A 144,179-nucleotide genomic window follows, 5' to 3' on the forward strand; every position below is an offset into this window, starting at 1 on the left:
ATCCCCGGTTCACAACAATCTTGCATCAACCAAAAACATTTTGCTTTATGTTTTGTTTGCAGTTTCAGTTTTTTTTTTGTGTGTCCCGGTTTTGGCTCATCGAATCCTATGGAGTTGGGTTCTACTTGAAGACTTGATCATCTTTCTTTCTTTCAGACCGCATCTCATTTGGATCACTTTCTGACATGATATCGCTACTGGTTTCCATGATAGTTTCTTGTTACTGGTTGTTCCTTTGTTACCGATTGCTTGAGACCTATTATGGTGATCTACCGGAACCCATTTCAAAGCTTGCGGAGCCTTGAGAATTGATCTCGATGTTTCTTGGCATGTGGTCGACCTTCTACATTTCATCCTTTGGATTTTCCAAAGGAATCTCTTGGTGGAGGCTGACCTTGTTCATTTTACACGTTACGTCTTGTTCTTCGGGTTTTGATCCCTTTTGGGTCAACTGGATCCTTTGGATTGATATATATATATATATAATCAATCAATTAGAATCAATTAGAATATCAGATAAATAGACTGTTCCTAGAAGATAGATCTTTTGATTCAAGGTCCCGGTTGTGACCTATTCTACCAGGCCTGTGTGCTGGTATGTTGTAACTCGGTTGTTACCGGTTGGATGCAATCAAATTTTATACAATAAAACTAACTATTTTGGATTGCCTCCATCATATCTGTATGTTTTTGTTGTGTTTTCTCTTGCTGACTGGTCTGGACTGATCTCCTTGAGGTCCCCCCTCACCGGTGACTGCTTCACATTTATCCCTTTCAGTAATCGTGGCCACTAAATTTTCTTTATCTTTGTTAATCTTCCCTAGTTTTTAGAGAAATTGGTGATGGCTATTGAGATTGATTAGTTTGGGTTTTAAGTTCAATATAATCGTGGTTTTATATGCAATCCTTTCAGATCGGGCCACAATTGAATTTTAATGATTATTGTGTTTTTTTGGTCATTTTTGGGCATCCAACTATAGCTAAAGAGGTCATTTTAAAAATATCACTTAGATATTTTAACTGTTAGTTTTGCTACATTGTATTCAGTCTTAATCATGGTTTCTTAGCTTTGGAAAGTTCTCTACAATTAAGTTTTTCAATTGGGCTAAGAAACATTTTTTTCTCTAAAATAATTTGAAATGGGTAGCATTTTAGTCCAAGAATTGTTGTAAAGTGGAATAGGGGCACTGCAGTTTGAAAATAATGGGAATGGATTGTATTAGATTAAAGAAAGAATATGCCCACAAAAACAACCGAGCTTCTTAAAGGCGGTTTTCATGTAATTCTGCCATATAAGCAATGAGGGAATTCATTGCAACGTAAGGCAGTAATTGCAGTTAAGTCTTTTGTAGTCACAATGCAATATAGTCCCTTGTACTCATGTACATTTAGGAATTAAGCGGGATGGTTTTCGTTCCAATGTAGTTGAAATGTCTGCAATTTCCTTTTTAACAGCTGCAATGGCTTTATTTTAGTATATCTTGAAGACGAGATCAGAAAATCATAAGAACTCTGCCAAAAGTATGAAGACAACTCAAAAATATATGCAAATATTCTGAAGCATGAAGCCAGCCATCTCAAATCCATCAAGAAAATCGCTAGCAAATTACAATGAAAGCAACAAATTTATGCTCAAAATTTTGGGGGAAAACAGCAAGAGGAAAAACCCAACAATCAAGAAAACAAGATTTTCTCACAACAACCGTACCTATTGGCTGAAAAAAATGACTTGAGTTAATTCAAAATGCCCCAAATGATTCAATTCCTTGATGATATATTTGATCACTCATTTGTCTCAAAGTGTCTGATTCGATTTCCCAGTTATTCTATGTTTCCACTTCTTCTTTCTTAAAGAATTTTTTGATTGTATATATTTTATCACCTTGTTTATTCTATAGTAATTGTTCGAGGTTCTCATTAATAACTTGGACTGTGTATATTGATTTTACAATGATCAATATGTTAATTATTTTAAAATACTATACAAACCTCTTCTGCCTATGAAATTTCATACTGCATGATCTTTCTGAAGATGAATTTTTGTCTGGTTAGATTAGTGTTTGTAATATAGATGGCTCTATCAAATCTTTACCGCCTATGAAAGATGCATTACAAATTTATAATATATTTTTTACAAATTGATATATTTTTATACCCTAACAATACCTGATGCATGACAAATTTGTAATACAACTTTTACACATTGATATATTTGTATACCTAACAATTGGCATCACAAACAGTTCTAGATACGATAGCCATAAGAGACTGTGTAGGTGGGATCTCAAACCTGGAATAGTCTGATATTGTCTTCTTTTTTGTCTTGGGCTCTGTGTGATTAATCCTTGATTTTATCTGCACTTTTCTTTCCTTACAATATAAGGTGGATCTTGGGCGGTGCGGCTAAATGTTGCGAATGGCAGATGTTAACTTGTAGCATTGTTGGATGGCATGTTAAAGACATGCGGAAGCCAACATGATTATCCACCTGCAGAGCTAGTTATTATTAGTTGGTGTGTGTCTTTGATAACCATAGCCCACTATTGCTGGATGAAAACGCATTTTTTTTGGCTCGCAAAATAGTTTGGCATGAACAATCGCTAGAAAAATCGACGATAATAGGAAATCAAGAATTCGCGGTGAGACTCTTTCCCGACGTGGGCTATCCCCAAGGAGAATATCCTATCGACTAATTAGGGCCATCTTTCCATTCATTATCAACTACATTCACAACTCTATTTGTACTAACCTTTTCATGTGCTACCTCGTGATTCAAAGTCATATTTTTTACTTTAATTTCATGAAATTATAGTTGATAATTAGGCACAACATTTACAGTAGCCCCTAGAAAGAATTTCTTCTTCCAACTCTCTAATAGTTTGACTCATCTTCTCAACCTTTTCCACTTTGTATCAATATAATTTATCCACTGTTTTTTTCTCTTCCTAACAAATTTATGTGTTTCACTAATTGGTTTCTATTTTCAAGATCATCAATTATGGAAGACCTTGTTAGAGAAATTTGATCAATATTCTTTGTATCAAGCAATATTATCTCTCTTGATGTTTGAAGTGTTAGATACAATGACAGTCCCAAAGACACTGAGAGGGGGGGTGAATCAGTGTCTAACCAGTTAATGGAATATTTGAACTTATTTACAAATTTGCAACCCAAATCAATGTACCGATAAACAAGAAATAATGAAGTAAAGAGAAATAACAGAGACATCATAAATGCACACCATAACATAGAATATTTTGGCAAGGAAACCCAGTGTGGGAAAAACCTTGGTGGGATTTGTGACACACAATATTTACTCACTAGCCAATATGAATAAATATTACTTACAACATGAGTCTTCACATGCAGGAAGGCCAACAGCCTAGAGCTCACTACTCAATAGAAGAATCCCACTGACTACATAATGGATAATTAAATCCAATACAATGTACTGCTCAAAATAGCATCTCTAATACTCAATTTAGTACTGGTTTAATCTCAGTCAGATAACTTAACCAAAAACCTTTCATTGTCTTTACATATACCAATAATAGTAATCTCCTATCCTTCTCTCTACAAAATGATCTATAAGATCTCATACATATATGAGTCTATACAATACATCATGTCGGCTTATAAATAAATAATTACATTTACAATACAGTTCATATAAACAAAACTTAGTCTCATGTCAGCCCGAGAGCAGGTATACTTCATTGTCGGTGTAATATGGATGTCAGTGAATGTGCCTGTCAGTGCCAATGCCTGCCGATGTATGATGTCTGCGATGTCGGTGCCTATGTAGAAACTTGTTACTAGTTGGTTGCCATCAATGCCAACATCAACCATATTGGAGTGTAGAATGCCAACAATCTCTCCCTTTGGCATTGATGGAAACACTCATGAGAAAAATCCAAAACTCTTATCCAAAAATGAAGTCCAAAATCTGATCCCAAAAAGAGTGTGCTCCCCTTGAGCATGTGATTTCCTTTGTACATTACTTTTCTCCATACTACTCTCCCTTTGACATCAATGGAAAAGGATGTAAAAAAGAATCAAAGAATACAAAAATGCTACCTCATAGCCTGTAACCGGTTTTCTACAAGTTGAAATATGTCTGCTAAAATTAGATTCAGACTCTGCATGAATTTGTTATTGTTAGAAAGAATGGTCTATGTTTGCTGGATCATGTCGGTCAGATAGTGCATCTGCTGCTACGGTTACCGTTCTCCTTGAATTGATGCCTTTGATAGATCAACCCGTTGAGTGATAAGACTGTCCAATCTTGGACCAAGTTTTATTTTCAGTTTCTAGGCCTTTAACCTTATTCTTGCTTTCTCTTTCTCAAGTTTCTCCAGCTTCTCCTCAAAAACTGTCATTTCTTGTTCAAAAACTGAGATAAGTCCCGAAGAACCTATCATATTATCGACAATATCATCTATTTCCTGTTGTGTCTTCTTAATTTCCCCATCAATATCTTTAGTTAGGTGGTGAGGCTTGCAAGCTTCTCTATACAACTCCTTATATTCCAAAATTGTTGAGTTAAGTATCGATAATAGTGAATCCATGTGCTCAGGACAGTCTTTGATGGTTTTCTCAAAGAATTCACCTTTCTCTTTATCTACTCTTTCCTTTAAAATATCCTCATTCACCTTATCTATAGTTAGAACATTCTCAACAATAAATTTGGACAATGTGTCCAATTTACCTAAAGAATCCTCAATGTGATCTATCTTACAGGTTGGTGCAATCATCTTCAAGATAGGTAATGTGTCATCAATAGCCTTAAATGCTAAGGCATTGCAATTTGTTATCCTCTTAATAGAATCCAATAGAACATCTATTACAATGGTGGGTCTGATTTATCTAGTAGATGTACTTGGTTTTGCAATAGATTTCCTTTCAACAGATACTTGCCCAATTACCTTCACTATTTCTTCCTTATTTCCATCAATTGCCTCCTCTTTATTCACATTTTTAACTGGTTTCTCTGTCTGTGCTATTACCTCTGCTTCTTTTGGTTTTTCAGTCTGTATAAGAACCTCTACAACTGTCGGTTTCTCTATCTTCGGTTTCTTAGTGTTAGTTACCTTATCCTCTGTCAGTTTCTTAGTCTCTGGTTGCTTAGCTTGTGTTGGTATCTCAGTGCTTTGAGAGTCAGTAGTGTGTGCTAGTGACTCAGAGATCTCACTAATCTTAACATCATCTGCCTTAACCTCTATAGTCTCTTTATCCACAACAATGTTAATACCTTGTGTATCTACATTCATGGTGAAAAGAATTTCAGAATCAAGGTTAGTGTCATCATGAGTTACTTCTTCAGTTGCCTTAACTGGTTGATTGTCTATATGTACTGGTGTCTCAGAATTTATTGGTGGAGGAATGTTATCTGTTACCTTTATAATAGGTATACTACCAATTTTTCTTTTACCTTTGTCCTTTTGGTATACCTTAGCAAAATATTTGTCCATTTTTTGTCTCTCCCTTTCCTCTTTCTTTTCTTTTTCAACAAAGAATATGTCCCATTTGTCCGCAGTTTCATCAACAATTTCTTTCACTCTCCCAACCATTAGGCTAACCTGATGATGTCCACTTACAAAAACTGATCAGTTTGCTTCATAAATTAGTTCATCAATTTCCTCTTTAGAATTCACAAGATGCACTGCCAATAATGCTTCAACTTTTAACTTTTTGTCTAATTCCATTACTGACATTCTTTTAGCTTCTAACCAATTCCTTCAGTGTAAGGGTATCCAGTGTCTTAGTTTGTTGTTTCTTCTTTGGTGTTAGCTTCTTCTTAGGCTCCCTTATAGCCTGCTGCTTTTTCCTTAAAGTTCTAGCCATTTTAGGTGAAGGAGAAGGTATCGGTGAAGGTTTTCTCTTCTTCCTCTCTACTCTTTTTAACTTGGCTGCTTTTCCACTGTCTGTATCTGAAGAAGTGACAACCGGTGAAACATGAGCTTCCGGTTTCAATCCTTCCAATTCACTAGCAGATATACCACTCAAGTTCATTACATTTTCCTTAACCTCCTTAGCCATCTTGGATGCATCTCTGATAAACTTCTCTCTTCTTTTTCTCTACTTTTGCATCAAAACAACACTCTCAATGGTCTCAGCATTACTGAAAATTTCTTTAGATGGTTCTTTAGGTGCATCAAGAAGTGTCTTAGCATATGCTTCAAGAATATTCAGGTCAACTTCATAACCCATTTTTGTTATCCAAATATTTCTAGGAGTAACAACTTCCATCCATGTTTCATCTCGTTTGATTACAAAGTATATTTTCTTATCATACTTATCTACTATGCTCTGTGGTAACCTTTCTCTAGCTTTAATCTTAGTTTGGAAGTTTTTGAAGTAGTCTGTTATAATGTTGTCACTATTAGAGTCCATACCGGTGATAGCTTCCATGATTTGCTTGCCTATCGGGATGTCATATCCAAAGTCCTTATGACCAATGTCGGGTATCTCTTTGGTGAAGTATAGCATCAAACACACATGTAAGTTGCCAAAATGAAATGTCCCCTTCTTGTCACCCTTAATCTTTTTCTGGTTATGAATTAGTTCATCCTTAAGCCATTCACAAATATCAATCCTAGCATTGTTTTTGACCATCTCATATGCACTATGAATACATAGGCTAGAAACAGAGTTTAATCTATTTGTATGAGTTACTCTATAGCCAAGTACCATGCTCACATATCTCACATTTGCATCAATAATGTCATTAACCCTAAGAGATCTGTTGTCGGATGTAGCTCCGGTTAAATCCATAACACCCTTGTTAGGTATCTTCTTAGTTTTGTTGGGCCTACTACCGATTGAGGGTAAACCAGTAACTACCTTGATTCTTCCTTAGAGATTTTAAAAATAGATTCAAGCCACATAAACTCTCCATGAACTCTGCTTAGTACAAGACAAACTACCTCCTTCGGAAATTCAGGTATGTTTAGTATTTCAAAAAATCCTAAGTCTCCTACAATCTTGTGCTCCAGTTTAACCAAACCTTGCTCATTAGTAATAACATTATTGTACATGTTTTTCAAATCATCAGTCCCTAAATTTTCTATGTTGCAGCGAATGTAGATTCTAGGGTCTTCGGTAAAAGTGACTCCCTTCGGAGTTTTCGAAAAAGCTCTGATAGAATCATCTTGCTTGGCAATTTCAGGGATGATCTTAAACATAGGCCTAAGACGCTTAATGTTTTCTACCACAATAGGGTTTTCAATAAACTCATGTGCAGAAGATGAAGATGCCATTTCGAAAGATAAATACCTCTTGCTTGAAATTCTTGAATGCCTGAAAAACACTTTGCTACTTTGCCTTAGAATGCCTTTGCTCAATTTCGTGCTCTTTGAATGCTTGGATGCTTGGTGGATTGAAATGAGGGTTTTTCGATGCTTTATAAACAAAAATTTCTTCAAAAACCATATTAAATGCTTGTCGGTTAAGTGAAATCTTAACACATCTGCCAATAAAGAAGAAATGTGTCTTCTTACCATCAACTGAGGGTAGAATGCATGATTTTCAACTTGTTGCCATAGCCCCTAAGGATTACTACTTAGTTAGATGAAGAATCTCCTATCGGTGGAGGGTTACTCTGTTCTACCGATGCAGAGATAGATTCATCAACTCTCTGATCTCTTTTCTTAATCCATTGTTTTGAAAATTCTTGCTTTATTTCATTTACCTTTTATTTTCCCTTCTCATTAGATCCTTTATTGTTTGTTGGTATAGTCTTGCTTCTACAAAATTTTGCAATATGCCCAATCTTGTTACATGCATAACAAGTTACAATCTTCCTTTGAATATCTTTTCCATATCCTTGACTGGTTTGTGTTCTGCATTGATTAGATAAATGTCCAAATCTACCACAAACATAGCATTTCACATTCATTTTGCAATTTTTTGAATTGTGACCAACTTTATTGCATTTGGAACAGTGACCGGTGGGTAAGTTTGTATTCTGATTATTTCTAAATCTGCACTGATTTTCTCTATGACCAAATTTGTTGCAATTGAAACATTTCCCATTAAATTTATAAGCATTAGGTTGTCTTACCGATTTACTGTGATCTTGATTATTTGCAATCCCAAAAATTTCTCCATGGTCAAATCCAAGTCCAATTGTATCTCCATCAAGTTTTTGTCTTTTCAGCATGTCATCAAGTCTTTCTGAACTTTTCTTGAATTTGTCTTTGTGTTCATTTGTAATGATCAACTCATTTTATAGAATGTCAATTTGTCTCCTAAGCTCCTCTTTATCATGTTGCATGTGAATCAGATATGTCTTTAGCATATCATTCTCATGACAAAGTCTCAGATTTTCATTTGCTCCATCATTAAGTCTCCTAGTCAAGTCTTCTTCATTCTTCTTTTTGTCTTCAATATGCTTACATATCCTCATGGTTAAATCTTGCATTTCATTCCTCATGTTAGTGTTCTCTTACCTCAACTTATCTGCAATATCACTAAGAGTTTCCTTTTCATCATCATGTTTCTGCATTTGCTCATGAAGTTCCTTCCTCTTGTTTTGTGCTATAGCCAAGTTCTCCTGAAGTCCTTTAATGAATTCCTGGGCAATCCTCAGATCATCTTCAAGTTTGATATTCTTCAATTTTTCTGCATCAAAATCTTCAAGAGCTCCTTCCAACTATTTTCTCAAACTCTCCATCAGTGTCGGTTTCAGAATCTTCCTCAAGATGTTAGGCTTTTGCAAATAGAGGACCAATCTCTGATACCAATTGTTAGATGCAATGATAGTCCCAAAGACGCTGAGAGGGGGGGTGAATCAGTGTCTAGCCGGTTAATGGAATATTTGAACTTATTTACAACTTTGCAACCCAAATAAATGTACCGATAAACAAGAAATAATGCAGTAAAGAGAAATAACAGAGACATCATAAATGCACACCATAACATAGAATATTTTAGCGAGGAAACTGGTGTGGGAAAAAACACAGTGGGATTTGTGACCCACAATATTTACTCACTGGACAATATGAATAAATATTACTTACAACATGGGCCTGCACATGTAGGAAGGCCAACAACCTAGAGCTCACTACTCAATAGAAGAGTCTCACTGACTACAAAATGTATAATTAAACCCAATACAGTGTACTGCTCAAAATAGCATCTCTAATGCCTGGTTTAGTACTAGTTTAAGCTTAGTCAAATACCTTAACCAAAAACCTTTTGTTATCTTTACATATACCAATAATAATAATCTCCTATCCTTCTCTCTACAAAATGATCTATAAGATCTCATACATATATGAGTCTATACAATACATCATGTCGGCTTACAAATAAATAATTACATTTACAATACAATTCATATAAACAAAACTTTGTCTTATGTTGGTCTAAGAGACGGTATACTTCATTGCCAGTGTAATCTGGATGCCAGTGAATGTGCCTGTCGGTGTCGGTGTCTGCCGGTGTATGATGTCTATGATGTCGGTGCCTATGTAGAAACCTATTACCGGTTGGTTGCCATCAATGACAACATCAACCATATTCTCATAGAGTGTAGAATGTCAACATGAAGTCATTCTAAAGCCCTATTGTCTTCTTGTAACTTTGGAATCTCTTTTTGATGAAGTTTGAGTTATTCCTTTAGACTCACAAATAGAAAATTGAATGAATATGCAACATGATGATTTTTTTTCAAAATGCCTAACATTTTTGTAGGGAGGATTTCTTTTTTATTTTTACATTTTGTTATCGTATGTCATTTTTAGTCAAGGTCAAATTGAAAATAAATTATTTGTAATGATTTTTGTTTGCAAAATGAGATTTAAAGGTCTTATTTCATACAACTACTAATGAGTTTTATACAAGTTCAATAAAAAAACTCATTTCAAAAAAAAAAACTTTTGTGTATTTGTTCAAACATTGTATTTCAAGGTTAAAAATTAACATGTTTGTTTATTCAAAATATTTGGTCTTAAGATTAAAATTAACTTCTGCCTTTGTTACCCTAAAGTGGATTTGTCTATTCTCTCCTCTCACACCGCAGGGTGATCTTTGGGACCAAAGTAGGCATTACATTATTTTTTCTCTTTTTGGTCAGTCTACTTGAGGATTTTATCACCTTTCGGTACAACTTAAATTATGTGTATTAATGAGGTGTGAAAAGGCGGAGAGAAAAATTTGTACTTCAAAGGAGAATCATCATGTTTGGTAGAATGTTGATACCCCTTTTCTAAGGAGTCAAGGTGAAGTGGAATTGGACTTGTCCATGAACACATACTTATATAAACGATATCTATAGAAAGCTTGATAATCCTTTAATAAAACTTTCATCCATGTTTGAACATAATGCAATAGTAATTAGCTAGTATTGGAAAGTTACTCATCTTTTTCAACTAGAATAAATTGTGTAGGTTGTGTATGTTCTCCCTTTGTGCCATAAAATCATCTTGATTGATCAAAACTGATTAACTTGCCCCAACATACACCCTATACATCATGCCTAGACAATGCATATTTGTGGGTTTACACTCACTCATGTGTCATTTAAATAATTTGGGATTATTGATGTATTTACTTTGCTTAGTGTTGTGATAAACCCATACTTGTCTTTAAACCTTAAACCAAAATAATTCCTTACAAGCCACATTTTATCAAGTTTTAAGTAAACCATTAAATCTCTACAAATTTTCACAGGACCTAAAGCATTTAGTTTAGTGTTTGGTAAGAATAAGGGAATAGTATTTTGTACATGTAAATGAATTTTTTGGAGACCCTCTACGATACACATAGGTTGCCCATTAAAGCTAGATCACCCAAGATCTAACTTATCTAAAATGTGTAAATAATCAAGAATAATATTCATTTATGCTATTCTTCTAGTGCTATTTTTATTTATCAGTGTGTCAAAACACCCTTCAACAAGACCTACATTATTTATAAAGTTTAAATAAATATAATATTAAATAAAACAATTTATATTATATTTTTTGTAAAGCTAAGGGCTACATAATTACAAAATGATATTTTAAATGACTTCATTTGATCCCCCAAAAGGTAAAACATTTTTTTGTTAACATTTTAAGAGGTGTAGAGAAGAATCCATCAAGAGTTTGATTTAAACCTAGTACAGTTCTATCCAAGATGGTTTGATCTAACCCCACTTAATAAAACCACTATAGATGGAAGCCCTCAAGGCTTTAATCATTAATTTTTCTGAGAAATATGGGCTTTCAAGCAAAAATCAAGATGTTTGATAATTGGGAGATACTATTGTGGGAGCAACCATTGACATGCAGTATTGTATGTCTTTATGTCATTCACATGCTAACTAAGAATGCTAAAAACATACAACAATGAAGGAAAAGTGAAACCACAAAATGTGGCAAGTGGTAAAAGTGATAGGCAATTATATATAGCCAATAAAATTATGCTAAATAATGTATGTTTATATTAATATTGTGCTATGATCAACAAAACCAATAGGATTAATAATAGTAGAAGGACCCTCTTGATGCAGGAGCATCCCCGGTTCTTGGAAATCTTGCATCAACCAAAAATATTTCCTTTCTGTTTTGCTTTTTGTTTTGCAGTTTTCAACATTTCATTCTGCAATTTCTAGAATTTGCTCACCGGATCTCGAGGAGTTGGATTTTTTCTTGAGGACTTGATCATCTACCGTATTCCCAAACCGTGGAGCATTTGGATCATTTTCTGGCAAGTTATCATACCGGTTTTCGAGACAATTTTGTGGTACCCATTGCCTAGACCTATTTGCATTTGTAATCAACCGGAATCTACCAGATCCCTTTCATAGCTTGCGAAGCCCTGAGCGTTGATTATGATGTTACTTGGCATGTAGCCGACCTTCCCTTTGATCTACACTTCATCATTTGGATTTTCCAGCAGAATTTCTTTGGCGGAGGCCAACCTTGTTGTTTTACATGTTAAGCCTTGTTCTTCAACATTTGATCCCTTTTGGGTCGACCAAATCCCCTTGGATCGTATAAATCATTTTAATTGAGCATTAGAATAGGAGGAAGTTAAGATATAGAATATAGAAGATATATCTTAAGATTTGAGGTCCCAGTTGTGACCTGTTATGTAATTAAGCATGTTTTAGCAGGCCAGTGAGCCAGTTTCTCTAACCCGGTTCTTATCAGTTGATTGTAAACAGTTTTCATGATATAATTCATTTGTTTTTGCATTGCCTCCATCATATCCTTGTGTTTCCGTTGTGTTTACTCTTGCTGACCGGTCCAAATTAATCTCTTTGAGGTCCATCCTAATTGGTGACAGCACCAAGTGGTATCAGAGTGAGCTTTCATTTCGGAGATTGCATTGTCCTGAGGAATTTTGTTGTAGGGTGGTAAACTGTGGATCTGACCTGCAGTTGCAGAGGACTAGTGTGAAGATGGCGTAAAGAGGAAATAGGAATGGTGGAGCGTGCGGGAATGTAGACCCTACTATGATGAAAATATTGTGAGAAATTGTAGCTCAGTTGGAAGTTGTTGAGACAACCCAAAGAAGAGGTCGACATATTAAAGAGGTCAACATATTAAAGATGTGAGTGAAGATGAAGGAGAAGCCCCGACAGAACATGTAAACCCACCGACGATTGATCCAGACGAAGAAAGGTTTTTGATGGTTTTGAGTAGGGCGAATACTAAACCTAATTATACTTCACCAGAATATGATGGAAAGTTGGATTCAGATGAATTGATGGGTTGGATCTCGGAGATGGAGAAATATTTTGATTTTGAGAACACTGCAGAGGAAAGAAAGGTGAAATATGCCTCTACTCAGTTGAAGGGTCATGCATCTCTTTGGTGGGAGTATTTGCAGGTTAATAGACAGAGAAGAGGTAAAGAGAAGATCAAGACATGTGATTAGATGGTTTCTAAGTTGAAATCAAAATTTATGCCAGTTGATTATCAAGTGAATCTGTTCCAGAAGTTGTAGAATTTGAGATAGAAGGAATTTAGTGTGAAGGAGTACATTGAAGCATTTTACAAGTTGAATATCCGATCCATACATATTGATGATAAATTTGAACAAGTTGCAAGATATTTGAATGGATTGTGGATGTCTATAAAATATGAACTTAGTCTGATAAAATTGCAGAGTGTTGAAGAAGCTTACTAGTATGCCCTGAAAGCAAAACAGAAACTGAACAAAAGATATAAACAGAGACAGAGAGGTAGAGGTGGAAGGTTTTCTGGAGGAAGATTTCAAGGAGGAAGAGGATATACCGGAGGTAGAGGGACCTGTATGGATCAGAACAAAGGCAAGGAAGTGAGCAAAGAAGGTAATTCATACTGGAAGGAGGATAGAAATTTCTACCAGAGGAGAGAACCGAAGGGATATCAAAATGAGAATTTTGGAAAAGGTGACAGAAGAAAAGACAAGAGAGTGTTTAAAGGAAATTGCTATAAATGTGGAGGAGAAGGACATCATGCCTTCGAGTGTAAGAAGACAGAGAATATTGGGAGAACAACAGTGGTGGAAGAAAGCCCCACCGAACCAGCTAATAAATCAAAAGATGGAGAACTGTTGATGATGAGGAGAGATTTGTGTCATACTGGAGGAGATGAAGAGCCCTTGTAGAGGAAGAATTTGTTCAAGACCAGATGCAAGATATCTAGTAGTGATGTAAAGTTATTATTGATAGTGGAAGTCTGGATAATCTTGTTTCAGAAGAGATGGTGAATAAGTTGAATTTAGAAAGATTGAAACACCCTAAACTTATCAGATAGCATGGATTCAGGATGATCATAAGTTGTTGGTAAGTGAGCAATGTTTGGTGAAATTAAAAATTGAGAATTATCATGATGAAGTCTTGTGTGATATTATGCCTATGGATATTTGTCACATTTTGTTGGGTAGACCTTGGCATTTTGATAGATAGGCAATACATGATGGGAGAAAGAATACATACACTATTGTGACCAATGGGATGAAGAAAACCTTATTGCCCTTGGAAGAGCCTTTGAAGAGTGAAGTCTATACGAATGCTAGAATCTATTTGGTGGATGGAAGGAAATTCCTGGATGGAATGAGACATGAGAATATGTGTTTTGCCTTAGTTCCTAAGAAGACAGAATCCAGAGCATGAAGAAGAACAACCGGAAGAGATAAAAGAGTTGTTGACGGAGTATGAAGACATCATTTCAGATAATGTGCATGATGGATTACCACCTATGAGAAGTATCAGTCATTCCATGGACCTAATTCTCAGAGCTAGTTTGCCTAAAAAAGTTGCACACCGGATGACACTGACAGAGAATGAAGAGTTGAATGGACAAGTGCAGGAGTTGTTGAAGAAAGGTTTGATCAAAGAAAGTTTGAGTCCTTGTGCAGTACCAGCAGTATTAGCACCTAACAAGAATGGAGAAAGGAGGATGTGTACCGATTCTAGAGCAATAAGCAAGATTACAGTGAAATACCGGTTTCCATTGCCTAGGATGGATGGCATAATGGACTGTTTGACTGGAGCCAAATACTTTACAAAGATAGACTTGAAGAGTGGATATCATCAAATCATGATCAGAGAAGGAGATGAGTAGAAGACAACATTCAAGATAAATGAAGGATTGTATGAATGGTTGGTGATGCCTTTTGGATTGACTAATACATCGAGTACTTTCATGAGGTTGATGAATGAGCTATTAAAGAAATTATTAGGTAAGTTTGTTATTGTATATTTGGATGACATTCTGATTTTCAGTAAGACAAAAGAGGAGCATTTGTTGCATTTAAGACAAGTTTTGCAGAGGTTGAGAGAAGAAAAGTTGCCGATAAATCTTAAGAAGTGTACTTTCATGAAGGAAGGATTAGTCTATTTGGGATTTGTGATGTCTGAGGATGGTTTGAAGATGGACCCTAAGAAAGTAAAAGCAATTGTTGAATGGCCTACACCGAAAAGCATTGGAGAGGTAAGATCATTTCATGGATTGGATAGTTTCTACTGGAAGTTTATCAGAAATTTCAGTTCAGTTTGTAACCCTATAACTGAGACAATGAGGGGAGATAGGAAGGAATTCAAGTGAACCAACGGAGAAAACAAAACTTTTGAATTACTGAAGCAGAAAGTGACTGAGCAACCTATGTTAGCTTTACCAGATTTCAACAAAGTATTTCAAGTGGATTGTGATGCAAGTGGAACAATAATAGGAGCAGTCTTGAGTCGGGAAGGTAGAGCAATAGCTTATTTTAGTGAGAAATTGAATGATGTCTGGAGGAGATATTCAGTGTATGATCAAGAATTTTATGCCACAGTTCAAGCTTTGAAGAAGTGGAGACATTAGTTGTTGCCTAAGGAGTTTGTGTTGTATACAGATCATCAAGCTTTGCAGTATTTGAACAGTCAGAGTAAGTTGAATCAGAGACATATGAGATGGGTAGAATTTTTGCAAAGTTACACCTTTGTGTTGAAGCATAGAAGTGGTAAATCTAACAAAGTTGCTAATGCATTGAGTAGAAGAAGGAATTTGCTGATAGAGATGAGAGTGACATTATTAGGCTTTGACAAGTTGAAGACCTTGTATGATGATGACCCGGTTTTTGCAGAAACTTGGAGAGCATGTAGAGAACTGGTTATTGTGTATAGAAGCAAGTGGTTGGATTAATTTAATCAGGATGGGATGTTATTCAGAGGAGTTCAGTTGTGCATACCTAAGAGTTCTATGAGGGAGAATCTGATAAAGGAGAAACATAGTGGCGGATTAGCCGGACACTTTGGTATTGATAAAACAGTAGTATTGGTGAGTGAGCATTACTTTTGGCCCCAGATTCATAAGGATGTTTGGAAATATGTGCAAATTTGTAGAGTTTTCCAAGTTGCAAAGGATATTAGTCAGAATGTGGGATTGTATAAACCTTTGATAGGACCAGAGAGACCTTGGGAATATATAAGCACGGATTTCATACTTGGATTGCCTAAACACAGAGGGAATGATTTCATATTTGTAGTAGCGGATAGATTCTCGAAGAAGGCTCATTTCATACCTTGTAAGAAGACATTAGATGCAGTGCATATAACTGACTTATTTTTCAAGGAAGTGGTGAGATTGCATGGATTACCTAAGAGCATAGTTTCAGACGGAGATACTAAGTTTGTTGGTTATTTTTTTAGAACACTTTGGAAGAAGATGAAGACAGATTTGAAGTTTAGTTCTACTTTTCACCCACGGACTAATGGACAAACAAAAGTAGTTAACCAAAGCCTAGGAAATTTATTAAGATTCTTAGTTGGAGACAAAACTAGAAGTTGGGATTTGATTCTTGCACAAGCAGAGTTTGCCTACAATAATTCAGTAAACAGGAGTACTAGAAGGACACCTTTTGAGATTGTTATAGGAGCACACCACAGAGGTATATCAGAATTAAGAGATATCAGCAATGAAGACTGGAGAAGTGCAAAAGTAGAAGAGTTTGCATATCGCATACAGGACTTACATATTCAAGTTAAGCAGCATTTGGAGGACATGAACATCAAGTATAAGGAGAAAGCAGATGAGAAGAGGAGGCAAAAGTAATTTAAAGTTGGCGAGGAAGTGATGGTCTTTTTGAGAAAATAAATATTCCCAGTTGGAACTTATAACAAGTTGCAAATGAGGAAGTTTGGACCTTGCAAGATTTTGGGAAAGTTCAGTTCCGGAAATGCATATGAAGTGGAGTTACCAGATAGTCTGAGTATTTCACCTATATTTAACATTGCAGATCTACATCAGTATCATGAACCAGAATTCAGTGAGGACATTATTGCATACTTGGAGAAATAGTTTCCCCGGAAAGAACCAGATCAAATTGGAGACGTTTTGGATAGTAGGATTGGGCGTAGTACCCATAGCAGTGTGTATAAGGAGTATCTAGTAAAGTGGAAAGGCAGTCCAGTTGAAGATTCATCTTGGATTTCTCAGGCAGAGGTAGACCGTCTTGGTTTTCCTCTGACCCCAGCAAAATGAGAGACTCTCTTTTACAACACCCCTAGATGTCTGATGTAGGAGCATACTCGGTTCTTGGCAATCTTTCATCAACCAAAAATATTTCCTTTCCGTTTTTGTTTTTGTTTTGCAGTTTCAGCATTTCATTCTGCATTTTCTGGAATTGGCTCATTGGATCTCGAGGAGTTGGTTTTTTTCTTGAGGACTTGATCATCTAGCTTATTCCCAAACCGCAGAGCATTTGGATTATTTTCCAGCAAGTTATCACTACTGGTTTTCGAGATAGTTTTCTGGTATCGGTTGCCTGGACCTATTTGCATTTGTAATCTATCTGAATCTACCGGATCCCTTCCGTAGCTTGCAAAGCCTTGAGCGTTAATTTTGATGTTCCTTGGCATGTGGCCGACCTTCCCTTTGATCTACACTTCATCCTTTGGATATTCCGGAGGAATTTCTTTGGCGAAGGCCGACCTTGTTGTTTTACACATTAGGCCTCGTTCTTCGCAATTTGATCCCTTTTGGGCCAACCAGATCCCCTTGGATCATATAAATAATTATAATTGAGCATTAGAATAGGAGGAAGTTAATATATAGAAAATAGAAGATAGATCTGAAGATTTGAGGTCCCGGTTGTGACTTGTTATGTAATTAAGCATGTTTTAGCAGGCCAGTGAGCCGGTTTCTGTAACCCAGTTGTTACCAGTTGATTGTAAACAATTTTCATGATATAATTCATTCATTTCTACATTGCCTCCATCATATCCTTGTGTTTCTGTTCTGTTTACTCTTGCTGGCCAGTCTAGATTGATCTCTTTGAGGTCCCTCATAACCGGTGACTGCACCACCTCCTCTTTCAAGTCAGTATGATTATCATTAACTTGCATCATCTATTTTTTTGTCTTTAAGATATTATATTTGATGTTTAAGTTTGATAAACATATAATGTCCATTTGTATAATGATACACTCATTAAAATTAGCCCCATGTGGTCTAATATTGAACACATCCATTGACTTGATAGGAGGTAAAGTAATAAGGTTGTGTTCCAATGGAAAAAATATTGGCTCCTATAATGTAGCAAATTCTCTAAATTCCTTTGGTTTGATTTATGCATGATGATCATTATTGGGCACATCTTCATTGAAGCCATTATCCAGATGTTTCAATGGCATTAACATGAAAATAAGGGGAACTACCAAAAATATATTAATATAAAAGATAATCCATGTTTAAATAGTGCTCACATTTGCATATAATAATACACAAATATAAAATTAAATTTTGATATACACTTGGATTTTAAAGAGTGAAAGAAAACCATTGGTAAATATGCTTTGAAGTTCTACATCAAAGGTATAACTCATGTTAGTATCTACCACTCGAAATCACAATATTTAATCTCCAATTGGCCCTTGTTCTTCTTGTTTGTATTTCATGAGGTTAGCAATAATTGTCTTAGGTTCAAAATTATAATGTTTCATTAAATCTCTAGTCAAATTCACGAAAGAAGCAATATAAGGATGTGGTAATGAATAGTGTCATGTGAATGCATGACCACTTAAGCTTGTAGGAAACATTTAGCAAGTAATTGATCCTTTTGAAAATAACGGAAGCACATGCTTTCAAAGTATTATAAATATAGTAATGGATCACCTCTAGTATTATATTTTGTAAAGCATGGTGTCGCAAGTCCACTTGGTGAAGGATAAACCAAAATGTCACATGTTGAAGGATTGTGCAATATTACATTGGTAGGATCTTATTTTTTTTAAAATTCCTCATAATCATCAATGAACATTTTTTGATGTCTAAAATTAATGGTAATGATATAGTTTTGAAAAGGTGAAACATCATTCCCAACATGTTCCATATCCATATGTGTATTTTTATCACATGTAATAGTGGGAAAGGTTGGAAAATATGCGTTGTCAACTAGTGACACATTATCTTCATGTTCTTCTTCATCCTTATATACATTCATTTACTATGTATTTGATTAGTAAAAGGAGTATAGGAATGCATTCTATAAACACTCAAAGATACATAATAATAAAGCACGAAAAAATCCAAAGGAAGGTCCCAATCAAAAAGTGGTATACTGTCAATAATGCATAACAAATCAATGGATCCACTAAGAAAGGATCTCTAGAAGGGGAAATGAAAATTATAATTTATCTAAAAGTAAATTAATTAATAAAATTACATGACAAACCATGGAAGAATAAGTATAATAAGTAACATAAATTAAACCATTATTTAGCTCTATCAATTAAAGTAGCACCAAATGCATGTATCAGAGTACTATAATCATGTATATGAGAATAATGTGAAGCTATTAGTGATCCATTTCATTGAACTTTACATATTCAATTATGCTAAATGATTAACATGTCTATTAAATGAACATGCATCATAAATCAAATCATCATGAGATAACGAGTCATCAACCACACCATGAGGATATAAATAACAATCACTATGCATATCATTGAATAAATTATAAATAGATTTAAATACCACAAAAAGGGAAGGATTACCATAAGCAAAATATAGGGTGACAAATAAATGTAAAGGTGAACATAAACAAGCTATATTGTGTGGAGGCACTTGTGAAAGAAGTACAATCATGATAAAGCCTATCACTAAGGTAATCATCATAGATAGGTAAATGCAAATAAAAAATGTCACTAGGCATGGGAGAAAGTGCATAATAATCATCATATCCAAGTGAAACTACATGTCTATACTCCAAATTGAAGGATGAATAAAAGATATAATTGAAACACATGGACGAAAGTTATCACAAGATGTATAAAATATATCTTGACTAGATGTAATGGCATCACATGAATCAATATCCTTAGATGTATCATAAGAGGTTAACGATAAAGTGACATTGTTATGAGCCAAAAAATGAGAAGGAAATGAGTGCAAATGTAAAACATTGTTATGCTCATGCACATCATTATCATTGGCCATAGAACAAGTAAAGAGTAATGTGAACTCATGAATACCTAAAAAAAGTCTATTTAAGAGAAAAGTATTAGCCAACTTATTATGCCCCACATACTCACCCCCTCCATTTCATGCCTAAAAGTGTTGGTCCCCATTTTTTTGCCTCACTTTCCTTTTGTTTTCTTTGTTTTGTCCCTTTGGGGTTTTGGTTTTTTGAAGCCCTAGAGTGTGCCTCTGTTTTCTTTTTGTGTGCACTCTAAAACTCTGAGATCTCAAAATTTTGAAGTGTGTTTGTGTTTCCTTTTTGGCATTCCAGGGTCCCAAGATCCCGAGACCTTGGGGTGTTCTTTTGTTTCCCTTCCGCACACTCCGAAAAATCAAGGTTCTCGGGGTCCCGTAGTGAGTTTGTTTCGTTTTCTTTCGTTTTTGGTTTTGTGCTTCGAAACCCTGGGTTCTCGAGATTCTGGAGTGTTTTCGTTTCCCTTTTGAGGATCTCGGAGTCCTAAGAATCCCGGAACTCTAAAGTCTTCTTTGTTCTGTTTTGCCTTTTTGTGGCTCCTAGGATCCCAGGTTCCCGAGATCTCAATCCCCCATTGTTTGTTTGCTGGCTTGGATCCTAGGACTTCGAAATTCCAGAATCCCAGATCCTTGGTGTGCTTTCCCTTTCCTTCCTTTGGAGATCTGGAGTTTTGAGGTCTTTGGACCCTGGAACTCTGAGATCTCGGAATCCCAAGGCATGCCTCAGTTCACACATTGGCTGGGAGGGTATAAATAGCCTTCTGAAGGTTTTTTTGTTCATTTTTGTGGTTTATCTTTGTAGAGAACTCCTTCTGATGATTTGGTGATTTCATGACACACTTTGTGTCTCCTTTCTCGTTTATCTGGCTTGGTCTCCCTCTCTCTTCTCTCGTGTTTTTGTGGTTTTCTTTTTTGGTGTGTTCTTGTTTTCTTTCATGCTCTTCTCTTTCTTAGTTTAGGGTTTTTCCTTTTTCAATAAGTTGATTTATCGAAAGTTAGGGCTTCTCTTTCTTTGGTTCCTCAGCCTTTTGAATCTAGGGTTCCCAAGATCTTGCACCTTTGGCTTGTTTGTTGCTCCACAACCCCAAGTTCCCAGGATCCTTGAGTCCCCTTTGCTTTACCTTTATCCTGCTCTGGAACCCTGGGTTCTTGAGATTTTTGAGGTGTGCCTCGCCCTATGTTTTGCTAACTTAAGGACCCTGGGTTCGTAGGCTCTCGAAGTGTTCTTGGATGGATTTTTCATCCAATTCGGAACCCCAAGTTCCCGAGATCCTAAAGTACCCTAAGAGATGCTTTTCCCAAGCCTCTGGAACCCCAAAATACTGGGATGTCCAAGTCTCACCCTGAAGTTTGTCATCTTATTCACTGCTTCGGGATCTCAGGACCCCGAGGCAGTGAGCTTTATTGATGACTCTCACCGGGAACTCCAGAACCTCGGGGTTCTGAGGTAGGTTCCTTGTGATGTTCTTCTAACATCGGGACCTCGGAACCCCGAGTTCCCAAAGCCTAGCTGCTATATATTGAAGGGTTTATTTTGAACTCGAAACCCCGAGACTTTGGGATTTCGGAGTTCACTACTATGAAAATAGAATTTCTAAAAGTATTAACTAGGTACTCTTTCATGCAGTGTGAAGAGGTCTTATGGAAACATTAACCACCCCAAGGAAAAAGACCAGAAGTGAGGTCAAGCTCAAGAAAAACCCAATCACAATGAAGTACTAGTACCAAGGCCAGACATTGATCTCTAAATTTGAAAATGATGTATAGTGGATCACCGACACTGAGATCGGGCATGTTGAACTAGAGGCCATCAGGAAGGAAGTCTTAGGACAAAATTTGAATGCTTCATACAAAAGAATACAGAGGTTTGGGCTCGGCGAAGCCACAATATTTCCTCAAGCAGTCCAATCACCTGAATTGATACTAGCAATAGCACAACACTACAACCCGGAACACTAGAAAATGCCTAGACACCAAAAGGAATGTAGTAGTGGATCTTTCACCCGAAATGCTCGCCATGACATTTGGTATTCCCAGGTATGATGAGGTGCTCCAAACAATTGAGGAAGAAGCTATACACATCTTAAACAAGAATGTGGTAGGTAGCAGGAACCACATAAATGAGGTATGCTTCAATAACCCGAGAAAGGCAGGTTCAAAGGCTACAAATTATATTCTAAGGGTCAACTTTAAAGATGTGCCAATGGATTTAATCATCATGTTGAAGCGAGCCTTCGAGAAGGAGGATGTCAAACATTATCACCTATGGATGTTCCATTTCATTGATACCATCCTTAAGGGGAAAAGATATTTTGATTAGGCAAATGTCATATCAGATAACATCCATCAACAAATGTGCAATGTAATTAAAAATAAGAAGTTAAAATCATGTCTTCTTATGTGATTTGGGTGGTGGCTAGAAGCGACATCTACCCAAGTTTGAACACCACGGACAGATTGGGAGAAGAAACCGAAGAATGAAGAGTATGGGAATATTATACTCAACTACCCATCCAACAAGCTAAGTATCACTTCAAAAGGATTGATGATGCCTTTATATACGCAGTTATATGTAGGTTAACAAGTGATGTAGGGTACTGACTCTCCCGTGAAGCCTTGTAGTTGATACAAGAATGGGAAATTCGGTTCATCTAGAACCAATGGTCCACTTACATCTGTTTGAACGGATTTACAAGAAACCCCCTCCTTCCTCGCTATTGCAACAACAAAATCAATATTCTTGAATATGCAAGGCAGGTTGTGGGACTTCAGTCTCTCATGGCCCTAAAGCATAAGACTGGGGTCACATTCCCGATTGCCCTTGAGCATTACAAATGTCACAATTTACAAACAACAAAGACAACTCTATCCATGAATTGTAGGACCTCTACCTCAAGGAGTTTGAATATGCTCGACCAAGGTATGACCCATTCGGTAAACTCAAGGGAATGATGCTAGTGTCGTACGAAGGGAACATGCCAACTATGGAGGATTTGTGGGCAGGGATACAGGATAGCTTTTAAGCCAAATTTAGAGGATTTTGCAGGTTGATAGCAACCCAAATGATAGAATTTGATCTTGAAGATAATATCCCCAAGGACTTCAGAGATGATGGGGAACTCCTGGATCCGACGTATAAGGAAATGATGGTCGATAAAAAGCCTCTCTCCCCAATAAGGTGGTCCAAGAAAGAAAAGGTAAAGATTGAAGATGTTACAAAACAAGTTGTTGAAAGAATAAGGCAATGGCTAAGCCTTAGGCTCAACATAAGCATCTCTAGGGATAAGAAGAAAGGCAAGGCCATAGGTAACCCACAATCGAAAAACACTAAGGATTATGTGCGGAGAACAAGATCAGAGTCAAGGAAGAATACTCCAATGGTTGAAGAAACCTCAGCCCCCGCCATCAACAAAGAAGAGTTGATGAAACAGTTGGATGCCAAGATGAAGGAGTCACAACTCCTCAAGGCAACAACTGAGCATGGTATAACAACCGGGCTACTCACCGTACCTCAAGCTTCCATTGCACCCATTGTGCCTGTCATTAGCATTGCTCCAGGAGAAGGTAAATCACACAGTCAACAGGCCGAAGAACCTACTCCTTCCACACAAGTCCCCTCTGTACCAATGTAGGAAAGAGTGATTATTCATAATATACAATCAGACTCGGAGGAGGATGATGAGCCTATCTCTACGGTAGCTTGAAGGTAAAGGCAAGATACAATGCAAAGACAAGATGCCTTCGATCTAGTTCAAGAAGAAATAGTAATAGAACATGATCCTGTTGCTTCCGAAAGTGAGCAACCCACTCAAACATCAACCAAAAAGTCCAAAGACCAACTGATGGAAACCACCCAAACGCAAGTGCTTGATGTGCATGTTGAAACCATGGAGGTGGAGGAGCAAGATGAATGGCTAGTACTTACCCCTCAAGACCAAGAGCAGGTCCTTAAACAATGGGAGGGACGTCAATAGAAGCAATTTGATGAAGGAAATAAAGAGGCCTTTGAACAAGAAGTAGGTGAGAAATTGGAAGAATTTGCTAAGCAACAACAAGAAGGTTCCGAACAAGTGCTTCAAGCAAACCTTGCCCAACAACTCTCTCATCCCCCACCACATCACACACATCAGTAGCATGAGCAACACCAAGTTGCAGATGTGAAACAACAAGAAGAAAAAGAACAACAACTAGAACCCCACATAATAATTGCTCAAGTGACTACACAAGGTGAACAACAGGATTCTAGTTTGCCTCAATGGTTAACTTTTAGTTTCCAAAAGAAGGAAAAGATTATCCTTCCAAGTATTACCTTGCAAGAAGCAGTTGTTGAGTCACCATGCAGAGCCAAGAAAGATAAGACTCTTCACCATCTTTTAGGGAGTGACTTTGGAGACGTCATAGCCAGCGTTGCCGCTTCTGCACCGGATATAGAAGCAAGAGGACAAGCTTCCCCAAGGTACCAAATCTCTCAGGTAAATCTTGGTAAACAGACCAAACGAGGGGAAATAGCTTCCCTAGATGCAGCCACTGCCTCCATAAAGACAAGGATAGAGAAGGAACACAAATCTAAGAAAGAGGCCAAGTCTCAACTACAACAGTACATACAGTGGCTTGTTGAGATGTCTAAGCCACTAGATTCAAGATCCAAAGAAACTCTACCTTCTACCTTGGCACTCTCACAAGAAGAAGTCAAGTCATTGTATGAAATGAGGAAAGTACCAACTACTGTCGAGACTTGGGCAAAAGATCAACTGAGTAAGGTCAAGATATTCCTCCAAGACACTATGGAGATCTACGAGGATGCCCATCTCATTGAAAGGGGTATGAATCTACTTATCACCCAATGGCAGGCTCAATCTACCAATGTTGCAAAACAAGTTAGAATGTTGAAGAAGATAAAAGACTTGGGTGGGGAGGTGATTAAGAGAGAGGATCCACTAGGGGGAGAAGACTTGGGTATTCTACAAGCCTCTATTGATGGTTTGGAATTCAAGTTAGACACTATAGATCAATGTAGAGCTAGAGCACTGGAAAGGCACCCGCCTCTTTTAAGTCTCTTTGATGAATATGAACAATATGTTGTAAGGGTCATGGGTAAGCATGGATTGGAAGTTCTTAGAACAAGTTCACTCAATTGAGAGGAAGTACTTAGATAGTGGGATACATATAAGTCGGAAAAATTCTCTCCTATCGTTGAATTCAATACCGATGTTATGGAAAGGTACATGTACCTTGTTCTCCAGTCTTACCAAGCAACTCAAACTGTGGATAACTTGGTCGATAGGATGGAGGAATTGAGAGAAAGTCTAAGGGTTGCCAAGTTTTGCATTGAGTACTTGACAGGCTCACCACAAGTTTCAGTTGAGTGTTACTTGGGAAATTGCCAGAGCTACGAGCAGAGTAGGCAATGAATAGGCAGATCACCCTTAATGCACCCCAGTACTGGCAAGCAAGAAGACAAAGTCATGATTCGTGGAGGTGGAACTCGCAGTTTAGATAGTGATCAACCCAAGCACATGATCAACATGCATCTCACCACCAAGCCAAAGCTACACTCCAGTTGGATGTAATTGCTACTATACTAAGTGGTCACTCATTACCTAGTGTCAGTTGAGTGGGATTCAAAAGCAGTGACTTGCATGTCAACTGAAACCTCCACCTTTTCATAGTTGAGTCTTAGGCATACTTCATTCCTAGAATATAGGGGACCAGATACTATAAATGTAATGAATCAAGCCATTTTGAAGGTCCAAAAATTGAAGATTGGAGACCATAGTTAGTATTTCATTTACAATATTTTTATTTCTAGCATTTTAATTTTCAAATTTTGTTGAACTCTCTTAGTATCAGTGCTCACTGGTACCTTTATTTTCATAATTAATCAATGCAAGTTGTTTCATGGATCGCCTATTTTATGATTTCTGTTGAATGAAGTTGGTATTTCTTTAATATGATATCTTCTCTCATTCTAGATAGCATAATTGTTTTGAATATTGTGGATTTCATCATTATGGTATGTGAAGTTGATGATCAGCTCTCTGTACATATGATCTGTTGGCATATGTGCAGAGCTTGATGACATGATGATATTGTATGTTGTCATTGATGTCAATATGCTGAATTATGAACCGGTATATTGAAGCAAGCAAACTGGCAAGAGAATCGATATGATATTGTGAACCGGTATATGTGAAAAAGTGAAGCGGTATGTTGGAATGAGAACCGGTATATGGGAATTTTTGTATCAGGGTTTCATTTGGCATGACTACCCGTTGGTATTTTTAGCTTCAAGGTTTCTGGTTGATGCATTCCAACCGATGACATCTTGTGATGAAGTTAGCATTGTAATGAAGATCATATCGTGTTGCCACGTCAGCCTTGTGCGCGTGAAGGATTTCCTTGAGGATCTTGCATGGAGATTGATCCTATCTACCTCGGGAATGTGCGAAGTCTCTGTAAACGGTGGAGAGCGCGTGATGGGTTATCAACTTCCTAAAGCGGCAAAGAATGAACGTTTGAGAATGTCTTGAGATCTGTTCAAGACTATTGTATTCAATGCAATATGATTAACGGTCAGGATTGAACCGACTGAATTGTTAAACCTAAATGTTTAGTGTTTAGGGTTTATGCTACCGACCTATCTGTTTCCTATAAGGTCGATGATGTTTTTCATTTTGAAGTTGTTGGCAAATGTTATGTGTGTATCTAAGTGAAGAGATACTTGATTCTTGCTAGATCGGAGAAGTGTGTTGATACCTGCAGAGTGTGATTGTAGAAGCAAAGGAGCTAAAGTGGATCTGCCTTGGCATTGAGTGTTGTTATCAGATCAGTGTATTACCTGTTGACTTCTAACCATTTCAGCAGTTGGAAAATCCCTTAACCAGGTAGCTTTAACAGACTTTTGTGTAAATCCTTTAACAGGGTGACTCAATTCAATGAGTTCTTCAAATCCTCTTGCGAGGTAACCTTTAACAGGGTTCTAACCTTTAATCGGGTATTTAGCCATCCCTTAACCGAGTGATCCCTAGCAGGATCAGTTCCTAGCAGAACCTATTGTAAAAAGTCTTTAACCGGACTAGGCTCCTAACAAAGCGGACTTCAAAAGAGTTCAAAGAACAGCTTGTAGGTATTCATCCCCACCGTGGTTTTTCCTAGTTGGGTTTCCACGTGAAAAATCAGTGTGTCATGTGTGATATTTTTCATGTGATGCTTTAATATTTTTTGTCAAGTGGTAAAGCATGTTGTACCAGCAGTCATTATATTTCTGATGATATATTACTTGTTTATGCATACGGGTGAAGTGGAAATGAGATATTAGATTGTGTGGAGATCTAAGTGTTATCTGTTTGTCTTTCACATTCTCGCTGTGTTTTACTGGTAGTGCCTTGATTTAAACCAGTGTTACTGTTTACCAGTTAAGTGCAGTCTTTGCAGTCAAACTGGTTCAGGGAAAAAAAATTTGTCTATACTGATTCACCCCCCCCCCCCCCCCCCCCCCCCCTCTTAGTACCGGTTTGGTACTAACTGTTCATCATTATTTATCATGATCGTAGATGTTGCATGCAGATGGAAGTTTCACCTACTGTTGTCTAGTCTGATATTGATAATGTCTAGTTATTTAAAGTATTTATTTCAAGTTTAACAATCTTGCATGGTTATATTTGTTTTCACCTTGCTCTCTATATCTTTTGCATTTTATTTTTAAGTGGATCCATGTGAGTGTCTTCTGCAACTAGCATACCACCTTGATTGAACAAGTCACATGAACCTTGAGTTATCTTTGCATAGTTGTGACCCAACAAACAAAACCTTGGGGAGTGTGGATTTCGTGATCCTTTCTCTTTTCAGGAGCGCCTCCACTTCGTGAAGCCTGCATGTTAGGTGAGTATAAAAGGCCCATCAACACAAATCTATAAAGGAGTAAAAGTTATATGCATGATGAAACAAAATTTATCAGAAAATACATAGAATCATAAAACCCATCCCCTTTCATAGGATAAAAAGACATGAGAGCATTGATGATGATATCATGTTACAAATCATAAAATCGTACCCAAACCTATAATATAGGCATAGATAAAGGCTAAGGGAAATGGATTATTAGAGTTTTCAATGTAAGATATATCAATAAATCAAAACCAAGAACAAGTTAACATGATTAGAGAGAAATCAAGTAATGTACCCAATTAAGATAAGCCAATGAAACACACGCATATTAATCCAAACCCTAATCAAATATGATATAAATGAAAAAATATCAAAAAAAAAAAGTGAAAACCCTAATGAAAGAAGGAATAAACCTTAGGAATCATAAGAAAGTTAGGTTCACTAAAAATGTAATGGAAATAACATTAACCTTTTTTCCTAAATTTAGGTTTATAAAATATAATAAGCAATACAATCCTATTAAACTAATTTAGATTTTCGAAACATCATGCAATGTAATTTAGAAATCTGAAGAAACAAAAATGAAAACATTTAGTTGATTTTTGGTAGTTAATTTTTAACTTTGTATTTTTAAGTCATATTTTTTAAATTGTAACTCATTCAAAATTTCTTAGATGTATTAGAAGAAAAATGATGAAAACAAGAAGTGTACCTACATGCAAAATTGAATATGTATCCACAAGAATCAACTAATAGAAATAATCTATTTGAACTTGCTTACCTCAATCTTTTAATATCTAAATCTAGCAAGGAATTAGAGGTAACACAATTGCCTTCATGGGATTTTTTGAATTTTGAGGGTAATGTTCTCCACATTTAGATCCCCAGTTGGATTGATTCAACAACTATGAACCAAGATTGAGGATACCAAACAAGCATTCAATAGAACTTGGATGATGTGATACTCTAATAATGTTGCTAGGAGTCTCTTATAAATGCTCCATGAAAATTCCTTTAGCTAACTCTCATATGCTCTTAGATGATTTTTAAATGACGGAAGGAATGCCTTTAATTATAACAACCAAATACACAAATTAACATAAACATACTAGGTAAATTTGCAATGGTTGCTAGGAGGGAGTGAACAAGGTTAAATTTGAATTTAAATTTTAAATGTTAAGATTTAGATTTGCAATTGTATAATTGACTTGGGTTTAGTCCATACCTACAAATCTAATCCAAGGTGATGAAAAAAAAGATCTAGAGATTACAATCAATCTCCAAGAACGAGTAACAGTGGAATCGAATATGAAAATCGTACTAAATTGAATTCATGTAAAAATATAGAACTTGTAAACGTATAATTGTATGTAGGTCACTCTTTTTAAAGTAAAGAAAAAAGATAGATATACAATTTTCACCATCACAGCATTACAATATTTAACAATTGATTTATAAACGAAGGAGTTAGAACCCACCCTCTCAACAACACATATATACTAATTTAAGCTCATGATTGTTGACGCAGATTATAAGGAGAATGGATTTCCTACTCGTACAAAATTAATTTAGGATAACTTCAGGGATCTTCAGTCTTCCTTGTGACTATATGTATTGACATATTTTTCAAGGGAATCAGCTTTATCTATTTCCTAAGGTAATTTTTTTTTATGATGATATACATTTACTGTAACAGTAACCGTGCTTTTGTTGACCAGCAATTCTATTCATTGGGGTTGAGGATCGAGATTAATGGTCTGATCTAGTAAAATAGATATCAATGGTCATGCCTTCTGATAATATGAAGTCATTGAAGGACTCATTTAAACGAGACAGCTTTGGCTTCTGCATCTCCTACCGCCAAACTCTCTTCAACCCCATCAAATTGTATTAAACACATTCCCCTGTTATTAATACAATTTAACTTGTTGGACTGCTCGCAAATAATTTTAGTAATAGATGGACTGTGAGCAAGCACTATCTCGAATCCATCGCTCATCCGCTTAGCTTGGGTGCAATTTGGAAACAACTGCCAAATCAAGCTTCCTGCTCCTGCCCCGCCTTTTTCAGCAGAACCTAATACACTGTTGTATACAATCTGCATGAAACTCTCTCTGTATTTCACATCTCTCTCAGGCACCCCAAATTCTGTAAACAAGACGGGCATTTTCAATATATTCTCCGAATCCTCTATGTGAGTCATTGCCCACTTCTTTGCAAATGATAGGTGACTTGGGCAGAAGCTTTCAGAGATCCTGTACAGGACAGTAAACTATGTTAAGCTATTCAAGTAGAAATTTTGTTAAGGTAATTATAAAGTTCACTTACCAAGCACTGGGATATATATGTATAGAGGCAAAGTCGATTCCAGCAGCTTGATGGTTGCGAATGTAATCTGTGCCTTCCTGATGTGCACAGTTATAGGGATTGAATTGGAGCTTGGCAGGACTACAAGGCCCATAAAATCCTTCTGTTCCTATCCCCACCAGATGATTGGGGTCAATGGACTTTACATATAGTGCCATTTCTTCAATCCACGCCTGATTTAGACATTGATATGAGGAATTTTTAGTTGAAGTAATTTCACGACCACAATTTTTAGTTTATTTGATTGATTCGAAAAGAAACACATTTTTAAAAAAGATTATAGGAAGAGAATTTTAGAAGAAAATTAATTATAAAAAATCAAACAAATAACCATACGCATTGCATTTAAAAAACAAATTGCCAAACAATAAGGTACGGTACTAAGTACACAATGATACAACCACATATTGGGGAGCGAATAGAACATTTCTTTGAAATATTTAGCTTGAACCAGAAGGGCACTAACGCTCACAAACCCCTCACTAGATTTTATGCTCATACCTTAACTTTTCACTTTGGGACAAATGTAAAATAAATATAGCAAAAAATATGTAAGCTCTGTAATAATAGCGTTACCAACATCAATGTTGTGGGTAGGTTGCTTCAATGTACAGCTGTATTTTAAGGGAGGTAATTAGGTTACTTGGATGCAGATGCATTTTCAAGAGAGTTTCACGTTGGTCATTGTTTTTATTCTAATTACTAAGTATACAGTTCTATTGGGGTTCCACCTCTAAAATTTTGCAAGGTAGGGTTCATGATACCATGAAAAACTGCTACTGGATTAATTGGAATTTCATCTTGAAGAATGGAAATATGGGGCTGAAACTCTCTTTCACTATTTTGAGTGTTTTTGGATCTAGGGGAGAGTGATGAAACCATTACAAGCTATGTTACTGAGTTTGCCAGTTTTGGTCCGCGCACCCAAACCGGGTTCGCCTGGATACGCCTTGGGTATGCACCAAGGTGTTTGGGTTCACCAAATACGAACCCAAGCATATCCGAAGGTGCTGAGTGCCAAAACATAGCAAAAACAGACATTTTTGACCTTTTTCTGCATCCAAAAACCCTAAAATATCCCTAAAAGCACCCCTTCCATTGTTGGGTTTTCCTCATGCATTGATCAATGATGAAGTAGCATACTATTAAATGTATTTAGTTTTATAATTCTGTACGTTTCTTTGAATTTTTGCACACACACATGTACGGACGAACCCAACCCACAAACCCAAAGGGCAAAATTTTTTTTACCCGAACCCACAAACCGGGTTTGCATACTTGAACCTGAGCCCAAAACCATACTGGTAACTTAGATTACAAGGCATCTGCATCTTTAAGATTTCTGCTAGTGAATTTTGGGTAAATTTTAACAATATATAACATTGCAGTTCTTAAAACAGATCATGGAACAGCCAATTTCATATAATTTTACTAAGTTACTAACATAAACAGCTTCTAAAAAATCCACAAAACTATCTAATTGTTAAAAGCTCCTAAATTTTGTCAAGAACACCTACAGAAAATTTTTAGTTAACTCCTCTCCCTAACACCATAGCCTAATTTGACTGTGAAAACAGATTGACATCACCCTGATTTTTCTAACTACTATTTTGGCTGTGAACTTACATGGAACGTATCTCCCGTGGGATCAGTCTGACATCGCCCTTCATTGATTAGCTCCCAAGAGAAAATAGTAGGATCATCCTTGTAAGCCACATTTGTCAATGTATTGACCCGTGTTAACACAGCCTGCAAAAAACACATTATTAATGCACCTCCCTGGTTCCAGTACTTCCTTTTTCTATGCTCAGCTTAGAATCTATAAACAAATGTATCAAACAATCAGAGATCCACTAGCAACTTTCATGAAGGAAAGCAACTATACAGTACAGAATTCTGAAACAAGCTGACAATTAACCTCATACTCAGCTTCCCCTGTGGGACTATAGTCGGCAACAGCAAAAAGTCAGATAATCTGGGAATCAGAAATCTCAGAGCAGTTAACATTCCTATGCTAGGTAAGCTAATGTAGCAGGATATTCTACACATAAAAGAAATTTCCCATAACTGACAAGGCATTTTCCCCATCAGTCTGGCAGATTCTTACATCCGTTTCTTTTTCTATTTTGGGCTTTCCTTTATCACTACCTTTTGGCTGCTGTAAATGGGCGATGTTTTGGGGGGAAGCCGGGTTATTGGGTTTTTATATATTTGGGCAAATAAAGCGCAATTTTTGGGTTTAAGGACAAGTTTCCTTAATGGGATTATGGAATCAATCTCTGCGCTGTATCCTTTTTTTTCTTTTCAAAGGTTAATGGAAGATCCGGGTTGCAGATTTTTCTGTTGTTTTGATTCTTTCTAGTGTGCTCTGTAGCTGCACGGCAATAGTCCAGAGGCAAGTTGATGTCAATTGGGGAAGAAGGGGTAGGAGGAATGTAGGTCCTCAAAGGAACAATAGTGAAGTGCTTAGAAGATTAGAGACCCTTGAGGCAAGATTAAAATTGGACGAGTTCGAAGAGGAACCAGATAATTTGGCAAATACTGCTAGGATATCAGATCCTATGAGGCTTATTGAAGCATTGACAAAACATAGTTCCAATTCAGATAACTTGGAGGTGAGCTTGACCCTGATATATTCTTAGACTGGATCCAAGAGTTACAGAACTACTTTGAGATGAAAGACGTTGATGAAGACGATCCAGAAAGAGTGAAGATTGTTGCGTCCAAGATGAAGTTCCATGCAGCCCTTTTGTGGGAAACTGCAGAGTTTGAGAAGGCAGGGAAAAGATAAAATTCAACTTTGGCCTAAGATGCTGAAACATTTGAAAGCCCAATTCTTGCCCTCATACCAACAAAAAATGTTTAAAAAATTTCAAAATTAAAAGCAAGGAGATAAGTCAATGCAAGCTTATAATGTGAAGCCAGATATCCAAGGAAGGGGAGGTTTCAATGGTAGAGGATGAGGAAGAATGCCTCTTGGAGAAGGAAAACCCTTGAAATATTTTATTTGTAGTGAGTCTCATAAAGCTATTGACTTCCCTCAAAACTCCAAAAGGGCAATGGTAGGTCCAGAAGGAGAACAAGGGATTGAAGACACTGAAACTGAGTCAAGAGAGACCATGATGCTGAAAAAAACCTTAATATCTAGAAACAAAAGAACCCTCAAAGCTGATTGGAGGAAGAGTCTCTTCCGAACGAAATGCAAATGCAAGGACAAGATGTGTAAAGTGATCAGAGATGCTGGATCTATCCACAATCTAATGAGCTAGAAATGTTTGACAAATTACAACTTGCTTGCATTCCTAAATCTAATCCGTACAGAATCTCTTCGCTGACAAAGGATCATAGTGTGCTTGTGGATAAATCTTGCATAGTTGCATTCAAAATCAATCCTAATGTAGATGAAGTGCTATGTGACGTGGTGCCAATGTATGCATATCATATGTTGTTGGTTAGGCCTTGGCAATATGATAAAAAAGTAATTTATCATGGTAGAGAGGGTACTTATGAAGTTGAGCATGGAGGAGGAAAAACACTCTTGAAACTATGGAAGACAAAAGATGCATTTGGCACATCATCCTTGTCCATTGTATCAATGAGCAAGGAAACTATTTTCTATCTGTTATGCGCAAGAGAAGCGAGCCTAGTGAGATCCAACCTCCACTAGAAGAGAAAAAGTTGTTGAAAGAATATTCTAATATCACTCAATAAGAGATGTCGATTGGTTTGCCTCCTTCAAGAGGCATTATGCACCACATATTTATTTGGTGTCAAGATCAAAGCTCCTTAATCAAGCAGCATATCGATTATCTCCAAAAGAAAATGATGAGAAGAGAAAGAAAATTTCTGAGTTGATAGAAAAGGGGTTTGTAAGGGAGAGCATGAGACCTTATGCTACACCAACTTTAATCTCACCTATAAAAGAAGGCAAATGAAGATTGTGTGTGGACTCTAGAGCTATCAATAAGATCACAGTAAAGTTTTGTCACCCTCTCCCTAGAATGGATGATATGTTAGACTTTTTGGTAGTGTTCTGACATATTTCACACATCGCCCCATCGCAAATAGGGATCCCCAGTTGTTTGCTTTTTAGGGTTTTGTCTTAACTCTGAAATTTCATAGGTCTTTATTTTCGAGAGTTTGAGTTAGAGTTTTCTAGGAGTCAGCCGAGCCAAATAGAGAAATCAAGCCCTGATCAGTGTCTATACATCACCAAAGCACTCAGAAGGCCCAAAGGACGAAGATCGCAATTGCTTTGAGTCAATTGTGACACCTTCCTATTTTTTAGGAATTCTGTTTTTTCGCGTTTTTTCTTTTTGATTTTTGGCACTTTGGGACCAATCGGGGAAGCAGCTTTTTTGGCTTGCTTTTGCTTATTTGTTTTTTTCATTTTTGTTTTTTCTGTTTTTTTGAAAGTAGACCTAAGATTGGGTCCCATAGGTAGGTTGGATATTGTTGGTCATTGTTGCTGCTAGGATATGTTGACATTGATGTCAACATATTCCCGTGTTTTGCTCCGGTGATTGCAGATTGGGAAGATCTTTTGATCCGGTTTGTGGTGTTGTTTTGCTGATCACTATTTTGCAAAATTCGATATATCCTCTAATATATTACGGTGTGATCATATCTTGTGCTGAGATTTTGGGATATTGCTTGGGATGGTCTTGTGTATCTTCATTTCAGATGGATCGTGATTTGGTGCTCCGCAAGTTATCTTTCTTCGTGACAGTTGCTGATTGGTTGTGTTCTTGAGCTTTCAGACGTTGATAGATGAAGATTTGATAAGTGGTGTTGGTGCAGTTGTTCTTGATGATTCTAACGTGCTTGTTGGTGTTTCCTAGTTGTGTCCTATTTGTTTTGGTGATCCGCATTGATCGTTGTGCGAGTTTTTGGTGGTTTCTGTCAACCGGTGATGATTTTCGTGTTATGCGATTTTCCTGGTGGTGTAGCGTGTTGCGGTTGATCTTGGTGTGATTTTCGGTGGAGTTGAGCATTTGGGAATTTGATTTAGGTCCCCATGTTATATCATGTAAATCATTATATTGGTTCGATGGTCAATCTTTGTATCTTGTGATGTAATTTTGTAATTGAGGGTTGAGGGTTTAGCCGACCTTGTTGTCAAGGTTGATGATTTGTATATATAGGTGATATTGTCATGTAATTTGGGTGTCAATGTTATGTCTGCATTATCAAAGAGAGGTTTATGTGCGAACAAGTGATTCATCTTTCGGTGTTGTTATTGAGGAGAGATTGATGTTGCAGAGCAGACATCTGCGCTTAACCGGAACTGTAATCAGCCGTTTGGAGATACTATTCTTTCCGTTCATTTCTTCCGGATTGTAGTCCGAATCTTGTTGTAAGTCAGTGAGAGTTCCCTGAGGGTTGTAGCCTTCTAGGCCATCATATTTGAGCAGTGAGCTCTAGGTAGTGTGCTTGAATGAATGTGCATTCTCCATTGTAATATTTTCACATAAAAACTACAGAGTATCATTTTACTGTGGGTAGGTCCCACCATGGTTTTTCTCTTAACCGGGTTTTCCACGTCAAAATCTTGGTGTTGTGTGTTGTGGTTTCAATTTGCTTATCAGTTATCTGTCTTATTACTGCAGTTTATCAAATTTGTTTTTATTGTTAAATTTGTTGAATTCGGTGAAGACTGATTCCCACCCCCCCCCCCTCTCAGTCTTCCTTCTTGGCTGCTGCTAACAATTGGTATCAGAGCTAGATCCTCCGGTAGAAGCTTAATCGCTTGAGTAAATCCGAGATGGCAGCTCAAGGTGTTATCTTTAAGAAGGATAGTCCGAGATTTGATGGGAGTAACTATGCTATATGGAAACGCACTTGAAGTGTCTTGGAGAAGATTATTGGAAGATTACAAAGAATGCCTATATTGTTCCTCCGAATGGACCGTCTACTCCTGATGAGATCAAGGAAGCTGAACATAATACTAGAGCGAAGGAAGCATTGCTTAGTGCCCTGACTGATTCTGAGATGACAAACGTAATGGGACTTCAGACTGCACATGAGATCTGGGTAAAGCTTGAAATTTTGTATGAAGGTGATAAACAGGTGAATGTTGCTAAGTTGCAAAGTTTAAAAGGAAAATATGAGACATTGAAAATTGGAGATGATGAGAACATACACTCTTTCATGGCTAAGGTGAATGATCTTGTCCTAGGTATCAGATGTGCCGACGAAACCAGTAAGGAAGATGAAATTGTTGCTAAGGTGTTGAGATCTTTGCCTCCTGCTTATAAACATAAGGTTGTTGCTATTGATGAAATCCGGAGTGTGACTACAGTAATAAGAGATATGCTGGTTGGAAAGATTGTTGCATTTGAACTGAGTGAGTTTGGAGAATCACATAGAAAGTCTGAGACTACATTTAGAGCATCTGCATCTGTATCCGGTAAGCAAAAATATGATCCTGATGAGTGCAGAATATCTAGATATCAGAGAGAGAGAGAGAAGAGAGATGGAAGACCAAGAAAGAGAGCTGGATGAACTTGAAATACTGATTGCTCGGAGATTTCCTAAAGGAGCCGGTAAGTATGATGGAAAGTTGCCTTTGAAATGTTTCTCTTGTAATAAGATAGGACATTTTGCTTCTAGATGCCTGAAGAGAATGGCTAAGTATGACAGGCATGATAAGTTTGATAAGAATGATAGATATGGAAAGCATTAAAAGTATGATAAGCCTTACAAGCCTACCCTAACCAGAAGTAAAGGAATCAGAAGAATTGTTTTTTTTTTGGTAATTCAGAGGCATCCCCGCGTCTCATCCCAGTGACCAACCCCGCCTTACCTTGGACTTATAGGTGCCAAGTTGGGGTCAGAGGAGGGGCGAGATGAGGCAAGACTAGTCCTTTGGAAGCGGATGAGTCCGCCCGCAGTCCCCAACCGTCGAGTTAACTTAGCAGGAAATCAAACCCGAGACCAATGAGGAGCAAACCCACGACCCAAGCCAATTCACCTACCATGCGAGACTTCGAAAGAACTGTTATTATGCTACTGATGAAGGTATTACTGATGAAGAATCAGAAGGAGATGAAGTTTTATTCCTTGCTATTAAGGAAGATGGACCTATACCTGTTGATTCCACTAGCTGTACTATTGAGGAGAAAGCTTTAGCTGCTAAAGTTGAAGAGAAAGATGAATGGGTAATTGACAGTGGTTGTTCACATCATATGACCGGTGATAAAGCAAATTTGTGAGTATGGAAAGGTATGATGGTGGAATAGTTAGATTTGGAGATGATAAAGCCTATGTGATCCGTGGGAGAGGTTCTATTTCTTTTGATGGTAAGCATAACACTGATGTCTTGTATGTTGAAGGTTTGAAGCATAATCTTTTGAATGTTGGACAGATGGTTGATAAAGGTTATGATCTACAATTCAAGGATGGAAAATGCAAGATCTTAAATGCCTCTTGTATAAAGATTGCATCTGGAACTAAGACTGAAGGTAATGTTGTGACCTTTTTAGACATCGCCCCATTACAAATGGGCACCCCCTACTTTTTAGGCCCTCCCAGTCTTTTGGCTTGCGTTTTTGGGGCCTTTTCGCAGTAGTCTCATCAATCTCTCTGCTTTGCAAGTGTTTGGGGGTCATATTGATTAAGTCTTCTTTTCGTTTAAGCAAATTTGGTTAACTCTAGGACTCGTTTTGTTAATTTTAGGGTTTCTGCCTTCAGTCCTAGATTTTAGGGGTTTCTTTTAGGGTTTTGGAAAAACTGAACTTAGAACTAGAATCGGGACCCTTCAAGGAACCTCCCAGTAAAATTTGAGCGAATTCTAAGCACTTACTATTTTTAGTAAGTTTCACTACCTCCCGGATTGGTCTAATTTTGCCAAAAATCAAACTTACTATTTTTTAGTAATTTCTATTTTTAGTAAGTGCTTTCCTAACCTATTTTGTCCAAACCCTAACATTTTGAAACACTTACTATTTGGGAAAATCTATTTTTGGCAAGTTCTTCACAAGAAAACACTGAAAACTGAACATCACTGAAGACGCTGAAGACTGAACGCTCCTGAAGATCATTTCTAAATCCGGAAGAGTTAGAAGGCAGACAAATTGGATCAAAAAAATGGTTAAGTTTGGAACTCCTATTCCAGAAGAAGAAAGCATGCAAAATCATCGAAGTCTGGAAATTCACATCAATCCACCAATGTCATCCTGATTCGAAAATGGCCTGAAATTTGAGTAAGTCTGAAAATTTGAAAGATATTCCAAAATCCAGAATTTAAGTTATGATTCCTAGGGACCTAAAGCCACTCTCAAACATCTTGACAATATATATGAAATATCTTAAAGTATAAGCAACTTATACTTAAATGTTATATTTCATATATATACATGTCCTGAATTGGTAGAAAACATCAAATTCCTCCTCCAGAGTCAAAATCTGCCTAAACACTCAACATGGCACCAAAATGGAGGGGTCATGGAGGATTCAACATTTAATGAAATTTCTCCTCCACAGTCAAATTCTGCCCAAACACTTAGCAGAGCGTCAAAATGGAGGGGTCATGGAGGATTCGGCATTTGATGAAATTCCTCCTCCATAGTGAAATTTCACCCAAGGCATGGTGAAGGCGCCAAAACAAGGAAGTGATGGAAGATTCCAAACAAAGTGTGAATTCCTTTGCACATGGAAATAGCGCCCTAGAGTAATGGAAAGCGCCAAATTGAGGGGTGCTTGGAGGCATGGAAAATGATCAAATTCCAAGACATAGTGAATTCAGGCATGAAAGTCCAGGGATCAAGGATGAATGCTTCCAGATGAGATTTCCTCCATCGAGGTCAAAATTCCATGCCCCGTCAGGAAGTTGAAGAGAAATTTTCCGAGGCATGGAAATAATGAAATTCCTTCACCAAGCTGGATTCCACGTCCAAGGGTCAAGGAAGAATGAAAAGCAAAAATCCCCTCGAGAAAATTTTTGAAAAATCCATTCTCAAGCATCAAATCACATTCAAATTTCAAAATTTTCATAGATTTGGATTTGTGGGAGAATTCTCTCCCTCTTGGACTTGAAACCCTAATTTGTGGAAAATTCCTAAAAAATAGGAGATGGTGAAAAGTGATGGAAAGCCTTCTTCAAGCAAGGAAAGTTGAAGAGACTTCAAGAAAATTCTTCCTAAATCAAATTTTCTCTCTCCAACAATTCTGGATGTGGAGCAGATATACGACAGCGGGTTCCACTTGCATGGCGAGGATCTATTGAATGCATGGCAGTATGGTGGTACATTCATTGCCGAAATATTTGACCAAATGGCGACCCGGTCATTGCATGTTGAATTTATGGCAGATACTTTTTGCATGCAGTCGTCGCATGTGGAAATGATGGAGCATTTATGATTTATTGGGCAAGCTTGATGGATGATGGTGCATTCAATGCACAATGGACACCATTTTTGACAGGAATGTAATTAATTGTAATGGGATGGAATTAACTGTATATGGGCATAATGGGCATTTATTGTTGATTCCCACCTTGTTGCATCATGTGTGGGGAATCTTTTAGGGAGAAACCCTAATTAGGGTTTTGCATGTAGCCAGGTCTTGAAGCCTATATAAAAGGGTGACCCCCTCATTTGTAATGGGGGGAGACTTGTATGAAATTGTTCTGATAAGTTTTAAGATAATAAAAGTGAAACATTGTTCTCTGATGGTGTCCACTTAAATTATTTTTTCAAAGCTTGCATGGTTTCACCTTCCTCACTTAGATTAGAAATAGTAAAGTGCTTTGATTTCAATGGAGAATGTAATGGTGTCTGATGAATTTCCATGGTTCATACTTTTTGCATCTTGTTGATTGTAAGTTGAAGTGTAAAGTTAGTCTGAACCCCCTAAATTTGTGCTACGTTCGATTGTGGATAGTCGTTTGGATTGCGTCGTTTTTTGGGTATTCAAATGTACTTTCTCGATTTGAAAATCCTCTAGCATCGCCAAAAGATTGCACCGGTTCTTGAGGAGTTGTAGTTGATCTTGGCGAAGCAAAGCTTGGTTTATTTGGAATTTGTCCACCAAAGCACTATTTGTTATTATCACTGCCCTTAGGAGTAGATTTAGATCCTTCTAAACCCTTTCCCTTTTACTTTCAGTTCATTTTAGTTCGTTCGAAGCAGAAGCATCACAGATTCACTATATCCGATGATGGAGTTCCAACCACAGCAAAGAAGTAAAAGAACAATGCAAACGTAAGGCCCCTTGGATTACCAGCAATCACATCAGCCAACTAAGTCACGTCCATAGCATAAAGGAACCTTGGAGTCGATTGTTTGAACTTCTTGCAATCTTAGCATGCAATCACACTTTGATCAAGAGAGAGTGAAGTGACTATTAGGCAACTTTATTTTGTGTTCGACGTTGTCATAAAAAACACGTCAACAGGTAACATTTTTCATTTGATGCTGGTGAGAAAAGTTGTTTGATTGCTTAGATTGATGAGAGTTGGTTGTGGCATAGGAGAATGTGTCATGTAAATTTTGACTCAATGATTAAGATCAGTTCTACACATGCTGTTAGAGATCTGCCTAAGATTGTTAAGCCTGCTAATCCGGTATGTAAGCAGTTGGGTAAGCAAACAAGGATTTCTTTCAAGAGCAAACAATATACATCAGATGGACTACTAGATCTTGTGCATATTGCTAGAAGTGTGCAGGGTGATAGATATTTTATGCTGCTAATTTATGATTATTGTAGGATGATGTGGGTTGTCTTTTTGAAGGAGAAATCAGAAGCTTTGTATAAGTTCAAGATATTCAAAGCAAAGGTTGAGACTGAGTCTAGATTGAAGGTGAAGTGTCTGAGATTTGATAGAGGTGGAGAATTTTGTTCCGATGAATTCAATTCGTTCTGTGAGAAGCATGAGATTAGAAGACAATTATCTGCTCCTAGAACACCTCAACAGAATGGAGTTGTTGAAAGGAAGAACAAAACTGTTTTGGATGCTGCAAGGACTATGCTAATTGAAGGAAGTGGTCCAAAGATTTACAGGAAAGAAGCTATTAGCACTACTATTTACATATTCAACAGAGTTCACATCAAAGGTGATACCAATAAGACTCCTTATGAGCTATGGTTTGGTCATGTTCCTACTGTGAGATATTTCAGGTATTTGGTAGCAAATGTTATATCAAGAGAGATGAGGATATAGGAAAATTTGATGCTAGAAGTGATGAAGGAATTTTCTTGGGATATTCAACAATGAGCAAAGCCTACCGGTGCTACAACAAGAGATAGAGAAAGATAGTGGAGAGTGCAAATGTGAAGGTGGATGAGAACCTTGGAAAAGACATCAGAGCATGTAGTTATGACAATGAACAAATATTGTTTTAGTTCCTATTCAGACTGAAGAGCCTAAGCAGAATGATCCGGTAGAGACAGATAACCCGAATGTTGTTGCTGCTAGTGAAGAAGTGCAGGAACCTGAAAAATCAGAACAATCAAAAGAGTCCGAGGTATGTAAGATTGAATCATTCTGAAAAATCAGATTATTGGTGATAAGAATAAAGGTGTAATGACTAGAAGAAGGTTAGTTGCTGAAGAAGTAAGCTTGATTTCTAAAGTTGAACCTAAAGATGTTGCTGAAGCCTGTAAAGATGAGAATTGGATGAGAGCTATGGAAGAAGAACTAGATCAGATTGAAAAGAATAATACTTGGGAACTTGTGCCTAGACCCAAGGATAAGAATGTTATTGGTACTAAATGGGTATTTAGAAACAAATTGAATGAGGCCGGTGAAATTGTCAGAAATAAAGCTACACTGGTTTGCAAAGGATATTCTCTGAAATAAGGAATTGATTATGAGAAGACTTTTGCTCCGGTGGCCAGACTTGAAGCTGTTAGACTGTTGCTTGCTTATGCTGCTTATAAAGATTTCAAAATATATCAGATGGATGTCAAATCTGCCTTTTTGAATGGTGATCTTGAGGAAGAAGTCTATTTTGAGCAACCTGATGGGTTTTCATGTCAAATGATGGAGACATGGTACGTAAACTGAAGAAAGCTCTTTATGGATTGAAGCAAGCCCCTAGAGCCTAGTATGCTAGACTAGATAACTATTTGTTGAAATTGGGAGTTAGTAAAGGTGTTGTTGATAGCAATCTGTACTTTAAGATAGAAAATGATAACATCCTGATTGTTGCAGTCTTTGTTGATGATATTATCTTTGGAGGTGATGATGGCTTGAGCAAGAAGTTTGTCGGTGATATGCAAAAAGAATTTGAGATGTCTATGATTGGTAAGATGAAATTTTTCTTAGGTTTGCAGATTTCACAGACTGAAAAAGGTATATTTATATCTCAAACTAAGTATGTGATGGAATTGCTAAAGAAGTTTGGGTTAGATGACTCCAAACTGGTTGGAACTCCTATGGTGACTAGTTGTAAATTGTCTAAGAATGACGATCTCCTAAAGCTAATCAAAGTTTATACAGATCTATGGTAGGTGGACTGCTATATCTTACTCAGACTAGGCCGGACATTATGCATGCTATGTGCATAGCTGTTAGATATCAAGCTGATCCGAAAGAGAGTCATGTCACTGTTGTTAAGAGGATATTCAGATACTTGAAGGGAACTGCGAATTATGGTTTATGGTATCCAAGGAAAGATGATTTTATGCTTTGTGCCTACACTGATGCAGATTGGGTTGGTGATGTTGATGATTGGAAGAGCACTACCGGTGGAGCATTCTTTTTGGGTAAGAAGTTGGTTTCATGGGCTAATAAGAAACAAGATTCAGTGTCCTTATCCTACTGAAGCTGAGTACATTGCTGCTACTAGTAATTGCACTCAGGTAGTCTGGATGAAGCAAATGTTGAAGGATATCAGAGTTATTTATGATGAGCCTACTCTCATATACTGTGATAATTCCAGTGCTATTAACATGTCAAAGAATCCGGTGCAACATTCAAAGACTAAGCATGTGTCAATCAAATATCATTACTTGAGAGAGCAAGTTAGTGAAGAGAAGGTGAAACTGGAGTATGTATCTATAAAGGAACAAATAGCTGATATTTTCATTAAGCCTTTGCCTACAGATACATTTGTCTATTTGAGAGACAAGTTATGGGTATCCACCCCTCTTGATGAGAACTAGACGCATTGAGTTGCATTAGTCTGGTGGACTTCATAGTCTTATCCTTTTATCCAAATTGGTGAGTTGGTGTTGCTCCTCTGCTGGAGTAGCCTGTGTTTTAGAGGGAGAGATTCCTGAGATTCACGTTTCATATTCTAAGGGAGAGAGTAAAGTTTGGTTTTTTGTTTTGAGATCTTTGGCATTGTGGTCAAAGGGGGAGAGAGATCATGTGAAAAAACGTTTTATATGTCCTGATCTTAGGGGGAGTTTGTTGGAGATATCTTCTTGCTTTGCATTGATTGTTTTTTACATTCATATGTTGCCATCAATGCCAAAGGGGGAGATTGTTGGATATTGTTGGTCATTGTTGCTGCCAGGATATGTTGTTGTCAACATATTCCTATGTTTTGCTCCGCTGATTGCAGATTGGGAATATCTTTTGATCCGGTTTGTGGTGTTGTTTTGCTGATCACTGTTTTGCAGAGTTCGGTATATCCTCCGGTATATTACAGTGTGATCATATCTTGTACTGAGATTTTGGGATAATGTTTGGGATGGTCTTGTGTATCTTCATTTCAGATGGATCGTGATTTGGTGCTCCGCAAGTTATCTTTCTTCATGACAGTTGCTAATTGGTTGTGTTCTTGAGCTTTCAGACGTTGACAGATGAAGATTTGATAAGTGGTGTTGGTGCAGTTGTTCCTGATGATTCTAACGTGCTTGTTGGTGTTTCCTAGTTGTGTCCTATTTGTTTTGGTGATCTGCATTGATCGTTGTGTGAGTTTTTGGTGGTTTCTATCAACCGCTGATGATTTTCGTGTTATGTGATTTTCCTGGTGGTATAGCGTGTTGCGGTTGATCTTGGTATGATTTCCGGTGGAGTTGAGCGTTTGGGAATTTGATTTAGGTCCATGTTATATCATATAAATCATTATATTGGTCCGGTGGTCGATCTTTGTATCATGTGATGTAATTTTGTAATTGAGGATTGAGGGTTTAGCCGACCTTGTTGTCAAGGTTGATGATTTGTATATATAGGTGATATTGTCATGTAACTTGGGTGTCAATGTTATGTCTGCATTATCAAAGGTTTATGTGTGAACAAGTGATTCATCCTTCGGAGTTGTGATTGAGGAGAGATTGGTGTTGCAGAGCAGACATCTATGCTTAACCGGAACTGTAATCAAGCATTTGGAGATGCTATTCTTTCAGTTCATTTCTTTCGGATTGTAGTCTGAATCTTGTTGCAAGTCAGTGAGACTTCCCTGAGGGTTGTAGCCTTCTAGGCCATCATATTTGAGCAGTGAACTCTAGGCAGTGTGTCTGAATGCATGTGCATTCCCCATTGTAATATTTTCACATAAAAACTGTGAAGTATCATCTTACTATGGGTAGGTTCCCACCATGGTTTTTCCCTTAACCAGGTTTTCCACGTCAAAATCTTGGTGTTGTGTGTTGTGCTTTCAATTTGCTTATCTGTCTTATTCTTGCAGTTTATCAAATTTGTTTTTATTGTTAAATTTGCAGAATCCGGTGAAGACTAATTCACCCCCTCCCCCTCTCAGTCTTCCTTCTTGGTTGCTGCTAACAAGGTCATGTCAAAACCATTCATGTCTTCAGAATAAAAAATTTATGTCTCCAAGTGTAAAAAGCAGGGAAAAATCTGCAGGCAAGGGTTTGTTCCAGATGTTCTGGAAAATCTATCAAGTGTCTGCACCAAGGGTGTGATCATAGAAGAATGGCTTATCAAGATGAAGTCCTCCCACCTTATGGCTGGACATGTATGAAGTCCGCCCCATCTAAGATAGCAAAATAGCTGCCTAAGGGTAAAGTCCGCCATGGGGAAAGCAAAAGAAGATGGCCAAACATGTGCCTAGTCTGCCATGCCTAAACCAAGGTCAAGACCACCCAACGTAGGGAATAGCAGTAGATTGGCAAAGTCCGCCATGGTATGGAAGAAGGCAACATCCGGCATAAGGCAAAGTCCGCCCAAGGAAGGCTAGAAGCACATCAAAGTCCGCCCAAGGCTAAGTGTCCAAGAGGTCTTGAAGTCCACCTAGCAAGGTAAAGACAGTGTCCAAACAGCAGTCAAGTCCGCCCAAGAGGAGATGGCGAAACATAAGCCTAGTCTACCCAAGGTGGCAAGCAAAATGGCACGAGTAAAGGTGAAGTCCACTAAGAGGGGTGTCTTATAAGTCTTCAACTCCGCCTAGACCATGGCAATGTCCAAACTATCTTCAAGTTCGACCTAGCACTTGAAAACAACGTCCAAAACATGAAGAAAGCTTGCCCTCCTAAGCAAGACACATCCAATCAACTTCAAAATCCGCCAAAGTGAAAAACAATGTTTGAATGAAGTTTGCCATGCCATGTATTACAAATGGCTTGGAAAAATAAGAAATTTGCCTAGATGAAGTTGACATGTGAAAGTGTCTTGGCACATGAATAAATTCCACATGGATAAAAGTTCGGCCAAGTTGGGAAAATAAAATTTAACACTTAGAATATTTATTATATTTTTCCAACACTTGGAAGAAATTTAAAAAAAAATTAGAATCCAACACTTGGAAAAAATTTCGAATTTGAGAGAAGGATCTTGAAGGTTCCATCCCAATTCGCCACATAGAGAAGATTAAGTTTCCATTTTCAGAGTAATAAAACAAGTCCAAGTTCAATGAACCTAGGAAAAACGAATAAACCAAAAAAAACAAAAAACATGAAATCGAACTTCTCCAACTCTATACCTTTTCAAATTCATTCTTCCTCAAGTTTGGAGATTGAAGTTAGATGATGAAAAGTTTTTCTCTTCCAAGGTTGCGAAAGATACATTTTTGAAGGAGGATTTTTTTTTAAGAACAAAATAAATTTTCTAAGTGAGAAACGGGAGATAAAGTTAAATTTCTGAAAAGAAGGACAAAATTTCCAAAAAATAAAGTGCTTTTTCTAAGTTAAAGACAGAATTTTCAGAATTAAAGGCAAATTTTTGCCAAAATCAGTCAAAAGTAAATTCCAAAAGTTCAAAAAATTCATGTTTTGACTGATTTCTTCTGTCTTATTCACTTATTTACTGAGTATTTAGCTCAAATTCGTCCATTTTTCAGTCTGATTTTTAACATAATTTCAGCCTTTTGACAGGCTGAAAGTGAAATTTTTGAGTAAATCGTCCAAAATCAGAGTTTAAAACATTAAACTTCTCTAAAAGTAATGTTGAAATTTTTCATGTTTGTTGCAAATTGATAACAACCAAAGGAGGACCTTCGAGGAAAGCTCAGATGAAGTTTGCCAGTAAAGGGTTGCAACCGGAATCAAAAATCAATTCCAAATGGAAAATGTCACGGACACCAACCTCGGGCATGCAGACTTCAAATATTTCAAAAAGAGAATGTATGGGCTAGATGGACTTTTGCCAACACCTATTGCTCACTAGATGATGAGAAGTGGCATCGTTGTAGTATCCCTTGGCTAATCCAACCCTGTTTCGCTTATTTGAACCCCAAGGAATATTGTCAAACACTTGGCATACAATTTTTGAAGCCGCTGTGGTGAATTCTTTATTTGTCTTCTTTGGGTTTGTAGGCTGCAAATGAAGTTATGGAAAGCTTCTAACAATGCAAAATTGTTATAGAAATGATATGCTAGCTGTTTTAGACCTTTACACACACATGTAATGACTGAAATTAACTAGTACAGCTAGTTGACATTAAGACAAACACTTGTCATGCATCCCAGAGTATACCTATAGCCATTAGGCATTTAAGCAAACAGTTGGCATGAAAGCTAAGTGGCTGATCAATGTTGAATGTCACTATGAATGTGGATTATGCAACTTATATCTCCATTAAACATATGCAACCTCCAAATATTTCATGATATAATCATAATAGCAAATGATGCAATGAAGTAATGATTTTCTAATACAATGACCATAGATAGAAAACCTGGAATTTCAATGGCTGTCTTGATATATTGGTTTGATTCTCCTCATATGCAAAGCCCTTGTCCAATATATATAGCTGTTCACCTTTCTAAATTCCCTTCTATAGAATTCGAACTACTGTAGCGCACAGTTCATGCACACTATTCACGTGCACTATTCATGACACTGTAGTGCACTGTTCATGCACTGTTCACGCGCACTGTTCACGACACTGTAGCAGCAAATAAACCTTTTGTATGATGTTCTCAGTCTGCCATATACATATGCCCTCAGCTATGCCAATAAATCTGAAAATAAATCTCCAATTAGCACAATGTCAACTTCTGGATGAAGCCAACCCTAGGAGCAACTTCAGATGAATATCTCACACCCTCAGATTGCTGATGCAAAGAAGTCTTCACGTTCTCCAATGCCGATACTCTGGACAAGCTGCAGAAACCCAGCTTCTTCTCCAAAGCCAAGAGACAAGTCTTCTCATCAAAAATAACAATGATCAATCCCCCTTATCTTCTTTTCAAAAGCCTTATATATATTTTCCATGAAGGTTCGATTTTCTCCAATAAGGCATTAAATCAATTAATGATATTAAATGACATTTAATGATATAATATTTTCACTTTGTCATTTAATATTTCACCTTGGTAAAAGAGCCACAATTAATTAATTAAATGGTCCCCTTTAATGATACTTGGACCCTTAAGTTATAATATAAAATTATATTATAACTTAATAATATAAGCTCAAAACATTCATGTTTATTTAAACTAAATAAACATTTATATCTCCATTAATACTCAACATTGTTGAATGCCATTTGAACTGGGAGCTGACATGATGAAGCTGCATATGACCATACCCCTTTACTAAAAATAGAAGGGGTCCATCTCTAACATCTCAAACTTACTATAAATAGTAAGTATAGCAAATGAAGTCCAAATGATACCAAACGAAAGCCAGATCAAAACACACTAAACTCTGGAGACGATACAAGCCTCAAGAGACCCTCTATCCATACTCATTAGCCTATGAGGGTCAGAATGATAGGCTAATCACCCAAAAACCATGTCTGCTAAAATGGGGACATTACAATCATCCAAGCGGTTGGATTTCCACCAGCTATGGAATGTGTACAACTTATGGTTGAATGTGCCATACACTACAATACCCAAGAAAGAGAAATTGTTGTGCTAGATGGAAGAGTCTTGGTTTATCTTGGAGAATTAGCCATTCAAAAAGCATTCGGGATCTCAAGCTACAACAGGACTTCATATAAAACTAAGGAAGAAACCAGAAAACTTTATGAAGATCAGTCTAAACTTTGTGCAACAAATGTCAATAAGTCATGGTTAGAGAAGCCAAGACCCAATCTCAAGAAGGTACTAAAGAAATTATTCTGCTCTAACTTCAAAGAAGACTATGGCTATCTCATCTTGTTGTTGAACAAAGTAACGAGCAGCCCTCGGGGCGCACCATTTGAAACATGGATGTACTATTTTATTAACGAGATCACCTTGAGTGTTAAAATGTTCAATTGGTCCCAAATAATCAGTGATAATCTTGACGAACAACTGGAGAATTTAGAAAGGACGAAGTCCTTTTACATGAGCTCCTACATGGTCTACCTGCTGGCAAGAAACTGGAGATACACTGGATTGATTTGTAGAGGTGTGGTAGTGTTGATGTGTATTTTGTACACCACCAAACACAGAATAAAATACCCAAAAGGTACCTTATCCTCTCTTGATTAAAGTCTCTGAATGCTGAAGTTGTCGCGAAAAGGATCAATCGGGATGACTTCAAGGTTCTTTGTTGTAGGATCTCTACGTGTGGATAAGCACCAGTGGTCGTTGTATATGTTGTTTCTTCAAGGGGCCTTACGTACTTTCAGAGAAAGCTTGTTCATATTACTCTCCTTTTGACTGCAGGAACAGGATCTTCCTAACACTAACAGATTTTCAAAAAATATCAAAAGATAAAGGTTTCAAGGGATGAATGCTAATCTAATCCTCAGAATGACTCAATGTAGGCTAGACTTGGTAAGATTCTACCAATTTCAGTATCGCCAAGAAATTACAACTCTACTGGAATCGATGCAATCTTCTAAGGTGATTCAGTAACTTTCAAATCATCAAGAATATAGATACTATCATAGAGATACATATCAATACTTCCAAAATGATTTAATTCTTAAGCAATCTCAATATTTCTAGTTGACCACACAAGGCGTCCTTACAATCAGTAAGAAGCTAGTGGTTTGGAGCGTAGATCTCACCAAAGATCAAGCACAACACTTAGTCCTTCAAACTTAAACTTAAATACTACTTCAACTGAGAGTGATTCAAGAAGATAAACAATCATGAAAATAGCCACAAGTATTGCAATAAAACACCATAACTTCAATATTTTATTGATCTCAAAGCCAAATGGACAACAATTGTTCAAAATTCTTTCTTCACTACTCAATCTTGCTACACAATAACTTTCTTCTCTCTAAGCTCTCTCTCTTCTCTAACTTCTAACTATATCAAAATGAAAATGAGTGAGGGTATATATAGCATCCCCAAATACAATGAATGGCCCAGATCGAAAGAAGATCAACGGCTGAGATTTTGACACCTAAACCCTAATTAGGGTTTGTTACAAAAAAGGTCCCCATTTAGATAAACATCATTAAATGCATAGCCAATATTTAATTGGCACAAATATCTAGGAAACATAGACCAATAGGAATTAAGCTACCACATCATCCTATAACAACTTTTCATCTAGAATTTTGTTCCCTTTCCTAAGCTCTTTTTTAGCATATCCAATGAATCTGGACACAATTCCATCGATCTCAGCAATGGGAATCTCAGGAAGATTCTTCATTCGTTCTTTCAAGTGAAGGACTTGATCAAAAGCAGTGAGAAGAGTTGTTTCCCATCCAAGTTCAAGTTCTTTGATCTTCTCAATCAGGAACATGGTAGTGAACATCTGATCTCGTTGCTCATCTATGATGACGTTCCCCTCTTTGCAAAAGATGACCTTGACTCTCTCCTCCAACTCTTGGATGTCCACATCTGTCTCAATCTCAATCCGCCTGCCAAGAATGGTACACGACACTTCAAACACCCTATCTTGAATTGGATGAATGATATCTTCAACTTGACTACATCTGGTGTTGATGTCTTCGAAAAGGACCTCTTTCATCTGGAGCAGAGCTGACCACTGTAAGAGGTTATGGGCTCCTCCATCCATTATCTTTTCTTGTGCCAGGATCCGTCTTGGTGTTTGCCTTATCACTTGTAGGACAGGAATGATAACATCTCTAGTGTGAGTGAAAGCGGCTACAGTTATCATTAGATTATGGATAACTTCAAGGACCTGGATAGCTCGATGAACTATCTTCATCATTCTTGTTGCAAATTCAATGGCTACCGTGTGGGATTTATCAATCCAAGAGCTCATAAGGTGAACCAAGCTCTTGACCCTTTCTGCCTCACCAACTGATTCAAGAGGGAGTGCTTGTAAAGGAGATACTGCTGGATCCTGACGTCTCAAGGGCTGATTTAGATGACTAAAATAGCCTCTCCAAGCACCGACCTCTCTCTCAGGCTTCTTATTCTTTTCCATTTCTTCTTTAAGTTTGTCTTTAAGTGCTTCAAATGAATCGATTGCCTCTTCCATCGCTTGTTCAGTGGTAAGTGGACCAAGCTCAAATGTTTCTAAGTCATACTCGTCTGCAAGAATCTCACCCTCATATTTGTCCACTACTGGTGTAGCTACTTGCAATTTCCTGGATCCTGTCTCATCCCTTATTACCTTGGACATCTTTGTGGCCTTCTTCTTTTCCATTACCTCTTGAGAATTTCCTATAAGGCTTTCTAAATCAAATATATCATCTTCCTCTTCAACCACAACTACCCTTGTCAATCTCTCTTTTAACCAATCCCGAATGGCGGATCTTGTTTCTCTTACTTGTATTTCTTTAAGCAGTGGTCCATCCTCTCGAAAAGGAGATGTCACTTCATCATCATTTTTCTCTTCATGTAGCTCATTAGCATCAACTTGGGGAGATTGACTTGATAAATGTTGAGGCGTCTGTCCCTTTTCTGGCTTGTCATTTTGTACCATGGATTCCATAGATTCATCAATTTCATGTACCATCCTCCCCTGATCTTCTCCTTGACTTGCCTTCTTTTCATGTCGAGAAGATGTGCTTGGTGGGTGATCGGGGTTTGTTTTCTGCTTCTTCTTGGAGGGTTCCCTTTTCTCAGGTCTTTCTTTCCTCTTTGAGCCTTTGGAATGAGAAGCATTCTCACTCACGCTTGCTTCTCCTTCTTCTGGTCTTGCCTCCAAAGTAAAAGTCATTGATACATTCTGCTCCTTCAACTTCTGATGTTGTACATCCACCCATCTGCGAGTGCATGATAAAACAGGAGCCATCAAAGCTCTCAAGTCTAAAACCTCGGGCTCATTCCAATCTATCTTCACTCCTTTGTCCTCTTTCTCATAGGACGACTGGAGGTATCTACCATTATCCTAGGCTTGATCAGCTACTCTATAAACTTTGCATTTCCTGATGAGATCTAAGGGTAGCCAAGAATGCATCTTTCTCTTAACCTCTAAATCACCTGGGAGATTCATCCAAAAGTCCTCCACCTGAGACTCATGCTTGTACTTCCCGCCGACTGTCTCCTCCATATAGCCATGAAGATCAAAATTCTCCCGTGAGGCCAAGAATGAGAATGAGTATAAAGATAATTCCTTCTCTGCATCCTCCGAGGCTTGATTGTTAGGACACACCTCAACTGAATTCCCCAATATGATGGGCACGGAAATTCCATTTCCATGCTTGTGTCTAGATGCCTTCGCATAAGCTGCCAACTGTCTAGTCACCTCAAGTAGCACTATCCTGTCTGTCGGATATCTCAGCAACATGTAGGGAGGTGAAGGACACCCCTGAACTCTGATGTATGTAAACTTTTGAAACTGGATGAACCATGCACCATACTTCTTCACAAGCTCTTGTGCATCCAGAGATAGTCGATTATGAATCCCACCTTGCAATATCCTGGTAATGTTCATCGCGAAGGTGTCATTGACTAACTTGTAGTCACTTCTAGGCGGATGATGCAGATGAACATAAGAATCACAAACTCTCATTTCTCCGGGTCCTCTTCCGATCACTCCTCTATGAGGTGGCCCTGCATACTCGAAACTCCTGATTAAGGCATATATAACATATGAGCTCATGTGAAACGATTTGGTGGGTCTTAGCCTTCTCAATTGCACGTCCAGACAATTGCTAATAATTCTGGCCCAATGAAGCATTCCTTTTCCTTGGACAATCACTTGAATGAAGAAGAACATCCACTTTTCGAAGAAGGCGGCTTGAGGAGCCCCTGTCACTCGATTGAGCAAAGTTATCAAATCTTTGTATTCCTCTTGGAAGTCTATCCTATGCGGTGTATTGGAAATCTTGTTCAGGCGAGGCCGACTTTTGAGCAACCAATTCTTATTGATGAGATTCAAACAAGTCTCAGGATCATCTTCATAAATCAACCTCGCTCCTTCTAGGCTTTTGTAAATCATATCTTTATGGTCTGGAAGATGAAGAGCTTCGCTTATAGCCTCCTCTGAAAGGTAAGCTAAGATGTTCCCGTCCTTGGATACGATCGTTCTTGATTGTGAGTCATAGTGGCGGGCACACTCGATCATCAGCTCATGACACTTGACTGTGGGGGGGAAACCTGCCGCCTTGATGATGCCACTTTCAATTATCTTCTTCGTAACAAGTGATGGCTTGCCAATGTAGGGGGCCTCTCGAAACTTCTTCACATTGAAGTTTCCTAAGTTGGTGTCTTCGATATTACTCCACTTGGACACGATCCTGGTCTCCAACTCGTCACCTTTCTGATCTTCCTTAATGAGAGCCTGCCGACTAGTAGATCCTCCAACTTTAGGGGTCGCCATTTGATGCCTACACAAAAATTTCAAAATTAGTCCTTAAGCATCGTACCTTAAAGCGTAGAAATTAAGACTTTCAAAGGGAATAGTTCAAAACATTAATTTGACAATGAAATGACAACTCAAGAATTTATGAATTTTCAAATTATGAATAAAAATCAGATTGCACAAGACTTGGATTTTCGAAGGATTGCTTATAAGATCAAAACAAGTCTTGAATATAAACTTCAAAAATTTAACTCTTCACACCTCCTTTGAAAGCTTAACCATCAACCTTGGAAAAATGAAGAAAGAAGATCAAACTTTGCTGGACAAGAATCGAATTGCTGGTCTTCTTGGATGAATTGTCTTGATTAACCTTCAAAAGAAGTTCGCCTTCCACCAGCCTTTCAAAATCTGGAAATTATCCTCCAACACTCAACAAATTCTGGAAATTTAGCCTCCAATCTGCTGGATTTCGCTCCTCAATCTGCTCCTTAATTTCACATTTTAGAAGGGATGAATGAATGATTTAAATTTGAAACAATGCCCCCCTATTATATAGAGCGCTCACCCTCCTTTTCCCCAAGGCCGACTTGCCAATAAGGGGTAAAAAATAAATAAAAACCTTTTAAAAAGGTGGCCGACTTGCCAATAAAGGCAAAATAATGCCTTTGAGCGCTCAATTTGTATTTTTTAATTTTTTAAAATTAATTTTAATGCCTCCAAGGTGGAATTTTTTATTATTTCAAGGCCTAAAAATTAATTTATTAAATTAAATATGCCTTTAATTAATGCGAATTTAATTTAATCTTCCCAAATGTTTCGAACTTAGCAATTTTTGATGATTTGAGGAATATAAATGTTGGATTGAGGGCTAGTGAAGCTTGCTAATGATTTCGCCCTGGACCCTCTGGAAGGGTCAGGAGCGATTTTTCAATTTAAGACTTGAACACCTCATTCCCTTCACTCCAAAATCTCCTGCAAGGCAAGCTTATGTTTGTTTTGGCCTAATCAAGGTATTGCATTTCAATTTTTAATCATTTCCCATGAGTAATTAGGTGAAAATGAAAATTTCGCCTTGGACCCTCTGGAAGGGTCAGGAGCGATTTTCTCATTCTAGGCTAGAATTTACCTTAGCTCAATCATTAAACTCCTCCAAGGCAATCTCCAGGGTCCATTTCCTTCCATCACTGGGTTAGCTCATCCAAATTTTGAAGGAAATAATGCATTTAGGGGAATTTCGCTCTGGACCCTCTGGAAGGGTCAGGAGCGAAATTCACAATTGGGCTCAAACTGTTCATTTTCAAGGTTCAAAAACCACTTCAAGGCACTCCAAATAGGCTCTTTCATTACATTCCAGACTTAGTTTTATTCAACTTAGGAGAAAAAGTGTGATTTTAGGGTTTTTCGCCTTGGACCCTCTGGAAGGGTCAGGAGCGATTTTCCTCCCTTAGGCCTACTCCTTTGTCAACTTTTGTTGAATCTTTCACTCTTCGCTAGGCAATATTGTTCTTTATTCACTCCACCCAAGTTTGTCTTGTTCCTGCAAGGTAAAATAGAGGTTTTTCAAATTTTCGCCCTGGACCCTCTGGAAGGGTCAGGAGCGATTTTCTTCCCTGGCCTAGAATCATCAAGTCTTTGGAAGCAAACCATCACCCATCATGGTCCTAAAGGTTATTTCCACCTTAATGCATCTTTGCCTTAGCAAAAATTCAAAAGGAATAGGTTGATTTTGTGATTTTCGCCCTGGGCCCTTTGGGAGGGTCAAGAGCGACTTTTGAGTTTTAGGCATATTCCTTCATTCTTTTAGCTTCAAATCACTTCTAAGGCATAAAACATGATGTCCTTCTCCCACCTAAGTCATGAACAGCAAGATTTTGTCTTGAATTTGCAAGAAAAGGGGGGAACTTGGAAATTTCGCTCTGGACCCTTTGGAAGGGTCAAGAGTGAATTTCCTTCCTGGCCTCGAAATCTTCACTCTTAACGATCCCACTTCACTTTAAGACAATCCAAACATCGTTTTAAACCCATGCCTAGGCTCAGCTTCGCTCAAACTTTGGAGGAAGAGATAGGTTTTAGAATTTTCGCCCTGGACCCTCAGCAAGGGTCAGGAGCGATTTTCCTTTTTTGGGCTTGGTTGCTTCTTGTTGGCCATCCAAATTATCTTCAAAGGATAAAACATACCTTTTCACATCCACTCCAACCATAAAAATTATTTTGACCTTGCAAGAAAAAAGTGTTTTTGAAAATTTCACTTTGGACCTCCTGAGAGGGTCAGGAGCGAATTTTGCAATTTTGACCAAAATGTTTCACTTTTCACCTTCAAACCTCTTTGCCAAGTAAGATTTCATCTTGTACTTTGCTATGAATAGGATTTAATGTCCAAGAAAACCAAAAAAATGTGTTTAAAAGGAATTTCGCCCTGGACCCTCAAGAAGGGTCAGGAGCGAAATTGCCTTTCTTGGGCAAAACTCCTTCATTCTTTCATCTTTAAACAAGTTTGGGGGCTTCATCATGCTCATTTCACCATTCATCATGTTTCTGACACTCCAATTCAACCAGGGTTAAGCAAAAACATCTCCCATAAAGATTTTCGCCCTGGGCCCTCTGGAAGGGTCAAGAGCGAATTTTAGGTTTTCAACAAAGTCCTTCATCTTTTCAAGTTGAAACTTTCTCAGGCGGGTAAAGGGAGTTGTTCCTGTTCCATTCATGTCCAAAGCTTGACCCTTTTTACTGTAAAACAAGGGTCAGGAGCGATTTTACCCTCCTCGTCCAAAATTCATCATTTTTCATGTTTTCAAACCTTCAAATGCATCAAGTGACGTCCAATCTTCATTCCAGGAGGCCCTGCACATAAAAAGTTAGCCAAAGTCAGTGAAAAATAAGCTCAAATAAAATTTTCGCCCTGGACCCTCAGCAAGGGTCAAGAGCGAAATCTTCATTCCAGGCTAAACTGCTCGATTTTTAAGTTTCAAACCACTTCACAAGGCAAAGTCAGGTCATTTTCTAGGTTAAGAACAGGTTTGCAATTTCATCTAAGGCAAGAAACAGTGTTTAGAATGAAATTCGCCCTGGACCCTCTGCAAGGGTCAGGAGCGAAAATCCTATTTCAAGCATCATCTTGCTCTCCAAAATCGATCAAATCCCTCTCCAGGCAAGAACACATAAATCCATCTTCAAACATGTCAAAACTTAGTCAAAATAGTGAAGGAAATCCAGTCCACAAGGAATTTCGCCCTGGACCCTTAGCAAGGGTCAGGAGCGAATTTGACATTTTCAGGCCCTTGATCCATTTCATTCCCTATTTAACTTGGCCGACTGGACTCCCTTTCTTCACTAACCATGCTTAGCTTACCCAGACTTAGAAACAAACCGGACCTTACCCAGGAAAACTCTCCTTCAATCTAGACCTAACCTGAGACCTGTCCTATCCCTGACCTAACCAATTTGACTCTCCTGAAAGGTATACCTTATTCTTACAATCTTGAATCTTCAGGTAAACTAACACTTTTCCAAAATTTGGTTAGACTTAACTTGAATGAAACCCTAAAACTGAGCCTCCAAGGTTCAGCCCTAATCCAGCTAGCTCAGACAGACCACTTACTCACTCAAAATCCTAAAAGCAGAGAAAAAAGAAAAAAAGCAAAGAGAAAGCAAAACCAAAAAACAAAAAGGGGGGTCCCCATTCTAATGGGGTGATGTGTGAAATGGTCACAACAGGTAGGAAATGGTAAAAATGAGTTTAAGTCCTATGATTGTTATCCACAACTGCAGTTGACCGAGAAGGCCCACTTCAGGCAAATAAATGATGCATTCTTAATGTATATCACCAGAACATTGCAAGATGGAACCCATTAGAGACTCACTACAGAAGCCAAAAGTTTAATAAGCAAGTATGGATCCTAGTTTATCTAGTTTCCAAGATTCACATACATAAGAGTCTGAGGGTTTACCGGATGTCCTTATCGGCTTCTGATTTATCCCACCAATAGAATGGTCTTGCCTAAAGTCCATAGACAACTGGAAACATATCAGGGCTTCCAAAGAACAAAGCAGAAGGTGGCTATTTCCTTTCCATTTTTCATTGGGAATATGCTAGAGTCTTGTCCGACAGTGCAAGCAACTGAGAGTGCCAGGTTGGAGATGCAGTTGTATCCGTTCACATTCTATTGACCCCGGGCTGATTTTGATCCTCATAACCACATTGGATTAGTGAATGGAGAAAAGTACAGACATAGGATTGACTTAGAAGATTTTTGGGCAAATGCTACAGATGAGTTCGAAGTCAAGAAAGGCTATGGTCTAGATTGCTAGTAAGCTTGATCAGAACAACTGATCTCTTCCGTGTGCCTGATCAATTGGAAGACGATGGAGAATACACTCAGCCGCGCTTTGATGAAAATTGGCCTCTTTCTCCTGTGAAATGGTCAAAACCAGAACTCGCTGATCTAATTACCTTGATGGGGCCAGTTGTCAAATATTCGCAATGGTAGGTTGACAAGCAGGTCCAAGGGTTGAAGCAAAGAGGTGTGACTCACGTATAACTTGATGAACACCATGGAATCATACTCTTCCAATGAAGAAGTGCTAGGCCAGTTGAAAGTATCAATTCAAGAAAAAGGAAGGAAGAAAGTTGATAACCCTTCAAGGTCAAAAGGGAAGGAACTTGCGAATGAAGAACTTGCTCAAAAGAAGCAAAGGTTAGAACCACCCCATTTTGCTACATCTAGGAATTTGGACAGCCTAATGATTATCAAGGATCAGCCACTTTATGAAATAAAAATTCCTTCTCCAATCCATGAGGGAAATGTGATGTCAGTCCAACAGGAAGATGAAGAACCAACATCTCCTATAGGCACAAAGATATTGGAATCAGATAATGAAATTGATATTCTAGGCAATGAATTTCAGGAGGGAATTATTTCCGCTCTTCAAGGAGCCCAGGATATTCCATGTGAAGAAAGTAATCAAGAAAAGGAAGGCATTGAACAACCTACAATTCTTGATTGGTTAAAAGAAAGGTCGAAAGTAAAAGTACTAGTTGAAGTCCAGGAAGAAGAAGATGACACGGTCGATTTTTTGGCCAGACTAGGGAAGGTTGCTACAAGGAAACCTACCTAAAAGTTTTCCACAATCCAGAGAGATGAGACAGGTTGTTCTACAGTTCAGATTATTGTACCAAAAGTGGACAAGTCAAAAGAAGATATAACTCATTAGGAGTATGAAATTACCACTTTTGACTTGGAACCAACTACAAAGGGTCAAGAGGTGAAAGACTTAGACAATTCAATCGCTTCCATGAAGTCAAGACTAGATAAAGAGGTAGGAAAGAAGAGAGAATACAAAAAGGAGATTGAGCGCCTGAAGGAATACATTTAGCACTTGACCCAGGCAATCCAGCAGCTCCACTTATGAACTCCTCGTAGGAAGCAATTGAAAATTTTGAAGAAGAAAAAGTGATGGCAAGAGAGACTAAAGAATGGATGGCAAGCAAAAGAGAAGCAGCCACATTCGTGGACAAATTGATGCCGACATACGGGCAAACTTCCTTTTTGCTCTCCAGAATTGCGAGCATGACAGAAGCATGGGTTGACCTTCAGGATGTTCAGGATAGAATTATCCCATGCCTCAGGATGTTGATAGGCATGCCTAAACAAGAATTGATTGACAGAAAGATAATTGCAGTAGGGGTTGCATATGACTTCAAGGCATGGCATTAGGCATTGGTTGCACAGAGCGAAGTCCTGGAGAGGGTAAAGGCTGATAGTACTAAGGCCGAAGAGAAGATTAAAGAAATACAAAGCAAAATTTTCCTTGTGACTGCTGATTTTCTTGAAAAGGAGACTATCTGAGAAAGTGATATGCAGCTGAAAAATCTCAAACTCAGAACTCAAGAAATTTTCTTTGCCATCACTGGACCAGTCCTGAAGTAGAATTTGACCAAGGCATCGGATTTCTGGTACATTCGGGATGCCTTCCAAAAAGAGGAGTTGGAATGGGAGATTACATTTGCCGCTTGTGCAGACGACTTGGACTAAGGGGAATACAGGATCAATATGCTGCTACATGTCACCATGAAAGAAGTTGGCCCAATCGTGTCCAGATTCATCGAACACACTACCACTCAAGAGGATAGGGATGCACCTTCCTAGGAGATAGCTCTTCATGCCACTTGTCTAGCATGCATTTGTCTCTGGTTTTATTTTGGGAAACTCTATCTAGGCTTGTGTTGTCCTAATCTCAGCCGTTGATCTTAGATCGGTCTCGGCCTTTCATTTGTTTTCAAAAATTCTATATAAACTCTCATTCTCTCATTTCAGTGTGGTTAAGAGATTTATGAAATTGCTGCTTAGAGCTATCTTGATAATATAAGTTCTTTTGTGGCTTGCTTTGACATCTTATTGTTATCATGTGGTTGCATGGTTGCATATCGTTCTTCAACATAGAATAGTTTTGTTTAGAGTAAATTTGCTTTCAAAGTTGTTAAATGGATGAAGGATTTGATAGTGCAGATTGGTGAAACTTTTGCTCATACTTTCTTTGAATAGATGATTTTTATTCAATGTGTAAGGTTAGCCTGAGCTTATATCGCGGATTCTTAACTTCTACTTTGGGTGAATATTGTTCATTGGATGGTATCATTCGTAGTCTGAAAGTTTCAAGCACAACCTTAGAAGATTACACCTACTTTGTCTAGTTGTCCATAGTGCGGCAAAACAAAGTATCATCGATAGGTTTCACCTAATCTGTATCGTCTCCCAAGTTCTTAGGAGTAGTATAGAACTTTTAAACCCCTATCCTTTTGTCCTTTTTTTAAGTCCAAAATTGAAAATTCAAAAAATAAAAAGAGAGCATTTATTGTTATATTCGTCTAAGTCCTAACTTGTGATCAATATTAGTTGAGCGTAAGTCCCCCTTGAATTTCAGCATACATTACCAAGGAAGCTATCCAATATAAAGTCGCCTGTTTGCACATATAAACTTTGGAGTCGCCGTGTGGTCTTTCTTTGCAATCTTGGCATTAGTAGTGATTTAGTTCAAGAGAGGGTAGAGTGTCCTTGACATTTTATTCTAATGTTCAATGAATGATAAAACGTACACCAACAGGTAGGTGCTAAAAGTTTTTCCAAGGTGGATTTAAGAAGGGGTGTCATTAGATTCAAATCCAAAAAGGAGATAAGTGGAAGATAGCATTCAAAACCAAGAATGGTTTATACAAATGGTTGGTGATCCCTTTTGGAATGTGTAATTCCCCCACTACCTTCATGTGCACCATGAACTAGGTATTTAGACCCTACATTGGAAGGTTCGAAATAATTTACTTTGATGATATTTTTTCATTTTTGGCAAGAGGATGGAAGAATATGTGAAGCACCTACAACTTATGTCTGATACACTTAGAAGGGTAAGTTTGATTGTAAATCTTGAGAAAAGTGAGCTTTGTAGGGACAAGTTAGTTTTCCTTGGAAATGTGATTACAACAAAAAGGAATAATGATGGATTTTAAAAAGGTGATAGAAACCCCAATTCTTGTGTTGGTGTTGGAAATAAGCCACACCCGGACCGACGATGCACTGGTCCAAGAGGGGCCAGTAGCTCAGTGGTAGAGCACTCCAACAGCGTATGGAAGGTCCTAGGTTCGAGTCCTAGCTGGTCCATGTCTCAACATGGTATCAGAGCCAGGTCCAGCCCAAGAGCCCCAAGCACACGAGAGGTGTGGCTTAAGGGGGGTGTTGGTGTTGGAAATAAGCCACACCCGAACTGACAATGGACTGGTCCAAGAGGGGCCAGTAGCTCAGTGGTAGAGCACTCCAGCAATCCTAGTTGGTCCATGTCTCAACATCTTGCATTACCAGATTTTGAGAAGACTTTTCCCATTGAGTGTGATTCTTCTGCAGTAGCCATTGGTGGTGTGTCAGGTCAAGAAGGTAAGCCAATTGCCTATTGTATACACCTAAAAATGGTCTGAAGATGGTTAATTAAATACGCAGTTATTTGATTAATTCCCCTTCCCAATTAATTGAATTCACAAGCAATTTAATTAATTTCTCTATTCATCTACTAGTAAATAAATCTAAATGATTTATTTATATAGTTCATCTCACATCCCCCTTTGATTAATTAATGTCTCCCCATACTAATCAATTCTTCTAATCCCTAATTAAGATTAACAAACTCAAGTTTGTTGAGATTAATTGTCATTTTTCCAATTATTTGAATTTCTAAATTCAAATGAGCACATGGCTCCTAACTTTAACCACCCAACCTAACCATCCCCTAACTTAACCCATTCAATCTAATCTCGGGTCTAACTAAACCTATCCTATCTTGCACATTCTAACCTCCTTATCCTAACCTCTCATGGTGTGGATATTCTCTCCTTGAGACACATGGCACTTTTGCCACATGTCTCCTCCCTTGGACACTTGCCCTCTCATGAGCAAGGCTCCTTGACACTTGTCACCACAGAGATGACAAGTGTCCCTTCCTCCAACCTCTTCTCCAACTTCCTCAATCTTGGCCCTTGATATCTTCATATCAAATCTGGACCGTCGATTCCTGCCACCTCAGCTTTGGCCTTGGAATTCCTATAAATACCCCTCATTTTGGAGCAATATGGATCCGATCTCATATCAATTTAGGCATCATTACTATAGGCATTTTACTTTTCAATTATCTAGTAATTAGCATTTGGATTTATCATAGCATGTTAATCTAGTTTCTCAAATCATGCATTTCATATCATCTCCATAGTCAATCATGATCAATTAGCTACTCAACTCTTGAGTTGCCACTTTGGAGGTCATTGCTCCGCTGAGAGTCCATCAATCCAACACCTTCAAGGTCCTCAAGAATAGAGGAAAATGGGACATTTCAAGGAAGGCTTATGGTTTGCGTCTTTGATTTAGTTTTTCAATTAAGCTTTTCAATTATGTTTTTAATGTCTCATTATATGTGTATGCCTATCTTGTACTAACCACATTTTTAGCATCACACCTATTTTAGTGAAAAGTTAAATGATGCTAAGAAGAGATATGGTACTTATGATAAGGAATTGTATGCTATCGTTCAAACTCTAAAATAGTTGAGCCACTACCTATTACATAGAGAATTCATTTTGTTGACTAACAATCAAAGCTTTGAAATGTATCAACTCTTAGGTCAAATAATCTCACAAGCATGCCAAATGGGTTTCTTTTTTGCAAAGCTATACATTTGTAGTACATGTGAATGGCAAAACTATTCTAGTGGCTGATGCTTTAAGTAGGAGGCATCTCCTACTTGTCACCATGACCAATGATATTGTTGGGTTTAAAGAAATGAAGGAAGAACATGCAATTGATTCTTATTTTAGCAAAGTTATTACTACCCTCAACCATCATACTCTTACAAAAAAATAAATACTCTAAAGACTAATTATTGACAAATGGATTCTTGTTCAAAGGATTCTAGCTTTGTATACCCACAAGATCTAAGCGAGAAAAGTTGATTCAAGAAGTGCATTCAAACGACTTGGGGGTACACTTTGAAAGGGATAACAATTACAACTTGGTAAGTGACAAAATTTTTTGGCCTCAATTAGGGAAAGATGTGAATAAGCTTGTTTCTACATGTAGAGTTTGTCAAGTTTCTTGTGGAGGACAACAAAACATGGGCTTCCAATCCTTGAGGGATCGTGGATTGAAATCTCCATGGATTTTGTGTTGGGTTTGCCTCATACTCAATGAGGAAATGATTTTATCTTTGTTGCTGTGGACTAATTCTCGAGAATGACCCACTTCATTCCATGCGAAAAAAACTACAGATGCAAGTAAAGTTGCTGATTTGTTTTTTTAAGGAGATTATCAGCTTGCATGGGCTGCCGAAATCTATTGCTAGTGGCCAAAATACAAAGTTTTTAGTCACTTTAAGAGGACTTTGTGGAGAAAACTTGACAATAAACTACAATATAGTTCATCTTATCACTCTCAAATAGATGGTCTAACAGAAGTGGTGAATAAAGGTTTGGGTAATTTGCTTTGATGCTTAGCTGGGGAGAATCCTCGATAGAGTGATGTACTTTTGGCACAAGCTGAATTTTCTTTTGATTCTAGCATTAATAGATCTACTGAAAAGTCTTCCAAGTTGTTTTGGGAGGCAATTCTAAGGGAGTTGTTGATCTAATGGATCTTTCTAATGGGAGGTGGGTAAACCAAGTTGCAGTAGATTTTGTGAGACGTCCTAGAAGTGCAACAACAAGTGAGGCATCAACTGCAACTAACAAATGAGAAATATAAAAGGAATGCTGATTTGCATTGGAGAGAGAAGGTACAAAATACTTAAGAAAATTAATGAAAATGCTTATTTGTTAGATCTGCCAAAAGATCTTGCTATCAGTCCTGTTTTCAATGTGGCGGACCTTTACCTCTACCATTTTGGTAGTGAACAAGTCTTTGATGGCAAGATGTTGGGAGATTTAATCAGTCATTTACCCCAAAAGAAGAGGGAACATATTGAGAAAATAGTTGATATTAAGGTGGTTACTACAAGATCCTGGAATTACAAAATGTATTTGTAAAATAGGTTGGTTTACCTGACTCCAACAACACTAGGGTCACTCAAGCAGATCTCTTTAAGTTTTCCAGATCAAACTCTTCTAAACCAAGAGGTTCAGAATTTTTGAAAGAGGGGGGAGGTAATGTAGTGGGATATTCTAAACACAACAGAAATTTCCCATAACTGATAGGCCGTTTTCCCCATCAGTCTGGCAGATTCTTACATTTTTTCTTCCATTTCTTTTTCTATTATAGGCTTTCCTTTATTGCTACTTTCTGGCTGTTGTAAATGGGTGATGTTTTGAGGGGAAGCCGGGTTTTTGGGTTTTTACATATGTAGACAAATAAAGCTCCATTTTTGGGGTGGAGGTGAGTGCTGGAGCCGTTTTAAGGACAAGTTTTCTTAATGGGATTATGGAATCAATCTCTGTGCTGCATTTATTTTTTCTTCTCAAAGGTTAATGGGATCTGGATTGCAGAATTTTCTATTGTTTTGATTCTTTCCTGTGTGTCCTGTAGCTGCATGGCGGTACTGAATTCATTTACCTTTATCTTTTGTCTTTAGATTTCTGTTAGTGAGAACTGTTGCAGGTGCAGAGGCGTTATCTGCATCATAAGCTAGCTTGGAGAATTTATGCAGATCATAATTCCCTCTGGAGCAGCGCCTTTAGAAAAAAAATACTTGGACAGGGATGAACCAGAAATAATTTTTACTGCTGAAGATACCCCCTGGGGGTCTGCTAACTGGAATAGCATCAGAAGGATTAGGAATTTAATGCCTTGCTTCCTCAATTAGAGTGTTTGAAGAGGTTCAAAGATAAACTTCTGGAAAGATACCTGGCTTGAAAACCAGCCTCTTGATTTCAAGGACTTAAAAGATCTTCAATGCTTTCTCCACACAACTCAAGAAGAATCTATAGAGAATTACTAAATTTGGGAGGAAGAAAATGGTAGAACAATTAAAAGATGAAAAAGTTTTGCTATAGTCCTGCTCAAGCTTTGCCGGGCATGGACCGTCCTCAATTCTCTCCAGCTCAAATTAAGATTAATGGCTTCTAGAGGAGACGACAAACTAAGATGAAGTCTCTCTTCTTTTGGAGAACACACTGTTAAATCAGCCTAATTTGCTCCACTGGTGAAAAATCAACACAACTTCTCCGGTACTATGTAGTATGGACAACAGTTTGGAACTCTAATACTTTACCAAAAGCTTCTTTTTTCCTCTAGCTAGTTGTTCATGGTAAATTTCTATCAAGAAAACCATAAAAAGAGGGGCTCACCTAAAATCCTAAAATGTATTATGTGTGATAACACAGACAAAACTGTTCCACACCTTCATTGCCCCTTTGCCTTCAAGCTATGGAGAATGATAATGGAAAAACTTAAAATCTCCTGGATTATACCTGTGTCTTTTGAATCACTATTGGTTAAATGGAAAACTCCCTTCAAGGGAAAGGTTCTTCTGTTCCTATGGAATTTGATCCCAGCCATGCTCGTTTGGAGCATATGGCTCAAAACAAACACAAAGATCTTCAGGAAAATCACTTCCAATGAAGAAAAAGTTTTTAGCACGTTTGAGGTTGACCTTGCAAAACTCTGCAAAGTGCACTTTCAGCTCCTAGCACACGAAATTAAAATATTAAACTCTCGGAAGGCCATCAGATCTTCTGCGAACAAAAATCAGTTTGGCCCTAAAAGAAACAGAACAACTAATGGGAATGCTTACGATTTATGGACCAAGCCTATTCATGGATATTAGAAACTCAACTTTGACGTGCAATGCAAGCAGCGGTCATCCTGGTCCAGCTGCCTAGGGGTGGATCTTACGAAATGACCATGCTCTCCCATTGCCCTTGGTACTGGTTTACGTTGACCAAAATAATTAACAATTTAGCTGAAGGAGAAGCTGTTGTGAGGGGCATATTAGGCTTCTCTCATCTGTCCCTACGTGCCGTTTGTGTGGAAAGTCACTCACATCGTATTATTAATGTTTTGAAGAAAAAAACTTTTGGGGATCTGGCCTTGGCTATTAAGATTGAGGAAGTGTGAAGCTCTTGGCAAGATTCAGTTGGACCCCTACCATCATGTTAAGCATTCATCCGACAAATTGATTGGCTTATTGAGTTTTTAACAACAGATTTCAGGAGCATACTGTCCTTGCAGGAAAGATCAGGCAACAAGCAGAGTTAATAGATTACTAAACTTGATTCAAGATGATGTGGGTAATTCGCTGTTTATTTGTTTGTTTGCCTACTGTTTCTTCTAGTCTTACTTCATTCCTATATGTTTGTTTGGCAGTTCTACTTTGTTCCTATATATTTGTTTGGTCTTGTTGCCCCTCGAACTGTAACTGATTGTGAAAAATTCATCCAGTATTTCTGTTCTCTTGATTTGTAGCAGAGCATCCTCCGCTGCATTTATGAGTATCAATTAAAAGTAACCATTTTAATTTTTTTAATAAAAGAATAATGATAAGTAAGGTGCTGATAGAACCTTAATATGGGCTTTGAAGTAACTCCGGATGGTTGGATCCCAGAAGAATGCACAATCTGAATGCAGCTTTAAGCCAGCATTTCTCCCCCACCTTACATATTGTGCTTTCCCCCCATAATCATCCCAGTTGTTGACCAGACTCAATATCAACCGTATTTTATTCTTCTCTGCCTCCCTTATTACGAAATCTAAAGCCTGCACATTCCCAACGATTATGAATCAAAATCACCATTGAATTCTCGAGCGAGAAAATAAACAGAAAAATTATTTTCCATCTTTTCTTGCCTTGAATACTTGTTCATCATAAACACCAGGAGATGTCTGAAGAGCCCTCCAACCCCCATCATTGAAAGCCCATGTGCGTCCTACAGTAAGTCCCGCGGAGGCTGCTTCCTGAAACAAAGAAATTACAGTGGGTCTGGTAGAAGGATCCACAGCGTACACCATTAGCCAGTATGTATTGAACCCATTTACATAAAATGGTGATCCGTCCACTACAAACTGTGTGCCAATTCTTTCCACCATACTCCAACCAGATCCATCTAATTGGCCTTCCATTTGTACCATACAAATGAGAATAAACCATGAGCATTGAGATAAGCACCTAGATTATAAATCCCAGACGGAAGGAAATTAATCGCTCGGACACTCGCCATAAGTTGGTGGGTCGCTCCAAAATTAGCTGAAAATCCTCTATCACCCAGACCTTTTTTAGATTGGAAGTCACTAAATAACGAAGCGAACCCATGTCTGGCTTTCGATTTTTTGATAGGCTATTCTCTTGAAAATCGTCTATCACCCATACCTTTTTAAGATTGGAAGTCAGTAAATAATGAAGCGAACCCATGTCTGGCTTTCGATATTTTGATAGGCTATTCTCTTGGTCCCTAAAACTTTTAGCTCTTACCTACCATGAATGTGATAAAACAATCTTGAAAGAAGGGGTCGTTGATGAGTATTTTTATATACAACTAACAATCGCATGTGCAATGGATGCATCTTTTGCATTCAACATAATTTCTCATGAACATGTCACTTTTTAATAATTTGTAGTTAAGGGTCAAGTATCAACATTCAGAAGAAGTAGATTTATAATGTGGAAATCATTTTAGTGTACATTTTAAATAGGGAAGAGTACCAGTAGTCGTCATAGCTAACTTTGCGCATCTACAGATCTTAAACGGTATGTCGGATTTTGATTTATTTTTTTTAGTTGTCTTCGTATGCGACTTAACTGCTTATAGCTATTGATCTGGCTTCTGGGTAGTAACGATGCATGTTGCGGAATCAATTATGCGCACAAAGGTCAAAAAGTACACATTTCAAAGGGTCACCTGGTACCTAACTAAAGATGTTCCAGTAACTGTCAACTTAAAATCGCTAGTACTTGTTGACAAATGTCCCAATAGTGGTGCACAAATGGGCCAATTATGAACACAAAATTACAAAAAATGATCAGCTATTAGTAAAAAACAAATTTATTAATGATGTTTTCACTATGACGGCTATTGGGGGGTCAACATGACAATAAGGTGACGGTTATTGGAACTATGTTATCTATTGGTACTCTTCCCCTAGCATAAGATTTATGGAATAAAGTTTCACGATTTCTTGCTTAAAATGATTATCACAGTTATTTGTGTGATGTTTGGAGCTTGCAAGCATATGAATCTATTTATATGGAGATATGTGGATAAATTAATAGTTGACACATTGACAAGGATGTTGATGTGGGTGGACACATAGGTATCATGGTTATATCTTTAATATATCTAGACTAATGGTAATAGTTTTATTGGAATACTAAATTATTTGTAATTGATATGTCTGTCCTCTTCTTGTTTTTCTAGATACACATATGTGGTATCTTGATTTACCGTTATCCTTCTCAAGAAAGAAAGCACTTAAGGGATCAAAACATAAATCAAAGGGATAATTAATGTGAATCTACACTTTCACATTTGTATCAATTCTTTTGAACACCAAACAAAGTTTGTGTAACCACTTAAAAAGATGAGAACACAGATGATAGTATTCTCCAACAATCTTGATTTTCTCAATTCTTTCTTTGTTGAATCTAGTTTCCTTTTGGTGTAAAGTAGACTAAAAGACTTTATTGAGACTCATTTTGAAATGAGTTTTATTATTTATACATAGCAGTGGTATCAATTACGACATCAATGAATCAAAATTAAGCGTAATTGTTGCATTTTCATTGTTGCTTCTTAGTATATATTTGGTTCTTTGATTCATAGTTTGTTACTATGATTCCTATAAACACATCAAGTTCATTTCTACTTCTTCAAATCGACTTTTTGCAAATTAATTAAATAAATAATTATTTAAATAATGATCTCCACAATCAACCATTTCTTCAATCATCCATTAAACTCTTTTATCCACTAAGGTTAATTAATTAAGTCAATATTGACTAACCTACCTCTCAAATCATCCAATTAAATCAATTTATTAATCCATCCTTAAATGATTTAGACTAATTAATATTTCATTATCATTCCCTCTAACATTTAATTCCACATTTAATTGATTTGGTCTTAACCATTCAATCCATCAACATGGGTCAAGATCTTAAGTAACCATTCTCTTGTTTTCATGTGTCCTCAATCTCCCCATGTTCCCACATGTGTGAGCATGCTAACTTGGAGGCATGTTGACTCTCCATCTCAGCTTACTCTCACTCCTTGTTGGCACATGTGTGGGCATGCTAACTTGGGTGAATCATAATCCTCCACTTTATTTGACCCATCTCCACATCCTTGCTCACACATGTGTGACCATGCTCTCCACACATAACATCCATTCTCAGGCACATATGAGCTTGATTAGATTCCACCTCATCATTTAATCCTTTTACAGCTACCCTAGACAAAATTTCCTTCTTTGATATTGAATCTCTCATTCTCTTGTAACACTTGTCTTAACATTAATAATGCTCTCCACATAATTAAATATTAAGCATTCATTCCATCTCTTCATCTTGATCTTCCATTTTTCTCTTAAAAAGTCTATTAATGGAGGCTAGTCACCCTCATTCCACCAACTAATTTCATACTATCCACATTCTATCCATTTCCATAGTCAACCATCTATTTGCACCCTTGTATTGTAAGTCTCACATATCAATAGATATTTGATGGAAAGTTTGCATTGTCTTATTTACTTCCATTTGCTATATCATGAGTGTTTCCTTTTATTTGAGTTTTTAGGTTTGTATTTTCTATCAACCCATTATGTGCAACTCAAATGAGACATCCACATTTCTAGCATGTCTAAAGGGACTTAAATCCCACAATCCTTATTTTTATCATTTATAATGGAGATTGTTTACACGCGTATATAAGAGTAGTGAAAGCAAAAAAGACATAAAATTGTTCCAAATTTGTCTAGAAGGAATTGGTAGTGAGGAGGCCTGCCTTCTTCACACTGTTTCATTTTATTGTACTTAGTTTCCCATACCAAAAATTTTACTATTTGATTATTATTGTTTGATGAAAAATTTGCATTGTCTTATTTACTTCCATTTGCATATCATGAGTGTTTCCTCTAATTTGAGTTTTTAGGTTTGTATTTTCTAAGAACCCATTATGTGCAACTCTAATGAGGTGTCCACATCTCTGGCATGTCTGAAGGGACTTTCCCACAATCCTCATTTTTATCGTTTCTAATGGAGATTGTTTACATGGGTATACAAGAGTTTAGTGAAAGAAAAAAAGGCATAAAATTGTTCTAAATTGTTTGGAAGGAATTGGTAGTGAGTCCTATTGGTAGTGAGGAGGCCTGCCTTCTTCGCACATTCATGTTTCATTTCTATTGTACTTAGTTTCTCATGCCAAAAAATTTATTGTTTTATTATGATTTCATATTGCATAGTTTTAGGTTAAACATGTCACTTGCAAGAGGTTGAGATTAGATAAAAACGAATCTTGTCTAAAATTGACAAATTGAAATATGGCAGCTATTTTATTGATGATGCTACAAGTTTTTGTTAGGAATAGGGTGTTATACACTTTGCACAAGTTTTTTTTTTTTTTAATTTTTTTAATTATGGTGCATCTTTAGGAGGTGTTTTTAACCACATTAAACATTTATTTGGTTTCATTTGTAAAGTTATATGTAACATTGGTTAGATATTTTATGTATGAGTTTAATTAGAAAAATATTTAATATTGTATAAACTTAATACCAAAAAGTAAATGTGGGATCAATGATTTTATACACTCATGATATCAAATAGTTGTTTCGTGTGAGCTTGATTATATAAAAGCAAGCACATGTTTAGTGTTTGAGGTTGGCTATTTGGATATTGGGCTAGTTGATGGTTTTGGCTTAGTTGTAATTGCATTGGACTTTCTTTTGAAGAGTGCATATGTGAAGCATGGCATGAGATGTGTGGATATATGTTTGGATGCATGGAAGAATCATTGTAGGAGCTTGATATTTCATAAGTTTTCATGGAGACTTTATAAGTGTATTGTAGTGACTACATTGTTGATTAATACATTGCATGTGGATTCTTTTAGATGCTAGTTTTTTCTAGGGTATATCTTGTGTTATCTTGTAGTATGTCTTTGATCTTTGCAAATATAGTTCTTTAGTAAGCTTGTATACATGTCTTTTTCTCATCGAGTTATGTAGAAAATGATTTACTCAATTTGTATGATTTTTCTAACAGTTTTACAAAAAAATTGTTGATGGTGTTATGATTTTAGCTTGTCCGAGTGGAATAGTCTCCTGCATTGTTGTTGGAATGTCTCCTCCGCACATTGGCAGCTTAACCCAAAGTGATGGACCATTTTACCTCTGATCCCACACCATTGTCATCGCTCAATCTGCCCTCATATGTATAACCAAGCCACATGATATCTCTTCAAAATGGCAAGAATCTCAAAAAAGACTCCCAAATCCTTCTATTTTCAAAATGCAGAACTCATGTCTTTATCAAACAGCGAGCTCTGTCTAAAAGAGAAAGAAATCCGATACCCCATGAAACCCAAATCCATCCTCAGATTTGAAGTGACCTTATCTCCTGCCACATTCTCCAAATGTCACCTCATTCTTAATAGTCAGAGCCTTTAGTCTACTATCATGATCTACCTTGGCCAGAATGGATCCTATTTATGGTAAAAATGGATAACAATAATAACAATATTGAAAGGCTAAATGAATTCAACCACCAAACCCTAGCCTAACAATCAACAAAGATCCACCATAACATATGAAGATTACCTAAGATAATGCAAATCACAAGAAATCACAAAGATTATACCATCACATGTCCACTAGGGTTTTGATCTCCATTCTTCCTATCTCCATTGATCTTGCTTGATATATTTGCTCTCAGATTTTATGTGCACAAGAGCTCAACAAAGAACGGAATGTGGTTGTAAGTAGGATCGTAATGTAATCAAATCCTCCAAATTGTCGATTAGGCTGAGTGATTAGAATGATTGATTAGAATGCATAGAATGATTAGAATGATTGATTAGGAATGAATGATTAGGGTTTGATAATAAAGGAAGCATCTCCTTATATAGAAGACACTATATGAAATGGAGGGATAAGATTGAGAGGTGTAAAAAGGAGGTCGGCTAGGATTAGAGGGTAGGTAAAAGAAATAATAAACTAATGAAAGGGGTAGGTAGTGTATGAATTAAGAGATGAATGACATGTGCCATAGGTAGAAAAGGCTAATGAATTAATTAAATAAATAAAGATTTATTTAATTAATAGAAGAAGTGGGATCAATTAAATAAATAAGATATTTATTTAATTTAGAAAAATGATAATTTAAATAAATAAATGTATTTATTTAAATGAGAAATAAGGCTAGAAGAGGATAAATGAATTAATTAAATAAATAAAGATTTATTTAATTAATAGAAGAATTAAGCTTAGATAATTAAATAAATAAAATATTTATTTAATTAGACATGACAATTTTAGGTGTCTACATTTTGCCCCTCTTTGAGACAATGCGGCTTGTCGCGTTGTTTCAAAGAAAATAAGATGAACTGATACAAAGTTGCCCCAGAATGGGAATGATATGCCCCCTCAAGAGATTGGATGAAAATGCCTGAAAAGATTGTAGACAATCTCTCGATAAGAAAGACGGGATAGAATGGACTGACTAGATAAAGTGACAAAGTCACGAGATGAGGAAAACTAACTCGGGAAATGAAGGCTAAGGCTAGGGTAGGCTATAAGATAGACCACGGGCAAAAGACATCCTCATTGTCATCTACACCTTCACGAGATCAAAGTGCAGAGCAAGAAAAGAGCAGCAGCAGTCAGCAGCGATGGCTTCCGTGCATAGATTCGACTGCATTCGACGATTTCAGAGGCCAGTAGAGGCAAGAGAGCCGGTAAGTACCACCAAGCCTCCTCGTACTTTGACGTATTTATTTTTGTCATTAATGCATGCTAGTTAGAGCAATAAATGCGCTTAGGAATAGGGTACAAAAAAGTCTGAAAACGTGCAACCGCATCTGCGTCGGTGCCAGGCGCGTCTGTGTCCGACAGGCGCGTTTGTGTCGGTGCCAGGCACGTCTGTGTCTGGAACCGTGCCTATGTCGAATGCGGGCACATCTACGATGCGCAGGGGCGTCTGCGTAGTAAAGTCGCGTTTGTGCACAGCTTAGGTACGTCTATGTCATACAGGCGCGTCTATGTTATACAGGCGCGCTTGTGCAGTCTGTAGGCGTGTTTGTCTCAGTCAAGCGCGTTTGCATTGAAAAAATGCAAGTTTTGGTCTTCGAAGTCAAATCGACAGTTCTGTGATGAACATACACTGTCGATTGGATAAGCTACTGAGAGGATACACTCAAGCAGGTCCGCTAGGAAGACTAGGATAGATCAAGGCACTTTGTGATAAACAGTGAGTACCAAGATAGAGTACTTTGTGATGAACAGTGAGTACCCAAAGTATGAGCAGCACTTTGTGATGAACAAGGAGTGCAAATGTGAGTAACACTTTGTGATGAACAGTGAGTGTCACCCACGTAGTACTTTGTGATGAACAGGGAGCACTACTAGGATAGAAGCAACACTTTGTGATGAACAGTGAGTGTCACTAGGATAGATAACCATATGCATTTAGATAAAGAAGTAACATTTTGTGATAAATAGTGAATGCCACCATGACTGACATGATTGATTTGCTTGACTGCAGGAGTACTTGCCTATGTTGGAGTCACGGGAGAGATTTCCGTCGACACAGAGATTGCGACCAGAGCTATCGTTTCAGGATAGAGCTGCCATCGAGGAGATGGGCTTGAGACATGTATTGTACATGCCTAAGTTTCGGGCAAACATGGGTTTGCTGACTGCACTTGTCGAGAGATGGCATTCTGAGACATGCACTTTCCATTTGCCGATGGGTGAGATGACAGTCACCCTTGAGGATGTCTATAGGATTCTGCGGATACCGATTGATGGAGAGTTGATTCCATATGATCGTGACGGAGACAGAGAGGCATTGAGACGGGTGTTCCAGGATCCCGGACTAGAGATGAGGGCAGGACACGTGGCATGGGACACCATGACCGCCACAGGGTTAGCATTGTCGGCCGTGATCGAAGGAGCGATCAATGGATTTCTATGCCCAGACAGGGCGACACGGGGATTAGCTATGGGCTGGGGGGGAGCACTGGAGACACTGATGACAGATCACACCAGATATGCCTGGGGACCATGTGTATTGGCCCACCTGTACTATGAGCTTCACTAGTTTGTATACCATGGGTCAGTGGGAATGGGCTGTGGGGTGACACTACTGCACGTTTGGGCCTATGAGCATCTACCAGTGACGAGGCTGATACACTTCCGAGGCAGGGGACATGGACGCAGTTTTGTTCACTTATACGACATGATCACCTCGCAGCCGCGGATTGGCACGTTGGAGCATTGGCGGCGAGTGCTGGATGATATTGATGCGGTCATCTGGAGACCATATCTAGGATGCGAGGAGTGGGAGGATGACACCATGGAGCTGCCATACACCTTCCAGAGCAGGTATCTGATTGGGCGGACGCCCTATGTTTTAGAGAGGCAGCTTGTGGACAGGGTATGCAGGCAGTATGGCAGGATCCAGAGGATGCCACAAGGCTTGGGTATGTATGCCCGTACAGTTAGGGATCAGGCGCAGTTTGGGCCTTTATTGTCATATGATCAGGCGGTCACTCAGCTGGTCGAGATGGTACCCCTACCCTGGGATATGTGGCCAGAGGTCGACGATGTCGGGATGGATGCTGAGTATTCAGCATATTGGGCGGAGCAACCATTCCCACGACTGACAGATCCAGGGGAGCTGGTGGAGGGAGATGGAGGAGGAGATGAGGATGATGATGGCGGAGGTGATGGGGGGAGAGGCCGACGGAGGCGGAGGGGAGTAATTGGGGAGAGGAGGGTTGCACCTCGGAGAGAGGGTGGAGAGGAGCAGCAGGCTCGAGTGGTGAGGGGTCGCGGTGGCTTACCCCTATAGGTACCAGCAGCACAGGGTCCCAGGCAGAGACAGGGACAAAGACAGGTACAGGGACAGGTGCAGGGACAGAGACAGGTGCATGTACAGGCACCAGCATAGGTACAGGGGCAGGCACCCGCTGAGGGAGAGCCATAGGCAGCGGCAGAGGGTGGGGATCTAGAGGAGGATGAGCTGATTGAGCTCAAGGAGATCTGCCAGGGTCAGGCAGATGAGATACAGGAGCTGGAGCGGGAGAGAGACTGACTCAGGACGAGGCTCACGGATACTGAGCGGGAGAGAGACCAGGCGATTCAGCGCTACATAGAGGCTGAGACAGCGCTGAGGGCAGGGAGGCAGGCGGCGAAGGACACAGGGGCAGGCTACGCATATGTCCTGCGGGCTGGAGAGGAGATAGGGTACTAGAGGGACCTCTACTACAGTGCAGTGCTGGCAGATCAGCGGGCGAGGAGCTTCCATAGACCGTCGCGTATAGCGACAGCTACAAGAGGGAGTCGGAGGAGGCAGGCATCGAGTGGTGGGGTCATGGGTCCTCCACCACCACCAGATAGAGGAGATAGGCAGGGTGATCCTGGGGTGGGTCCTTCAGGGGCTCAGATTCCACCGAGGCGAGGTGGCTCCGAGGGAGGGAGTTCATCATAGCCCTAGAGGGCTCCCATTGTATCAGTTTTGTACCATTATTTTGTATTGTAGACACCTGCCGGTGCTTTTGTAGCCATATGATTTTTTTTGACATCATTGTATCATGACACTTTATATATATATGAGATGATTCATCTTTGCGGCAGCTATATGCATGTGTACCTATGTGATGAGATGTTTTAATGATGTATGTTTCTATGTGATGCTTATGATATGGATGCAAATATGTATATGATGCAATGCCATATTTATTTTGTTCTTTTATGTTTTATATATGTATGCATGATGCAAATGTGAATGTAAGTAATGCAAATGAATATGATAATGCAAATTGTGCTAACAGGTGTTGTGTGCAGGATGTGATGCAATTTGTGATATCTATATGTATGTATGAAATACTTATATGTGGTAATGCAGGTGCAACTACATGAAATGCAAATGTTTTTGGTGTGTCATTATACTCAGTCATGTGATAGCAGGCTACATGGACTCGAGAAGGACGATGGAAGTCAATCAAGAAAGGGGGATGGAAGACAGAAGATATGAAAGTGAAAGAGCTTCTTGTGCGTTATCATCATTGAGCTTTATTATGGAAAAATAGGTTATGACAATCGAGGCATATGTTCGACCTAGAAAGTCATTGTACCTGTTTGCATGGAGATAAGACAGTCACAAACAAGGAATGCCCCAGTTCACACTAGACTCACAGTGTCCTCATATCCTTGGACAAATCATAGCATTACTAAGAGGCAATCCACAGACAGCAAAATACAAATAGGTGACGATACCCCATCCTCACTTTTCTAGTCAAAGACATCCTGGAGATAGAATCTCTAGTCAGAGACATCCTGGAAAAGCTAAAAGACATGCCACAAAAAAAAGATGAAATCAAAAGAAAACCAAGACTCAACACCAACACCCACTGTAGTCCTCAAGTTTAGTGTCTCTTGTCACTTGTATAAGTCTTATTTGATTGTGGTCACAATGTTCACTTTCACAAAATGGATAGATAGCACTGAACCATATGTTGTCTGAGTCTGTTGAAATATTTGATTTGTTGAAGCCCATTGTTGCTGCTGTGTCTCATCTGAAACTGACTGAATCCATGAAACTGATACTTTATTGCGGAGAAGATGAAACTTTATTGTGGATCTGTGATGCAAATGTTTCTTTATTGCGGATTATGCGCGGATAGACTGAAGAAAGCTGGAAGAAACTGTAGTCCTCAGAACGTGTGATGTTCTTAGTTCCACACCCATCACTAGACGCAGGATTTGCCTTAGCCACAGATAGGATCTGATTTATTATGGATGGAAAGGGAGGTGAAAAGAGAGGTTTATTATGAATGGCTAACCAATCTTAGGTAGATCAATAACAAGCCATGATGGGAATGGGTAAGTTTATTATGGGTGAATAGGTTGTGAGTGTGTGTAAAGTGAAATGATGAAGAGAATCCTGAAGGAGGGAGGAGCAATGTCTCTATGCATGGCGCTGGTGACCCAGTTTTCACCATGGTACTTGCCTAGGGCGCCACCGAAGTGGTTTTCACCATTGAACGAAATTATTTCTCTTTACTTTTTTCGATTTTTCACTGTTTTTTGTGTCACAAGGCGCCTGTTTGCCAGGTTTTCACCAAGTAACGATTTTTTTGTTGTATGATTTTTTTTTTGTATTTTTGAATTTTTTTTTGATTTTTTTGTATTTTTGAATTAGGATACTCTGAAGATCTATGTGTAGAACCTGCGAAGGTGCATGCTGTTGATAGGATCCTCCAAAGGTTCACCTTTTGTAGTTGAGAGCTGATATGCCCCAGAGCCATAAACTGTTGTAATGATGTAAGGACCAAGCCAATTTGGTTCGAACTTGCCCTTCTTCTCTTTGTCTTGCTGATTCTTGGGGTTTTCTCGGAGAACCAAGTCACCTACCTCAAATGTGCGAGGCTTGACTTTATGATTGTAACTGTGATGTTCCTTGACTGAATGATGTGTAGCTTGATTGAATGTCTTCCTTGATAAAGGAACTGAGATAGAATTACTAGTGTGTGGACTACACAAGCCCATATGCGTGTCACCTGAAGAAGTTTGGGCATCCCTAATAACAAAGTCCTTCAAGGAAGCTCCATTAAAGGTCCATGATGTATCGCCATAAGGGAATGGATGTGTGGAACAAGTGGATGAGTGATGGAGGCTTATGATTGTGAAAATAAGTGAAAGTAGGATAGCATGATGGAGACTTAGGATCAACAAGTAATCTTTTTGACTTGCAATTGTAGAATTTTTGCCCCCAGTTATTTTGATATTAGGGGAGATCATCTCTTGCTCTTTTTGCTTCATAGGAGTTTTATCCTTGACTTTGATTTTTGCAGAGTCCAATAGCTTTTGATTTTTATTTGGACTAAAGGACTTTTCTTTATTATTGACTTTTAGATTTTTCTTTTCAAAGCTTGATTTTTGATCCCCAATGAGTAAGGGCTTTTGTAATTCTTGTTGATACAAGTCTGGAAGTGGAGTGGAAATGGAATAAGTGGATGATATGGTAAAGCTATGTGAGTTCTCAAGAGGGCTGGCAATATGCTCAATAGATTCTTCGCAGGAACCACTCTTAGGACTATTGATATCAAGAGATGCTTGCACCACTAGAGGAGATTTGCATTCAAACTTAGTAGCCACAACACTAGGTGGTTCACACCCAATTCCTTGCAAATTGTTTATAGATTGTTCTTGTAGACTGAATGTCTTAGGAGACAGTGGGAGTTGATCAACATGAAAGATATACTCACCACATCCCATGTCTTTAATCTTGAACTTGTCTTTGAGCTCTGCTTGTTTGGATGTAGAAGCTTTTAAGGATTCAGGATCCACATATGCTGATGAAGGAATAGCTTCTCGATTGACTGGAATTGTTTTTTCTGATCTAGGTCGCAAATTGTTGCAATATATGAATGGATTTGGGTCAGCGTTAACTGTTACCTCGACTCCGTTGTGAGGAAACTTAATGCATTGATGATATGTCGATGGGACTGCCCTCATTTCATGAATCCAAGGACGTCCTAACAATATATTATAAGTGAGATCTAGATCTAGAACCTGACAAACCACATCCTTTGTGACTGGCCCAATTCTTAGAGGTAAGGTGACTGTGCCCTTGGATGAGCGTTCTTCATCATCATATGCCTTGATGGTGATTTGATTTGTTGAATTCACAGCTTTATCAGAATATCCCAATTGTTTAATGGTGCTCAATGTACAAATGTTTAGACCAGCTCCTCCATCTATCAGGACTCGCTTTATTCGATGTTTGTGTATGAAGGCTTCAATATGTAATGGTGCATTATGTGGCTGACTTATGGAGGCATCATCAGCTTCTGTGAATGTAAGGGAGTGTGGAATGGAAAGGTATCCCACCATGGCTTGAAACTGGTCCACGTTTAGATCAGTAGGAATGGTGGTGTCTCTTAAGATTGTGTCAAGAATAGCTTTATGAGCGGGGGATATGCGTAAAAGCTCAAGTATGGAGATGAGCACGGGTGTCTTCCCTAACTGTTCCACAAGGTCATATTCAGGTTTGGTTGATGAAGAAGCAGTGTTTCTAGTTGAAGCTCCTGGCAAAGTAATTTTACCTCGACGGGTTGTAACGTGACATTTAGAGGTAGGTTTGGAAGAAGATCCAACACCTCTTAGGACAATCTTGGGTCGCTGAGGAGGATTCTCAGGGTTTTTGTTCTTGATGGTAATAGTAGAGATATGATTATCCATCGAGATATGATTGATAGTTGAATCATAGTTGTAAGGTGCTCTAGTATAGTTGGCTTGATCATCTGTGACTTTAGCTTTTCCATTATCGTGCTTTGGGAATGGTTCCTTAAACATCTCATGTTCTTGATTGGATGAGTGTCCCTCAATCTCAATGTCACCTCTATCAATGAGATCCTGTATGATGTTCTTCAGTCGATGACAATTTCCTGTCTTATGACCCTTGCTCTTATGAAATTCACAATACTCATCATCATTCCACCAATTCGGCTTAACCTTTGGTTCATATGGAGGAAAATCTGGAACTATGATTACCTTGTTTGCCACAAGCTTCTTGAAAACTGATTCAAGTGGTTCTCCCAATGGGGTGTACTTCCTTCGTGATTTGGGAGTTTTTTGAGTATTTACTTGATTGTTTGTAGAACTTGATCCTGAAAAGATGAATTTAGGTCGCACTGTGTTGGCATCAACAACACCATCATTGACTGTGTTCTTGTTTTTATTCCAAAATCTTGGCTTGTCTTTTCCTTTAAATTCATCTTTGTTTTCCTTGAATATCTTAATGACTCCTTGTTCAATTAGGACCTTTTCTGTTGCTAAGCCTTTTTCAATGACATCCTTGAAGGTGGACAAACAAGCTTTCCTTAGATCATAGCCAATGTCCTTGTTAACGTTTTGGGTGAACATTTCTACCATTTGTTTTTGTGGAATCTCACAAGAGCATCTGCTGGCTAGATTTCTCCATCTTTGTAAAAATGATGCAAAAGATTCTCCCTCTTTTTGCTTGGTGTTGCACAAAGTAGTGACTGATATGTCTGTCTCTATATTGTAGGAGAAATGTTGAATAAATGCTTCTGCTAGGTCACCCCATGACTTAATACCAGGTGGAAGTTGGGAGAACCATTCCATAGCTTGATCACCTAAGCTTTGTGGGAATAATCTCATCAAATATGTCTCTTCTGCTGCTACCTCAATGCAAGCTGTGAAAAACTGTCTTATGTGTGCCTTAGGATCCCCTTTTCCTCTATACTTGTCAAATTTAGGTGTCACAAAATGTGAAGGAAATGGAGGCATTGGAATGCTCTTGTCAAATGGATACGGACATATGTCTCTCATTGTGTATGTTGGCTTCGGTGTATTTATGTCCTCCATTTTCTTTTGTAAGTCCCTTATTTGTTGTTCCAAATTGCTCTTAGGTGGAGATCGACTTCTTGGACCATACCCCATGCTTGAGGTACCCATTGGAGGAGGTGCATGTTGCATATATGGATGATATTGATCATACACATGTTCATATGGAGGAGGTCTGTAATGATGTTGCATATATGGGCCACTTGGTATAGATTCATGTTGAGGAACACCATATCTATTTTGTGCATGTATACCATATTCTACAGGCATGTCATGTTCCATTGTGTTGCCCCCAAATTTGACATGAGGTTTCCTTGTGTCCAAATTTTGAGCATGCCTTGGAATATCCCATTGCTTTGGTGGTTGATCCTTAGCATTGATATGTGATTGAGAATATTTTTCTCCATAAGACTTCCATAATGGTCTGCGAAGGTGAGTGTCATATGTTTGACCATGTGTATGTGGGACCTCTGGTTTTTGAAACAAAGTTGATGGTGATTCAGGTACCATGTGTGGTCCTCTATTTCCTCCACTATTAGGTCTCCTTTGATCCATATTGGAGTGAGGTTGTTGCAAAGGTCTATGTTCCATTATTTGAGACATGTCAAAATCATGAGGTATCTTGGCTCCACTTTGTGCCATCATGTGTAAGAAGTATTGTCTATCTCTCCTCATTATTTCCTCAACCAATCGATTGAAATGGGGATTCATAATGGATTCTTCCACATCTGCTGAATGTACTGAAAAGTTGTCCACATTGTCATTTTGTGTAGCATTGTTGTTTATAGTGTCCATGTTCTCAACATTTGGATTGTTTCTACAGGCATCCATGTCAGGTAATGTAGTATGATCAGAATTGAAAAAGATCTCATTGTCATACTCATAAGAACTCATGTTTGCGGACTCTTGAGCCTCTTTAGTTTCTCTCCTAGATTTTTGAAGACGGGTTTCAACCATGAACTAGGTATTGACCAAGATGTGAAAGACTAGATGAAAAATGGAAAGAGTATGGAAGACCAAGAGTTGAATGGAATGTAAATGAGTCTGAAGTGTACTTGTAATGTCCAAAGTGTAAGACCAAGTATGTATGTAGTAGAGTAGGTGTGACTTCCAAAGAGAGGATAGTTTCTCTTGATGAGGTAAGTTGACCTTGACTCTAAGTAAAACCAAATGAGACCCAAAGGTAAGAAACCTTGATGAGGGACCACTTAGCAAAGTGTTGTTGTATGTAGCGTGTTGACAAAGTATGATGAGGACAAGCAAGTGACCTTTTGACTCAAGTTTAGACAAATGTGAATGTAAAATGAGATGTGAAGCAATGATGGACTATGTGAGACCCAAAGACAGGTTGAATGCTAGATGAAACCTGAAGAAACAACCTAGGAAGCTCAAGTATTCCGAAACTGATTTCTTGTGTTTTGCTGGACTGTGAAATTTTTCTTGCAATTTTTGAACACAGACGCGCCTGTATACTGCACAGGCGCGGTTTCCTGACCCAGACGCTACTCTGCCCTTCACAGACGCGCTTATGAGATTTTTCCTGTTTATGTTTGCTGGACTGTGAAATTTTTTTGCAATCCTGGACACAGACGCGACTGTATACTGCACAGACGCGATTATCCGACCCAGATGTGTTTCTATTCAACACAGACGCTGTTATAAACACAAACGCTATTCTGCACTTCACAGACGCGCCTAGACAACACAGACACAGACGCGTTTCTGTAAACTTTGTGCAATTTTTCCAATATGTGAAGTCATTTTTGTTGTGACCAAATCTGACTGTTTGACTGTTTTTCGTGACAAGAGGACACAATGTTGATGAGGACTCAATGTTTGCAAGTGTTTAGACTCCAAAATGACTCCAAGAAAAGTGTGTTGTTTGATGTAAAAATGTTTTGCATACACTTGAAGACACAAAAGACACAATGTTTTGCTGTTTGGTCTTGAATGTTTGAATGTTTTAACATAAGTCAAGCACAATTCTTATGGCTGGCCAAGACAATAGTTGTTGATCCCACATGGGGTTTTAACCCCGAGGCTATGCTATTCAGAGCGGATACTTAGATGCTTGACCTCACTGGCTCCACCCTCGGCACTCACTTCTCGGGTCAGCCAAGCATCAGTCCCCACGAAAACTCCCCATGGCAAACTTTGTATCTCTACTAAGAACCATATGTGTGTGGGCCGCTACCAGAGGTCCGACCTCCTACCCCAACAACTAGAAGGATTTGGGCCTCTAAAACAAAATAGTGCTAGTAAGGGCATCTGTTCGTGTGGCCATACATGCGGCACTTTCAACTCTGTAAATACAGAAGGCTCCCAGCCGGTAGGGGTTACGCCCTACAAATGATCAAATAAATTTGATCAAACGGGTTTATGGGGAGACATAGTGTCGGTATGAACTAATCAGCACACATTATTCATAGCTTTCACCATGAATACATTTGATTATAGTGGTTCAGATGAGGTGGGTTTTCCTCGCTACCACTTGGGTCGTTCTCTTCTCACTAGTAGTCCTAATGACCACACGGAAAGACAGGCCCTCTAAAGATTAAACAAAAAGAGCCTATTGCTCAAGACACAAAAGACAATGATTCAATTTTAGTGCACCAATGGAAGTGTTTGCTAGTCTATGAAAACAAGGCACATAATAAAAATCCAAAACCCTAGCCAAGGACCTGCAACAAAGAGTTGTTAGTGGTTTGGGTTGTTTGAAATAATCACCCCTTCCCGCAAACACACAAGTTAGGTAAATTTTAAAACCCAAAAGACTTTGTGAAAATAGGGGCCTTCAACCAAACGATTTAGCTTCCAAGGCAAGCTGCACTAATGTTAGCTAGATCTGAAAGTGTTAGTCCAAAAATAAACCAGATCTGAAACCCTAAATGCAAAAACCCAAAAACTAAATCACTAAAATTTCAAAATTTTGAAACAGTAAATACACAGACGCCGTTACCCTCAACACAGACGCGTCTGGAGCACACAGACACGATTCTGTGATTCACAGACGCGCTTAAAAGTCATAGATGCTCCTTTTAGACATAGACGCGGGTATAAATAACACAAACGCATTTCTGGAACACAGACGCGCCTCCCTGGAACCTGCAAAATAAAATATTGACAAAACACAGACGTGGATCCCATTGTCGCAGACGTGCTTGAAAATCAAAAACGCATTCCGAAAGTGCGCAGATGCGAAAATACCAAAAATGCTGCCGAAAATGTCCGATCTGCAACTTCAAAAACACAAGATCTGCAACAAGGAGGTTAAATGTAAAGGGACAAGTGTCCCACCGGGCGTGCCAAAATGTTTATGGTGAAAATGGATAACAATAATAACAATATTGAAAGGCTAAATGAATTCAACCACCAAACCCTAGCCTAACAATCAACAAAGATCCACCATAACATATGAAGATTACCTAAGACAATGCAAATCACAAGAAATCACAAAGATTATACCATCACATGTCCACTAGGGTTTTGATCTCCATTCTTCCTATCTCCATTGATCTTGCTTGATATATTTGCTCTCAGATTTTATGTGCACAAGAGCTCAACAAAGAACGGAATGTGGTTGTAAGTAGGATCGTAATGTAATCAAGTCCTCCAAATTGTCGATTAGGCTGAGTGATTAGAATGATTGATTAGAATGCATAGAATGATTAGAATGATTGATTAAGAATGAATGATTAGGGTTTGATAATAAAGGAAGCATCTCCTTATATAGAAGACACTATATGAAATGGAGGGATAAGATTGAGAGGTGTAAAAAGGAGGTCGGCTAGGATTAGAGGGTAGGTAAAAGAAATAATAAAATAATGAAAGGGGTAGGTAGTGTATGAATTAAGAGATGAATGACATGTGTCATAGGTAGAAAAGGCTAATGAATTAATTAAATAAATAAAGATTTATTTAATTAATAGAAGAAGTGGGATCAATTAAATAAATAAGATATTTATTTAATTTAGAAAAATGATAATTTAAATAAATAAATGTATTTATTTAAATGAGAAATAAGGCTAGAAGAGGATAAATGAATTAATTAAATAAATAAAGATTTATTTAATTAATAGAAGAATTAAGCTTAGATAATTAAATAAATAAAATATTTATTTAATTAGACATGACAATTTTAGGTGTCTACAGATCCAAATTGTGATTTGGAACCCAGTCGAGTACTCTCACTAAGTCGCTTCTATCCGATTCCTTCTTTCTTCCATCTACATGAGGTGTCATAATAATCCTCTAAAATTTGTTTCAAATCATCACTCGGGATTGCATCAAAAATCTGCTCCTCCTTCGTCCTTAAAGTTGTACCCATGTTTGCCATGTAATCGCCAGCCTTATTCACCTCCCTAAAAACATGTTTGACCTCGTAGTTGGGAAATTTATTTAAAGCGTCCATAATGTCCATCAGGATCCTTTGTATTCTCCAATTGGGTGTGACACCGTTCTTGATGGAGTTAATAAGTATTTGACCATCACCTGAACTATCAGTATCGAGTTCAAACCCTTCTCTAAGCATTGTCTCAACCCTCTAGCGAGTGCCAAAGCTTCTGCTTTGTTGTTGGTGGTTATTCCCAAATTTCCACATAAACTGAAGACCATCTTGTCGTAGTCATCTCTAACTATACATCCATATCCTGCCATACCTGGATTCCCTTTCACAGCCCCATCGAAGTTTAGCTTAAGCCACCCCTTTCCTGGAGCCTTCCACATAAGCCTGGGACCTCTTAGCCCCCTTGCATATGATGTTGATATTGGGGGGTTTTAAAGTTCCCCAATCTTTTTGGATTTTCTTGTCCCATTCAGATATGTACTCTGTTCTCCTTTTGTAAGCCTTTGCATTAGTTATTTCACTTATTCTTGCCTTGATTTTATCAATGATCTTTTCTACATGTAGATTTGTTTCTTCAAAAATTCTTCTATTTCGTTCTTTCCATATTTGCCATACTAACAAGGATGGAGCAATTTTCCATATTGTCCCCCAAACAGACTTGTTATGTAACCTCGGCCACCTTTTGATGCAATTCCCAAGATAATCATCTGTTGCAGAAAACCAATCTAAGCTCTGACATAACCAATTCCAACATTGTTTTGTGAAGGGGCATTCATAAAGCAGATGATTCGTTGCTTCCTCATTTTGCTTACACATTACACATACCGATGGCCCAAGAATGTCGTAGGTTTTCAATCTTTCCCTGGTTAGAATCATTTCATTAAGTATCGCCCATAAAAAGGCTCCCACCCTAAGGTTTACCATCTTGTCCCAACAAAGATGGGATGGCCCCTCATTATCTTCCACCTCAAGGCATTATTTCTTATACCCTATTCTAGTCGAATATTCCCCTGACTGAGCAACACACCATACTATTTCATCTGGAACCTGTCGAAGAATAATTCTTCTACTCTTAAAAAAAATTTCCAGTCTTCTTCTATCTTCGCCCGTTATATTCACCCCTGAAATAGGGATCCACTCAAAGATGTCGCTGCCCGGGTGAGATTCTCTGACGTAATCAGCTACAAACTCCCCATAGAGAGCCTATGTCTCCCTCATCCAATCCGACTGGCCAAAAACACCACTTAAATTTTCGTGTCCATCCCAAGAGTCAAACCAGAATTTAGCATGCTTCCCATCTCCAATTTTCCAAGTTAAGTAATCCAAAATGATAGGTCTGCATTCTCTCATAAATTTCCATACTGGGCAGAACCGCCATTGGTGTTGCTACAAGTTAAAATTTTGTTGTGATCATCATTGTCCAAATATTTTTTTTGCATTAGTTTACACCATATCTTATAGAGCGTCCTATACATCTTTCATATGAGTCTTTCCCCCAAAGACAGGTTCTACATTCCCATTTGTCTCAGCCCTGCTCCCCCATTTGATTTTGATTTGCACACCAAATCCCAGTTGATGAGCGGGATTTTCTTTACTTGATTAGTTCCTTCCCACAAAAACTTCCTTATAAAACTTTCCAATGCCTATAGAGCCTTATTGGATAGTTTGAAAACTGACATGGCGTAGATTGGCATTGTTGCCAACACAGATTTGATCAGTTGTATTCTCCTTGGAAAAGAAAGCCATTTGTGTTTCCACAGTTCTGTTTTATTCATGCACTTCGAGATCAGATCCTCTCATAATTCTGATTTAGCAGCCCCTGAGAACAATGGGACCCCCAAATACTTAGCTAGCAACTTGCCAACCTGCCAGCCCACCATATTCATGATTTTCCTCTGGGTGGTATTTTTTGTGTTAAAGAAGCAGGTTTGTCTTCTTCACATTTATTTACTGACCTGTTGTGCATGCATACCGACCCAAAGCCTCCTTGATCACCTCGGCCTCCCTAACTGAGGCCTCACCAAACAACATTATGTCATCCTCGAACTGGGAGTGTGTGACAGGTACCAACTCGTCATGGATAGATATCCCCTTCCATACTACATCCCTTCATAGTTTGGCGATGTTCCTACTCAATGATTCAGCCATGAGGACAAAAAGGAAAGGCAATAGTGGGTCGCCCTATCTTAATCCATTTTGGCTCTTGAAAAAACCGTATAAAGATCTCTAACAACAATGGAAAAGTGAGGGGTACTAATACAAAATTCAATCACTCTGATCCAGTTGCTCTCAAAGCCCATTCTTCCCAAGACACCTATCAAAAAATCTCATCTTACTTTGGCATATGCCTTCGATATGTCGAGCTTAACCACCATTGCCTTTTTCATTTCGGTAACAATGGAATGAATGGTTTCAATTTCTAGAATGATGTTGTCGGCGATCTCCCTCCTTGGCGTAAAACCATTTCGTTCTAGCGAAATCAGCTTTGGTAATAGTCTCTTTAGTCTATTACCAATAGCCTTGGTAATGATCTTATAAATTGTGTTACACAAAGCGATGGGCCTGTAATATTCAAAAGACTTCAAATTAACCTTCTTGGGAATGGTGGTTATCACTGTGTTATTGGGTTCCTTGACAAATTTCCCTTTGGTTCTGACCTGCTCCACAATTTTACACAAATCCAATTTCATGAATCCCCAACAATTCTGAAAAAATCTTGCTAGAAAGTCGTCTGGTCCAGGGGCCTTATCCAGGTTGATTCCAAACACTGCAGACTTGACTTCTTCCTCATTGAAAGGTGCTAGCAACATTAAATTGTCCTCTCGTGTTATCAACCCGTGGATATCCTTCGGCATCTTCTCTTTGAGATTTTCATCAGTCCTCTCTTCCGAGCTCAATAGCTTCTCAAAGAGTTATGTCGCAGCCTATCCAATGCTCTCTCTATCTCTTGGGCAAACACCTTGTCTTGAATCTATTTCACATATCAAATTTTGTGTCCTCCTTGCTTTGACTGAAGCATGGAAAATTTTGGTGTTTTTGTCTCCTTCATTGATCCACATGAAGTCTCTGGCCTTATCTCTCCAGTAAATCTCTTCCCTGGCTAAAACTTCCACCAATATTTCTTTTAACTCTTTTTCCTTACAAAAATTGACCTCATTCATGCCCTCCTCCAATACCCTCTTGTTTAATGCTTTTAACTCTACTTCCAATCTTTCTTTTTCCAAAAAAATATTCTTGAAAATAGTTGTGTTCCATACTTTAAGATGTTCCTTGATAAATGAAAGCTTTTTCAAAAAACAATAGCTTGGTGTACCTTTTACATAGCTGCATTGTTTCCACCAATCTTCTAGTCTCTCATTAAGCGATTTGTCTCTCCACCACATATTTTGGAATTTGAAATAGTCATTGCCTCCATATATTGGTTCACCAATAGCAGTTGCACCGGATAATGATTTGAGATGCTTAATGGTAGTACTTTTGAAGTTATCTGAATTCCTTCCTTCAACCAGTTGATTCCCACCAAAAATCTATCCAGTCGCTCCGCAATGCTGGATAAGCCTTTCCTTCTATTGGTTCAAGTAAACCATCCTTCTGATAGCTCGCAGTCGGATACTTCTATATTCCGCACAAACTCCTTGAAATCTATCATGTCTTTTGTGATTTTTCTCGCTCCCTGTTTTTTTCTGTAAGATCTAGTATTGCATTAAAATCACTGCCCATAATTATTCTTATATTGTCATTGGCTTGTGACACCTGATAAATCTCATCCCATAAGTTCCTTTTGTCCTAGGATTGGGTGGGCCCATATATGTTCCACAGGTCGAAGTCACATTGATTGAGTCTATTGCACGCCTTACACCTTATCCAATTGTTACCACCTTCCAGGACATCCAACTCAACGGAGTTCGACTTCCAAAGAATTCCCAAGCCACCTGCCCAACCAGTAGGCGCTTGGAAAAAACCTTGCCATTCTCTACGAAAGCTCACAAACCTGTCACCCTCCTCCTTGCTGCATTTCATTTCCTGAAGCATAACTATGTCACTGTCTAATTTCCCTAGATATCCTTTTAACATCCGGCGCTTGTCAGGGGCCGTTGCCCCTGACATTCCATGAGGAGATCTTCATCGTTTCCCAAGGGAGATCTTGGCTCCCTTGGTACTTTTCATTTTGAGAAACTTTGAAATGCTCAAGAGACCCTTCTCCGTAGCCTCTTCTTCCCTTTTGATTTTGTTTGATTTTCGGCCCCTGCTTAATTTTATTATGTGCGTGCTCATTATTAATGATTGTTCGATACTTTGTCTTTCAGTAATTCCCAGTTCATCCCCTTCTGTCTCCGCATCCGACAATTCCTCTCCCTCTGACTGTAAATCTTGAGCGATTCCATCCGCGCAATCCAGTATTCCCGGATAATTGTCTACCAATGTTTCAGTATCATTTTTTTGTGTGGCCACCTTCGGAGGAGCTACAGGGGGTTCATTCTCCACTTTTTTGTATTAAATACAAAGTGCTTTCTCGTGGTCTTCATGACTGTCCTTTTGTTTAGGCCTCCATTCTCTCTTCACTTTCTTAGGGATTCGACAACTATTTGTTGAGTGATTTCATTTCCGACAATTCAAGCAAAATAATTTTTCCTCCTCAATCTCAACCGATTGGATCCGGTCCTTTGCCAGTTCGACGAAACTTTCCTAACGGCTGCTATATGCAATCTAGCATATAGATAAGAGTCACCTTGCACTATGTCCGCATCTATCTCCATCAGCGTGCCCATAGATCTCCCGATCTTTTCCAGTGCTTCCTTAGTCCAGTATTCCATTGGTAAATTGTTTAGCCAAATCCATATTGGTTTTTCATTCGGTTTAGTTTTGAGCGGATTGAAGTTTCGATGCCATCGTTGGATATATAATGGTTTAGCATCCATAAACCAAATTCCTCCCTCCAAAACTTTATGGTGCTATTCTTCGGATGCAAAAATTACAATAAAAAACCCTCGGGGTAGGAATTTGGTGATATGAGGGGTTTGGCAAGTGTCCTCGATCCATTTGGTGATCCTTTTACGATCCGCTCTGGCTCCTATGAATCTGCAAATTATTGTCAAGTCCTTAAGGATATCCACATCCTCCTCGATCTCCTTGGAGACATCGATAGTTTGGACAAAGTCTTTGCACATGTGCTCTTCGCACTCCCCCCCAAAAGCCATCCGCAGTTTGCTTGTTAGGATGTATAACTAGCATATCTATATTTTATATATTGCTGAGAGATTATATTAAATTAAAGTTGCTCATCAATTAATTTTAATACTTATTTGCACAATATTGAGACAGAACAATTATTCTGCTTGCAAAACTTATGGTAGTGACAGATATTTAGTCTCAACCTTACAAATGAGTATTAAAAGATCAATAGATAGCAATTTGTTATAATGATATTTCTCTACATATTTTACATAAATTTTATGTAAACACAAATCTTTTTATATAAGTTGTAGACGCATAAAAATGACCATATTCCTAAATGAATATTTTATGTTCATTTCCCTATTTAATTAAATCCAATTTAATTAAATTAATCACATTCTTCTATTTTATTAAGTAAATTGCTCGATTTATTTAAATAAAATTCACTATACCATTTAATGAATAAATCATTTTATTCAATTAAATCCCCCTAGCCACTTTTAATTAAATTCAAATTTAATTAAATAGTTATCCTAAATTGAATAAATCATATTTATTTAATTTCTCCAAATTGCAACCAAATTGAATGAAAATCATTTAATTCAATTAAATCCTATTATCCCCTCATCCACTTGCAAAATCCCAAACCCCTTCCTAACCCCTTCTAGAATCTTCTAATCGATTCTAATTAACCTAACCCTCCTCTAAACTTTGTCACGTCCCTAAGCAAAGGGAGGTCACTTCTCAAATGGCCCAAAGTCTTGGATAACCATTGAAGGTTTTCAACCTTCAACCACTAAAACCCTAAAGTCTTTGAAAACCATTGAAGGCTTCCAACCTTCAACCACTTAATCCACAAAGTCTCCAATAACCATTAATGGTTATTTCAAACCCTCCCACATGGTTAAAACATTTGTTTTGACTCAACCTCTATCCAACCCAAGGGTCTCATCAGGTTATTAATGCTTTGACCATGATTATCTCTTAATCATTTGCACAAAGGTTTATCCTTGGATTAGATCCTAATTCAGTGGGTAAACCTAACTTAGACTTGACCCTTAGCCTTTAGATAACCATGAGGTCTCCTCAGGCCTTTAATGCCTCCAACCTCTTCTTTCAACCCAATCTGGTGTGGACATTTGTCACCATTTCATTGGTACAAATTGTGCACATGGATCCCCAACTTTCAAACCTGGCCCTTGATTAAACCTTTCAATCTTGACCATCCATTGCCCTGTTTATGCTATAAATAGAGCTCTCATTCCTCCATTTTGAACAATCATCTTTCAAATTTGAAGCATTACACTCATGCTCAAATTCTTTCAAGCTTTCATATCATTTTTATGCTCATCATTTAGCCTCTTTTAGACTAATATGCATGCTTAGATTAATTTCTTTATCATTTTAGTTCAATTATAGACTAAATATAGTATGCTAGGATAGTTTATTTACTAACCTTGTCATCTTATAGTTAGTTTATTGCATTTTAGCATCATACATAGCTTACAACACATCTCATACTAAGATCAGTTAAAATCTCTCTCGTTCTCATATTTGCCATCCCTAAGCCATTTTGCTCAGTAATCTGAGAGCAAAACATTGGTTTGAGGGACATTGTGAGATAGAGAACCATGGGACCCTCCTTGGGAAGCTGAGTAACGCATCGTTACTCCATAGCTTGCATCAAGAAGTCCTGTGTGTGTGTGTGGATTGGTATTTCTCGTAATTTTCACATTTTAAGTTTTATTAATCCATTTTTCCCACATACATTTCTGGCGCCCACCGTGGGGCCCGCACCCCAATAACCTATCATTTTTTGAATTTGCAGACTTTTGCAGGTACGCGGGAAACTAGAATTGGCGCGTCTAAGAAACATTTTAGCGCATCCACCTAACAGTTTAGCGCTTCTAGCCTACTGTTTAGCGCGTGGGCTTTCTGTCTTAGCGCGTTCAAACTGTTCCTTAGCACATAGCACTATTGACAAATTTCCCTGTAGGTGTCGACGATGGCGAAACACAGATCAGCGCTTCCACCCGACAGATTAGCGCATGGACCCAAAGTTTTAGTGCTTCAACTCCATATTCTAGCGCGTGTAAAAAGATAGTTAGCGCATTGAAAATCAAACATTTTCCGACTTCAGACCGCGAAAAAACTAAACCACAGATCAGCGCTTCCACCAGACAGATTAGCGCATCAACCCAAAGTTTTAGCGCTTGTACTCCATCTTCTAGCGCATCTCAATAGACAGTTAGCGCATCGAAATTCAAAATTTCCCGAATAACAGACCGCAGGAAAACAAAACCATAAATTAGCGCATCCGGGAAATAGAATAGCGCATGGAAACTAAACAGTAGCGCATCCGAAAAGTATTGTAGCGCGTACAGTTTGTTCTGTAGCGCATCACAAACAAAACCAACAAAAAGATTTTGTAACCGAATGAAAAAATTTTAGACTTGTGGAAGTCCCTCGAAACAAACTAACAAATTTCTTTCTATTTGCAGGATTTTTAACAAGTTTCTTGCAGGAAAAGCGAGGAGATTTGTTTTTACAAGCAAAACGTTTTTCCTTTTTGTTGACCTCGAAAATCAAAATTTGCTTTGTTGACGATCTATTTTCCATAGATTAGATAATTATTGCTATAAAGGATTAAAAAAGAACATCATGCTTATTGGAGCAACATCTCCAATTAGAAGTTAGCAAATTATTGTCTTGAGGGTTAAAAAGAACAACTTGATTGTCTTGTCTCGAAAGTGGAAGATATATGCTCTCCCCTTAACTGGGTGACCAAAAAGCCACACCACTCTTATGCTTTCAGTGTTTCAAGCAATAAAACCTTTAGCAGGCCTGCCTTCCCGAGGAGTTGCACTCAACTCTTAAAGCCGTTTATGGCCGGTGTGAAGGGAACGACCTAAGTGGGGAACGACTTTGACGCTAAGAATTCCAACCCACTATAATCAAATGTGGAAAGTGACGAAAGTCCTTTTCAACGGTTGCGCGCAGCGATTAGCCTTCCCCCAGTATCCTTGAGATACGTAAAGCCTTTGTTCTAAAGGTTGGGAAGCCTCCTGAGGGAGTTTATCACTGACGACCGAACGAGAAGCCTGATTAAAAACCTTAGCATTAGAAACTTTGAGTTGAGTCAGTATCCAAACATTTGTAACATCATAGTGCAAGGGTGGGGAAGAATCCGCCCACAAGATTACTCACCATATATCTCCCAAGATAACTACTCAACTGTGAAGCAATTCACTTTGGGTTAACTTCTGGCAAAAGGCAAAAAAATGGGCGCCCTCTAGGGGGTGACACGGCTGTTTGAGCTGACGGAGTATCGAGACTAGTGAGCTATGATGTTGCTTATGACCCTTGAATAAAGAGTCTTTTTGAAGTGTTTATCTTATATCCAACCTGTTAAAACATTGGGGATTTGAACACATCCTCGGCAGAACATACACTTTATGTTAGATTAAGTGAAATGATTGTACTTTGTGTGCCGTGCTTACATTTTGTATTTCAGAAAATCATTCATCCTACTTAAAAATTCTCTCAAACAAAAATCAAGAACATCACAAAGACACCAAAAGGAAAAATCAGGGCAGTTTAGCGCGTAGGAACAACATATTAGCGCGTCAAACAGTTATTTTAGCGCATCTGCAGAACAAAATAGCGCGTACCACAAAAATAGTAGCGTTTCAACTGAAAAGCAAAACAGAAACCAATCTTTTAGCGCGTAGAAAACATATTCTAGCGCGTATTAGGAATCTTTTAGCACATTAGCAGAAACATATAGCGTGTGAAAGTCACAGTATAGCGCGTGAAAGCCACAGTGTAGCGCGTGATTTTCCAAAAAACTTCACAACAAATTTCGAAACAGCCTTTTTTTAGCGCGTGGAACAAACAGCTTAGCGCGTCGAATTCCTGTTTTAGCGCATTAACCAAACCAGTCAGCGCGTGGAAAATACAGTCTAGCGCGTGCATATTTCACAGTCAACAAAACAAAATTTTCCAGAATCAATGTTTTAGCGCGTAACCAGGGGCAGAGTAGCTCGTGGGTAAATAGTTTTAGCGCATTGAGAAAATTTACTAGCGCATTGAACACCTGTTTTAGCGCATGAGAAAAAGGAGAAAAACAGAGAGTTGAAAAAAACCAAAAATTTTGAAAATTTCAAAATATTTTAAAACACAGTTTTTCATCAAAACACGTCTTTTATCAAACCCGAGTGACAAAAACAAGCCATAAAACTATTTCTCAAGTCCAATTTGTGTCAAACAAGGTTGTCCAAATCCAAAAACGAATCGAGCAATATAGGACGTCTTTCCTATCATAATCCGAAAACTTTTCATCATCAGTATCAATTCAATCCTTTAAACATCTTATGGATTTTATCTCAAAAACACTTGTCTAGAAATTTTTCCAAATTGTCAAATCCAGTTTCCAGAGCGGGAAACTCTTATCCATATCATTTGACACGCTTTATCGTGAAGGGGCAGCTAAACCTTCATCCTGATAAAGTAAGATTTGAAATTTTCGAAACAAGAATCAACTGAATCCAAACAAATCAAAGGAAATCATTGATCACTCATGCATGACTAATCCCCTCATTCTGAAAAGAAAGAACCTCTATCGCAACATCACGTTGAAGAAACAACAACCTAGCTTTTCCAAATTCATCAAGAGAAATAAATTTTTATACATCAATCGTCAACTCTTCAAATCCCATTGGGTATTTCTTCATCACGTCAAACGTTATATCCAAAACAAATCCAACGAATTTGACAAAGAACCCCTGAAAACAAGAGCATACTGTCAAAAGTCTGCTTTTAATCAAAAGATAAACCGCGGAGGAAAGATTAATCCAGCATTCCTACCTGACGAGTGCATCACATATAACACATCTAGACCAGAACCACCAACGCCAGAGCACAACATCAACGTGGACTTTGTTCCTTTCATCACTGAAAGTTTCTATTGAAATGCCTGTCACTCGCTCTCAACGAAACAAACAAAGCGAAACACCCGCGGAATCAAGTATGAATCGCAGATTATCAAATCCTTTTGAAGTTCCATCATCAGAAGATCCTAAAATTACTGACGCAATTCTTCAAGAATGCCAATAAAATCCTTCATTCCAAAAACTCGTCGAAAAACTCATGGAAAATGACAATGAAAAATATCTACTTATGCTTACAAGCAAAGGTATCAAACTTCCTGAAGATTTTGATGCAAACGTCTTTCAAACAGGATCTCAACAATACACATATCAAGAACAACAAAGGGAAGAAGAGACTCGCATACCTGAACAACATATTCCAGAACAACATATACCAGAAATGCGAGTACCTGTATTTGAAACCCCAGAACAACGCATACCATTTACTGCACCTTTTCAGTTGAGAACAAATACGAGGGAAGAACTCTTCCCATGGCAAGATAATGCGCCCTTGGTTGCTCTTACTCAATAGATGCAAATGTTGCAAAGACAAATACACGATATGCAACAAGGGACAACAGTGCGGTACTCTATAAACGAAATCTGTCCTTATCCATTTGACAGAAGCTTAAACATGATACCTTTTCCTCCAAACTCAGACATTCCCAAATTTGATAAATATGATGGGAAAGGTGATCCTCGAGATCATGTTCGAGAATTTTGCACTATGAGTCTTGAATTTGCTCATAATGACACTTATCTGATGCGGTTATTCCCAAGAAGCCTAGGAGGACAAACAATGGAATGGTTATCGAAGATTACACCACCTGTTAGATCATTTGACGAATTGGTTAACAAGTTCATCACCCATTATTCTTACAACATCCAACATGCCATAAACATGTTAGATATCTGCAACACCAAACAAAAGAACAATGAAACCTTCATGTTATTCCTTCAACGTTGGCGACGCATGGTATCAAGGTATCCTCGAGATATTCCTGAAAAAGAGAAAATGGACATCTTCATTGATAATTTGAATGGTGAAATGAGTTATAGACTCAAACTTCAATGCATACCATCTTTTGACAAATTAATCGAAAATGGCATCCAAGTAGAGGAAGCTTGTGTCAAAAAGGGAACACTCAAGTTCTACAAAGAAGGAACAAACTCATCAAACTACAATAACCAAAACAATACCAATCTAGACAAAACTCGATTTTGGACTCAAAACAAAAACGAAGGCAACAATGAATCATATAATCCTAAATCTAAGCAACCAGTGCTTGCCTTATCAGGAAATACTCAAAATACAAAAAATCCTAAAAATACTACTCCCAGTACTAATACATATGCACCAAACAATGCTCAAGGACAACTCAATACCAACAATGCCAACAATAATCAAAACAAAAACCTGAATCCAGGGCCTAACAACAATTCACGCAACAACACCAACAATTTCCATAAGCGTATCTTCACACCATTGGGCCAATCATTAGAGTCCGCATTCAGAGAGCTGTTAGCAAACAAGGTTCTTTCTTTACCTCCAATCAACAATTATGAACCCCCAATCAAACCACCTTGGTGGAATGATTCACACTATTGTGATTTTCATCGAAACAAAGGTCATAGAACAAACGAATGCATGAGATTGAAACACATAATCCAAGACATGATTGATCAAGGTGACTTAACGGTGGACGGTCTCAAAACAAATAATGATCACGGAGCCTTCAAAGATCCTCTTCCAAATTATAACAAAGATGAAGCATCCACTTCAAATGATACCTGCGGAGCTCATATTAATCACATCTACAACAACAAAATCAATCACATATCAGCCGATGACCATCAAGTCAATGTTATAACCATTCGAGATAAACGTGATCATGAATCTGTCAATGTAACTACCCGGACTCAGAAATATGTCTTGAAGGGACATACTGCACCTTCAACTACCACACCAAAGATCCAATACGACTTAGTTAATCAACTGCGCAAGACTCCGGCTCAGATATCTATCCTGGAATTGTTGAAACTATCTCCAAAACACAAAGACATATTGGAGCAAGCACTCTTAGAAACAAATGTACCTCAAAATCTGGATACAGACAGATTTCAAGCTATGGTGGCCCACATGACAGAGTCTCATAACCTCACCTTCTCAGAGCATGATAATACTTCATTAAGTCATCCGCATAATACTCCTCTACATATTGAAGTCATTGTTTGCAAACACCGTGTCCAAAGAGTCTTAATAGATGGAGGAGCCGGACTTAATATATGTACTTTAAAGCTTATCCGTGCACTAGGTTTCTCAGAAGAATCTATTGATCCTTGTAAAAGGATTACCATAAAAGCATATGATGATGAGGAAAGGTCCTCTAAAGGATCAGTGATATTGCCTATTCAGGTAGGACCAGTGCAAAAAGATACTATATGTCAAGTTTTAGATATTGATCTCACCTACAATATCTTATTAGGCCGACCCTGGATACATGAAATGCAAGCAGTACCTTCTACATACCACCAGTGTGTCAAGTTTCCTCATGATGGACAGGAAATCTCCATATCAGCTGATCACAATCCATTTCAACATTGCAATGCAATGGGGGCAGCCCAAGACAGTTTAGTTCCTTATAACAGAGAAAAGTAGTGGTCTCCAACATCTAATCCACCAACCGTAAAATCCAACTCCTTATGGGGAGATTTCAAACAGAAAATGCAAATCAAAGACCAAGGCATGGGCGAATACTCTATGGAGCCTTTGTGTTTGACCAGATTGTCGACATCACCTAGATTGCATGGTTTACCTACTCTATCAACACATCTGGCAACTCAGCCCATAACTAAATTTAATGGTACCTTTATCCAATTGGGGACTCTAGCACATGAATCAGAAGATAAAGATGTTCTTAACTGGCTATACAAAGATGAAGAAGAAGCTAATAGAGCGGCCGCTCTAGACATTGTTCTACCAACACACCTGTATGGAAAAGGCTACTTGATCATGCAACAAATGGGATATGGCGGTAAAGGACCTATTGGGAAACGCCATGAAGGAGTCACTGAACCTATAGATCTTCCTTCACAACCTAGTAGAAATAAAGCAGGATTAGGTTCTAAATTCACTTTCCTATTGAAAAGGCCGCCTCATACAAATGCAAAACCTCAATGGAAAGAAAAGAAGAAATACAAAGAAGAATCATGGCAGGAAGCTCTCTTTGAATCAGCCGAAATAATCCGCAAGGCAAGAGAACGTCAAGATCAGAGGATGCATCAGGGAAAGCTTTTGAATCATAAGAAGGCCATATTTGCAGCAGTAGCTCATATTCACACACCAGTGGCTCAAGAACCAATCCTATCCTCACAAGCACCCATCATTCCTCCTCGAGGAAGCACAATCTATGAACAAATCCAGAATGTAGAAGATGGATCAGATACAGAATCAACACAGAATGTCAAAATAGTATCTATCATCAAGGATTTATTTTCGCCATACAACATACCTGTCTACAACACAGATAGAATTTGGGATGATGACTATGAGACAGATTCAAATGAATATGAATGGGGTACCTGTTCAGATACTACTACAAATATCCCAGATGATACTGATTTCATATCTATTTCTCAAGAAGAACATAACGTAGAAGATAGACCTCTCGAATTTGGACCACAACATATCTATGATGTTCAGGAAAGCGAACATAAATATTACGAACAAGTCTATGTAGAAGATGACACCATCGAAGACCTCGATAAAACCCTAAACTTCTTTAAAAACAAGACCCATCATGATGATAACTCTATTCTAACACTTACAGTAGCTGAACTTGACCCGCCTAATGATTCCTTACCACTTGTCTTCCCTGATCTCATCGACTGGACTGAACCTGAGACTCATGATATCCCAATTTTTCCAAATGATGAATCTATTATCCACTACCTATGTACCGTAAATCCCGAAACAGGCTCTGCCAGTGAACCACATAACGACGTTTGTTCTTCAGGGAGTGCCAAGTCTCTCAGTCGCAAAAATGAATCAAATAATGAATCTAATGCTGAAAACCAGTCAATGGCAACAATGGCTCCCAAAAAAGTAAAAATAAAGGACGTATCGGAGGGTGAAAACCTTTTTCAGGCACCTAACGATGGGAGACTTGACACTCTTCCTGAACATTTTCATGAACGATCACCCATATTGATTGAGCCCACTCAATAAATCAACATTGGTACCACTGAAGCAGCCAGAAATATACATCTTGCAGAATCTCTGACAGAGGAGGAAAGATCGGCATTCATCATCTTCTTTAAAGGACAACAAATTAACTTTGCCTGGTCATATGCTGATATGCTTGGAGTGGATCCACACCTAATCATGCATCACTTGTCCATCTCTGCGGGGGTCAAGCCAGTCAAGCAGAAACTACGAAAGATGAATCCACAGATAGCACTCATGGTCAAAACAGAATTAAAGAAATTATTAGATGTTGGATTCATTCGACCTATTGACTATGCAGAATGGATTTCTAACATAGTTCCAGTCTCAAAACCAGATGGTAGTATCAGAATATGCACCGACTTCAGAGATGTCAATAAAGCTTGCCCAAAGGATGACTTTCCTCTGCCAAGTATCGATATAATTGTAGATCTCACAGCAGGCCATGCAATGCTCTCATTAATGGACGGTTTCTCAGGCTATAATCAAATCAAAATAGCTCCTGAAGATTAAGACAAAACAACATTCACCTATCCTTGGGGAACATACTGTTGGAATGTAATGCCTTTTGGCTTAAAGAATGCCGGAGCCACTTATCAAAGAGCAATGACAACAATATTCCATGATATGATGCACACATTCATGGAAGACTATGTGGACGATTTACTAGCAAAATCTTTCACCAGAGCTGAACATCTTGGCATCCTAACAAAAATCTTTGATCAGTTGCAGAAATTCAAAGTCCGACTCAACCCTAAGAAGTGTGTCTTCGGGGTTACATCAGGCAAGTTACTAGGTTACATTGTCTCAGCTAAAGGTATTGAAGTTGATCTAGCAAAGGTACAAGCCATCATGGATATGCCACCGCCAAAGAATATCAGTCAACTTCGATCTCTCCAAGGCTGACTTCAATCTATCAGGCGATTCATCGCTCAACTAGCAGACAAAAGTCTGCCATTTAACCATTTGCTACACAAAAATGTGCCATTCAAATGGGAGACCAAATGTGCCGAATCTTTTTACCAAATTAAACAGTACCTGATGAATCCACCAGTCCTAGTACCGCCAATTGCAGGAAAGCCTCTTATATTGTATATATCAACGACAAATGTTTCACTGGGGGCATTATTGGCACAGGAAGATCAACAAGGAAAGGAACGTGCCATATATTACATCAGTAGAACATTGAATGGCTATGAGCTCAATTATACATTCATTGAAAAGGCTTGCCTAACAGTTGTTTTTGCATCTCAAAAATTCCGACATTATATGCTAGCACACACTATCAAGCTAGTAGCCAAAATTGATCCTCTCAAGTATCTACTCAGCAAGGCAGCTCTCACAGGCCGATTGGCTAAATGGGTTATGATTCTCAGTGAATTTGACATCCACTACACAGAAAGACGAGCCATCAAAGGACAAGCAATTGCAGATCAGCTGGCTGAAGCACCGCTACCAAGAAAACAAACCATGGACATTGACTTTCCAGACAGGGACGTTTTTGCTCTCTCCTCCAAACAATGGACCCTATACTTTGATGGATCCTATACACAACATGGTTCAGGGGCCGACATTCTATTCATCACCCCTGAAGGACACACCATGTCGAGATCATACAGGCTTATGTTTCCCTGTACAAATAATATGGCTGAATATGAAGCATTGGTCATAGGCATCAAAATGGTTGTCGAGTGGAAAATCACAGAATTAAAGGTCTATGGAGACTCACAATTAGTCATCAATCAGATCAACAACAACTATCAGACAAAAGATGATAAGTTACTACCCTACAAACGGATGGTGGATGACTTCAAGCAGTATTTTGTGCACATCACCTTTGCACAAATACCAAGGTTAAATAACAAAGCAGCCGATGCAATGGCCATGATCGCTTCATTACTACAAATTCTAGAACAACAGAGTCGTTATGAGTTCCTAGTAGAGCAACTGTTCTCCCCCGCCTATGACCACTCTGAATCCCATGTTATATATGCCTTAACCGGTTTAGATTCTCCGTTATATGGACCAATATACGACTATCTCAAGCATAATATCTTACCCATTGACCAATCCCGTAACCAAAAACGTAACTTTATCCGACAAGCTGCCCGTTACACCCTTATCGCTGATACCTTATATCGTCGAGGTCTAGATGGTACTCTTCTTCATTGTCTTGATCATAATGATTCTGATTCAGCTTTACACGAGCTTCATGAAGGTATTTGTGGCACACATTCGAGTGGCACTACTCTTGCTAAAAAGCTTCTCCGCATGGGATACTACTGGCCTACAATGGAGAAAGATTCATATCACTTTGCCAAGAAATGTCCTAAATGCCAAATCCATGGCAATCTGATACATGCACTAGCACAAGAACTGCAGCCCTTTACAACATCATGGCCCTTTTGTCAGTGGGGATTGGATCTGGTAGGCAAAATACATCCTTCATCTTCAAATGGACACAAGTTCATTATAACTGCCACAGAATACTTTACCAAATGGATTGAAGCAGTCCCCATGACCACAGTGACTGGGAAACAAATTGCCTCTTTTATCCTGAATTATCTCATCTGCAGATATGGTATTCCAAGTTCAATCGTCATAGATAATGGACGACCTTTCAAAAACCAAGATGTGCAGGAACTATGTGAAAAATTCAAAATTCAGCATAGGTTTTCTACACCATACTATCCACAAGGAAATGGTCAGGCAGAAGCATCTAACAAAACGATCCTAAAAATCCTCAAGAAAACGGTGAATGATGCAGGCAAAGATTGGCATGTACAACTCAATCCAGCTCTTTGGGCCTACAGGACTAGCATCCGCACACCTACAGAGGCAACACCATATTCCTTAGTATATGGATCAGAGGCTATTTTACCCTTGGAGGTAGAAATTCCATCTCTTAGAGTCTCTTTGAAAGGTTTGATTCCAGATGAAGAGTATCGAGTCAACCGACTGCAAGAATTGGAACTATTAGATGAAAGACGCCAACATGCTTATACTCATCTCAAAGCATATCAGCAACGCATGTGCAGGAGCTACAATCATAAGGTCATTCCTCGTAACTTCAAGGTTGGTGATGTAGTCTTAAAAGAAAATCCAAGAAACTAGCAAGATAGAGAAAAGAAAGGGAAATTTGAACCTAACTGGTTGGGTCCCTATGTCATCATTTTAGTCTATGGATCAGGTGTCTATTAGCTAACAAATTCTGAAGGAGATGTGCTTGATGATCCAACTAACAGCATTCATCTAAAGAAGTACTATACTTAAGGTAGTCTAGTGCACGGAAAACGCCAAAAAAATAAAATAAAAAAAAAAAAAAAAAATATATATATATATATATATAATCCAGAAAAAGTCAAAACACAAAGTACAATAAAAACAAATGGTGAAAACCTGGTAAACAGGCGCCCTTGTGAAAGGCCGGCTCCTTTATCTATATCCATGTCAGTTTATTCATCAAAACCCTATCGGCCATTGCCCGACACTTAGCATCTATCCATCCAGGACATACTTAGCGTAGTCACTATCCTGAGTTATTCATCTATTCTCTTATCGTATTTCACCATGGCTTGGAAATCACTGTACATAATCATATCCAGACGAACACTCATCTAGGGGCATTAAACTGTTCAAAAACTTGCAAACATTCAAAGACATTCCAACTATTGTAAAACCTCAGACACAGGACATCCAACAAACACACTTCATCACAAACAACCAAAACACGAACAATACACAAAAATCTCAAGGATGGATGATTTTCTGAAGTACTCAATGTTGCATTATCACATTAAAGTCTGGATTATTTTGCATTTTGAACTTTTTAAATAAATTGGAATCTTCTCCTTATCTCATCAAAAGCTTCAAAAGCCGGAGATCATGAGGAACTTCCAACATTTTCGTAGTCTTCTGTCTTGGAGGCGATCACTTGTACTGTGTGGATATTTGCCTCGAGACGTGATCCATATCACTGAAGGCCTGATTCCATTTCACGCATATAAATGATCTAATCTTGTATGTTTACGCAATACGCACTCAGGTCGTCCTGGTTCAATTATACCTTGACGCTTGTGCTATCTTGCAAAATTAAAAATCATGTAAATTTTACTCAGGTCATTATGGTTCAATTATACCATTATGCTTGTATAAATTTTCAACATATCCAAAAAAATCAAACAAAGCTCCATGATGATATTTACAAAGAAAGCAAATAAATGGTTCTTTCGGATGGCAATTACAGAGTGAGAGATGCTCCAAAAACAATTAATTGCATATCATGTTACAATTAATGGCATACCATTTTACAATTAGTTGCATGTCATTTTTACATATCATTTTGCATCATTATTACATCATTTTACATGTAGCAGCATATTAGAATCATATATCTCATTTTCAAGATACATCTCACAACATACAAAAACATACATCCTGCATCATACATTACATCATATATATAGGCATTACATCATCATATAAAAAGGAAGTGATACACATAAAACATGCATCCATAAACACCTCACATCGGTCAAAAATGGTGCTATATATATATATCTCTCAAAAAAATGATCAAAATCTACAAAATGTGTCACAACTGTGTCCAGTACAAAGAATACACTGCTCAAAATACAATAGAGACCGTGTCTCTCAAGTATGACTATCCCCTGATGGAGATGGTCTAGCTCCTGATGCACCTGCTCCTGGATCTCCAGGAGGATCCTGTTTGGCTCCTAAAACACTCGCACCCGGATCGGCAGGCAGGTCCTGTCCCACTGGCCTTGTCACTCCACGGCTCTCAGATCGTGTCCCAGCAGTTCGAGATCGACTCGATCTCGACTGTGCAAAGCTCTCGACACGCCGCTCTCTAGGCACTGCCGCCTCATAGTGACGCCTATAGTATGCAGCCTCCTGCACACTCCGTGTCAGCTCTCTAAGGGTGTCTCTCAAGGGACCACCCGTCGCTGCTCTCTGTACGGTCGCCAAGGCCTCCTCTGCTCGGCCCCGCCGCTCCATCTCGGTATCTCTCTCAGTGGTCAACTGAGATATTTGCCGCTGATACGTCAAAATCTGTGCCTGCAGCTGCTGCACAGTGATCTGTAGCGTCCGGATCTATGCATCCTCTACGTGACCCGGCACTCGAACCCGTAGTGGTACCTGTGCTGGCGCCACTCCCCCCACTCGGCCTGTCCTGGGTACAGGAGGTGGAAGTATATCTATCCTCCTCATCTGTACTGGCCTCCCCACCTCCTCCTCTCCTCCCACTGCCGCTAATACCTCTGTAACTCTCCCCTCTCTCCCGACTCCAATGGCCAATCCACCCCTCCCCCTCTCAATCCGACCCTGCCGCACCGCCCTCTGCACACCTCTCCCTCTCCTCCCCCCTCTATCTCCACCATCATCCCCATCATCCCCCTCATCTCCCCCATCTCCCTCCTCTCCATCTGAATCAAAAACCGGTCTCATCTCCTCTGGATCTGCGATCCTCGCAACAGCTCGAGCAGCAAATAAACGAGCAAACTCGTCCGTCATGCCAGCATCCTGTATCTCTGGGGCATAGTCCCAGATCGGTCCAGCCAAACCGGTAAACTCCTCAATGGCCACGACACTGTCAATGGTCGGCCCCCAATCGGCCACATCCTGCTGCCGCCGTGCGTATAGGCACGCCCCCTGTGGAATCCCCTGCTGTCTCCCGAACTGCCTCAAAACTCGGGTAACCAAAAACTGCTCTATAACGAATGGAGTCCTCCCGATCAGATACCTCGTCATAAAAACGAAAGGCATCTCCATCCCATCCTCTGCCCACACCTCACAGCCTGTATACGGTCTCCAGGTGATCGTATCTATATCATCGAACACCCTCCTCCAGTGCTCTAGTTTGCCCAGCTTACGCTGGACAACTAGGCCTCTATAACCATAAGCATAGGCCGCCCTTACGGGCCTATCCCTGTCTGCCAGCGGCCTCGCTGCTGGAATGTGCTCCCAGCACCATACCTGTAAAAGGGTCACCCCTGCTGATAAACTCCCATATCCGAGGTATACCACCTCATGCAGGCTCCTGTAGAGGTGGGCCAACATCGTTGACCCCCATGCAAATCTCCGGCCCTGTGTGACCATCTGCTCCAGAACCAGCTCCCATCCCACTGAAAATCCCTTTGACCTGCGATCAGGACAAAGGAATCCTCCAATAAATCCTGCCAATACAGATGGCAACGGTGCATAATCCAGATCCAGGAACTCCTGCCACGGGATCTCATAACCGCAGACACTCTCATCATGAAAAATCCGGCGCAGTGCCTCTGTGCCGCCTTCCTCCGTCTGCTCATAGGGCAATATGGCTCCTACCACAGGAATGCGCAGAATGCGATAACAGTCCTTTGGCGTCACGGTCATCTCTCCCGTAGCAAAATGGAAGGTGTTCGTATCGCTATGCCACCTCTCCGCCAAAGCTGTCAATAGTCCCCGGTTCACAGTGAACCGCGACATATCCAGAAGTGAGGTCAATCCACATCGCTCAATAATGTCCAAGTCTGCCTGTGACAGATGCGGTATCAATGTCCATGGTCTCGGGAATCTCTCCCTTGACTGCACAATGCCCAATCGCTCCTGTCAACAAACAAAACATATCCAATATCAGATTCCACATCAACAAAAAGATATCAAAATAAAACTTACATAAAAAACATGCAACAAATTTGCTCATCTACATCAAGTTCAAAAACCTATCATTTCATATCAACTTGTAACACAACTCAAGTTCTCAAAAACCATATCAAAACTTGTAAAACAACTCAAGTACCACAATCACAAACTTGTAAAACAACTCAAGTTTCCCACCCATATCAGCTTGTAAAACAACTCAAGTTTCCAACCCATATCGGCTTGTAAAACAACTCAGGCTTTCATACACATTGAACTTGAAACAGACAACGCAAATACATCAGTTTCTGATCAAAACAACAGCTTGATATCTATACATAACTTGGAAACATTCACATCAAACCAAGTTATACAAATACTCATATTGGATACGAAATCAAAAACACGACAGGCATGCAAAAACACAACTTTTCCAATTCGGCCAAAACACAAATTTTTTATGCATGCGCTAAAACAGACCTCAGATGCGCTAAAACAGACCCATGTGCTAGGCTGCCTGTCCTACGCGCTAACCTATCTCTCTTATGCGCTAGATTCCATCCATGCGCTATCCTTTTCTACCTGTGCGCTATCCAATTTATCCTATGCGCTAGACTCTGTCTACGCGCTACTATTTTCCTCCCACGCGCTACCCAAACTAACCTATGCGCTAGAATATATCTACGCGCTAATCTGTCCTACCTAAGCGCTCCTCTTTTCATCCTATGCACTAGGTTTACCCTACGCGCTAAACCCCTTTGCCTAGGCGCTACCCTTTCAGCCCTATGCGCTAGATTATGCCTACGCGCTAAAATCCTTGTTTCATGCGAACTTCTGCGACTCCTGTGCGCTAGGTTAGTCCTACGCGCTACCCTGTTCCTCCAAAGCGCTGCTAAATGCATTACCTGCGCTATTCTACGTCGACGCGCTAACCCAGATCGACTATGCGCTAACAAAATACTTTCGAACGCAACCTATCAATTGACTTCTATGCGCTACTGTTTCCTTCGTATGCGCTATTTTATGTCCTAGACGCGCTAAAACGATTTATCCAAATTTGAAAATTCAAAAAACACCTAAAAATGACAAAATAAAAACTCAAAAAGGGGTCAAAAACGTTGACTTACTGGTGGTCCACGCGCGGCTGGTCTCCGGTACCTCCGAACGCGCTCGAAACGGTGTCTGTGATACGGAATAGGCATTTTCTCTCCAGAGCAAATTCTCTTTTCTTCAAAGTCAACAAGCACACATGAATTCAAATCAAGCCCTTTTCCCCTTTTATAGGAGAAAAATGAAATTAGGGTTAACTAACTGGGCCTGTAATACGGTCGCGGTCTCCCCTATACCAAAACATTTGTAATTTATCGGGAGATGAATCAATTTACACACTAACTACACACATGAAATCCTACACATCATACGAACGTCATCAATTTAAGTCAGAAATTTTCCAAACAAAAAAATATTGATTCATCTCCCGAGGGGGCATCACATCAAACATCGAATCTAGGGCATCACATCCAATCTGGGGCACGACTGGCAAATCAAAAGAGCGACACAAAAATTGCATTTGATCATAAAAACACAAAAACACATCATTTTCTTTGAATTAACATGTGCACACACGTCACTTCAAAGAGGGGCAAAATGTAGACGCATAAAAATGACCATATTCCTAAATGAATATTTTATGTTCATTTCCCTATTTAATTAAATCCAATTTAATTAAATTAATCACATTCTTCTATTTTATTAAGTAAATTGCTCGATTTATTTAAATAAAATTCACTATACCATTTAATGAATAAATCATTTTATTCAATTAAATCCCCCTAGCCACTTTTAATTAAATTCAAATTTAATTAAATAGTTATCCTAAATTGAATAAATCATATTTATTTAATTTCTCCAAATTGCAACCAAATTGAATGAAAATCATTTAATTCAATTAAATCCTATTATCCCCTCATCCACTTGCAAAATCCCAAACCCCTTCCTAACCCCTTCTAGAATCTTCTAATCGATTCTAATTAACCTAACCCTCCTCTAAACTTTGTCACGTCCCTAAGCAAAGGGAGGTCACTTCTCAAATGGCCCAAAGTCTTGGATAACCATTGAAGGTTTTCAACCTTCAACCACTAAAACCCTAAAGTCTTTGAAAACCAGTGAAGGCTTCCAACCTTCAACCACTTAATCCACAAAGTCTCCAATAACCATTAATGGTTATTTCAAACCCTCCCACATGGTTAAAACATTTGTTTTGACTCAACCTCTATCCAACCCAAGGGTCTCATCAGGTTATTAATGCTTTGACCATGATTATCTCTTAATCATTTGCACAAAGGTTTATCCTTGGATTAGATCCTAATTCAGTGGGTAAACCTAACTTAGACTTGACCCTTAGCCTTTAGATAACCATGAGGTCTCCTCAGGCCTTTAATGCCTCCAACCTCTTCTTTCAACCCAATCTGGTGTGGACATTTGTCACCATTTCATTGGTACAAATTGTGCACATGGATCCCCAACTTTCAAACCTGGCCCTTGATTAAACCTTTCAATCTTGACCATCCATTGCCCTGTTTATGCTATAAATAGAGCTCTCATTCCTCCATTTTGAACAATCATCTTTCAAATTTGAAGCATTACACTCATGCTCAAATTCTTTCAAGCTTTCATATCATTTTTATGCTCATCATTTAGCCTCTTTTAGACTAATATGCATGCTTAGATTAATTTCTTTATCATTTTAGTTCAATTATAGACTAAATATAGTATGCTAGGATAGTTTATTTACTAACCTTGTCATCTTATAGTTAGTTTATTGCATTTTAGCATCATACATAGCTTACAACACATCTCATACTAAGATCAGTTAAAATCTCTCTCGTTCTCATATTTGCCATCCCTAAGCCATTTTGCTCAGTAATCTGAGAGCAAAACATTGGTTTGAGGGACATTGTGAGATAGAGAACCATGGGACCCTCCTTGGGAAGCTGAGTAACGCATCGTTACTCCATAGCTTGCATCAAGAAGTCCTGTGTGTGTGTGTGGATTGGTATTTCTCGTAATTTTCACATTTTAAGTTTTATTAATCCATTTTTCCCACATACACAAGTAAATATAAAAATAAATAAAAATTATGATCTTCAAACCTCCTACAAATCCTTTTTCAATTCATGATTTATACCCATATTCATATTTAAAAATATATATATCTATTCAACAATCTCATATTATCAAACCCAAATTTCTCCAAACAAGCCTGCCACCATTAAAATCCATTACAAGATAAACTCAGGTTCAGTACACATGAAATGATATCCTTCCAACACCCAACTGAAACATCTCAAATCAAGTATGATACTTCACATCAGGGAGCTTTCATTCTAATTACAAATATCATAGAAAAATATAGTATCAATAAGAGTACAACAAAGGTCCATAAGGCCCATTTTCCCATATTCCTTCATGTTTGAGGTAGGCATCGACATCATCATTTTCCCACCTCTGTTGAAAAGGCTTACACTGAACACGGTGTTTCCAATATACATTCTTATTGGGGCAAAACATCTTTTTACGCCCAGATCTAAGCCAGATCCTCGGAACAGCATTGGAATTATTCACCACCATTATTTCCAATTCTTTTCTTCTCTGTTGGGCCTCTTTTTCCTTTGATAACTGTTTAAACATGTGGCCTTTGCGTTTGAATCTTCTGTAAATGCAGGGTATTAAGCCTGAACATTCATCCATGTCAATTCAGATGAAAGGATTCTCATGGTAGGATAACGTTATATAATGTGGGATTGTAGAGGCTTTTTCTCGCTTTACTTCACAATTTAGAATCCTTCATAAATCAACAATATGGGTGCATTCCACTATTGCAGCATTTAAGGCGTAAAGTATTTCCTACCTTGTTTCTTTGCTTATATGTCTCATGTTGGGTACTTAATTTATAAGCTATTTGTTTTATGACATAATTGTACAATCATTTTATGGTTAAATATCACTGTTTTGGGGGGTCTTGATTAAATTCAAGCTTGAAGTCATCCAATTACAAGTATGAATTCATTTACAATAGCGTTAAATAAAAAAAATGGGTTTTGAATGCTCACAAAGAGGAAACTTGATATAGAATCACTTAATTTTAGATTTAAATAGCGTGCCAACTATTTATATGATTAAGATACTTCCTTCATTTACCTTGCATCTGCTTCTGTATTTGTTTCTTACATTGACTATTGCAAATTTGGTACTTTGTGTTTTGTTTCTATTCAAACTCTTTTAAATGGCCAAGCAGTAATTTTGAAGCTGCACAAGATATTTTTGGTGTGTATGGTTGAATGTGCTTCCAGTGTGTTGAATAGACGTGTCTCTGGTGTATGTTTTTCTGCTCATAGCTTTGAGAGTTTTGGTGTGCATTTTTTCGCTCATAGCTAGGGGTATTTTCTGTTTATAGCTTCGAATATTTTCTTTTGATTGGTTTGTCTGCATGGTCGTTAATGTCTTCTAGAAGATTAGTAGATCTCAATGTCACATCATTGGCATTTTTGAGGGTTGAATCGGGGAATCGGCTGTGTCTATTCTGGCTCCAAAATGGGTAAATCCGTCAGACTAACAGCGACGTGTTATGCAATCTCAGTCATTCAATCGAAAATCTACGGTTAAAAAGGTGGGACTAACATTGTGTGTTAGTTGCGTACGTCATTTTGGAGCCAGAATAAACGTGTCCCGGGAATCGTCTATACAGTCATCTAAATGGTACTTGATAAGAGATTTTTTTCGTTTATTAAATAAATTAAAAACTAGAACATAATTGTATTCTAATTTTTAATTTTTGTCTTGTTTAGGTGGCTATATAGACGTTGCCTTGAATCAAAATCCTTGTTTTGACTTGATTCCATGTGATAATTTGTACCAACAATTCAAGTAAATACTTTTGCTTTGAATTAGAACTAGTTCTCTAGATTTTCAAAATAGGAAGAAAGTTGTATGTCTTTAAATGCTTATTTGAAAAATATCCTATAACATCGGGATCAAATCTTAAAGATGGTGCAGCTAATTGTACTCTTCCTTTCTCTATTATAGAAAAAACATTTTCCTCCACTTTTACATGTTTGACAAGTCTCTCCTCTTTTTTCAAGAAGATCTCTTGTTATAAAAAACACTAACAAATTGTATGTATGTTCAATGGACAAAGACTATTTTATCAAACCATTTTTTCTTTTGTGTGTTTATCTATTTGCTTGCTTGATCAAATTTTAATTTGTATCTTAAAATTTACGATTCATCTTATAATCCAAAAGTTACATTTGTGCAAGTTCTTCTTATGTGCCTTAGGAAAATCTTGAGGATAAAATATATGTGGTGTCTTCTTTATTTAGGGGGTTTGTGTAAGAACTTCATCACCCTAGGGGACAACTCCGACCCTGGTGTTTTAATGGCCTAGTTAGACACATCCTTTCTCTATTTCATTAAATAAGACTTTAAATACCTTGGTGGTATATTGAGGATACCCTTAGAAATCCTTTTTTGGTCTTGTGTAAAACCTTCAAACATGCTTGAGAATGATGCATCAAATATGGACTGCCTCATGAAGTTACTAATCACATACCCCTTGAAACAAACATATAGGTTACATAAGCTCTCCACATGCACCTTTTGAGCAATCTTGGGTGATCAAAATTAGTTAATGCCTCATAATAGGCCCTATACATTGCACCAAGACAATGTATACTAGTGGGCTCATTCTCATGCACACACACTTTTGTACCTAACTAATATAGTTTTGGTGTTTTGTCTTACATTGTTTGGCATCGTGTTATGCTTATACTTGTTTCTAACCTTTAAAACCAATCCAACCTTTACACAAAAAAATAGGTCTACCATTGCCTTGAGAAAAGCACACATCTAAATGGTATTCGTAAATACAAGTTGAAGCCAAGGGTTAGTCATCCAAATCCAACTTAAGACCATCCCCAAAATGTTTGTCCACACTTAGCCTAAACCATCCTGTCCTTTCATCCACACTCATAACCGTAGTCATCCATTCAAACCATATCCAACCTCCCTTAATCCATACCCATCACCAATCCATATTTAATCCTCCTTAAACTTTAATCCACTTCCATCATCCAAAATAATCTCCCAAATTTTATGCAATCCCTAAACCTTTATCCACCTCAAACCATCCCCAAACTATGCTAATAAAAATTCAATCATGCATCCATATCAACCTTAACCTATTTGACACTTGAACTCATCTCTAAACCATTAAAATCAAACCTTATCTCTCATCCAAATTAAATCCATCCTAGACCTCAATTTGCTAAACTTAATCCTACAAATCCTAATCTATTACCAAGCTTTGATCAACTTCACAAACCTTAGTCCATATCCTAGCTATCAATATCAAACTTAATCACCTAAGACTTAAATCCATTCCTAACCCATCTAGATCAAACTTAATCTCCTACATCCTAGTCCAAATTATAAACCTTAATCAACCCTTAGACTAGATCCAAATTAGACCTAACCTCCTACACCCCTATCCATTTGCTAAACTTTCCAACCCTTATTCCACATTCTATTCAAATTAATCTAATCTAAACCTTATTCTATCAAACTTAATCCTTAAAGCCTCAAACCTTATCCCTCATTCTTGATCATCAATCAAATCCAAATCTTATCCTCCTAATCCTATCCAAACCTTAAATCTTGATCCACTCCTAAACTATCCAAATCAAACTTAAACCATATTTCCCATCTAAACCTACACAAGTATTAGTCCACCAAACCAAATCCAATCCTTGGAGTCTTAGTCCACCTCCACTTTGTTGATAAATGTACACTGTAAACATTCTAATACCAAATGTTGAGAAATTCATTCTCTATCCAATAATCAATCAAAGGATGACATACAAGGTTTTGAATACAACAACATGAAAATCTAAAACCTATATGCAAATCTAAAATGATCTGAATACCACAACATGCAAATCTAAAACCTTGATCCACTCCCAAACTATCCAAATCAAACTTAAACCATATTTCCCATCCATCCCTACACAAATATTAGTCCACCAAGCCAAATCCAATCCTTGGAGTCTTAGTCCACCTCCACTATGTTGATAAATGTACACAAACATTCTAATAGCAAAGATTGAGAAATTCAATTTCTATCCAAATAATCAATCAAAGCATGAGATACAAGGCTTGGAATACTACAACATGAAAATTCAAAACCTATATGGAAATCTATAATATGGAATAACCAAAAGTAAATGAGACAAGAACACTCCATCATGATCAAACATGAATCATTACTTCACAAAAATATACATTTGATATGTATATTACAAAATACAACACAAAATGTGGAAATAAAATATGTAGGGTGGGATAACAAATTGTAACCAATTACATGTAAGCATAAGGAATTGGACAATATGGATGCAAGTAAAGATTACAAACATATTACAATTCAAACCCTATAATAAGACCTATAGAACAAGACCTTGGATAAACTATTGCAATCACTTGCTTTTGTCAAAGACAAACTAACTGAAAGAGTTGATCTCCCTCAAGGTAAAACTATTTTCATCACCTAGATATAATAACTAATTCTTTCTTACATGGATCAACTTGTGAATATTCCCTAATAAGTGAACACTAATCCCATCTTCAACAATAATACCACATGGAATCCATAAACATATGGGTATTGGAGCTATTTATGCATCAATCATGTACATGATAACAAAGGTGAAACTAAAACCATATTAGAAACACTATATGTGGACGAAGGAAAACATCCATCATCCAAATTGGTTAACCTCACTATATTTTTTGACCTCCTTAAGTGATCAAGAAAAAAATAAAATTCCTCAACTCAAATGGAAAAGAATATTGTACTTGAATGTAACCCTACCTAGTGCAAAGAAGGAAATCATCTTCCATTCCAAATTGGTGCATCTCAAGCCTAAGTACATTGTTTAGTTGGGTTGCAATATGTAGATCATCATTTTGGAAAATGTGATGCTCCTTAACATCATTATCACTTATATGTTAGACCCATAGAAAGGACACCAACTTAGGCAAAAACTATCATCCACAACATAGAAACTACACCTTTGTCTTAAAGGAAAACTGCATAATCAACATTATCAAGCTATGGGATAATAGGAAACCAACATACATCACTACAATACATATTAATTCATTATATGTTTGGATCAAACACTTGATTGACACCTTTATTAACATCATTAGCATAAGAGTCAATACCATAAGGAACCTCATGTGAAGAACCAAGTTTCTCTTATTGTCACTATATTTCAAACCCATCTTTTCACTCTACTATGCCATATGTATTGCTAAAACTAGACTCATTATAATTATTTTCCCTGAAGTTCACACATGCATCATCATGTTCCTTGCTATGTATGCAACTAATTTCAAGAATTTATGTCCTCAATGGGAGTAGGGAAAAGGATAGGATTAGTATTGGTCTCTTTCTCGTCATAAATTTCTAAGATAAAACTTGGGCTAGCATCAATGTATTTAATCTCACTTGTGATGTTGTTGTTGTCCTCTTAAATATGTTGGCATTCAATTTTCCTCTGCATATTATCTTCTTCACATGATAGGTCTATTTGGTCTTGTGGGAAGATCAGTTTATGTGTACCAAGGGTGCAAAGCATGACTAAATGGTAAGAGGAAACATCTAGTTCTCATTTCAAACTCATTGCCTATGCATCACACTTCTAATGGCAAGGGATAAACTATTTTTTCTTTATCAATAAAAAATGCTCCTTTTGGAACTTCATGTTCATTAGTTGGTAGTACATCTCTCTTTTCCACTATTTTTTGTTGTGATGGATCATTTATTTGGTCTATTAATATCCTCATAAATCTTTTATCCGTAATATTAAATTCTCTACATGTTGTAACTTCTTATTATTGTACATCAAATTTATTTTTGATCCAAGAGAAATATCATTAGTTATCACAAGAGCATGCTTCATCATAGGATGCTATCCTTTTTGGACCTACACCAATATAACATTTGTATGGTTTATCATGTCTTCACATGGTGGCTTGGACTTATGGGTTGGCTATTTGAGTGGAAAAATCATATTCGTTTGGAGAAACACTATGTTCATTTTAAAATTCTAGATCGATTATATCACAATAATTGTACTCATCTTGTCCTTCAATGGGAATGCATTTAGATGTGTCGTATTGATCAATATCTTCTTCATAATACTCAAACAATATTCCTCATAAGGAAGATCTTTCTCTCTACTCACTAAGAGAGCATTTAGATTCATGGGGGTGATAAGTTGAACCTTTTCTAGTTGTAGCTCTACAAGCTCTTGGTACTATATTTTCTCAAAATGATACATAACCTCTTTTTCTTGTTCAATTTTTTCTCTATGACATATAAGGAGAAAGGGGATATTGAATACTAGCATGTGTTTCCACATGCAGATAGCCCATGCCAATTTTTTTGCATCATATGATCTATCTCCATCACTTCCACTAATAAGTGTATCATCCTTTTATATATGAAAATTTTTACCATTATAATCTTCCTCACAATCATTATAAGGCAACTCATCCTTTTTTCTAAATAAAATGAAATTGATATATTTTTTTAAGATTCCTCTTTAAATTTTCAATTAGCTCAAGGTGTGCCAAATACTTTTCAATTTCATTTGTGTATTATATGTTTGGAGAAGGGAAATATTGGTGAACAACATCTTAATATCTAGTGTGAAAAGATAGCATACATACATAAAGGATTTTATGCATATTTATTCTATCAATAATCATATCATAATATTGTATGTGATCCCTCTATGAATCAACAACTATCGAAATCTCCAACATTTCCTTTTTAAGGAACTGTTGACTACTAATTTTGTATTAAACACTAACAGCCTTATGGGAAATTCAGTGGGGGGGACCTTTTGCGCGAGATTCCCTTAATAACCTTCGGGTTTGAGAAGACGACTCTTCATACAATTGGGGGAGAAAAGGGGGAGAAGAAAACTTAAAAAGCTACACTACTTAGGCGATACACTGGAATATTTTTTTAGGATATTAGCAACACACAAAACCTAGATACATGCAATTTTAAGGCCCATTCAACAATCTACATGCTCAACACCATTTGAGAAGATAATTAAACCAAACTCATTCAACATAATATGACATTCACCATTCATCCAACAGATAACAAGTCTCGAAATATAGTTTAATCCGTAGTCTCACAACATATATCATAGAAGTAACTGAATTTGAATATAGCACAAAAGCTAGTCTATTAAGCTTCAAACAAAACAAACATAAAGGTTGTAGGCACAAACTAATATGTCTGTCCTTCACAAAATTTAATTAACATAAAGCTTCTTCAATGAGCCAAAGTCTAATAAATTCTCTAAACTCTGAACCTCTAAAAAAGAAGAAAAAAGGCCTATAAATAGCCTTCGGCCTTCAATCAAACAGCAAGAAAGCATTAGAAAAAACCTAGCAATCGCTTCTGATCAGGAATCTCCCCACGTGGCACTCATAGAGATGCATGCAAGCGAAAACGGCCTTTGATGTTGTTCCTCCAACCGCGCCATTGCAACACATGCACCTGCCAAACAAGAAAATCGCGGTGCAAACAACATTCTGGTTCACAAACCATCAAAGAAGACACGTGACAACTCGGGGGAGACCTAAAGTCGAATGCAAAAAGAGAATCAAAACATGCAATGCAGAGGCGCCAAATGTTGTTGGTAGCATACAGAAGATGGTGGATCCATAAAACATACACCGAGGAAAAGACCTGCACCATGCGACAACTCCCCGTTCTCTCAACATAGGAGGAGAAAAGCGAGCCACTTAGAGCAACGTCGAGACACCACTTGGCATGCGCGCAAGCGATTAGGAGAGTGGACCAAAATTTAAAAGAAGGGACTGAAACTTTACCAAAATGGGCCGCACACAAACCACTCCAAAATAATATTAACATTTATTGGCGACTAAATGGGGAATTCTGCCTGCAGAATGTTAGGACCCAAAATTGTTGGTTCAGAGACCAAACTTTATGCTTGAACAGGAAAAAGAAGATCAAAGTCCCGCTGCAATGGAAACCAATCATCCTTAGAGGGTAACACCTGAACTTCTAGATTTTGACAATTGTGGTCCAAATAGACCACTTCATCAAATGGAAAACTCGTTGGTTCATCATGGACCATCTTCAAGAGTGCGTAGAGCTGGGCCAGGGGGTGCCAGAGTCGCTCGACTTCCTCCACCGAAATAGGATTGCTAAGGCTTTGTAGGAAAGTCTGATCTTGCTGCAACTGCTTGATTTGGCTCATGACTTGTTCAATCCCTAGCACGAAGCCATCTGCGGGAAAAGGTGAAGGCAGACCCAGAAACACAAACTTCTCTACATGTCGCTTAATGTTTGGAACCGAAATCCTCAAGGATTCAAGTGTTGATGATGCTTACATGGTTTCCCTATGTTGATTAATGAAAATGTTGGCCTTCCTGATCAATTGTTTGCGATCTGCAACCCCTTTCGCTCTTAATTCCTCATCTAAAGCACCATACAACAACTGAATCAAACTCTGGGCCACGGGGAGCTTAGGACCAATGAAAAGTGTAATGTTGTCAATAAGAGCACCCGCTCCGGCACAGAGTGATTATGCTTCACCTAGGAACCTCAGCACGGGCTGTAGCGAAGGGCAATACTACTTAATCTTCTCCTAATGAGAAACATATAATTCTTTCACGAACGGGGAGAGATCCTGAGGAACTTCCAGAGGGGGAGGAATATGAGATATGCACATGATTTCATCGTCCTTTGCTCTTATCTCATTTTGGAGATTTTTGCATCTGTCCTGCTCATGGGCCACCTGATGTTCCAAAGTGAGGATCTTGGTACCTCCATCTTGAAAAGCTTCCTGCAGCTGAACTACACGATCGTACTCTTGCTGTAACAATCCCTTTGTATCTTGGAATTTCTTCTCAGTTTGTTCTAGGTTACTCTGCATCTCACGCGCTTCCATTTCAAACTTTTTTCTCTCCTCATAAAGTATGACCTGTGCCTCGCTTAACTACCGATTGTATTACTCCTTCAGGAAAACCTCTTCCTGCAACTAAGCTTGAATTTGGGTAGAATCTTTAGAAGTTGCTTTCAGCTATTATATCTCTTGCCCCTTCTCTTGTAATTATTTCAGTGCCACATTCCTCGTCACCTCTCGCCCTTTCAATTGAGAACTCGCGTTGTTTAGGGCGGATTGAAACTTCCCTTTTTCAAAATTGGCTTGAGTTAACAAGCCCTGCAAGTGGTTTATTTCAGCACTTGTAGCTTTTATTAGAGTTGAGAAATACAACCCCACAGTAGCCTGAAGAACTCTGCAATCTGAATAACGTGTTACAAGGAGAAGCAAGGAAGCAATAATCTGAAGAACACACAAAACACAGGAAAAATATTCTCAAAAGATGAGAGCTCCAATTCACCAAAAATATATTGTGAAAAACATAATACAATGAAAAGAAAAATTAACCTCTAATAGGTCATTAAACCCTAAAAAGGGAAAACCCTATGCTTGCACATAATAATTAATAAAATAATTAATTAATATGCACCTAATGTTAGCTTAAGTGTAAAAAAATAATTGGTAACATAAAGAATTAAACAAATATTGTTTAATTAATCAAGTAAAGACCCAATTACTCTAACACCCCCCCTTAAGCTAGACTTAGGGAGAAGCTAAAACCTAGAACAACTACTGAAAGCATGAAAGATAGGTCCCAACAACAAGGCCTAATCAGGTACCCAAATACAATGAAATCTCTATGAAACGGAGACAAAGGAGAAAACCCAATGGGAAAAAACTCCTCTCCAAAAAGAGATAAAAGAACATGCTGAAAGAAGAAGAAGGAAGGAAGGCCTCATAAAGACCCCCCAAGGACAACTTCCTTCACCCCAAGCATAGAGCGCAACTGAAGATAGTGCGGCGATGCAAAAGGTTTCATGAAGATGTCTGCAACTTGCTCAGAAGTGGGAATGTACTCCAGAATGAGAACACCATCCTGAATCAACTGACGGATGACATGCATGTGAAGCTCAATGTGCTTCATCCGCTGATGCTTTACCGGGTTGCGGGAAATATGAATAGCACTCTGATTGTCACACCAAAGAACAGTGGGACTATCAGGAGGAAAACCAAACTCAGTCATCAACTGTCGAAGCCATAAGATCTCCTGACTAGCGAGTACAACAGCTCGGTACTCAGCCTCTGTAGATGATAATGCATGAGCACTCTGCTTTTTGCAAGACCATGTGATAGGACCAGAGCCAAGACAGAAAACAAAGCCAGAAGTAGACTTCTGATCAGTGACATCACCAGCCCAATCTGAGTCAGTGTAGCCAACAATGTGAGGTTCCCCTGATGTGTAGTGAATGCCATGAGAACTAGTGCCCTAAATGTACCTCAAAATAGCTTGGCAGCTTGCCACTGACTCTCATGAGGATCATGGGAGAATCAAGAGACAAGACCAACAGCAAAGGAAATATCAGGACAGGTGTGAGTCAGGTACAACAAACTGCTAACCAACTGCCTGTAAAGTGTAGAATCTACCGAAGGAGTGGGGCAAGCGATGGTCAAAACAACCCCTGACTGAAATGGAGTGGGATCAGGCTTGCGATCAAGCATGTTGAAGTGCTGAAGCATGTCAAGAGCATACTTCTACTGGTAGAGGTAGATCCCATCAGAAGACTGAATCACCTGAAGACCAAGGAAATAGTGCAAAAGACTGAGATCTGTCATCTCAAACTGGTCCATCAAGGCACGCTGAATATGATGAATCATAGATGATGAGCTACCCGTGATGAGAAGATCATCAACATATAGCACAAGAATAAGGATGTCACCCTCAAGAAGCTGAATGTAACTATCTGATCAGAATGACTGCGGGAGAACCCAGTGGAGAGCAAGAAAGAGTCCATCTTCTCATACCAAGCCCGAGGGGCATGTTTGAGACCATACAATGAACACTGAAGTCTGCAAACCAAAGAACTATCCTGCACAAATCCCTGAGGCTGCTCCATGTAGATTTCCTCCTATAGATCCCCATGCAAGAAGGCACTCTTCACATCCATTTGAAAAATAGGCCAACTCCGAGAAGCGGCAAGAGATAGTACAAAGTGAATGGAATTCATCTTGGCGACAGGGGTAAATGTCTCGGAGTAATCAATACCCTCAACCTATGAAAACCCCTTCGCAATAAGACGTGCTTTGTAGTTATCAATGGAACCATCAACAACATACTTAGTGCAATACAACCAGTGACACCTAACCATCTTTCTGCCCTTAGGAAGAGGACAGAGATCCCAAGTATGATTCCTCATCAAAGAAGAATACTCTTCCTCCATAGCACAATCCCACTCAGGGTGACCTGTCGCCTCTGAAAACTTCTGAGGATCATCTGAAATAGCATGACTCAAAAGACTAGAACCCACAGTATGAGAATGAGTGTGACGAGTATCTGAAGGATCACCGGCCATAGGAATTTCCGCCTCAACAGTAAGGCAAGCCCACTTGGGCATCTGAGGTGGAGCGGGTGGAGGTGGGGATGGTGGGTCATCAACACCATCATCAAAATAATCCTCAAAAAAATCCTGAAGGGGTGCAGTGGTCGGAGGAGGCAAAGGAGTAGACACTGGAGTCGGGATATCCACTATGGGAAGGCGCTCATCAAACTGAACATCCCGTCGAAACATGACCTCTCTGGAATCAGGATCAAACAACCTGTATGCCTTAACATCCTCATAGTAGCCAACAAAAATGAGTGGTCGGCTCTTCCACTCCATGGCTTGCCTCTGAGCATCAGGAATAAAAGCCCATGCCTCACTGTCAAACACTCTAACAAAGGAAACATCAGGCTTGTCATGAGACCAAGCCTCCTCAGGAGTCATATGTCGAATAGCCTTGTGAGGCATCCGATTCAGAATATAGTTGGCACAATAGTCTCAGCCCCAAAAGACGAATCCATGGACCTGGACTGAATCATACAATTTGCCATCTCTCGTAAAGTTATGTTCTTGCGTTCAGCGACACCATTCTACTGAGGGGTGTAGGGAACAGTAAACTGATGCTGCAAACCATGCTTAGTGCAAAAATCTCTGAAAGCCTGATTCACATACTCCTCCCCATTATCTATACATATCTGCTGAATAGAATAGCTAGACTGCTTCTCTACAAATGTATTGAAGACTCGAAAGGAATCAAAGACATAAGACTTGTACTTAAGAAAGTACACCCATGTGTGTTCGAAGAAGTCATCAATGAAAGTGAGTACATACTTGGCCCTTGAAAAAGGACTGGGAAATGACATGAGGTCACTGTGAATCAACTCCAAGGGTGCCAAAGCACGAGAGGCTCTTCCCTTCAGAAAGGGATCTCCGTGATGCTTTCCAATAACACAACCATGACAAACACCATCAGTGCAGGAAATCTGTGGGAGCCCAAGAACAAGTGCCTGTGTACTCATCTGAGATATCTATAATTGACATGGCCCAAGCGCTCATGCCAAAGCTTACTCATAGAATCTGCATGTTCTATAAGAGAAGAACGTGTACCCTCAGAGGGCTCAAATCCATCAAATCTGTACAGACGAGATGCAGTGTCAACACTCCTAGTAGAAACAACTAAATTAGAGTCATGGAGGTCCCGAATAACCACATCATGTGGTGAGAACTCAACTGTCTTACCAGAGCCAGAGTGGAAAATCTGATAGATGGACATGAGGTTCGTCAAGATGTTAGGGACAATCAGAACATCTTGCAGAGTACCCCCATCCAATGAAACAGAACCGGAACCCAAGACTGAAAGCTGAACCGAGTCACCCACTGCAATCTATGAAGTACCACAAGAGGCAAGAGAGGTAACCATCTACTGAGTGTGAGTCATATGGTGAGAAGCACCAGAATCTAGAATCCATGTGGACCCATAGGTCGAAGCTCTAGCAGTGAGAGCATGACCTTTCCCTGGGAAAGGAGAAGACGCTTGAGGTGAGGAAATGTGATGCTGCTGCATGGCTTACTGTAAAGCCTCTAATCATTTCCAACACCTGGAAACTGGATGTCCTTCCTTGCCACAAAAACTACAAGTGTCTCCTGATTTCTTCTTAGTCTTGGAGGAAGACTCACCAGACTGTGAAGATTTCCCTTGCTTGGGAGTAAACGGAGGTTTAGAATCAGACTTAGGAGGTGGCTTGGAGGAAGACTCACTGCTTGCATAATTCTTCTTGGGCTTTGGTTTTTGCTTCTATTTCTCCTTCTCCTTAGAGGACTGAGCAACCAATGCTTTGTTCTCGGAGCCTGGGAGCATATCCAGCTGAGAAAGATGAGACTGCTCATGAGATAATCGCTCACAAAAGACATCAAAGGTAGGCATGTTGAAACGAGCACCCAAGCCATCCATGGTGGAGTAGAAAGCAAAGGCAAAAAACTGAAAGTGACCCCAAAGCTTCAAAAGAATCAAATGAATGCACTTTGTATATGTCTTGTTCTTTCCACATCCCTAAAGAACAGATCTAGTAGTCTTGAATTTGTTCAAAAAATCCTCAATAGTGGGAAAGGAATTAGGTGACAAAGAAATCAACTCTGCCTCAATCTATAATGCCTGAATCTCATTGACCCTCCTGAAGAGAGAATCAAACTTCAACCACATATCCTGAGGAGTAAGCAACTCATCAAGGTGAAATAGAAGACTGTCAAAGACATGCAAAGAGAGCAAACCCATGGCCTCATTCAGCTTGTTCCTATGCATAAGAATCTCATAAGGACGTTGCAGTACTAGCTGAACCTCATCCAAAGAATCCCACAACCCTCATGCCCTAAGAAGCCTCATGATGCAAGGCTTTCAGGTGTGATAGTTGTGGAAAGTCAACAACTCAACTGAAGGATCTGCCATGAGAACAAAAAAACTCTACACCTGCACCTGCTTGTTGGTTTTTCTTATTATGTGATCTTTCAGAATAAACAGAAGATTCAGAAGGGTTTGTTTGTTTTGAGAGTGTAGGTGTTCTTGATTTTTGTTATAAATGACAGAAAGCGAGAAAAAAACACCCCCCCACAATAGAGAAACCCAAACCCTAGTACATAATAATGAGAAGGAAGTAGTGCATAAGCAAAAAAACTTCAAGTTGATATCTCATGTACTTTATGAATATTCTGAGAAAAAAGATCACAAATCTGAATAGAGCATGCTAAAATCTTTCCAACGCCTATTCGTTTTCGAAAAACATAGTCTATTTGCCCATTCTACGGCCCCAGAAGTGTAAAAAAGAAGCCCAACTTTGACTAGTGAAAAATACAGTCAAACAGAAGATTCAGAAAAAAAATCCACCACCACGAGGTCCGACTCAGAATCACCTTTCTGACGCCTATTCGTTCACCAAAATTCGACTCTGGATGTGCAATCTAGACCCAAAAAACCAACCCCCTCTGAAAAAAACTAGAGAGAGGAGAAGGTGGCCGGAGGGCGGAGGTGGAGGTGGCAGGCCGGGCGGAGGTGGTGAACCCGAGCGGAGCAGCGCTTCCCAGCTAAGTTGAGCGGCGGGCAGAGTAGCACTTCCCGACGGAGCTGTGGCGACAGATCTGGTGGGGGCCGCTGGCAGCAGTGGGGGCCGGGCTGGGCAGTGGGCGACAGGGGGTAGCCAACGGGGGCTAGAGGGGCTACTGACAGGGGCCGAAAAGGGCTGCCAGCGGGGTCGACGGTGACCCGTACGAGGGCCGGACTGGCAGGCCGGTCGCCGTACAGTGGCCGGACTATCAGTACAGATTCCTGCGTGCGAAAAATAAAAAATTGGTGCCCTCTTGATTTTTTTTTAAAAAAAACAAAAATTTGGCCTGCATGCCGTAAAAAGGCAAAAAAAAAAATTCAATTTTTTTTCTCGATTTATGTGCCACGGTCGTACGGCCTGGTTGGGAGAAAAAAAATCACCCAAACGCTCAGGAGTCAAAAATGGACAAATTTATATGACTATAGGGGTTTTGGGTCTTCTAAGCATGATGGTGAGGTCTGTTTAGGCCCAAAGTGCTCAGAAAAAAAACCTTAACCCTAAGCACACAAAAAAATGTCTGAAACCTCATATCTGCTTCCAATGCAAAATTCTCAAAAACAGGAACAGATAGCTACAGATCTGAGCTCTGATACCATATTGGAGTTGAGAAATGCAACCCCACAGTAGCCTGAAGAACTTCCGCAAGCTGAATAACCTGTTACAAGGAGAAGCAAGGAAGCAATAATTTGAAGAACACACAAAACACAGGAAAAATATTCTCAAAAAATGAGAGCTCCAATTCACCAAAAATCTATTGTGAAAAAGATAATACAATGAAAAGAAAAATTAACCTCTAATAGGTCAATAAACCCTAAAAAGGGAAAACCCTAGGCTTGCACATAATAATTAATAAAATAATTAATTAATATGCACCTAATGTTAGCTTAAGTGTAAAAAAGATAATTGGGAACTTAAAGAATTAAACAAATATTGTTTAATTAATCAAGTAAAGACCCAATTACTCTAACAGCTTTGTCCTCCTTCCTCTGATTATCAAAAGATTATGTGAGGTGGATGAGCTCTACTTGCATCTTGTCCAGGCGATGACTTTTCTTGATGAAATCCGAAGACACAGCCTTCGAAGTTTCTTCCATCATTTCTACTTTATCCATTGCCATAACATTTGAGTGATTAACCCCAACAGCATGTAGGGTGTAATCATTGGGCCTCATTTGGGCCTTAGGCTTGTTGACCTTTGGGAACACGATTGCAAACAAGAGACTATTATTTTCCTCATTGAAATGTGTCTGCACATACGGTTGGCCTGGCTTGGCACCATCCTTCTCCTTTCTCTTGTGTACCCGGCTAATCTGCATAGATTTGGAGTAACTTTCTCATAATAAGTATGTGGGGCCGAAATAGCTTGACCTGCAAATGTTGCACTAGGAGGGATGGGATAGAGGAAATGAGAAACAGGGCCGCTAAAAGTGGTTTGAATGGATTGTGCTAGCATGGTTGGGGAGAATAACAGTACAAAGGGAGAGGCTCCTGAAAAAGCTGGATCGATGAATGTTGTATCGACATTTGGGGGAGGAGTGGACTCTCTAAAACCAAGCCTACACGAAACAACGACCATAGCAGAAATCTGCGAGAAAAACGTTGCAGGAAATATGACATCAGGGGCAAGGAGCGAAGAAGCGACCTACAATGATGCAACTTGGGCTCAATTAGCATTCTGATGGGGGATAACATAAGAGCAATAGGGACCTGAGTAGATATAGATGCCACTTGGGGCACTAAGGAAACCACAAATTGAGAAGACAGGAAGGGAAGAGTAGAGCATACCTGAACTGTGGAAGTCACTGGTTGCTGAGGGGCTAGAGGAACCACAAGGACTTGAGAAGACGAACCCTTCTTTGTTGAACCCAAATATTATTTCTTCCTAGAAAGGGAATCAGGTGTCTTCTTTTCAGCTGATCTTTTGGCAGATTGGGAACGGGGCCTTCGAATTGAGCCAACGAGAGGAACTGAAATGTCAACTTCGATACCTTGCTCTTCTACATTTATAACTTCTACCTCCTAAGGTCGGGCCTCCTCGGGGGACGAGTCATCACATGGGGATTCATCACTTGTCTCTTCTTCTGATTTATTGTGATTACGCCATTCTTCCTTAAAATGCTCATCAAAAGGAGTGTTTCCCATATTAGCCCTAGGTTGATTAGTCTCTTGGCGGCAGATCCATAAATCGTCCTTCCTCGAGCAAAAATCATTTTTCATGGCTTGAAACATGTTCCGAGGAATAGGCTTAGTAGGATTGTGCTTTTTTTGAAATATAGGGTAAAAATCTAACCATGGGGGGCGCTCAATGATAGGAAAGTCATTAGGACCCACATAAAATCTTGGGTCATTCACCAGCGGGCAGATGTGTCCCTCCCATGAGCTCCGCGACACATGTTTAATAGCATTTTCCCCATGTTTACTGGACAGACAGTTGTCTGGGTCATAGCTCCATACATCATCAAACACTACCAAGCCTAGTTACACTATCTTGGAGGTCAGGACCCTCTCAGCGATGCTTCTCTGCTCAAGAATGATGGGGCCAATAACTTTGTGGTCCTCAGTTATGGAGGTATCATTTTTTCTCGACCCTATAGCTTTTTCAACCTCCACCAACTATCGGAACATCTCGAGAGATAGGGTTCTCTCAGTATCGTAGGTAGGAAGGCAGAAGGGCTCCTCAAAGAAGCCATGCACTCGGACAAAAGAGAAATCCTTACCCAAGAACCAGCTGCAGCGGGGGCGTTAATTACTCATCCAATTTATTTGGATTTGATAAAAACGAGCACAAGGCTCCTTAGGGATGACACCAAAATTGTGAAGGATGGGAGCCAGTAAATAGTGTAAAAACTGGTATACATCATAAGTGGCTAATAGTATGGGGGTCCAAGCGGACACAGGCATTCTGTTTCCTAGCTCATCATGAGTAGCCGATTGCATGAATTGACTAAGGAAAATGACATTTTGGTGTACGAATAAATGAACTAGGAATGAGGCAAACCTGAACCACCGTGATTGCTTAAATTCGACCAACTGCCTCACCATTTCTCTGGATATCAACACAGAGAAGTCAAAATGGAATAGCTCCTTTTGCTTTCGACATTTTAACAAGAAACACATCATAGGAGCAGTGATCTCTCGGTCATTATCATGACATGACCGCACAAGAATGCAATGGTAGAAGCGATATCTTTGAGATCATCTTACCTTAAATTACTATAGGGGATAGGGAGCTTTGGAGGCTTGACCACCGAACTCTGGTTCAGATTAGCTTGACAAAATGGGACAATGTCCCACCTAGAGTGCCAATAGGCTTCCATGGCGTCTTTATCAAACACCTCTATGCTATCAATTATGGGACAACACAACATGTCCTGAATAGCTTCTGGGGTTATGATGACCCACAGAGAGGAGCCCTGTATCGAAAGAGAATCTGGCATGAACTTGCTTACACATGCAACCACAAATTCTAAACAATGTGGAACCATAGGGACCACAAATTGAGGAGTGCCAGAATTCCAAAATTTGAACATTGTGGACTGTGGCTCGTTTCTATGAATTAGCATTCTTCGGCACACAGACTCCTTGAGAGCTCTTGGTTGTTTGTGCAGTTCGGTCTCAATGACCTGTTCTAATGAATTAATCACCGCCATGGAATCATGGGTGATTGTCTTTGATTTGGGTTTGGTTCTAGGATATTCTGGCTTGGGGGGCATGGCATGGGACATGTATGAAATTTCCCCGTATATGTCCACCCACATTTCACCCTAGAAAGGATTTGAGGTTGTTGCTTCCATTTTCATTTTTGCAGGTGAGGTTTTCTGGCACTTTTGAAAGGCTTTGGCATTGGGAATGCAAACTAAAAAAATGACATACATTTTTTAAGCTCTCTTCCTTAAATATATCACATGCCTAGATTTGTGTGTGAAAAGGGCATTTATGATAGGTATCTTTCGACATGTATGCCACCTCATTTTACAGGCAAGATTAATTCTAGAATGGGAAGAAGCGCCGCCATTTGCATTTTTGAAAAGATGTCAGCCCACTACGTTGTCATTCCAACCACTAGAGATGATCTTCCTATTCGGATAGATCTCCTTATTAAAGAGAAAATACACAGCCAACAAAGCTCGCACAAGCCAAAAAAGACCTGCGGACTATCGGGTTAAGGCACAACATACTCGAAAATATGCATGACATTTGAATACACTATTTTTCTTTTTGAGGCTCTGCACATGACATATGCAACCTTCAGGCTCAACTCCATTCACTTATGTGAGTAATGAGAAAAGACAACTGCATCAAATATTGAGGGCATTGGCTCTTAATTTTATTCATTACTCAGAGCTGGAAATCAGCTATAAATATGTCTTTTTCAGACATTCCTTTGCACATAAGTTGGCTCAACGATAGAGTTTCTTGAGTTATGGATACTCTCGTTAGGCTTACCAGCAGAAAAACACAAGTTGCTTTCCTCGGAAACATTTTAGACTAGAGGTTGCAAGGAATGACATGATGAAAAAATCTGTTGATCACTATTGTAATTAAATGGATTCTCGGGGAAGATTTCATCGACGACGTTGATAGATATCGTGTCAACACATATATTTACTCCCGCTTTGTGGATTCAATGTTGGATGCTAGGATGAATGGCTATCTGACAACAGAGCTGACTAAGACACTCTTCTCATCAAAGTATCTGGGCGGCCTTAAGGATGTCATGGAATACTTCATCCCTTTCAGAGGTCTGACCTTAGCCTTAGACTTGCAGCGCTTCATCACCCTTGGAGAGGAGGTGACCTGGTATCCACTTATAGGAGGCTTAAAGAGTATGTCATTGTCTGCTCATTGCCTACGCATAGAGCACACTACAGAGTTCCTCCTTGGAGTCCATCTAATAGTGCCCACTCCGGCCAGCACAACATGATATACTGAGTTTCGAGACTACATCTTCTCACGGATCCTGATGCCGCATATTCTTAAAAACTTGGTGCTTGTGTCAATATCCTAGGAGTCTGACAGTGACTCTGGCCATGAGTGGATGGGAGAAGATGATGACTCATAATTTCTCATGGACAAGGATGAAGACGAGGAAGACAACTAAAAGACTACCACCCTGCTACAAAGATCTACCACCTTGCTACTTAAAATTTGTAGGCTACAAGCCTTTATTATGCATTGTACAAAGATATTGTTATATATAATATAATGACTCATTTTTCTTTCTCACGACGTATCTTATGATTCACTTATTTTTCTTACAATGCATGAAGAATCATAATTAAATAAATAAGGCACACAAAAAATACATTATTTACATTGGGAATGCTAAGCTTTAATATAGAAAGGTTTAATACGAAACCTCGTTAACTAGGATTTTGAGAGACTCCCCTTGCATGTTCTCGAGGTTGAATGCATTAAACCCCTTGCAATTTGTGATGCGGAAGGGTCCCTCCCATAAACCATCAAACTTTGTGTGCTAACCTGGCTTGGCCGCCCTCTCATTATATTTTAAAACAAGATCACCATGTTTGAGCTCTAGGCCAGAACTCTTCTTGTTATCAAACCACCTCTTGATGGTTTGTTGGCGGTTATGAAGTGATTCAAATGGTGCTTCCCTTGCTTCTTCTATCTCCATAAGCTCCTCTAACCTTACCTCCATGGGCTCATTTTCGGTCACCTCAATGGACTTAAGAAGCTTCAAAGTGGGGATCTCCAAAGATACAGGGAATAGGGCATCCTTGTTGTAGACCAGCTTGTATGGAGAGTTCTTTAAAACTTGCTTAGGAATGATTCGATCCACCCATAATGCACTTCTCAAGTGGTGATGCCACTCCCTTTTGTGTTCAAACCCTACTCTTTTAATGAGTCTTATGAGGTTCTTATTGGTAGACTCGGCTAGGCCATTTCCTTGAGGATAATAATTCAAGGAAGTCTTCAGATATATACCTTGTATGAGAGAAAATTGGGTTACACGAGAGCCTGTGAATGCTCGCGCATTGTCCGATATTATGGTCTTTGGCGCACCATACCAACATACTAGCTCCTCCAAAGATGCTAGTATTTATGCTTCTGATGAATTCCTTAGGGGTACAACCTCAGACCATATAGTGAAGTAGTCAGTGGTAGTAAGGATCCACTTATGTTCGGCTAAGCTTGGCGGATAAATCATCCCTATGAAATCTAGACCCCATTGAGAAAAGGGTTCTTCCACCATTATTGGCCTGAGTGGCATTGTTGTCTTCTTGCACCTACCACTGTACTATTAACAGTCCTTGCATTCTCTCACTAGAGCATGTGTGTCTTTAAACATCAACGGCCAAAAATACCCAGCATGGGTATTCTTGATGATGGTGGTTTGCGCTAAATGATGGCCCCCTGAGAGGCCATGATGGGATTCATGTAAGATCTTACAGGCTTAGTCTTGGTCTACGTAGCGAAGTAGGATCCCGTCAAAATTCCTTTTAAAAAGCATTCCTTCAACAAGGCGGAAGCCACTATTCGCTTCCTGTAGAATCTCTTCTTTTCAAGAGAGATGCTAGCTGGGAAGATTCCAGTCTCCATTAAATATTTTCGGTTCTCGATCCAGCATGCTTCCGTTTTCTTAGAGGCAAACATCACAACTTCCTCCGTAGTAGTCTTAGCTTCTTGAGGGCCGGACTCTTGGGCTATATATTCGCAAAAGGCCTTTTTTGCGGATTATCTTAGTGGGCTTGACATCAATATCATATTCTAAGATCTTGGTAATCCAGTTTTTCCTTTTCTCTGTAATATCGCCCTCCATTATATATTCCTTGACTGAAGGGTGAGCAACGCACACAGTAGTCTTATTGTAGGCAATGAAATGCCAAAACTTTTTGAGGCCTTTGATAGTGGCCAGTGCTTGTTTTTCAAAAAAATTGTATTTAGCCTCATACTCCTTTAGAGTTTTGGAATGAAATGCTATTGGATGCTCATCCTTTTTGTTTGCATCTTTTTGGGTTAGCACCATGACAATGCTATAATTGCTAGAGAAAACATACATTATGAAATCTCTAGACATATCAGGGTTTGAGAGTACTGGAGCAGAAGAGATGGCATCTTTGATTTTCTAAAATGCCTATTTTGCTTCAAGAGTCCATTTAAAATGTATGTCCCTTTTAAGCATTAGTGTTATAGGCCTCACCATTTCAGCAAAGTCTGAGATGAAACAACTAACAAAGTTGACCTTGCCTAGGAAGGACTAAACACCCTTCTTGTTGACGAGAAGAGGAAGATCTTTTATTTCCTTCACTCGATCTAGATCAATTGAGACTCCTTCTTTTGACACTACGTGTCCCAATAATTTCCCTCGCGGGACCCCAAAGATGCATTTCTTTGGGTTCAATGAAATGCCAAATTCCAAACACTTCTGGAAAACTAGCTCAAGATGATCGAAATGATCTTCTTTATGCTTTGAAAATACTGTCAAGTCATGCAAGTAGAGGAGGATAATTTTATTTATCAGCTCCTTAAAAGCCAGATCCATAGCCCTCTGAAAAGTGGCACTTGCGTTTGACAATCCGAACAACATTTTCTAGTAAGCAAATGTTCCCCATTTTGTTGTAAAAGTGGTCTTATGTTGGTCTTCAGGCTTTACCAACACTTAGTTATAACCTGAGAGTCCATCCAGCATCAAAAACATCTCTAACCCAGCCACAATGCTTAATAATTGTTCCATTGGTGGCAAAGGGTAATAGTCTTTTAGAGAAGCTTGGTTCAAGTCACGGAAGTCCATGCAGAGCCTGATATCCCCATTCTTCTTTCTAACTGGTACCCAATTTGATACCCATGTACTATTCTTGATGGGGTAGACAATATTGTACTCTATAAATTTCCTCAACTCTTGCGCCATGAGAATCTCAATCTTCAGATTGATAGGTCTCTGCTTTTGTCGGATCGACTTGGCCCTATCAGCAAGCTCGATGGTGTGTTGGATTATGCTAGAGTTGTAACCCTTCAAATCCTCAAATGACCATGCGATCACACCCATGTATTCATCACAATATCGAGCCAACCTTTCTCGGTCTTCTGGGGAAACTCCCTTTCCAACCTTAAGTGTTTTCCCATTTGCTACTAACATTTCGATGTAGTCACCATTATCGGTAGTGGATTTTCATTTTTCATTTTTAGCATCATCATGATCAAATAAATTCTCCATGATGATCAATCCATTTGGGAGTTTATTGGATTTCAATTAGATGATTTGATCCCCATAAGCCTTTTTTACTTTAGATTGCATTTGATCAGCAAACTCTTCAGAGTTTTGAATGAACAGAGCAATTTTCTCATCACTCTCAAAAACTTGCCAGTGGGTGTCAATGTCTAGAATAGTTGGTCGAATGACCACGCAGACCTCCTAAGGGTTGGCAAGCAAATCTACAGCAAGGTCGAATTGTTACCCAATAGTGGCCATCCGATCAACGATTGCATTTGCCTTTCGAGGAATCCTCTAGATGTTGAAAGCATCGAAGCTTTCGATCAAATCCCATGTCCTATGGCGATAAGACTTCATGCGAATGTGCTTGGCACTTGAGATTCCTTGGACTTGGTGCATTATCCGTTCAGAATCTCCCAAAACTTTTAGTTTTTTAATTCTCATTTGTTCTGTTAAACTTAGGCCTTGGATTAGCGCCTCATATTTCGCTTCATTGTTGGAGCAAGCAAACTGCAGGCCGAAAGACCTCAGGACTTGTTCACCGGAAGGTGAAGCAAGACAAATTCCAGTGCCTAAACCTACCTTGCATCTTGCACCATCAAAGTGCAAGGTCCAGAGCGTGGAATACATCTCCTCCTTGGTTAGTGGCTCCTTGGTCAATTTTTCTATAATCTGATCTTCATAAAAAATATAGTAGGTACCAAGACCCGTAGCATGGTAATTGGAATATGGATCAGAATATATGAATTCATTAAGGAAAACCTCTTGCTCTGGTGTAATATCCCCAGTCACCTCTTCATCCTCTAGAAGTTCTATAGTTCTTCTCTCCTCATTAGAGATGGAGGTATGGGTAGGCTCAAAGTTGACCATAGCCTGATTAGCTACATGCTCGATGTGTAGGGGCTCTAAAAGAATTTTGAGCTTAGCACCATGCTGGGTTGGGAGGATGAGGTGGGACCAATATAAAGATAGGTAACCTCCTATCTTGGCGGTAAAGTCTCGGGAGAGGTAGAGGCCGAAAAAAGGTGGTATGTCAATAAAACCTACCTCTTGGGACACAGTGACACTAGGACATGCAAATAATGTCAGCAGAAGACTTTTAATAAGACCCACGGTCTGAACTTTATTTTCATCTAGTTGCATAACACCCCTACTTAGAGGCTCGTATTTGATGTTCAAAACCTCAGTGATTTTCTTAGGCATGACGATAGTGCTAGCCCAGAATCTATCATAGAATTATGTAATAGCTTGTCCCCTACTATGAGAGTCAAATAGAAAGGGTTTGGTATGGGCTTACCTTCCACTTGGGATCTAGATGGTGTGGCCTCATTTATCAGCATGACTGGCAAGCGATATTGTGTTGCAGGGGGCGCAGATCTTTCCTCTTTGTCCTACAAAGAACTGGTAGTATTCCTGTCAGCAGGTCTCTCCACCTCTACCAGAGCTTCTTTTAACCAATTCTTCTACTCTGGGATTCTAAGGAGATCCCATAAAGAGACATTGGTTGGGGATTTCTTTAGCTGCTCCACCACGTCAAATATTGATGGCACCGATGCTTTTTATTCTCTCGACTTATATGGAATAAACTCCTTTCTCTAATATGCGGTAGCAACCGTGGGTTGTTCAGGAACTTTATCCGAGATGAACCTTCCTTGTGTGCCTACATTCTCTCATGTGAATCGTCTTTTTGATCGGAGGTTTTAGTCTGACTACACTTGGGGAGTTCCCAAGCTTGATGCAATTGCGTTATTGGTGAGTACAACATCCTCGTCTTCCATCCAAGAGAATAAAGCATGGTTTGGGGAAATCTCTATTTCTTGCTCTATTGACATACCTTGCATTTGAGTAATGAGAGCTGCATTGTCCATGTCAAGGGAAGCATAAACCGAATCATCTGAGGTAGCACCTTGACTTTGTTGATCTGCAATTTTTTGTTGTAAATTGTCTTTCAAAAATTTTCTTGGGGTGTGGGCATTGTTACATGGGAAACACCAAGAATTGGTGTCATCGACTAGATTATTCTATCCCATGGTCAACTCTTTATTGGTGCTAGGATAGACAGTTTGCAAAGGATTGGGCACTAGAACTATCTGGCCATTCAACTGACTTGAGGAAGCTCGGTTATTCACATATTGGTTTTGCTGATATGGGGGTCTATTCCCTTGGAAATTTTGCTGGAAGGGAGGTCTAGCAAGGGGGATTTGGGATCTTTCCAAATTAATAATTTCATTTGAGAAAGATCTCAACAAATTTTTTATATCCTTGACTTCCGCAACTAGAGATGAAGAGGAGGATGTACTCACTTGTTGGGATCCAGGATACACATACATAGATTGGGGTGCAGATGTGCTAGGCATAGCTGGCTTAGGAACTTGATTTGATAACTCAGGGAAGACCGACCTGAGTGGTCATGGTGCAAGCTTTCCAACATCAATTAGATTATTTTTTGCGCGGACCGCCAAGTCATACACATTCGAGAGAGTATTTCCTCCGAGAGATTGAATCATCACAGATATATCTGAATTGAAGGTTTTCAGATAAAAAACAAATGCCATATCTATGGGAGGACGAGCAGAAAATTGTATCCTCTACTAGGTCCTCTGAAACCTCATATTAAATTCTATCACCACTTCCTGAGGATCCCTTTTGATGGTAATCAACTGCTGCATTAGAGATGATCTATCAGCGTTGTCTGAAAATCTCTCAAAGAAGCGATCGCCCAACTAGTCCCAATCAATTATAGAGTTTGGAGAAAGAGATCTATACCAGTCTAAAGCTCTTCCTTTAAATGAAACTACAAGCAATCTCAGAGCTACATTTTGCTCTCTAATGTTATGGATGGTGTAAAGATCGGCCACATCTTGTAGGTGTTCCCCCGACATCTTGGAACATTCTCCAGTGAATTTAGGGACAACTTTTAGCACGGAGGTGGGAATTGGCCCCCATACTATAGGTGGAATGGGAGGAATGAGAGGACTACCGCTATTCCAAGTCACGAAATTTCTAGTAGGAACTTGAGTCATTACTATGGGGACAAGTACCGCAGGGGTAACAGGTGGATTTTGGGAAGAAGTAGCTAGGGACAAATGTACGTTTGCCAGGGGCGGTAGAAGCAAACCAGAATTTAACACTATTTGACTCCTGGTAATAGGTCTATGGCTCATAAACTTACTTAGGCTTGTTCAAAATGAGGTCCCACCGGGCGTGTCTGAAAAAGAACTGTTGATTACTAATTTTGCATTAAACGCTAATAGCCTTATGGGAAATTCAGTGATGGGGGACCTTTTGCGCGAGATTCATTGAATAATCTTCGGGTTTGAGAAGTCAACTCTTCATACAATTGGGGGAGAAAAGGGGGAGAAGAAAACTTAAAAAGCTACACTACTTAGGCGATACGCCAAAATATTTTTAGGATATTAGCAACATAGAAAACCTAGATACATGCAGTTTTAAGGCACGTTCAACAATCTACATGCTCATCACCATTTGAGAAGATAATTAAGCCAAACTCATTCAACATAATATGACATTCACCATTCATCCAACATATAACAAGTCCTAAAACATAGTTTAATCCATAGAGTCACAACATATATCATAGAAGTAACTGAATTCGAATATAGCACAAAAGTTAGTCTATTAAGACTCAAACAAAAGAACCATAAAGGTCGTAGGCACAATCTGATATTTATGTCCTTCACAAAATTTAATTAACATAAAGGATTCTTCAATGAGCCAAATTCTAATAAATTCTCCAAAGTCTAAAGCTCTAAAAAATAAGAAAGAAGGCCTATAAATAGCCTTCGACCTTCAATCAAACATCAAGAAAGCATCAGAAAAAACCTAGAAATTGCTTCCAATCAGGAATCTCCCCGCGTGGTGCTCATAGAGACACATGCAAGCAAAAATGACCTTTGATATTGTTACTCCAACCACGCCATGGCGACCCCTCTACCTGCCAAACAAGAAAATTGTGGTGCAAACAACATTCTGGTTCATGAACCATCAAAGAAGACATGCAACAACTCAAGGGAGACCTGAAGTCGAATGCAAAAAGGGAACCAGAGCATGCAATGCAGAGGTGCCAAGTGTCACTTCTAGCATACAAAAGATGGTGGGGCCAGAAAACATACACCGAGGAAAAGACCTGCACCACATGGCAGCTCCGCATTCTCTCAACACAGGACGAGAAAAGTAAGCCGCTTAGAGCAACACCGAGACACCACTTGGCACACGCGTAAGCGATCGAGAGAGTGGGCCAAAAATTAAAGGAAGGGGCTGAAAATTTACCAAAATGTCATACACGAACCAATCCGAAAGAATATTAACAGAAAACATACTATGTTTTCTTGTTCAACTTTATATTTGTATGCCACATATGGAGAGGTGGGATGGTGACCATTCTTCTTGTCACTAGACCATGATATTGCATGCTATGACTACAAAAACTACTCATCAACCATTTTACACATATTTCTTCTACCAAAAAGCACATATACTCTTCATGTCTCATATTGTCTTTTCTTATGGTTCCTATTCTTGTTCAACTTTATATTTGTATGCCACATATGGAGAGGTGGGATGGTGACCATTCTTCTTGTCACTAGACCATGATATTGCATGCTATGACTACAAAAACTACTCACAACCATTTTACACATATTTCTTCTACCAAAAAGCACATATACTCTTCATGTCTCATATTGTCTTTTCTTATGGTTCCTATTCTTGTTCAACTTTATATTTGTATGCCACATATGGAGAGGTGGGATGGTGACCATTCTTCTTGTCACTAGACCATGATATTGCATGCTATGACTACAAAAACTACTCATCAGCCATTTTACACATATTTCTTCTACCAAAAAGCACATATACTCTTCATGTCTCATATTGTCTTTTCTTATGGTTCCTAATCATGAATCTACTTGAAATGTTGAAAGTAAATAGGCATTAATCTATTGAATAAAAAATGAATTATTTCTACCCAATATTTCTACTTCTAAATTTTGTAGGTAGGGTTGAAAGACTTACTATAGTTTTGAGCTTCTCATTATGGATGTCCTTGTGCATGGGTAGAAACTACACCATCTTGATAGTACCTAGATTTATTTATTCTCATAGTTAATTATGCTAATCTAATGACTATTTATATGTTTGATTGAAATATATTTTTCACTTTGCACTTGGAAGAGACATTTTTTTAAATCCCTATAGAAAAAATCCATAGTACTAAACAAGAATTCGTTTTCCTATTACCTTAATATACTATTGTATTGGTGTAAGTTGACAAGATGCCAACTTCAAGACAAAATGAAATATATTTTTTTGAGTGTATTAATAAGGCTTTCACAATAACTTTCAAATATAACTATCCATAACAACTATGCTAATCTATTAGCATAATTTGGTATGCTACCAATTTGCCAAACTTATAGCTATGAAATTTTTTTATTAATATTTTTTAAAGAAATAATACTCAACAATGACTAATCCATCCTTGCAAATGATTTCAAACTATTGGATCCCAAAATCATTATTCCAAAATCCTAGAACTTATTTATAAACTTCAAGGCTAGGGGTTATCATCATGAAGGAAAAATAGAAGTTCATCAATGAATTGAGGAGAGCTAAAGGCCAATTGACAAAAGTGGGTAATCTCTCCCATACTTCAAGCTTAACTTAGATTCAATAGGATATTCCTAGAGATGACCTTGAATAAGGTTTTTGTTATATCTTAAAAACTAAATATGTAATAAACAAATTTTAATGATACCCAAATGTGATCACTAAACCAAAATTTCTCATTATTATATCCTCTTCTATAGTTGATGAGAACATCATTGCATGAAATGTAAGATGAGGGTACAAAGAAATGATTTGATAAAATAAACAAATTGATAAGGCTTAGAAATGATATTTCCTTATATAAATTTTATAAGTCATGAATTGTATAGGAATTCAGTTCTAATTGCAACCTACTAATAAATGATTTATTTATTTTTAAAGTATGTTTGGTAAAATATTTCCAAGACTAGTGCCTATCCATTGGGAAATAGAATTATAGTCTATCAAAGGAAAAACAACTTAAAACTAAAAAAAATGATGAATAATGCATTTGCACACACCAAATATTGTGATATTAATAACAAAAATATCCTCAATAACCCATCACATGAATACACAAAATTGTGATTACATGAAAGATGTTGAAATGTGGTGACTGATCAGCAAAGTACTGTACACTCAGCATGTATCCTCGCCGGGGTCCGGGGCCGGGCCGGGCCCCGGGCAGGGGTTCGGGGGCGACAGCTCCCGAGAAAGCGGGGGTTCGAGGGCGGCAGCCCCCGAGAAAAATTTTTTTGCCGTTTTTTGTTGATGAAAACCGACATTGTAATAAAACCCTAAAAAAGGCCGACTTTGTTTGTTGCCCTAAAAATGCATGTTATAAGCGGTTGGGATGCTTAAGGCATTGTAAGGTTGATGTACTATTTTTGCTGGATAATAAGAAAGATTGGACGGCTATGTATGGTGGACGTAACCCATTCTGGGTGAACCACGTTAAATCTCTGTGTTATCTGTGTCCTGTTTTATTTCTTTATCTTTTGTATTTAAATCTGCATATAATTGTTAGTTCATATTTGCTTCAGATCTGCTTGAAACCCTAACAAAAGATACCATTGGTTTGCAATGCATTAGAATGGTATCTCATTTATCAAATCTAATATTACATTCATGCTAGCAAATACGGACAGGAAGAAAACCAAGATGTGACTAAGGAATTCTTTGGAAATACAAAAATTGTCATGAAGACATTTTATTATAAATATTATATACAATATTAAATATCCTTATAATTTCATAGACATGTAGCTCCTCAAATAGACAAGCATATCATCATTTATAAACCTATAGTGTTGGATATTGTTGGTCATTATTTATGCTAGGATATGTTGTTGTCATTGATGTCAACATATTCATGTGATTTTCTCTGGTGATTGCAGATTGGGGAGATCTTATGATCCAGTTTTCAGTGTTGTTTTGTTGATCCCTCTTTTGCAGAGTTCAGTATTTCCTCTGGTATATTTCGGTGTGATCAGATCTTGTGCTGAGATTTTGGGATATTGTTTGGGATGGTCTTGTGTATCTTCATTTCAAATGGATTGTGATTTGTGCTCCACTAATTATCTTACTTTGTGACAATTGTTGATTGGCTGTGTTCTTGAGCTTTCAGATGTTGATCGATGAAGATTTGATAAGTGGTGTTGGCGCAGCTGTTCCTGATGATTCTAACGTGCTTTCTGGTGTTTCCTAGTTGTGTCCTATTTTTTTTAATGATCTGCATTGATCATTGTGTGATTTTTTGGTGGTTTCTATCAACCGGTGATGATTTTGTTTTATGCAGTATTTCTGGTGGAGTAGCGTGTTGCAGTTGATCTTGGCATGATTTCCGGTGGTGTTGTGCATTTGGGAATTTGATTTAGGTCCATGTTATGTTATGTGAATCATTGTACTAGTCCGGTGGTCAATTGTTGTATCATGTGATGTAATTTTTTAATTGAGGGTTGAGGGTTTAGCCAACCTTGTTGTCAAGGTTGATGATTTGTATATATAGGTGATATATTCATGTAATTTAGTGTCGATGTTGTGTCTGCATTATCAAAGAGAGATTTATGTGTGAACAAGTGATTTATCCTTCGGTGTTGAGTTTGAGGAGAGATTTATGCTGCAGGGCAAACATTTGTGCTTAATTGGAACTGTAATCAGGCATTTGGAGATGCTATTCTTTCAGTTCATTTCTTCCGGATTGTAGTCTGAATCTCATTGTAAGTCAATGAGACTTCCCTGAGGGTTGTATCCTTTCGAGCCATTATCTTTTCAGCAGTGATCTCTAGGCAGCATGCCTGAATGCATGTGCATTCCCCATTGTAATATTTTCACATACTACTGCAGAGTATCATCTTACTATGGGTAGGTTCCCATTGTGGTTTTTCCCTTAATCAGGCTTTCTGTGTCAAAATCTTGGTGTTGTGTGTTGTGCTTTCAATTTTATCATCTGTCTTATTACTGCAGTTTATCATATATGTTTATGTAGTTAAATTTGTTGATCCAGTGAAGACTGATTCACCCCCCCCCTCTCAGTCTTCCTTCTTGGTGGCTGCTAACAATTGGTATCAGAGCCATATCCTTTGGTAGAAGCTTAACCGCTTGAGGTGATTCGAGATGGTAGCTCAAGGTGTTATCTTTAGGAAGGATAGTTTGAGGTTTGATGGAAGTAACTATGCTATATGGAAGGACCAGATGAAAGTGCACTTGAAATGTCTTGGTGAAGATTACTGGAGGATTACAAAGAATGTCTATTATGCTCCTCTAAATGGACCGACTACTCCTGAAGAGATCAAGAAAGTTGAACATAATATTAGAGTGAAGGAAGCATTGCTTAGTACCCTGACTTATTCTGAGATGACAAATTTAATGGGACTTCAAACCACACATGAGATCTGGGAGAATCTTGGAATTTTGTATGAAGGTGATAAACAAGTGAGGGTTGCTAAGTTGCAAAGTTTAAAAGGAAAATATGAGACATTGAAGATGGGAGATGATGAGAACGTACATTCCTTCATGGCTAAGGTGAATGATCTTTTCCTAGGTATCAGATGTGTTGGTGGAATCATTGAGGAAGATGAAATTGTTGCTAAGGTACTGAGATCTTTGCCTCCTACTTATAAACATAAGGTTGTTGTTATGGATGAGATCTAGAGTGTGACTACAATCACAAGAGATATGTTGGTTGGAAATATTCTTGCATTTGAGCTAAGCGAATTTGGAGAATCAAATGGAAATTTTGAGATAACATTTAGAGCACATGTATCTGGTAAACATAATTATGATCCTGATGAATGTATAATATATAGATATGAAAGAGAGAGATGGAAGAGAAAGAAAAGGAGTTGGATGAGATTGAAGCATTGATTGCCAGGAGATTGCCTAAATGAGTCGGTAAGTATGATGGAAAGTTGCCTCTCAAATGTTTCTCTTGTAATAAGATAGGACATTTTGCTTCTAGATGCCTGAAGATAATGGCTAAGTATGACAGACATGATAAGTTTGATAAGGATGATAGGAATGATAGATATGAGATGTATGATAAGCCCTACAAGCCTAAACAAAAGTATATAAAATTTGAAGAGTTGTTATTATGTTGCCAATGAAGGTGTTATAGATGATGAATCAGAAGGAGATGAAGTTGTATTCATCACCATTAAGGAAGATGGACTTGTACCTATTGATTCCACTAGCTTCTCTATTGAGGAGAAAGCTTTAGCTGCTAAGGTAGAAGAGAAAGATGAATGGGTGATTGATAGTGGTTGTTCACATCATATGACTGGTAATAAAAGAAAATTTGTGACTATGGAAAGGTATGATGGTGGAATAGTTAGATTTGGGGATGACAAAGCTTTTGTATTTCATGGGAGAGGTTCTATTTCTTTTTATGGTAAGCATACTACTGATGATGTCTTGTAAGTTGAAGGTTTGAAGCATAATATTTTGAGTGTTGGACAGATGGTTGATAAAGGTTATGATCTACAATTCAAGGATGAATAATGCAAGATCCTAAATGCCTCCGGTATAGAAATTGCATCTGGGACTAAGACTGAAGGTAACATTTTTCATTTGAATGTCGATGAGAAAATTTGTTTGATTGCTCAAATTGATGAGAGTTAGTTGTGGCATAGGAGAATGTGTCATGTCAATTTTAATTCAATGATTAAGATCAATTCTACACAAGTTGTTAGAGATCTACCTAAGATTGTTAAGCTTGCTAATCTGGTATGTAAGGAAAGTCAGTTGGGTAAGAAAACAAGGATTTCTTTCAAGAGCACACAATATACATCAAATGGATTGCTAGATCTTGTGCATACTGACTTGTGTGGACCTACAAATGTTATAAGTGTGCAGGGTAATAGATATTTGATATTGTTAATTGATGATTATTCCAGGATGATGTGGGTTGTATTTTTGAAGAAGAAATCAGAAGCATTGGACAAGTTCAAGATATTCAAAGCTAAGGTGGAGACTAAGTCTTGTTTGAAGGTAAAATGTCTGAGATCTGATAGAGGTGGAGAATTTTGTTTCGGTGAGTTCAATTCATTATATGAGAAGCTTGGGATTAAAAGACAATTATCTGCTCCTAGAACCCCTTAGCAAAATGGAGTTGTTGAAAGGAAGAACATAATTGTATTGGACGTTGCAAGGACTATGTTGATTGAAGGAAATGTTCCAAAGATCTACTGGAAAGAAGCTATTAGCATTGTTGTTTATAGATTCAACAAAGTTCACATTATGAGTGATACCGGTAAGACCCCTTATGAGCTATGGTTTGGTCATGTTCCTACTGTAAGATATTTCAGAGTATTTGGTAGCAAATGTTATATGAAGAGAGATGGGGATGTAGGAAAGTTTGATGCTAGAAGTGATGAAGGTATTTTCTTGGGATATTCTACAAAGAGAAAAGCCTACGGTGCTACAATAAGAGACTGAGAATGATAGTGGAAAGTGAAAATGTGAAGGTGGATGAGAACCTTGGGAAAGATATCAAAGCATGTGGTTATGATGATGGACAACATATTGTTTTAGCCCCTATTCAGATTGAAGAATCGAAGCAGAATGAGCCGGTAGAGATAGTTAATCCGGATGTTACTGTTGTCGATGAAGAAGTGCAGGAACTTGATAATCAGAACAATCAGAAGACTTCGAGGTATATAAGACTAAATCATTCTGAAAAATAGATTATTGGTGATAAGAGTAAAGGTGTAATGACTAGAAGAAGGGCAGTTGCTGAAGAAGTGTGTTTGATTTCTAAAGTTGAACCTAAAGATGTTGTTAAAGCTTGTAAAGATGAAAATTGGATGAGAGCTATGGAAGAAGAACTAGATCAAATTGAAAAGAATAACACTTGGGAACTTGTGCCTAGACCTAAGGATAAGAATGTTATAGGTACTAAATGGGTATTCAAGAACAAATTGAATGAAGTTGGTGAAGTTGTCAGAAATAAAGCTAGACTGGTTTGTAAAGGATATTCTAAGAAAGAAGGGATTGATTATGAGGACACTTTTTCTCTAGTGGCCAAAATTGAAGTTGTTAGACTGTTTCTTGCATATGCTACTTATAAAGATTTCAAGGTATATCAGATAAATGTCAAATCTACCTTTTTGAATGGTGATCTTGAGGAAGAAGTCTACATTGAGCAACTTGATGGATTTTCATTGTCAGCTAATGGAGACATGGTATGTAAGCTGAAGAAAGCTCTTTATGGACTGAAGCAAGCCCCTAGAGCCTGGTATGCTAGATTAGATAAGTATTTATTAAAATTGGGATTTAGTAAAGGTGTTGCTGATAGTAATATGTACTTTAAGATATAATATAATAATATCTTGATTGTTGAAGTCTTTGCTGATGATATTATCTTTGGAGGTGATGATGACTCGAGTATGAAGTTTGTCGGTGATATGTAGAAATAATTTGAGATGTCTATAATTGGTGAGATGAATTTTTTTTAGGTTTGCAGATTTCATAGACTGGAAAAGGCATATTCATATCTCAAACTAAGTATGGGAAGGAATTGTTGAAGAAGTTTGGGTTAGATGACTCCAAACTGGCTGGAACTCCTATGGTGACTGGTTGTAAATTGTCTAAGAATGATGAATCTCTGAAAGCTAATCAGAGTTTGTACAGATCTATGGTTGGTAGATTGCTATATCTTACTCAGACTAGACCGAACAGTATGCATGATTTGTGCATGGCTGTTAGATATCAAGCTGATCCAAAAGAAATTCATGTCACTGATGTGAAGAGGATATTCAGATACTTGAAGGGAATTGTGAATTATGGTTTATGGTATCCGAAAAATGATGATTTTATGATATGTGTCTACAATGATGCAAATTGGGTTGGTGATGTTGATGACCAGAAGAGCACTATAGGTGGGGCATTCTTTTTCGGTAAGAAGTTGGTTTCATGGGATAGTAATAAACACGATTCAATGACCTTATCTACTTCTGAAGCTAAGTACATTGTTGCTGCTAGTAATTGCACTCAGGTAGTCTAGATGAAACAAAACTTGAAGGATATTAGAATTTTTTATGATGAGCCTATTGTCATTTACTACAATAATTATAGTGCTATTAACATGTCAAAGAATCTGGTGCAACATTCAAAGACTAAGCATGTTGGCATTACACACTCAGATGAGAATGGTTGATGTTGTCATTGATGACAACCAACTAGTAACAGGGTTCTACAAGATTCTATTGATTATACCAGCAACAGACTTCGCATATCGGCATCAGTAGCTACACAAAGTTCATTCACATTGGCATCCAGTTTACACCAGCAATGAATCATACCGGCACCCAGGCTGACATATGATAAAGTTTTGTTTATGCGAATTATATTGTAATGTAATTAATTATTTGTAGCTGACATGATGTATTGTAAAGACTCATATATGTATGAGATCTTGTAGGTCATTTTGTGGGAGATGATTATGTAATCAGGTAATGAATATGAGAGCGAATATCTATACATGCATTTTGATGTAAGTAATTTATGAGTGAATAAAAGTAGAGCAGAGTGAAGCAAGGTTTATGGAAGAGGTATTTGACAAAGATTAAACCGGTACTAAATCTAGCATTGCAGATGCTATTTTGAGCAGTACATTGTCATTGGATTTAATCATCCAATTTTGTAGTCAGTGGGACTCCAGTTTTGTTGTTGAGCAGTGAACTCTAGGCTGTTGGCCTTCCTGCATGTGCAAGCCCCTATTGTATAAGTAACATTTATTCATATTGGCCAGTGAGTAAATATTGTGGGTCACAAATCCCACCGAGGTTTTTCCCCTACTAGGTTT

General features: G+C 38.5%; 1 protein-coding gene across 2 annotated transcripts; it reads right to left on the reverse strand.

Annotated features, from left to right (window-relative positions):
- Window positions 1–29,189: 29,189 nt before the first annotated feature.
- LOC131069906 (mannan endo-1,4-beta-mannosidase 8) lies at window positions 29,190–66,826 on the reverse strand. 2 transcript variants are annotated; one of them, XM_058005453.2, is made up of 5 exons: window positions 66,417–66,826; window positions 66,132–66,326; window positions 31,776–31,898; window positions 30,111–30,322; window positions 29,190–30,037 (listed from the first exon to the last, which is right to left on the reverse strand). In XM_058005453.2, exons 1-5 carry the CDS (start codon window positions 66,696–66,698, stop codon window positions 29,602–29,604), a joined length of 1,248 nt encoding a protein of 415 aa, XP_057861436.2. In that variant the 5' UTR covers window positions 66,699–66,826; the 3' UTR covers window positions 29,190–29,601. The 2 variants fall into 2 exon arrangements, with proteins under 2 accessions (XP_057861436.2, XP_059065096.1); XM_059209113.1 differs by lacking the exon at window positions 31,776–31,898.
- Between the last annotated feature and the right edge of the window lie 77,353 nt (window positions 66,827–144,179).

This window comes from Cryptomeria japonica, chromosome 7 (genome assembly GCF_030272615.1).
Source record: "Cryptomeria japonica chromosome 7, Sugi_1.0, whole genome shotgun sequence".
NCBI classification, from domain to species: Eukaryota; Viridiplantae; Streptophyta; class Pinopsida; order Cupressales; family Cupressaceae; genus Cryptomeria; species Cryptomeria japonica.

What these genes read in the sequence shown, in the direction of transcription:
- LOC131069906 (XM_058005453.2), bottom strand. Translation starts at nt 66,698, where the DNA reads ATGGTACAAATGGAAGGCCAATTAGATGGATCTGGTTGGAGTATGGTG. An exon ending in ACTTCAAAGCCCATATTAAG is followed by an intron (nt 31,899 to 66,131) that starts GTTCTATCAGCA and finishes TGTTTTTTGCAG; the next exon opens with GCTGTGTTAACACGGGTCAA. An exon ending in CATATATATCCCAGTGCTTG is followed by an intron (nt 30,038 to 30,110) that starts GTAAGTGAACTT and finishes TGTCCTGTACAG; the next exon opens with GATCTCTGAAAGCTTCTGCC.